The sequence below is a fragment of the Drosophila innubila genome, chromosome X (assembly GCF_004354385.1).
Source record: "Drosophila innubila isolate TH190305 chromosome X, UK_Dinn_1.0, whole genome shotgun sequence".
Lineage (NCBI taxonomy): Eukaryota > Metazoa > Arthropoda > Insecta > Diptera > Drosophilidae > Drosophila > Drosophila innubila.
Window position 1 is genome coordinate 386,272 of NC_047626.1, and position 144,179 is coordinate 530,450.

A 144,179-nucleotide genomic window follows, 5' to 3' on the forward strand; every position below is an offset into this window, starting at 1 on the left:
GTTCAGCTTTGACAAAGTTATGAGAGTTCGAAGTTGGTCAGACTTAGGATCCATCCACTTTACAAGTCCAAATTTTTGTTCAATTTCACATGATTTTTGACAAGAAAATGAAGTGTCTCAGAATCAAGCTTAAAGTGTTGTTTTATACTAATTTCGATATAAGGAGTTGATTAAAAGTGAAAACTTGCGATTTAAAATTTTAAATTTTCAAAATATCAAAGGGGGGACCCTTAGCATCGAACGCAAGATTTAGAGGAAAACAATTTTTTTTACAAAATTAATTAAATTTGAATGCAGAATGAATTTAGAGCCCAAACCATGATTAAAATGACATTCCGTTCAAAAATCGGTTTAGTTTTGATCAAGTTATGCCAATTTGAAGTTGGTCAGATCTTTGACCATGTCACTTTACAAGTCAAATTTTTTGTTGAATTTCACATGATTTTTGACAAGAAAATGAAGTGTCTCAGAATCAAGTTTAAAGTGTTGTTTTATACTAATTACGATATAAGGAGTTGATTAAAAGTGAAAACTTGAGATTTAAAATTTTGAATTTTCGAAATTTCAAAGGGGGGACCCTTACCATAAAAATCGCATCATGACGATTTAGGTTGAAGAAAATTAATATTTTGACAAATATATATTTTTTGCTAGAGTACTTGTATAAATTTGTTGACTTTGTCAAAGCACTTTTCTGACCAACTGTTTGTTAATTATTCATAAATTAAAAAAATTAAATTAAGTTATTAATATTTAGTGCAATTGTTTGTACAGGGTATCTGCCTGTCGACTATCTCATACACACGCATTGCAGTCAGTTCAATTTGCGCTTTTCTCTACTTCTACTCTTCTTCTGCTACTGCTTCTTCTTCTGCTTCTGCTGTTTCGCTTTTTTCGCCATGTGTGCGGCGTTTGCTATTTTCAAGGTTAACTTTAACTGCGTTAGTTGTGTATTCACACATGCACACACACGCACACACATAGACATAGACATAGCCCCAAGTCCCTTGTAGTTTGTTCTCTCTCCTCTCCTCTCCTCTCGCTCTCTCTCTCTCGCTCTATCAGTTTGATTCGCTTGGCAACGCGAATTTCACTTTGCGCAGATAAGTAGAGTGGCACTAGGAGAGAGGGAGATAGACGGAGACGGGCAGACAGGAGAGCGAGGGCAGAGCTTGGACAAAGAGCAAGCAAACGTTCTATGCTTATGTTTACAGAGCATTCATTGAACAAGGTCAGTCCCACCCACACACATATACCCACACACACACACACACGCACACATTGCCACTTGTTGCCAGCAGCAGTTGAGAGAGGATGGAGTGTGGGAGCGGGAGCGGAAGAGGGAGAGAGGGACACCCAACATTGAAAGTGCCTAGATTGCAGCTACAATCAGTGATGCCAACTCAGCTTTTTTAGCGCCACATCAAAAGTTTTTCTAAGGCCAATTGCTTAACAAACTATAATAAAGACATTTTTCATATTTTTCATTTTTCATTCATGAACTTACAGACTTTTAAACTTGAAAATATTTACTTGTTTTTTATGTTTAATTGATAAACTTTTTTCATAAGTTTATGTTCTTAGTTTTTATATATATTTTTTAATTTCATATATATTTTTTCCTGTTGCATACATTCACACAAAGTCATCGTACCCCGCTTGTCGAATTTCAATAGACGCAGGGTATAATATTAAGCTATATAACCATTTTATTTGGCTTTCTTGCAGATTTCCTAGCTTTAATAGCTAGTTTTAAATGCTGTTGTAGCTTTTTTATGACACTAAAGAGTTGGCAACACTGCTTACAACTCACATTCAATCACTCACTTACATTCTCCTCCGCTCGCACTCTCACTCTCACTCCCACTCCCACTCTCCTCTCTCGTATTCCACAAGCCACAATCCACATTTCGCATTGCCATTCACATACACACACACACATAATGCCGGTCAAATGTAAAATCTAACGTCCACACACACACACACACACACACACTTATGCGCACACTCACATGCACACACGTAGTCACAGTGATAGCGAAAGTTTTATGTAAAAACTAGAACGAGAAACGACGACGACGACGTCGAAGGCGATGATGATGATGATGATGATGATGACGACGACCATTACAATCACAGAGTGGAGTGGGTAAAAGAGAACTGTCTACACACATACGACAGCGTGTAAGTTTATGCATGTGTGTGTGTGCTAGTGGGCTAGACAAAAGCTAGACAGATGATGCCGGCATAAATGTGGAATGGGAATGGGTGTGGGAAAAGGGATGAGAATAGCAGCAACAACAACAACAGTTGCAGCTAAAAGTTGCTTGCTGCCTCTTGTGGCATAACAGTTATCGCAATCAGTGTAGCTAATTTGAACAATTTTATTGCTAGATTTAGCACTATTTCAATTGCAAGCTAGTAAACTAGCAGTTTTAAAAAATGATTAAGCTTCTGTTAATTTAGACATTTTAAAGAAAAATTTCAATAAATATTTGAAGAATTATTAATTTTCAGCAATTATTCAATGGTCTTTTAATAATATAGTTAAAGTTGTATTTCTTGGTCAAAATAATTACTTGCTTAACTGTAGAGCAGATTGGAGTGTGAATTAGCACATTGGACTAAATAGTGAATATAATAAAGTTGCGTCTATTAAAAAACTATTCACATACATGTAAATACGTAAATACAAACATCATGTGTATAGGGAAAAGCGATAGTAGGATAACGAGGGGAGCGAGAGAGAGAGGGAAGAGCACAACAACAACGACAATGCAAACAATTCAAAACAAAACCCAATTTTTCAACTCGTAAACTGAGTCCAAGTTCAAGGTTATGCGTTCAACGTCTGCTCTGCCTCTGCCTCAGCCGCTGTCTGCGTCGCTGCATCCGCCTTAGCTAGCAGTCATAGACAGCTACTGCATGTGTGTGTGTGTGTGCGCACCATACTTGGCGAGCGAGAGCGAGCAAGAGAGACTGCGATGCGCATTAGATTCAAGCACACACAAAAAATAAAGCTCGCCACGCTATTCTTGTACGAGAGCGTAAGTTGGAGAGAGCGGCCGTAAATGAGAGAGAGCACGTTAGGAGTGTGAGCGCGTGGCGTTCGACAAACACTTTCAAACGTCTGCGCTGCCTGTAAATAGCAAGAGAGTGGCAGAGACAGAGGCGCAGGCGCAGAAGCAGCGCAGACGACGCGACGTCGCTGTCTATGTGAGACTTGTTGTGTCTGTGTGTGAGTGAGACCACGAAAGAAATTAGAATTGGCAAAATGGATGAGCTCAGAGCTTGGAACTCTTCTATGAGAGTGGGAGTGGGAGAGGAAGAGGGAGACACTTCTTCAGACACAAATAAAAGAAAGACAACTGCAACTGTCTGTCTGGAGTTCAGACACAAACACACACACATACAGTGGGTCAAGTAATTGTTTTGACAAAATAAATTAGTTTATTTAATGTCCAAATAAACATTTTTAATTTTAAAATAAAATGATCAAAAATACAATATAGCAAATAAATATTAGAAATTTTTTTCCTAATTTGTATACTTTCCATGTTTTTTTTATTTCAAGAAGAATTTTCTACTTTCTTATGGAAGTAGAATTTTCCAATTTACGCCTCCTTTATATCCATTATTTTTTTTGTTTTCTTTAGATATTTTAAAAATGTTTCGTTTTTTTTTTTCCTTGTGTTAGAAATTTTTATAAAAATATTTGGAATTCGTATGTGATTTCAGTTAAGTATAGAGTTAAAAAATAATATTTTCTTTTTATAATATTTCATCAAATTCTAATTTTTTTATTAAGTTTACCTTACCCAAATCCTAAACAACTATAAAAAATAGAGATTTATTAATATTATTGCTATTTTTTTTTTTTTTTATTGAGCCCCAATCAAATTCCTAAAAAACTATAGGTAAATAAAAAAAAATGAAGAAAATTTAATTTGCTTTGGTATGTAAATGAAAATTGTGTTTCAAAACAATTACTTGACCCACTGTACATGATATCCGTCTCTCTGTCTTTCTATCTTCTATCTTTCTGTCTGTCTATCTGTCTATTCCTGTTCTTCCTTCCTGCGCTTTTGCTCACTTTTGTCTACGCTTCAAATTTTTTTTTTGCTTCATCTTTTTTTTAATTCTTTGCTTTTTTTTGCATTCACAATTTTGTATTTTAAGGTCTGTGTCTTTGTTCTGCTTTTGTTGTTGTAGTTGCTGTTGTTTTGGTTTTTGTTGTTGCTATTTCGTTCACTCCGCTTGAAAATGCTGACAAAGTTGATTTCTATTGTTATTGCGCTGCGACTGCGCCGTCAGCTTTTGCAGCAGCGACAGCGACAGAGGCAGAGGCAGCGATTGCTTTGAGAATTTTGTTCGCTAATTTGACCTTCACCTTAACCTAGTCATCGTTTGTCGGACATTCGGTCGTTTACCTCACGATTGCCAAAGTCGAAAAAGAACTCAAACGTTAGTTGCGGGAGTGAGTGTGTGTGTGTGGGTGTTGTAAAGAGAGCGACTATACAATAAATACGTATTAATAAGTGTATGTATGTTAAAATAAACAATTTATTTGAAATACTTGATCTTCATTCATTTGAAAACTAACACTCAATCTTATTGGCTGCACTTTTCACTCAAATCAAATAAAAGCTCAGTTCTAATGCTGCTCATTTCTCTCGCGCGCTCAACTAGTTTTTGTAGTTTGTTGGCAGAGTGAGTTGTAAAGAGAGCGCAAATTTGGGCTAACAGATTTCATATGTATAATGAATACACTTTAATAATAGATAAGAAATATAAGAAACATAATAAATAAACAAATTAAATACATTTGAATAATATACATATAAGAATTATAAGCACATTAGAAATTATATATGTGGGAATTATAATAAACATAATAAGAAATATATTAAATACATTTGAATAGTAAATTAGAATTATAATGTATTCTAATTCTATTATCATATCTAAAATATCATATAACTTATATTATATTCAAATTTGACGAAAAGTTCAAATAGTATTTTTGAACTTCCGTTCATTTCCCCACTGTCCTTGTCACTATACTTGTAACTATCAACGCACAGTGGAACAGCTTTCACTCAAAAGCTCTAATGCTGCTCTCTCTCCCTCTCTCTCGCTCGCTCAACTAGTTTTGTGTGTCGCATAGTTTTTGTATCTATTTGAGCGCTTTTCGACTTTGGCTTATCTAGGCTCTCTCAGCACAAACAAAACCAAAACAAAAACTATGAAGCAATGTAAGTTTTGCTCTCTCTTGAGTAGTTTTCGCTGCTAGAGAATTTCATAGATCGACGCCGTTGAATTTTCCAGTTGGATTTTTAGTTGAGAGTGGAACGCGTTTCGATTTGGTTGTCGTTAGTTTAAGTTCCAACTAGCGACTTAGCACCCCCAAACCCCCTTACCGCCGACCACCCCTTTATTTTTGTAATAGTTGCAAAAAAATACATATATATTTATATGTATATATTTCGAAGTGTTTTGTGCAAAATTTTAAAAATAAATGCATACATAAAAATAAAAATATGTAATTTTATGTAAGTGCATGTGTTTGTGTGTGTGTATCCATGGATCGCATTCAAATATGGGAAGGGGAAGTGATTTGTGCGCGGCAAATGTTTTTGCAGTTAACGTCGCTGTCGCCGTCGCCGTCGCTTTTAGTTCTTTGAACTCGCGACGTTTTTCGAGCAATGCCGACGTCAACGTCAACGACGCCGCTGCCGACGCCCATGTGCAGCAGCAGCATCAGCATTACTGAAAAATGTGTAACAAAAACAAAGTCACATTATTGTTCGTCTCGACGTTGACTTTGATAATGCGACGAGAAAGAGAGAGAAGGAGAGGCAGCAGCAGCAGCAGTGTGACTGAAGGAGTAGGAGTGGGAGTGGGAGGAGGAGTAGGCAGTGGCCAATCAGTTATTGGCCTGCCGTGTGTGGAGCAGAGCAGAGCTTTAATGAGCATTGAACTGCAAATGACACAATCAGTGTATGCGATGTGACAGACAGAGACAGAATGCACTGGAGTGCGTTTCCCTCACACGCATACATGTAAATGATTACGCAAACTCAAAGAGATAGTTGCATACATATTTCCAGGTACGTTTTAGATCTAAGCCAATTACAGTTGCGCACTAAATTTATTTGACACAAATGCATTTTATTATTCTTATTTTTTTTTTAATAAAATAAATAACAATAACTAAATTTGTTTTCTGGCAAAACAATTAGTGGACTCACTGTATGTATGTGTGTATGTGTCAAATCTTAGAAAAACTCTAGAGTTACTAAGTTTTCTTTTTTCGCACTTCATTTGATTTGATTTTATTTAGTTAATTAATTTGCTTGCGTCAGTCAGCGTGCATTCACCTTTTGTTGTCACTGTGGTCGTCGTGACGTCTGCTTGGCAACTGCTGCCATCTCGCTCGCACGCGCTGTTTCTATTTGATCAGCATATTGAGCACAAGGGCAAAGGAGTGTGGATTGTGTGCAGTGTGTGGATTGTGTGCAGTGTGCGGATTTTGTGAACTGTACGCTCAACTGCTGACACAAACAATTTGCAGTTTCTACTTAGGCCTTAGTTAATTTTGTTTTTTATTAATTTTAACAAAACGCAACAAGGCACTTTTCAAGTTAAATGCAACCTGGCAAAATTTCTTGTCAAAAAAAAAACACAAAAACAACTGAAATAAATGCATATATAATTTAAAAAAAAGAAAGAAGATGAAGCAAGCTATACAAACACACAGGCATGCATTTGTGTACATACATACACACAATACACAAAACAAAAGCCTACAACGCAATGCTTTGCAAAAAAAAGTCAACCCACAAAAACAAAAAGAAATAAAAGCAAACACACACACGCACGCACACAAGCACACACACAGAGGGAGAGCGCACAAAAGCTAAAACAAAAAGCAAAGTAAGCTGCGCATCTTTGTGATGCGCATGTGTGTGTGTGCATATATATGTAAATGCACCATTTAATTTGTATTTGTATTACATGGCATTTTGCTTGTTTGCTTTGCAATTGACATGTGGACTGCTATTGGGTGTAGTATGTATACATACTTACATGTGTATGTATACATATGTATGTATTAATTTTTATGCACATACTAAAAAGCAAACTCCAAGAATTGTATTCAATTGACACACATATGTACATATGTATGTACATACAAGGGCGTACGCTGGTATGGGCAGGGGGCTTCAGCGAACAGTCGGACATACTAGATCATTCAAAAATCTTTCCCGCACATGGTATTAAAATACATACTAAAGAAATTGTTCCCTTAATTTTTATCCTGCGTACGCCCTTGTGTACATACAATAAACCTTTGACACTTGCATACATACAATACATATGTATGTATGTACAGTGGCTCACTACATTTTTAACTATATTGTTTTAATTGCTGACAATATTAATTAAATAAATAAGAAATAAAATTTGCTAAAGTTCAAGATTAATTTGCAAATCTGCAACTTAATTTTATTTATGTATGTATGTACATCACTTTTCCATTAAAATATAAATACACATGTAAATGCATTAAAAATGTGTAATATGTAAAAGTAGTGGGTCGAATAAGCTGCGAGCCGCTGTACATACACAAGGAGTGGGCGAGAGCGAGAGCGAGAGAGAGAGAGCGCTGCCTATCAAGCTTAGGCCTTCCCAATACGCACTCTCGCTCTTTCTGCACTTATTCGTGTGCATGCACAATTGCATTTGTATTTGTGAGCAAGCTATTTTCTGTTGATGTTGTTGTTGTTAAAGCTTTGTGCGTTGTCGTTGTCGCTGCTGCGTTGATTATTTGCACACACATACATACATATAAGCACACACTTGCGTATTAGCATTTCTCATCATACATATATGTATAAAGAGTGTTGGTCGCAGCTGCGCTGCCCGCTGCTGCTGCCCGCCGCCCGCTGCTGCGCTGCCGCAATGCCGGCGAGGTTAAGAAACTTTTTGGGTTTAATAACATTGCACAAGGTTATTAGATAAAAATGTGCGGAGGCAAAAATATGCGAATGCGAATGCAAACACAGTGGGAAATGGAAATGAATCGGCATTGGCAGCGACATCGGCTGCGTTCGGCTGCTTTGACTGCGATCGTGTGTGTGTATGTGCAATTTGTGGAGCAGTGGAATGGGGAATGAAACCAATTGGTTACTATGACCGGTTCTCTCTCTCTCTCGATCACTCGCTATTGCTGTGTTCTTTTAAGGCTATGTATATAGTTAATATATAGAATGTATGTATGTAAATACAAACTACATATGAACAGTGGCTCTCAGCTTATTTTACCCACAACTATTATATTTTACACATTTTTTATGAATTTATCTTTTAATTTTATATATTTAGCTTATTTTATTTTATTTATTTATTGCTTTTATTTATTGTATTGATAGTTTATAATTTTAAATATAGTTATTACAAGTACTTTTTCATACTTAAAGTTTTGATTTTTTTTTTAAACTTTTCAAAAAAAAAAATAAAAAATGTGAGCTGAAAAATGTTATTTTATTTTTAGACCTATGCCAAATATTTTTTTTTTATTTTTTAAATTATATTTCAGCTAAATTAAGCAATTGAAAAAAACATAGTAAAAAATCTGTTGGGTCAAATAAGCTGTGAGCAACTGCAATTATTTGTAATTTTTTTTAATAAAATTGCCACCTATTAATAATAAAATTTTAGCTTGTTTTTGGCACCATAAGCAACTATAAACAAATAGATAAAAAAACAGATATTTTATTAAGCCAAAATAAAATATGCGCATATTTTTAAATGCTGTCAAAACAATTACTTGACCAACTGCCATGTGACTTAAACTTGGCTTAAAGCTGGTTTTTTTTTTTTGGCAGTTTTTCCAGTTTTATTTTTGTATTTTTATATAGCGAGCTACAAATGCCGTTACTCTCTGAATGCCAAATCAATAGAATAAAAATATTGGTGGTGTTGAGGGTAAGAGAAGAGAGAGAGAGAGAGAGAGAGAGAGAGAGAGAGAGAGAGAGAGATGCATTGTTGAGTGGAAACGATTCTCGGGTTCAATGCTCATTTCATTTACGAAATCTTCGTTTCTTTCTTCTTTATTATGTGTTCTCATTCGTACTAAAAATACCGAAATTTGGAAACAAGTCTTGGCAAAACAAATGCTTACATTGTGTGTTCTATATAATAAAAAATAGTAACTCACAGCTTATTTCAACCAAATTCATTTCTCATACGAATTCTGCTAAATTGTTAAAATTACAAAAACATAGAAAAACAAAACCGAAGAATAAAATAATAGATAAGGATGAAAACAATGTGATCATAAATTGGGAAATTTAACTAACTATACAGAGTACAAAAACGAGGTAAAAACCCTAATTTTGGTTTCCGAATCATCATATTCAAAATTTTCGTATTCTAAGTAAGGTTGTGCCACATTTGTATAGGGAATTATTTCATACAAATGCTTGAGATTTTTTTTAATATATCAAATTGATGTTATAACTTATTAAATACAATTTAATTTATTTTCAATTTTTAAAAAAATATTTTTAAGCAATTTAAAACTAAAAAATCAAACAATGATAATGTTAATCCTTGAATATAAAAAAATTATTTTATTAGTAATAATTTAATTGTCCTTTGGATTTGTTTCCTTAGTTGAATTTCCTAATTTGTGCTTTATTTTTGTATTTTTTTTAATATTTAATTTAAACAAACAATATATACAGATAGATATTTTATTTTAAAACTTAAGCTTGTGCTCACATTGGCATTTCCTATTGCTGCAAATATAAGGGTACGTATAAATTACGTATACGACACATGTTCAATAACAGAATTTAAAAAAATTCCCATTTACCGTTGCTAACACAGAAGAAAAAAAAAATAGAGAGATTATATTACCATCCATGTGATAGCTATGCTGTCTGCAAAATACCCCTTAAAAAACCGATGTAAACTGAGACGACTTGGGGAGAGTCTTGGCCCAGACTAGCAGAGGGAGTAGGAAGAGGGGAGAAGGAAAAGAGAGAAGTAAAAGACGATGCACATGACACCAATGACCAACTGACTGACTGCGAATAATAAAAATAATCAGCAGAAGAACAAGTTGAAGAAGAAGCTGAAGAAAATATACAGAAAAATCAAGAGACATAAAGTGCAGCAAACTTTCTCAGTCTCAGACTCTGCCTCTGTGTCTTTCTCTGTCTCCCTTTTGCAGTCCCTTTCGCTTTTCCTATGCAACAAAGTTGAGGTTGGGTCACAATTGAGTGAGAAGTATGAGAAGGCAAAGCCAAAGGAGAAGCAGAACAAGCAAGAGAAGGAGTTTCAGTTATCGGCCTTTTATTTAATACTTATTCTTTTATTATTTTTTTTTTTTTATTCTGTTATCTCGACAATGGCAATGCCTCTAGCCACAGTTAGTCGCCCATAGCTATATAGCTATATAGCTGTATAGCTGTGAATGCGGCCTTGGAATAAACGTTTCCGAGAATTTCGCGTGCACCACAAGATGCAGGCCAGTGTTGCCAACTCCTTCACATGCATACAAGCATAAAAATAGCTACAAGCTTTGAATATAAAAATAAAAAAAATAACTAAAAATGACACCAAAAAAAAAAAAATAGTAACTGCGATTTGTCTTGAATAAAATAAAGATTTCGGAGTAACGAAGTAAGCAAAACATAATATTTAATATGTTGAAATTGTTCCTTATAGTATCTTGGTTTTCAAAATAAAACTCCGTTTCGCAAAGGAATACAAAATTACTATAGTACCTTTGTTTCTTTTATACGCAAATTTATCGTGTATGAAAAAAGCTCAAGTTTACTATAAATTTTGAAAGCATTAGGACACCATTTTGACGCTATAAAGTGTATATAACCAGATCAGTACTAGCCTTTGCCATTCTAAGAGCTAGACGCATATGAATTTGGCCTGCAGAATTCTGTATACTAAAGAATCGCTAGTATTTTATTGTAATTTTCTTCGAAATTTTGATTTTAGCACTTTTTAGTTGGTTTCTACGGTTTTAAAAAGCACTAAAGTGTTGAAAATGTCTAGTTAGAGAAGGTAATGTAACAATGAGTAATAAAAATATATAAATCGGATGAAAAAGCTTAAAAAAATCATTGCCACTACAACTGCCGTCAAAACTAGCCGGAAAGTAGCTAAATTATCAACACTGATGCCGTACCGTCGTCTACTCTTCAGCTGTCTGTTTGTCCGTCTGTCTGTCTACAAAGCCGAGACCCACGCACTTGTCTCCGTTTGTTGCATTTTGCAATTCTCGCAGAACTGCCCTTGGAACTGTTTGAATGGCATCGTTATCGTCATTATCTTCGTCATCGTCATCATCATCATCATCATTAATGCCTGCAGTGTGTGTGTGTGTGTGCATGCTCTACAAGTGTGTAGAATTTGCCAGAACTTTGCCATAACTTCTTATCGCACTTAATTGACTCCATTGGAAATACCTAATTTCGAAAAAATTAAATGACTAAACTTTGAAAACCAAGAATAACCACATAACAATTGGTAAATACTTGGAAATTTGGTTTACTTTCTAATAATAATACTGCATTTTATAAAATTATAATACACATGGCATATTTCGGTAACGGTTTTCTACGAATTCGGTTGCGGTTCTAAAAATGAAACGTTTAGTTTCGGTTAAGGGTTCCGGTATTTTTACCAGTTATATTATTTTGTCCATGGGTGTTTCGGACTGAGTCATCCGTCTGCGGAATTAACTGAATTGAAGTTCTTCCTTAGATTAATTGAAGGCAGTTGATGTTAGTTGATTATTGTTTATTGTCTTCCAAGGCCAGCGGAAGTGTTGACGGCAATTTCTTCTTCTTCCTCTTCTTGCAGTAGGGCGGACAGTTCTAATTATTCACAAATACACTCATACACACACACACACACACACAACTACGACCGACTTCTGTCATTTTGATTAACTGTAAATAACAGCTCAATTTCGCTGGCAGCGCTGCAGCTGCGACGCCAACGGCGACTGCGAAGCCCTACGAAGTCTTCTTCCGTTGCCGATGGCTTCACATTTTACTGTTACATTCTTCTTTTTTTGCATAATTCTTTTTTTTTTTTTTGCTGCTTCTTCTTCTTCTTGTTCAGTTGTTGTTGTTGGTGTTCCTGGAAATCAACTTCACTTTGCTGCATTTGCTTTGTTGTAACTGAAACTACAACAACTGCAGACAGCAGCGACGCAGGCAGCGGCAGAGGCAGCGGCATAGACACAGGCAGAGAGACATAATAAAACAAAAACAACCATAACAATAACAACAACAAGAAGAACAGGAAAACAAGTCGTACGCCGTCCAACCTTGAATGTCGGGCACTTGCACACACACAGATAAACACACACACAGATACACACACACACGCATGCACACATCGTCTGCGAAGAGTTGTTGTTGTTGTTGTTGTCGCTGCGTCCAAACTTTCTATAAACTCTACGCAGTAGTGTTGTCACACTTTCAAGGGCTAAAATATCTACTTTGATCATACACACAAAAAAAAAGAAGCTAGAAATAGCCACTTAAAAAAATAAAAATGCGCTAAAACTATTTTTAAAAATTCCGAATTCCATTAAAAAAAAGCCAATTTCATTACAAATTATGCATTATCATTAAAAAGTAGCTTATTTCAATAAAAAAAACCGATTTCATTTTAAAAATAGCCAATTTCATTTAAAAAGAGCCACTCTCATAAAAAGAGAGGCTGGTTTACATTTTAAAAACATCAATAAATCGTAGGAGTATTTATTTTTGCCGCATAAATTGTAATATTTAATGGTATTGTAAGCTTTTCATTTCCATATTGTATTTGATGAGCTGATCTTAAAACATTAATCCCATTAACAAAAAAGATTTTAACATCACAATATTTGATTTTTGCATATAATTATATTCAAGTTATCTGGCTAGCTTAAAAAGTATTGAAATCATTTTTTAAAAACGCATTTCAACAAAATTAGCGACTTAGATAGTCGAAAGCTGACGAAATTGTCACGTCTAGCTATAAAATAGCCAAAATGGCAACACAGCAAAACAGCAGCCATTTGCCTAGCATCCTCTTGAAAGGCAAACGAAGCGAGGGAGAGAAGAAAAGGGAAACGGAGAGCGGGAGCGGGAGAGGAAGAGAGCCCCAACAACAGCGCTGTCTGCGTGTATACATATATACACATGTCTGTCTGTCTGTCTGCCGTCTCGTTTGTTCCACTGTGCCATGTGCCACTGTCCCACTGTCCCGTTTGTCTCCTAGTTTTTGTCGTTTCTCTTTCTGCTTCGCTGCAATTTTCATTCAGTTTTTCTCGTCTCCACAGACGACGACGACGAATGGCGGAATGGCGCAGTGACGGAATGGCGGAATGTAGAAAAATGTGTTAGTGGAGTAGAGTTGCCATTACGTCACCTTTGTCTGCATGTTGCATGTGCACTTTTCTGTATGTAAGTGCGTCTCTTTCTTTCTTTCTTTCTTTTTTTTTTATATCTATATGCGTATGTGTGTGTGTGTGTATGTGTGTGTGTATACCGGTCTCCTCTGGCTGCAATTCAGGGTCTCGGGCTTTGGGGTCTCGGTCGTCCAACTAGCCAACAAAAAAATATATGTTTTTGTATGTATGTATATCTAAAAGAGTTGCAAATAAAAATAGACAAAACTCCCGCTCTCTTCTCTTCTCTACTCTCTCGGACCTTCGTGTTGCAGTTTTTGTGGTAGAGTGCGTGCTTGTCTACCCCCCTCCCCCCTTTGACTGTGTTTCCGCATCTTCGGCTCCTTCTACTCTTCCTCTTCTACAAATCATTGCGAGTATCATTCCCAGTTGAGTGCATTTCCAACTAGAATTGAAAAGCGAAAGTTGTGCTTCACTTTTGCTTTCTATCTCCCACTGTATTTACAGTTAGTCAAGCAAGTGCGTTGACAGATTAAAAACGTGAAATTTGAATACGTTTTTTTTAAATCCTTACGAATATTTTTGTAGAAATTACATAACTATTTATAGTTTTCTTATTTTTTTCACAAATTAACGTAGTACATTATTATTCGTTTACAAATTTGACTTTACTTAAATAAAAGGCTATTATTTGTATACCTAAAGTCAAAAAATCAATGAATTTTTAATGTGTAAAGTGTTTCTTGACAAACTTTATTTGTTCTTTTTATGTTATATCTGAAAAATAGTTTAATTTGATGAACCTCCTTCATTAACTTTATTTTTTTTTTTTTTGCGAATATTAAAATATTTCTGTAAGCATTAAAAGAAGAGCAACTAATTAACTAAAACTAACATTTCAGAAAATTAAAATGGATGAAAATCTATTTAAAATTTTCATATAGTGCGTAACCTTTATCCAGATTTATTTATAAATTAGTAAATTCAATTAATAAAAACATTTAGAGTACAAAAATTGACAGAAATCAGTTTCAATATTATAAGGAACAACATATTTTCGGTTTTTTAATTTGAATTTAATTAAAATTTTGCTACTTAGAGTATATTATCTTTGTAATTCTTGCTAAAAATTTGTAAATTCAATTAAGAAAAATATTTTGAGTAAAAAATGAGGAAAAACCTGTTTCATAATCATTAGGAACAATATGTAATTGGATTTTGAACTTTTTTTTCGTAGGAAAACGTATATTAAACCCCCAAAATTAACGATATTCATTTTGTGACACAAATTCAGCTGTCAAAATATATTTACTAGTTCTATGTATTATAATATTGACATACAGAAACGTAACCTTACCTGTCAGCGGTATATTCAAGTGTGCAGTTCCTGAGTTAAAGTTTGGTGTTTTTTTTTGTGCCTTGATTTTGGCAGAGGTATGTATGTATGTATGTCTGTACATTTATGTAATACTGTATATTGATTCTAAACGCATGTCCTGAGTTGTAAGTTGCGTATCACGAGCAAAATAAAATGCAACAACAATAACAAAAATAATAAAAAACACAAAGCGAAAAAAAAAACAACAAAAGTGCGTATAAATAAATGACGAGTTGTGTACAAAAAACTATGAAAATGCACTTAAAAAAAATAAACAAAAGTATACAATTATTAACAGTGTACTGGCGAAAAATTTGATTTTATTTTGGAATTTGAATAGAGTTTGAGAGAGGCGTTTTTTTAGCTTTAATTTTTCAAAAAATTGTTTATGGCCCGATTGTTATTTTTTTTTTGTAAGCTGCCGCCGCGATGGATTCGACGATGCGACGATTCGTGCGTTGCGACGCTGAATGCGAAACTGCAGGCGAAATGAAAATGCCACAAAGCACACTGCAACAAAATACAACAAAAAAAAAAAAGATCCTCTTGATCAGCAACAGCAACAGCAACAACATCAACAACAGCAAATTTCAACAAAGGCAACGAACAATAACACGAAAGCAACACGAAGGCAACACGAACGAACGAACGAACGAACGAGCGACAAACGATGTTGTTGTTGTTGCTACTGTATGGTAACGACTTCCTGCAACTTGGCCTCGCTCTCTTCCCCTCACCTCTCCCCACCACCCCACTCCTCCCTCACCGCTCTCTTCCCGCGCCACGCATTGCTGCTGCTCCCTTTGCCGAAAAATGTGCATGCGAAATGTTTCTTCTACTAAATATAATCGTACATCACACACAAACACACACACACGCACGCACACATTTAACTCTTAAATTCGCCAACATCGCCAGCGAAGGGCAACTGTGACTCAAAAGTGCTAATGATCTCAAAGCTGCAACTGCGACGACGACGACGACGACGACGACGGCAGCGACAGCGACAGCGCCTGTTACTGTTACTGGGACGAAGAGCGCCTGTGAAGGGCAAAGCAACAAACACACGCACACACAGGCAGCATGCACAAAAACTTGAGAGAGCGCTCGCTGCCTTGCGTTGCGTTGGGAGAGCGTCGTTGTATTTGAGTTGAATAAAGTTGAGTTAAGTTGAGTTGAATTCGCTGCCTTGAGTTGAATTGAAATGGAGTTGAATTCATTGGCAGATCAGCATGCAGTGCATTTGTAGCTTCTACCACTCTTACTTACTCGAAGCTATGCAGCACAGAGACAGAGACAGCACTTTGACTTTCACAAGTTTGAATGACTCAAATGTCCTGCCACTGGACAGAGTTAATATGTATATAGCGTTAAGTTGTGTTGAATTTCTTCTGTTACTGCACAAAGTTGAGTCGCAAAAGCGTCAAGTAAAGTTGAGTTGAGCTGCGTTAACCCTCTAAAAATTTAGGTCTAACGTGTTAGAGGATTAATTTAAGTTGAGTTCAATTTATCCTGTTACTGAATTATGTTGAGTTGAGTTAAGTTAAGATGAATTCCTATCTTGTGTTGAATTAAAATAACGCATGCATTGCATTTGGTAGCGTGTCCCACTCTAACTAGCTTCACACTATGCACAGAGAGAGAGAGAGAGAGAAAGAGCGTGTGCACTCACTCTGTTACTTAAGCTTGCGCTCTCGCTTTGTTTGAGTCAAATGTCCTTTTGCTGAACAGCGTGGAGTTGAGAGAGAGAGAGAGTGAGTGAGAGCGCGCGTTGAGTTGAGTGGAGTTGAATTAGGTTGAGTTGCATTGGCAGATCAGTCTGCATTGCATTTGCAGCTTGTCACACTCTCTCTCTCTCTGTCTGTCTGTCTGTCTCTTGTGCCCACATGCACTCACTGCTGTTGCTTTAATTTAAAGCTTGCTCTTCAGCTTTTTGTGTGACTCAAATGTCGTGCTTTTTATATATATACATATGTACAGTTAGTCAAGCCAGTGTGTGCACAAAATCTCAATGTAGCTGACAGCGTACTTTTATAAAATTTGTAATAAAATTTTTATTAAAAAAAAAAAATTTTAAAAACAAGAAATAAAATGCACATTTTTTTTTTTTTTATAAAAATTTAAATATATTGTAATTGAATGAACCACTTGAAAGACCTACTTAAAAATGTAGTGGGTCAAATAAGTGGAGAGCCACTGTATATATACAGTTTTTAAATTTCCCATAAAACAAAAATTATAAATAAGAAAAAAAAATATTATAAATATGTTATATTTGAATTAAACACTAAAATTAGAACCTAGACAAAATATAGTGGGTCAAATAAGCTGAAAGCCACTGTATTATTTTTATTTAAAAAAATTTTTATTTTCTATGAAAATAATAATTTTTTATCTTAATTGTTCAATAAAAATGCATAAAAAAATATAAATATATATATTTTTTTATAATACATAAATACACTTTAATTTGAAAGTTTAGTTAAATTTTGAATTTCTAACCAGAACTAAACAATTTTGCACTAATATTCCATATATGAGCTGGGGATCGGCGAGCGAAGCAAGCAGAGGGCGGAGCCCCTTAGTATTCCATATATTTTTTTTAACAAAAGAAATTGTGTAAATTTGTGTTTTGATGTCCAAACACTTTCTGCAGCAACTGTATGTGTGTGTACAGACGGGATAAAGAGAGTCGCCTGATTATGTGAAAGAGTAACATACATGCATATATAAATATATATATATATATATATACATGTGTGTGTGTGTGAGTGTGAGAAATGCAGCACTTCCTTGCAGGGGCGAAGGTTGAGAGGAAAGTGAAAAGGGTGTGTGTGAGGGAGGGGGGTAGGAGTAGGGTAATGCAATAAATGTCACTCAAAAATATTTGAGCACATTTGATTATCTCTCTCTCTCTCTCGCTTTCTACACTGCCAAAATTGGGCAACTATCTTGACTTCCAGTGCATAGAATTGTAACGTACCTGGAAGACTGGAAACTGGAAGACGGAAAGACTGGAAGACTGGAACTGCAGCTGTAGAATTGAGATTTCAGTTCAGTTTTATGATATTCTTTATAATTTTCACATGTTTAACTTGAAATTTGCTCTGCTTCTTCTTCTTCCTTTTCTTTTCTGCTTTCTACTCTTTTCTTCTTCTTCTTCTTCTGCTTGTTTTTTATGACTTTTCACTTTGCACAATTTTTTATTTGATTTTCTTATCTTTTTTGCAGTTTGCCAAGTTTCTTTTAAACACTGCACAAAAAAATTAATTGTATGTGGCACAAATAAAAAAAAAAATTTTATTTGCAGTGCAGCAAAAAAAGCTCAAAGAGCTTTTTTAAATCCTTGCACTTGTTGTTGTTGTTGTTGCTGTTGCACTTGTTGTTGTTTATCTATGATCCGCATGCACTGTTCGAAAAAAGCGCACCTCGAAATTCGAACTCGAATTCGAATTTGAAAAATTTTGTGTTTGCAAATTTGAAATTTGTTATGTGTAAAAATTGCAAAAAATTGGAAAAATTGTGCGTATTGTCTGAACTAACTTTAGTAACTGAACCGATCGAATTAAAAAGCTCAACTGAGTTCCGAAAAAATGCAGTTAAATGTGTTGCGCCCTGCTGCTTAACTGTGTGTGTGTGTGAGTGTGTGTGTGTGTGAGTTCTGCCCAATTGAATCAGCGTATAGCCTGCCATTGTGTGTGTGTGTGTGTGAGTGTGTGAGTGAATGTGTGTGTGCCCCTGTGTTTGCTCTTTTTTTTAATACAACTTTTTTTTACAGACACACTCACACACACACACACACGCATGTACATATTTCCTTCATTTTTTGGGCTTGCGATTTGCCATTGGAGTGCAGCGACGTCGCCGTCAGCGTCAACGTCAACAGCAGCCCGAAACCGAATAACGACAACAACAACAACGACAACAACAACAACGACGACGATCACCAGCGACGACGACGCGACGTCGAGTCACTGCAGTCGTCACACGACGCGTTGCGTCGCCGCAGCAGCGCTGGCAGCAGCACATTACAGCAGCTGGCAGCGCAGTCGTCCAAAAATTTGAGCGCGCTGCGCAGAGCAGGGCAGAGGCAGCGACAGAGACGGGGCAGCGGAGCAAAGCAAAAGCGAATTTTTTTTTTTTTTTTTGGTTGTTGTTTCTTTTTATGCTCATTTTGAAATGCGGACACAAAACAGCGAAAAAAAATTATATAGAAAAAGTCACCAAAATATTCAAGAAAATTATATTTAATAATATTAGGAAATTTCATAAAATTAAATAATAATTATTTAAAATTCAAATAAGTATTAAAAAAAAAGAGTAAATGACAAGAAGCAGTAGCTGTGCTGACATTTAAGCCTTTTTATAGCCAGACCTGACTTTATTGTAAATATAAAAGATAGATAATTTGCAGAAAAAAAATATAAATTATATTAATTTTTCATTTTTTCGACATATGCACATACTTAATATGTTTAAGAAAATTTAATGTTCTGGAGTTAGTAAATCTGGTTTAGTGCAACATTTAATTGAAATTAAGTTTTTGTGGTGAAAAATGCAGAAAATTGTCAATTAATAATATTAATTGATTTTAAAATGTATTTATTTTAAAAAAACGTATATTTAATTAAATTGACCCTAAAGTATTTATTATTATTTTGAATATCGGACAATGGAAAAAAAAAGTCGATTAAATCAAATAAAATAAATCTGAATTTTCATATAATTTCCTATAATTCATTTTATTGCATTTTTGTAATTTTTAGCTTTATAGAAGTTTTTAAAAAATGAACACTTTTAAAGTAAAAATTTTTAATATTATAGGCTATTTGAAATATCTAGCAGCACTGTTATAACTGCAGCAGACGGAACCGAAACAAAAATAGCTTGTGTCGCGCTCTTTTTTTTTTATTTTTTATTTTTTTTTTTGGGATTTTAATTCCAAAGTTTTGTTTATTCATTGTCAGGCCAGAAATTGGGGGAAAATGTAAGGGAAAAAAGAAATGAAAATAAAAATTAGCGGTCGCTGCAGTTGACTTCGCTGTTGCTGCGCTGCCGCTGCTGCTGTCGTTGTCGACAATGTTGCAAGCGAGAAAGAGAGAGAGAGAGAGAGAGACAGAGGGAGGGAGAGACATGCGGACAGACGTACAAGAAGGGCAGAGTCAAGAAATGCAGCAGAAGAAGAAGAAGCTACACACACACACACAGAGAGAAATTTGTTGTGCGTTGTTGACAATTATTTGTTGTTGTTGTTGTTGTTGTTCTCGATGTTGCAGGCAGCTAAAAATGTTTGCTTTTGCTCTGCTGCGAATTGAGTTCATTGCAGATCCGCAGCAGCAGTGCAAAACAAATGAAATGAACACAAAAAACAAAAAAAAAACAACAACAACAACTTTCACTGTCTTTGTGTGTGTGTGTGGAACAACAACAACACAAATTACCTATACAAATGTAATACATATACCATACACCAAAGTACATATGATGTACATTCATACAGTTAGCAACGAAAGTGTTTTCACACACAATTTATTCACTGAAAATTATATTTCCTTAGTTTTCACTTTTTTGTTTTTTTTTTTAATTATTCCTTTGTAATTTTTACAGAAATAACTCAAATAAACATAAGTTACTTAATAAATACCTTATTATATTTCAATTATTCCTAGGGAGCTTTCCAGAAGATCTTGTTCATTCAAGTCTCCTTTATCGAGTATTATTTCTTATATTCGACAAACTTTATTTGAATTTTCGGAGTTTATTTTTAGAATTCTCCCAAGAAATATGGACAAAACTAATTAAGTAAGAAAGATAAATTAAAAAAACAATAAAATAATACTATTTTTCTTTCTGCGATAGAAATTGTGTAAATTTGGGAAGTTGTCAAAAGACTTGCTTGACTAAATAAGTTAAATATTTGTATATTTATTGCATTTATGTTTTTTAAATTAATAACTTTTCCTTGCATATTTTATTACAAGTAAAAATTTAGAAATTATTTCGAAAACTAGCTTTCTTACTTTGTCAAAACAATTGCTTGACATACTGTATTTACTCGTAGAATACAACGATCAACGTTTTATCAGCTTCGTTTTCAGTTTTTCGGTTTTTTGCGTTACTCTTTTTATATTATTCTTTTTTTTTTTTTTTTTTCAGTTTTTGGGGTTGTTGTCGCCTCCGTCATTGGCGTCGGCTGTTTGGAGTCGGAATCGGAGTCGGAGACGAAGCCGATGTCGATGTCAAAGTCGTCGCCAATTGAAAGTTGTAGCCTAAATTATACGAGTATGTGTCGCATTTTTACAAAGCCCAACAAATTCTTTGGCCTGTTTTCCATTTCGCACATATTCTTGTACACTCGCCAAAATTGGCGGCTTATTCTTTTTGAAAAGTTTCAATTCCAGCAGCAACAAATCAGCAATAAGTTAGAGTCAATTTTGCTATAATATCTATATTTTTAACCATATACATATATAAAAGTCTTTGTCCTGACTTTCTCATTCACTGACTGATCATTGCACGATTTGATAAAGCAATAATATTTTATAGTTTCTATATAAAATAAAAGGTTTCTTCAAATTAAAATAAGAATGTAACTTCTTTATGTTAAAAATTATATATTATTTTAAAAAGGCTGGGACACGGAATCATCCTATTATTTACAAAATGTTAATTTTTTTTCACATTTCAATATTCCATTAATGAAAAGTTTTTGGGTAAATTTCTTTAAATGGAAAAAACTTTTTGAAAAGTATTTTTTTGTTTATTGATATTGTCAAGGATGCAGAAATTGTTAAAAGTACTTCGGCAATTCGAAAGCAATATTTCAGAATATTTTTTTTTTAAGCGCAAATAAAAATCTTTTCGCTCAAATATACTTTGATATATTGAATCATCGTATTTTGTACGAAAAAGTCATTTATGTAATTTTTTAAAAAAATTCTAAAACGCTAAATAAATAAAATAAATAAATAACCCTATTTTGAAGGAAAATGTAATTTTTATACATGTTATGAACACTATACAAATTTTCTAAAATTAGAAAAAACACCTTTGCAACAAATTTTTTATTAATTAATAATATTTTCAACAATGTAGAAATTTTGCAAGCAAAATTTGAATAACTAAAGTGAGCGAAATAATTGCTTTTCTGAGTGTACAATTTCTCAATATGTGCTGACGTTGATTGGCGATTGCCGATTGGTTATCACATCGCACAGTACATATAAAAATAAATGTATTTACATGTTTGTTATAACCTAATTTCAGTTACAAAATAAATGCAATTTCTTTGGAAAAGGGAAGGGAGAAGGGCAGTTGGGGGGAGGGGTGAGTAGGGGGGCAGGGGGGCAGGGGAAGAGAGAAGAAGGTCTGTCTGGCCCTGAGAAGGAACTTGTTGCCCATTGCAGCGAATTGTTTTGGTTAGTCTCAGTTTTTTTTTACACCAGTATTTTTGCTGATAGTTTTTTTTTTTTGCGGCCCGACTTATATATATTATATATTATAATGCGTTGTGTCTGTTTGCTGAACTCAATTTTTTTTTTTTTTTTTGGTTTTGTACTTCATGTTTCTGCTGTTTTTTTATGCGTGGCGATTTCAACTTATAATTTTTTAATTGTGCTTGTCTCGCACTAAGTTGTCCATTTTTTCAGAATACGCATTTTTTTTTTTTATTTGATTGTTTTTAAAGATATTTTTTTATATTTTTTTGTATTTTTCTGCTGTTGTTGTTTGCCATGGTTGTTTTGACCTTTTATGTTTGTTGACTTGAATGAAATCTACTTTTGACTTGAATGTTACTCACTCAACACTTTTTTACATTTTGTTTTAGATACATTCTGCTCATACAGTAAGTCAAGACAGTGTTTTGACAATATCAATAATTTACGCAATTTCTTTTGATAATCATTTTTTTTTTGTTTATAATTATTTATTTAAATTCTTGTTTTATTAATAAAAAAAGAACAATTTTACTATTTTTAAAAATAAAATAAAAAATTCCGAGTACGCTTTAATAAGAAATAAACATTCTGAGTATAAATATAAGAAACAATTTATTTAACAATATTTATTGTATATGGAGACACATATTTAGACAAAAATTGTTAAGTTTTGCAGCTAGTTTTGAAACCTGAGCAAAATATTAAGCGGTATAACAAAATGGGTAAAAGTAAAAATTAAAAATATTTTATTTAAGAGTGCAACCCTTTTTTTAGTTTGATATTTAATCTCGACATTTCGAAATTTTTTATATTTCTTGTTCTTTTTTTATTTTATTTCAAACTAAAAACTTCTGAGTTATGTAAAGTAAGGGATCAAATGTGTTTTGAACGTATTTTGTTTTTTCCCAATTGTGTTTTTTCTAATATTTATTTTCTAATAACAATATTCCCAATTTTAACCATTTCTAATTTGTATCTTTCCAATTGTTTTTCCCTAATTTTTATCTCATTAGAGCAATATTTCTAATTTTAGCCTTTTCTTATTTTTGTCTTTCTAATTTAATTTTTTTTAATGATTGTACACTGAATATTTTTCTTGGTTCAATTTTCCTCTTATTTATAATTATTTTTTTCTCTTTCTTATCTTGGTTTCCTTAAATTGCAATTTTTAGGTTTTGTTGTGCTTAGTTATTTAGTAATTCCTCAAAAAATATTCGGAATTTGTATGAGGAATCGCATTTCAAGTAATTCTTAGTTGTTGCAATTGCTATTGACATTAACACCTTGCATGGCCTCGATTTAAGTATACAACAAAATTGACAATAATAATGACAATAATAATAATGACAATAAAACAACGATGATCGCAACGATCGCAATGAACTCGTTGCTTGTTGTTTGTTCTAATTGTTGTAGAGAGTTGCATTGGGTTACCGACACCAACGACACACACACACACGCACACGCACAGACGCACACACACATACAGCTGAAGGCCTAATAAAAGCGACGTCCATTGACCGCAAAATATATATGAAAAATAAAGTCAAACAACAAAAGCCGTCGCTCCAAGCGGCGTATACGTAATATTTTTGTAGCTGCCTCGCTAGTTGACTCTCTCTCTCTCTCTCTCTATCTCTCTCTGCTTCTTTGTCTCTCTTGTGAGTTAGAGATAAATGTTAATAGAAACAAAAAATCTCAAGAGAGGGAGAGAGAGAGAGAGAGAAGAATATCTTGAGAGATTTGTGAGCTTTTGGGCTGAACAAAATTTGAAAAGTTCAACGACTTTTTGATCGTCATTCGTTCGTTCGTTGATGTTCCCCTAAATAATGTGAACGTTCGAACTTGCGAATGTGAATATTGTGAATAAACACTCACACACTCCGTTTGCATTCAATTGCGTCTATTTGTCTCGTGACTCATAAAGTAACAAGAATTCCACTCTCATTATCAGTTCCCCTTTGTTAAGTTCATTAAAAAAGTCATTCTACCTATACTAAAACTTTAGTTCAAAAAAGTATATTTTATTTTAAGACCCTTCTTTTTTTTTACTAACTGATGAACTAAATGAAACAAATTACAGAGCAAATAATCATATTTAATATTGTTATATTTATAATAAAGTTCTTAACATTTCTTCAAGATTACACTGATCACCAATTTTCCTAATAAATGAACAATCATCTTCAAAGTATAACTGTTATTTTTTGTATAATTTTGGGTAGTTAAGTAACGTAAATTTACTAGACGGGATCACCACAACAAGTTGTACTTAAATGTTATACACAACAAATGCAGACCCAGACTCAGAAGACTAAATACAGAAAAGTATTGTAAAGTTACACATACAATAATTATTTTAAGTTAATGAGCGTGTATAACAGATATTTAAGATGGCATTCATTTCTCTTACAAACTTGAAATTCATATTATATGATTAGAGAGCTACGGAACATCACAACAAATATTTTGTGCACCTATCTGTACATATAAAACTGTTTGTCCTGACTGACTGACTAACATACTGATATTTGTGTAGTCCAAAACGGTCAGACCCAGAAGGTTGCGATTTTTACACAGCGTAGCTAAGACAAATCATTTATACTTAAATATGAGAATTAAGACATAGTGTGTTATAAATTGAACTAGTTGAAAGTTATATTTTGTTGTCACTTACGGGCTTTGGTAATCTTTAAGGCCTTGGACCTTTTGTGCTCCTCTTCGCACTCTGTTTTGTTTTGGTGATTGCACTTTGTTTTTGATCTCTCGTTCAAGTTCACGTTAATCGTTATCGTTAGTGTTATTGTTATCGTTCTCGTCGTCGTCGTCTTGGCTTTTCAGCTACTTGTTTTCCTTCGATAGTTTTGCTTTTTGCAGTGTTTTAAATTTATAGTTTTATAGTTTCAAACTATTGTTTTTTTTTTATTTAAAAAAAAATTTATTATTATTGCACATTTTTTTGTATTTTTTTATTTTATAAATTTTTCAGACAGTTTTCGTTTTGACACTAGAAAAAAAACAACAATACACGTTTAAAAAAAATGTATTAAAAATTTTTGTTTTTAATTTTAAATAGTTTTGATTTCTCACAGGATTTTTTGTTGTGGGAAATTATAAAAAACAATTTAATTTTCAGAAATGTTTTGCACTTGTTTTAAAACTCCCAAAAAAATGTGGTATTAACAAATTTGTTGAAAATACCTCAATGTTAATTTAGGTTCTATGAAAATTCCAAAAAAATTGTTTTAACAAATTTTGTGAAAATACAATTTTAATTTTTTTTTTATATTTTCGTATGTTTCGAATTTTGAAATTATGTTGTGTGAATTTTTGGTTTAGTTTTTTTTTCTTTTGCTATTTTGCTAATTTTCTATGACTCGACTCGTTTGTTTGTTACTCTGTTTGTTTTCGTGGTTTGTATATAATATTTGTGTAGTTTGTTATTTTTTGTTTTTGGTATTTGGTATTTTTTTTGGAAGTCGCGCGGTCGCAACACGCGCACGTAACGAGCAACAAACAGCAACTAACGTTATTTTTAAAAACCCAACTCAATTGAAGTGAGCCAAGTAGCGCCAAGGCGGCCAAAAAGGACGAAGGACGCAGGACGCAGGACGAAGCACGGACTTTGCCGGCAGCAAACACACACAGAGCAACAGCAGCCGTCGTCGCAGTCGCAGCAGCAGTCGCAGCAGCGTCGTCGGCAGCGCTGCGTCGTCGTGTGCGCTTCGTAGTCGCTTCGTTTTTGTAGTTTGTCGTTAAGGTTTGTTATTGTTAAGGACGAAGCAGCAGCACACGAAGCACAAAACGACGCAAACACGAAGTCACAAGACGCAACGCGACGCGACGCAACGCGGATGCTGCGACTGAGGCAGCGACTGAGGCAGCGACTAAAGCAGTGCGCAGTCAACGTCGCGACAATGAAATAGAAAATTTAGCACACAATTGAAGCTATTACATGCGCACATAGACACACACACACACAGACACACACACAAGTAGCGGGGAGATGCCTGCGTCTATGTCCACTGTCTGCGTCGAAGTCGACGTCGACGTCAGCGTGGCTAATGAGTGCGCCAAATGTTGTGCTATGATTTGAAGGCAACGCGTTTTTTTGGCGCCTTGTGCTTCCAACTGGACACTGGACACTGGACAGTGGACACCAGGCAATGGACAATGGACACTAGACATAGGACACTGTGTCGACTCGAACTTGTTGTCATTTTGTATTGTATGATAAATTTATTATTTATTATTTATTTCATATTTTTAGCTTGATTATTAATTATTAATTTAACGTCGACTATATCTTCAAAAAAAAAAAAAAAAACGTCTTTACGAGGTAAAAGTCTAGTGACGAAAGCTTTTTCATGCCCCAAAATTTCTGATATCCAATTTTGTAACGAACAATATTTTATTTAATTTATAAATTTAAAACAATAATGTATAAATTAAAAAAAAATTACATAAGTACTTACACATATTAAAAATAAATAAAAATCGTTAGAGCTTTGTCAGAAATTGTTAAAATGTAAGCTATACAACTTTATTTCACCTGTAAAATGTTACCTGAGTACTTAAGAAAAAAAGCACAAAGGTAGGCCCAAAAGCCCATAAACACACCTTTTCAACTATATATATGACATATCTGTAGCTGCTATGGCTTGAAAACTGTTGAATTTAGCAGGATTTAGCGTTTTCTCGCTAAACTAGCGGGTTTTTCTAAAAGTCGTGAACAAACATTTCTAGATTTTCGAAAAATAGTAAATCCCCATCATTAAGATTAATTATGAAATATTAACTTTTAATACAAAATATAAAACCCAAATGGTTATTTGCAATTAAGGATTAGCAAGAAGTCAAATTGAAAAGAAGATTTAAAAGCATTTTCCGGTAATTCCGGAATTTCTAAGGCCATGCATGACATATTAACTTTAAGCACAATTTTTCTAAGAAATCTTTGATTTTCGGGTAAATTTTTTTGTACTGTATTGAATGATTAAAAATGTATGCAAGGACAGAAAATCTTAGTTCTTTTTTTATAAATGCTTTTTTTTTTTGGTTTACTTATTCAATGTTTTTTTTTTAAAAGTTTTTTTTTGTTGACTTTTTTTTATTTATTTTATTTTTTTTGATAGATTAAGATGACATATCTTTGTTATTTATTTAATTATTATATTGTTTAATTTTTCTTATATTTTTTAATTAAAAATGGTTTTATTTTCTTTTCTTTCTATTTTTAAATCCTTTTTTTTAGTTTCTTAAAATGTTTGTTTTTTTTTAAACATTATTTTTTTTTGACGTTATTTCCAAGTAGTATTTTTTTAGTCCTTTTTTTGGTTAATTATTTGTTGTTGTCTTAGTTTTGGTATTGCTTACAAAAATATTTGGAAATCGTAAATAAAAAGAGGACGACGAGGCCACGGACACGGACACGGACACGGAATAATTGCCGCCGCTTGACGCGCTGCCGATGCCGACTGCGACTGCGATGTCGTTGAAATCACACGTTAAACTACAGACGGATGCGAATACGAGAAACGAGTGCCGAATAAGAGTACGAGTACGAGTGCGAGTGCGAGTACGAGTTCGAGTACTAAACACTCTCATTACTCATTTGGCAGTTGTGGCCACCCCCTTTGGCAGTTTTGCACCCCCCTTTTGCAGCCCTTGCAGTCGCGACGGCCTACTATCATATAGGACTAGTCATTTCCCCACTCCCTCATCACTCATCACTCATCTCTCACCACTGCCTCACCACTTGCCTCACCACTTGCCTCACCCCTTTGCGCCCACACCAACCCTCGACAACAACAACTAGCATTATTTTTATACATTTATATTTTTTATTTGATTTTTTTTTGCTGTGTATTTTGCGTGCAGCATTAAAAAGGATGCGACGGCGGCAGCGACGCCGACTTCGACAGCGAAAAATCGCAAACAAAACAAAAAAAGTAAAAACGAAAAATGCTAAAACCAAAAAAAGAGAACAACAACAACAACAACACAACAAAAAAACAAAAGAGTAAAACGCGCATGTGTGTGTGTGTGTGTGTGTGTGTGTGTGTGTGTGTGCGAGAAAGAAAGAACAAAAAAATAGAAATAAAAATAAAAGAGGAATCCCGTTAAGCAACCCCGCTGCATGCTGCGACGCCGACTGCGCTGCCACGCATACACACACACACACATACACACACAGAAAGACAGCGCTCACACACACACACATTCAATCAACCCCTGTGCACGAAATTTTAAAAAATAACAACAACAACAAATTGTAAAGGCCAAAAAAAAAAAAAAAATCCAAAATACAACTATGTGCAGTAAATGTATGCGAGAAAGGGGTGGGTGTGGGGTTAAATATGCCACCCACTAGCGTCGTTCCAAAGGGGAAATCGACGGGCCGACGCACAAAAATATATATTCAGCCGACAAAAAAAAAAAAAAAAAAACATTGGAATTTTTGTTTGTGTGTGTGTGTGTGTGTGTGTGTCTGTGTATGGGAATATATGTTTTCTTTTTTTTATATTATTTATTTCCATTATTTAGTGAGCATATTTATATGTGTTTGTATGTATGTGTGCATAACTGTATATACACTCAATTTTTTGTAATTTTAATTTGTTGTTATTGTTCATAAGTTGTGGAGGTGTTGAATGTTGGCAGAAGGGGGTGTTGTTAGATGGGGGTTGAGGGAGGGGTCATTTTTATACTTTTAATATTTGTCACGTTTAGTAATTGTAGCTACTTCTTTTTTTTTAGATGTCGCAATCAATGATGATAAAAGATAACGCACTATAAAATAGCAGCTAGTAAATCACAGCAATCATAGTCACACTCACAACAATATATATAATTACAAACTTTGTCCTATAGTTCGTTGGTATATTTATTAATGTATTTTTTAAATTTATTTTTAACATTGAACTGCATACTAAAATAAATATAAATAAATTTATTCTCTGAAAATTGTTGTTTTTTTTTATTTTTTTTATTTTAAGAATTATAGACCAAAAATCTATTAAATACGTATACTATAAATATTTTGCAGTATATATATAAATTTATTTATATATTTTTTTCATATGTATATATTTATTAATTTTTCCCAAGCTAGTAAGGTTTAATTGAGTTTAAGTTTAATCATATATATTATTATTATATTATATTTTTTTTTGAACGTTGTCAAAACACTTGTTTGACTAACTGTGTATGTATAAATTTACTTTTATAAATTTTTATATTAATTTTAATATTTTTTAAAATCTATTTTTCTTAAGTTACAAACCTTTATTTTTCTAAATTTTTGATGTTGCCAAAACAATTACTTTACTAACTGTGTATGTATATATATGTATTTTACAAATTTTTTTTGTATTTACTTTTATATTTTTATATTTATTTTAATATTCACACTTGCATTAAATTATTTATTTACTTATCTATTCTTCTTAATTTAGTTAAATTGTATTTTGTAAATTGTTAATGCTGTCAAAACACTTGATGGTCTAACTGCATAAATGTATTAATTATTTATTTGTATTATATTTATATTTTATATTAAATTAGTTAGTTTTAAGTAAGAAAAACAACAGATAAATAGCAATTCTATTGACACGCGGCACAAACAGAAACACAAGGGTGTAGAAGAAGAAGAAGAGGCGGATGACGATGAAGAAGAAGAAGCACAAGGACAAGCAACACGTCCTTTTCAGCTCGGACAGCTGTCCAACTAACTGTTGTTGTTGTTGTTGTTGGGAGTTTTGGGTGCCGGCAAATGGCCATGGCCAAGACAAGAAATGAAAGGAAAAGAAAGCAAAGAAAGCAAAGAAACAAAAAGACAAGACAAGGCATGCCGGCTAAAATCTCGAAACACAAACACAACACAACAGGCTCAAGAAGAAGCAGCAGCAAAAGAAGAAGCAGCAAGAAAATGAATAAGAAACCCACAGAATGAAGCGAGAATGACGACGACGAAACGACGAGACGACGAGACGACGACGACGACGTCTTAACAGTTACTAACTGCTCAAAGAGGCTGACGATTTGGTCCGGGTCCTGTTCTTGGTCCTGGCTTTAAGCCCAGCACCCAATATATACACAGGCCTATCGGTTTTTGATAATAATTACCTAGATCTCAGAGACTATACAAATTAGAGTAACAAAATTCGCCGGCAATATTTATTTAACATTTGACAAGAACCAATAAAGTATATATATTCTTAATCAGCATCAACAGTCTTGTCGATATATATTATCTATTATTCCACTTAATCGTAGCAAGATCGGACAAGTAGAACGGTAGTAATAGCTAACCAAAGTTATTAAAAATTAAGGCAATGCAAGCACCCAAATGTATGCAGTAGTTTTTTAGACTTATATATATATATATATATATATATATATATATATATATATATATTATATTGAAATAAGTAATGGGTATTCTATGGTCAGGATCTGAATAAATTAATGACGGAATAATTGAATTTCTTTCACTAGTTTTAAGGTCCAAGCTTTATTTTTATTTTGATTGTTGAATATATATTTTTCTTCTTAAACTTGTTTTTCCTTTATCCTTTGAATCAAAGGACTGCAAAGTTATGTCTACTAGTCATCTCAGAGTCGAGCAGCTCTATTGTAGCCTGCTTACTTGTTAGCCTTGTTCCCATTTTCCCAACCCACCTCAATGACCCCAACTCTGCAGTCCGTCTGCCAGCCAAAAAAAAAAAAAAAAAAAAAATAGAAAAAAAGAAAGGAAAAGAAAGGAAAAAAATGAACTCAGCCAGCCGGCAAAAGTCGCCGTGTGGCCTTCATTGCCACGGCAATGGCAATGGCAATGGCTTTGACGTCGACAGAGGCCGACGTAGGCAGAGGTAGCAGCAGCGGCAGCGGCGTCAGCAGCGCTGGCAGCAGCAGGAGGTCAAAGTTTGAAGACAAGGCAACTACTTGCTGCTACAAGAGATCTATTCTTATTATATTATTTAGTTTGCTGGTTATGGGCAAACAAAAATTGACCACGTTGGGTGCCACACAGACGCACAAGCACGCGCGCGCACACACACACACACACACGTTGGGCGCCATTTGTGAAATAAACTCGTGTGTGTGCCTACAAATGAGTGTAATAAAATCAAATGCTGATAGTGTGTAGTTGTAAGCATTACCTTAACACACACACCAACACTAACACACACACACGAATACAGTGGGGCATAGCACAAAGAAATCTACTACACGCAATCTTCATTTTCAACGCCATCAAAACCATTCCAATCATCATTATCGTCGCCATAATCATCAAGTAAAGTACCCACCAGTTGTGCGATGCCTCTGCCTCAGTCGCTGCCGCTGCCGCTGCCTCAGTCGCTGCCACTGTCGCCGTCGCTGTCTCGCCTTGAAGCAGGCTACATGGAAAAGTCTCTTCTCAGCATTTGATGCGCTCGTGCCTCTCTTTAGTTTTCTCTTTTAGATGCTGAGACTTTGAGACTTTCGAGATGCCAACAAGTGCGACAAAGTTTTTTTTTTCCTTTTCCCTTTTTCGCTTTTCCTTTTTTTCCGAACTGTCTTGAAGTGTGTGTGTGTGCGTGTGTGCGGGTGAGTGCGTGTGTGTGTGTGTTTTTGTGTGTCTCTGGGAGAGCAAGGCCAAAAAAAACAGTGTAACAGAATCGACACACAGTGAAAAAAAATTGCTAGATACACCTGAACTCATTTTATTTTAAACAATTTTTTGATAAGATAGTATTTTCTGGCATATTTCGTATGCTTTCTAAAAATAACGCTGTGTAGTATTAAATTTAATATGAATGCTTACAGCTTTTATCTTATTTCTTTTTTTAATATGGTAAAATGAAATTTTAGAAATGTTATATTTATTTTAAAGCTTAATTTATAAAATTATTTTTTAATTAAGAAGCAATGAATCGGAAAACAGATTTGCATATGAAAGATATAAAATTAGAATAGGTTAAAGAAAAAATTTTTTGAAAAATCTTGCCAAAAGTAAAAACAGAAACAGAAGTAAGCGTTTTTTCTTCTATAAAATGCCCTGAATAGTTAAATTAAATGAATCTTCGGTGACAAATGCAGTTACCTATAATCATATTGAACTTGCTTTTGAAACTATTCAAAAAAAAAAAAAAAAAAAAGAAATCGAGCAATTTGGCCCACTGTGCGTCGCGTCTTCGTTTCGCGTTAAAGTTGTTAACGTCTTCGTTGTAGTTTTAGCCTGCTGGGATCCAACTAGGACGGCAGATGAAGTGTAGGGAAAAAGGGAGAGGGAGAGCATGGAGAAGGAGAAAAGAAATGGAAAGGGAAAGGGAAAGGAAAGGGGAAAAAAGGAGAGAACGCAGCGGGCAGGCAAATGCGACAAATTATGTTAGCTGCATGCCGATCAAACAAAAGTAGGAGAAGGAGAATGGAAATGGGAAGAAGAAGGAGATAGAAATAGAGATAGAGATGGAGGATAAGGAGGAAGACACGTCAAGAGGATGCTGCAAATACTTGTGGTTAGTTAGTGGTTACAGTTGTTGTTGTTGTTGTTGTTGTTGTTATCTTCATTGTGTGTTAAATACAAAAAAAAAGTGCGAGTCGCAGAATTCATAACACACGCACTTACAGATACATGCACACACACACACACACACACACACACTTTATTGGTGTTGCAACATGTGTGTGGGCTGCACATAATTTTGATTTACTCGGCACACCCACACACACACACACACACACACACACACACACACACACACACGCATACACACACACCCGCAACCAGGAGGCGCCTCGTTTATACACACACATACACACATTTAAATATACACAGATACATGTATTGCAAGTTCTTGCTTAGCATTGGAGGAAGGGCAGCCTTTGATTTTAAGTTTGTTATACCCGTTACCTCAACATGTATAATAGAGTGCACCGATTTGTATGGGCCAAAAAGAATTGACAAATGGTACCCCATATTCGTAAACTACGGTCAATTCTGAGATGTTTTCACTAAGAAACCATAGTTCTAAAATCAATTTCTAGTCGGATTTAAAATATGACTTTTAGAAGTTGGTCAGACAATGGATCTCGCAACTTTAAAAGTTAAAAATTATCTTCAATTTTTCAAAATTTCAAAGGGGGTACCTTTACCATCAACATGGCTTCGATAGTCGAAAAATAATAAAACTTTTTAAATAAACAAAATTTGAATACAGAATGAATAAAGAGGTCAAACCATGATCAAAATGACATTCCGTTTGGAAATCGACAGAGTTTAGCCAAAGTTATGACAGTTTGAACTTGCTCAAGCCTCTGATCTAGCAACTTTACAAGTCAAAATATTTCTTTATTTTGACATGATTTGTTACAAAAAAATGAAATGTCTCAGAATCAAGTTTAAAGTAGTTTTTATTACTAATTACGATATCAGGAGTTGATTAAAAGTGAAAACTAGAGATTTAAAATTTTCAATTTTCAAAATATCAAAGGGGGGACCATTAGCTTCGAAACCAAGATTCAGAGGAAAATAATTTTTTTTACAAAATAAATTAAATTTGAATGCAGAATCAATTTAGAGGCCAAACAATGATCAAAATGATATTCCCTTTCAAAATCGGTTCAGTTTTGACAAAGTTATGAGAGTTCGAAGTTGGTCAGACTTAGGATCCATCCACTTTACAAGTCAAAATTTTTTCATTTTCACATGATTTTTACAAAAAAATGAAAGATCTCAAAGTCAAGTTTAAAGTGTTGTTTTATACTAATTTCGATATAAGGAGTTGATTAAAAGTGAAAACTAGAGATTTAAAATTTTCAATTTTCAAAATATCAAAGGGGGGACCATTAGCTTCGAAACCAAGATTTAGAGGAAAATAATTTTTTTTACAAAATTAATTAAATTTGAATGCAGAATCAATTTAGAGGCCAAACAATGATCAAAATGATATTCCCTTTCAAAATCGGTTCAGTTTTGACAAAGTTATGAGAGTTCGAAGTTGGTCAGACTTAGGATCCATCCACTTTACAAGTCAAAATTTTTGTTCATTTTCACATGATTGAAGTTGACCATTAGCTTCGAAACCAAGATTTAGAGGAAAATAATTTTTTTTACAAAATTAATTAAATTTGAATGCAGAATCAATTTAGAGGCCAAACAATGATCAAAATGATATTCCCTTTCAAAATCGGTTTAGTTTTGACAAAGTTATGAGAGTTCGAAGTTGGTCAGACTTAGGATCCATCCACTTTACAAGTCAAAATTTTTGTTCATTTTCACATGATTTTTTACAAAAAAATGAAAGATCTCAAAGTAAAGTTTAAAGTGTTGTTTTATACTAATATCGATATAAGGAGTTGATTAAAAGTGAAAACTAGAGATTTAAAATTTTCAATTTTCAAAATATCAAAGGGGGGACCATTAGCTTCGAAACCAAGATTTAGAGGAAAATAATTTTTTTTACAAAATTAATTAAATTTGAATGCAGAATCAATTTAGAGGCCAAACAATGATCAAAATGATATTCCCTTTCAAAATCGGTTCAGTTTTGACAAAGTTATGAGAGTTCGAAGTTGGTCAGACTTAGGATCCATCCACTTTACAAGTCAAAATTGTTGTTAAATTTCACATGATTTTTTACAAAAAAATGAAATGTCTCAGAATCAAGTTTAAATTATTGTTTTACACTTATTACGATATAAGGAGTTGATTAAAGGTAAAAACTTGAGATTTAAAATTTTGAATTTTCAAAATTTCAAAGGGGGGACCCTTAGCATCAACATAGAATCATGGCTTCGATAGTCGAAAAATAATAAAATTTTCTAAATGAACAAAATTTGAATACAGATTGAATAAGGAGACCACATCATGATCAAAATGACATTCCGCTTGGAAATCGATAGAGTTTAGCCAAAGTTATGACAGTTTGAACTTGCTCAAGCCTCTGAACTAGCAAATTTACAAGTCAAAATATTTCTTCATTTCGACATGATTTTTTACAAAAAAATGAAAATCTTCAGAATCAAGTTTAAAGTGCAACTTAGCAACTTTACCACAACCGTACAGGTACAAGCAGGAGGAGTTGATTCAAAGTAAATATTTGAGATTTTCAATTTTCAGAATTCCAAAGGGGGGACCCTTGGCATTGAAATCGAGACCAAGATCTAGATCTAGAGTCTATATTAATATCTATTAATATATATCGGAATTTGTGAGACGGATATCTCATAGTCGGGTTTATCCCTTGCCGCTTGTTTTATTATTTTACTTTTACTTTGCTTCGTTTTTCGGGAGTGGGAAACTTTGAGCATATTTTCTTAGACAGCGGCAGCTCTTGAGTGTGTGTTTTTTTAAATTACACGCACACACATGCACCCACCCACACACACATACACACACACACACACATACACACACACACACACATACACACACATGTGCGCATACTCATAAGCAAAAAACATTGATGTACTGTACGTGTATGTATGTAAATACATCTTATATGTAGATTATTCGCTGTGTATAATTTTTCAGCTCGTAGTAATTAGCCAATAGGAATAGCTTTTGCATATGTAGTTGTGGGCGTGTTCCCAGCTGGGGGTGTGCCCCCGCCCCTACTTGAGTCCTGAGTGTGTGTGTCTGTGTGTGGCATTGAGAATTCTTTTTTTTATTTTTGCCTGTCGCTTCAAATATTGCCTACAATCTTAAGTAATTCCTATCCCTTTTATTTATCTTTTGAATTGAAATATGTGTGATACATATTAGTTAAATTATGCAGGTATTATACAAGAGTACTTCTCATCTGAGAAAGATTTGTATTTGACTGCATACTTATTTTTTAATTGCCTATTTATTTTATTTATGTAGTATTATAATTAAAAACTAAACTAAATATTTAGCGACGATAAAAATCAAAATTAAATATAATGTGTTAGCTTAAAATTCAGTGACTTTTGTTGCATAAAGATCGAATATTATGGCTGTTTTAAGTTTCAGCACAAGAGCCTAAAAGTGCGCAGTAATCTTAATACTGCAGCAGCTTAAAATTCCTAGTTAATATCAATTTATATATCAACTATTTGTTAACTTTAGTGGAAGAAACCAACTGCATTTCAATTGATTTTCAAATAGTGAATATGAAATTTTTAAAACTTCTCAGAGACTTAAAAAATGATGAAGCTCGTCAATTTCTGGAATATATTGTAAGTAGAATTTTATCTGTTATTTGAAATTTTATATTATTTTCTTTTAACGTTTGTGTTTTTTCACCATTTACCAAACAATTAGTACAAGTCATTTGGACTAGTGAATCCAGCCTGTTGTTCTTTTCATATTTATTGTGCTTTACCATTTTTTAATTTATAATATTTTTGTATTATTTTGTGAAATATGACAATTAATGTTCTTTTTTATTTTATTTATTTCAGCTCGAATGAAATTTGGTAAGTGTCTACCCAATAATTAATTATGAATATTGTAATAAATGAAAAAAATGCGACGAGTCTATTGAAAATTCATTTATACTCATATAAACTCATATTCAAACTCATACACGTACAGGCGATAGTATTCAAATGTGTAGGTGAGTCTGTCGAAAGGAACAGAGGTTTTTTTTTTCGACTGTGGGGTGTGTAAGGTGGATAGGGTGGGTATGGTAGGGTGTAGGGTGTAGGGTGAGTAGGGTGACTTTGCGAGTTGGACACGACAAAAAGCAAGTGTAGAGTATCGGCAGCTCCACCTATATATTTTTTTCGTTTTTTTTTTTTTTTATTTTTATATTGCGTTGTTTTTGGTTAATATATTACGCACATGTTTTCAGTGTATGAGGAAGGCAGGACGTAGGAGATTGTGAGCAAAAAGCCTACACCTATCTGCATATGTATGTGTGTGTGGGTGTGTGTGTGAGTGTGTGTACAGACTTATGTGTATGTATGTATTTTTTTTTTTATTTATTTGTACATGTTCACACACACTGAAAAACACTAGCGAGCCCACAACGCACTCGCGAGCACACACACACACACACACGCGCACACACACGCACACACACATACTGACGCACACGCACAGCCCATAAACCGAGCCAAAATATTAACCAAACAGAGAAGAGCGCCAAAAAACCGAATATCAACCCTAACTCCCCACTTCATGCGAACACCTCCACCCCTCAGCCCTGCCCCCCTACCCCGCACCCCTATACGCTGCGCAGCAGTTAAAAATATTTAAAAATGTGAAGTGCGACGCAGTTGACGGCGGTTAGCTCCAACAAACCCCCACACACCCACACCCCGACTCCCCAACAAACCCCACAAACCCCTCGTCAAAAGAAACCACCCCAACCCCCATGCGAGCCTCCTTCTTAATTTTTAGCAACAAAAAACTGTGCGTATGTGTACATTTTATTTATTTATTTATTTTTTTTTACTTTTTTTGTTTTTACATTTTTGGCAAAAGAGGCGGGGGGGTTGGGGATGGGGCTGTTGGTGGTTGTGTTGGCGTCGGCAGCAGCTACCACTCTTGGTTAATTGCCAAAACAACTGCACACCAGATGTAAGCAACAAAGAAAACAGAAAAGAGAGTCAAAAGTAGAGAAGTTAACAGAGAAGAGAGAAGCAAAGTGAGAGGCGATCAGCTGAGATAGCCAAAGATCGTAATTAATACATTTCTTAAAACAAAAATAAAAAATAAAATACTTATTTTTGCAATTACAACTTAAAAAAAACTTCATAATTATTTCTTTTTTTTTTAAATTAGTCTATATTCTTTTTTTTTTTTTTGTTAATTTTAGCATACTTTGTTTTTTCTTTGTATCTGATTAAAAAATTGTGAAATAAGAATAACAATTCATTCATTTTGATTTAAAAATCGTATTAGTTTTCAATTTTCACAATTAAAACTTTTAACAAAAACTTAAGAATTGTTTCATAATTTTTTTTAAACATAATATATCTTCAGATTGCTTGAAAAAATTCTTAAAAATTCAATTAATCAATACATTAAAAACAGTTTTGAACATTTGGTTTATAATCAATTTGGCTTAGCGGAAATTTTTTCCCTTATTTTCATGCGACACTGTTTGAAAAATTTTGTAGCTGGTGTTGCTGGCAGGGGGAAATTCATTTCATTTTACTTGTACATAAAAAAAGAGAAAGGAAAGTTTTTCTAATTCGCATTTATGTTTAATTTGGGCGCTTTCTCTCTCTCTCTATCTCTCTGGTAACTCCAGCGAAAAAATACGCAGCTAAAACCCATTCCATTGCCTTCCCCCCCTGCTCGGTCTCCCCTCTTGGCTCTTTCCCCCCAATCCGTTATCCTTCACCACTGCAAATAACTTTGCGCCTCTTTTTTAATGGGGTGCTTTATGACAAACTTTCAGCTCGCGCCACTCGACACATGTATGTGTGACGCTGTCTGTGTGTCTGCAAGTGTGTGTGAGTGTACGTGAGTGTGTGTGAGTGTGCTTAAAAAAAGTAGTAGCCCAGCGTACACTGTTAAAAACAAGTACAGGTACAGGGTTGTTCCTATGGCAGCTATATGATATATGCAACCGAATTAAGCCAAATTTAATTCGACAGACAGACGGTTCAAGAATATATATACTTTGGGGGGTCTGCCACGCCTCCTTCTGCCTGTTCTGTACATTCTGCCAAACACATTATACCCTGTTTTGCCCATTTTCAATAGGCTCAGGGTATAAAAATGTTTTGAAATCAAGTTCTAGGTCGCAGAACTAAGAATTGTGGTCGAAAAAATGCGTCGAGAATTTTTGGAATTAAAATTACAAAGCACATCTTTAAGAAGAACATTTCAAATAAGACCAAGTTCCTATTGGAAAGATAAAAAATTGTGATATTTTCAAAATCTTCATGTAATATAAGTAAAATAGTAAATGTTCTTAAATACTCAAGACATCCAATAAAAAATAAAATAAAGCAGTTCTTAAGATTATAATATTTTTATTGTTGTTTTATTTTTAATATAGAGTTTTTTCTTGCATCGTATTTTTTTATATAAATGTTCATTTGAATTGTTTTTCCTTGGCAAAAGTGGGATTCGAACCCGGGACTCGAACCCGCGACTCTAATCAGAACGCCACAGATTTACTTTTGGTTTCACATGAATATATAACATAATCATATTTTCCTAGTAATTTAAGATTTATATTTGAATATAAAGAACTGTGTTCTATAAGATTAAGGTTCTTAATTGTAATAAAATGGTCCTAGAATGGTCTTTTATTTTAGAACAAAATAAGTAAGATGAATGCGCTTGATTTTAAAAGTTGTTCCTTTTCTTTTTGAGTGTATTGTGTGTGTGGGGGTAATGGGGGAAAGGGCAGGAGATGCACGCATTTCTAACACCGCCCACTAATACCAACTGTGTGTGACTATGCCTTTTGTGTATGTGTGTGTGTGTGTGTGTGTGTGTGTGTGTGTGCTCATATGTAAACCCCCACACTACCAACTGGCAAATGGAGCTCATGTAAATTGTGCTAACGTGTGTGTGCGCGTGTCTGCGGAGTAATTTTTTAACTAATTTTCTATACAAATTTTTAGCATGTCGCTTGGGGTCGCGCACACACACTCTCTCACACACACACACGCACACACACACACACACACACACACACACATATATATATATATATTTAAATATATAATGAAAAGAAATGTGTACACACATACAACTAGATATATAAGAGCTCATTCTTTCACTAGCACATCGTATATGTGACTTTTGGCAGTACATTTCCCATTTCCCACTTCCCATTTTCCATTTGCAACATTTATCACAGCACTTGTGTTAATCTACACTGTCTTTTGCTAAAATGTGACCCCGAATTTGTCAAAAAAACACATTGAAAATGGAACATACACACAGAATTCTCTCGTCGCTTGCCAAATAAAATTAAATTTATTTAATATTAATAATAACAATACTTTATTTAAAAAAAAAAAACGGATCATGAACCGAACCCTTGAAATTATTAACTTTACTAGCCCGAACCTAAACCGAAGCGCTTTCTAAAAAAAAAGATTTGGTTCGAAGAAAAAAATAATTACATACATTTTATGGTTTTCTAATATTACGCAATTATTTGAGACTTCGGATTAAAATAACTCATACTTAACACTTCAAATAAATTTAAATTATCATCAAAATTTGATTTCTTAAAAAAAAATTTAATTAGCTCAAAATGTTGAGAAAAATGTATAACGATACAAATATTTTTTTGTATGAAATTGAATCAAGGTTCGAACCCAAACCTTGGGTTCAGGGGGTATATTAACCAATTCGCGAACCAAACCGATGTCTTGTTCTATGGTTCGAGCCGCCGAACCGAACCTTTAACAAAATTTTGGAGGTTTGCAGCCTTGGTTTTCTTTTAATTTGAATTATCTATTAAATAATTTAATTATTAATTTTAAAACATACTGCTATTGACGTTAAATAAAAAAAAAAAAACTATTAAAGCCTATATTCCCATTATCTTCTATGTTTAAGGATCGATCAAGATGAAATTTAAGGAAAACTTATGTCAAGTGTCACACATTTCGTGTGCCAAATTTCAAGGTCGTACCTTTAAAATAGGTTTTTTATGCGATTCATATTCGTGATTAAATTAAAAAATAAACTTGATCTGCGTGCATGAAAGGAGTTAAGAATTTTCATCAAATTTGATTGATCTTATGCGTATAGGCTCTGAGATCCAAGGGTTTATAAGCAGAGAGAGACAAAGTCACATTCTTATAGGCCAGCGTACCCATTGAATACTGGGCTAAATATTTGAAAACACACACAAAGACTTTTGCAATATGCTTCTAACATGCTGTGCCATTGTCTGTATCTCCCCCAATTTTGTATTTTCCTTCCTCTGCCTGTATGCGTGTGTGTTTGTGTGTATGTGTGTGTGGACAAACACTCTATCATAATATTGAAAGTCACACACGATTATATAGACGTTAGGGCATGCTTTTAAGGCTTATAGACAGTGGAACCTCTATGAATTGATACACCGAAAGAAAGAAATTACCGAACCCATTTTAAAATACTAAGAATATTAATCTGAAAAGTCCTCAGTAATATAAGAATACAAATCTTAAGTAGGTAGAAAACTATGAATATGTTATATACACCAAAAGTAGACCCGTGGCGGTTTGGTTAGAGTCGCCTCTTCAGTTTAGAAACACGCGGGTTCGAGTCCCACAAATTTGAGCAACAACAAAACAACAAAAATATTATTATATAAATTTAAAACCTGCCTTATTCTATTTTTATTTGTTGTCTTGAGTAAAAGAAAAAGAAAAAAAGAATTTTTGATCTTAATAATAAAAACTTGGTCTTATTTGAAATGTTCTTAAAATCAAGATTTGTTTTCTAGCTCTAAGCATTTTTGAGACCAAAATTCTTGGCTCTGAGACCAAAATATTGATGTTAGAACATTTTTTTATCAGTGTAGGCAACGCGCCAAAAAGTATGCAACAAATTTTGAAAAACAGTTGTATTATAGAATATTTTTTTATATTTGATTTTGTTTTGTGATGTAAAGTCATGTTATGGTTATGACGATGTGGCAGAGTGGCATGATATGCATTTTTCCAGATGGTGGATGAAGGATTGGCAAATGGGGAATGGGGAATGGGGCTTTGAACCTAGGCCTAGGCCTAGGGGATCGGTCAGTCATTCTGATTTGCATTGTTTGTTGTTAGCAGTGTCAGCTGCCACAGAAAGATTGTTCATATCTACACACACACATGTGTGTGTTTGTATGTGTGTGTGTGTGTGTGAGTAAAATTAACATTTCATTTGGCTGCGTTTTTTCGCTTCATCAATAAATTTGCCAACCCCAAATTCGTTTTTCCATTTTTTCATGTACAAATATTATTTGCTCTTCTTTTTTATTTTTTTTTTGTGTTCATTCTTTTCAATAAAAAACCATTACATAGGCAAATATAAATTTTGTCTGTCCTGCTATGCGTATATGTGTGTGTGTGTGTGGAAATATTGCCGCGAAAAAAAGGTAGCCATTATAATTACAATATGACGTCAAATATTTTTCGTTAATAAAAAAAAAAAACGTTAATTTTGATTGTTGCAGTCAGACTCTCTTTTTTTTCCACTTTCTTTCTACAGTTTTCTTTTTTTTCTTTTTTCAGAAAACACATAAATTAAATGGAATTTATGGAAGTCATGAGTTGTATTATAGTTCAAACTACTCAAATATCGATTGTATTATCAGGTGTGTTCCACAAATGTAAAACAACCGAAAACCCGGGTTTTCCATTTTATTCCTAATTTTTATTTCCTAATAATATTGCTCCTAATTTTGCTCCTGTCTGACTTTTATTTTCCCAAACAACAGAATTTCTTATTTTGGTTTTCCAAATTTTGTTATATTTGTCCACATTCGTATAGAGAATCCTTTTTTTTTGTTGTGTGCCATATTATGATAGTTAAAAATGTATATAGACAGGTGCAAAGAAAGGACCTCGTGACCGTGGGTCAACTTCATTAACTTGTCTGTCCTGACCCAAGCCTTAATAAAAAACTGAAGACTTACAGCGGCTTCTGCTGAAGCTAGTGATGATAAAAAAAAGATGAAAATTGTATGCACAGGTAGATGGGAATGTGAAGGGGAACGGCAGATCGAGTAGGGTGGGTAAGGCGGGGTACAGTGGGCTACAGTGGGTGTTGACTGTAGCAACAAATGCTACTTTACACAACGTATCGCGCTCGTAAAAAATAATATAACTACATACATGCGCGTTTACTACCCATTACAAGCTCAGCTTCCCTCCACTCCCATCCCCTCCCCACGTTTTCCAACTCCCCTTCCCACTCCTACTCCTATTTGCACTCCTTATTCCCGCTTTCAGTCTCTAACCCGCAGTGAAAGTTTGACAAGCTGCGCTGTCGTTGCCTCTGTCGTTACCTCTTCCCTTTCCCTTTTGATATCCCACCTTCCCATCTTCCACCACCCCACCTCCCCTGTGCTCTTCGCTCTCTTGGCCATCAAAAAAATCCGCCCCCGCAGCCGACTAACTGCTTTTCCACGCATACGCGCAATTCTAAAAAATTAATGTCGCTTTCGTAATTTCAACACACACAAAAACTGCCGAAGAGGCAGCGCTGCCAGCAAGAACAGCAACAGCAACAGCAGCAGCAGTAGCTGCGCACAGTGGCATAAAATGCTACATTTTAAAAACTTTCAACTCTCATAACTTTGTCAAATCTTTACCGATTTTCGTGCGAATTGTCAATAAAGTCAATATTTGAAATATATTTTGATGCTGCATCAAAATTATTATTGTTATTTATTTTTTCCTTCACAGTAAATTTTTTCCATACCTTCCATCACTGTCGATTTTCTATACTTTTGTCTTGAATAATTTCAAACTAACATAACTTTGTCAAATCTTTGCCGATCTTCTTGCGAATTGTCAATTTAGTCATTATTTGAAATCTATTTTGATGCTGCATCAAAATTATAATTATTATTTATTTTTCCATAACTTCCATCACTGTCGATTTTCTATACTTTTGTCTTGAATAATTTCAAACTAACATAACTTTGTCAAATCTTGACCGATTTTCTTGCGGGTTATGAATTTGATCATTCTCCGACATATTTTTTAATGCTGCATCAAAAATTTAAAATAAATTTTTTTTTTCAATTTCGAACTATCATAACTTTGTTAAATTTTAACTTTAAATTTTTATTTTGATTCTCCATAAAAATATTTTTTCCTCGCTGTCCATTCTTTCCACACAGCTGTATAAATATCGACATTTGACTATTGATAGTCGATTTAAGTCGAAAAATGCCTAATTGTGAATTCGAAATGTTAGTGAATCTCAAGGATTTGCCCACTGTGCGGCGGACAGGTCGGAATGTCTTAGTTAGGCAAAAAAGCTTTGCCGCTCGCAAGGGGCAACAAAAATGGGGTAAGCAAAAGTAAAGCAGCAACAGCAACAGCAGCAGCAGCTGCAGAGACGTCAGCGTCGACGTCGGCGTCGGCGTCACCGACGACGACACTCACTTAAAAATTCGAATGTTATAGAAAAATGAGCAAAGCACAAAAAAGAGGAAAATAAAGAAAGCGAAGCGGAGAAAAGCGCCGGAAAAAAACGAACTGAAATTACATAAAATGAAAAGTTCTCGTTACGCGGCGCAGTTGTTACGACTCTTTCCTTTGCCTATACCCTTCCCCTGCCAATACCCTTCCCTACGTCTGTTGTTGTTGTTGCTGCTGATGCTGTTGCTGTTGCTGTTGCTGCTTCTAATGCTCATCTCTTTCTAACTCGGCAATGTCGACAGAAGAAACAAGTTCGGCGATTCGCGTATTTCCCATTGTAAATGTATTTGTGTGTGCCTGCGTGTGTGTGTGTCTGTGTGTAAGTCTGAGTGTGCGTGTGTGTGTCCCTCGTTGTAAGCAGGCAGCGTAGCGATTATAATTTTTTAAAATATAAATTACAGAATACAATTTATTTCTTGATTTTTATCAAATCTAAAAATCACCTTTAGTTTATGGAGTTTAAAATTGAAATTTTTGTTTAACAACTAATTATAAATAAATCTAGTTAAAAAGTTTTATAAATGTATTCTATATAATAAAAAAAATCAAAACAAGTTTTTATATTAACGAAATTAAATTATGTACAGGTTTAAATAAAAATTAAACTAAGCGGATTCAAAATTATTTTCTTTTTTATTTTATATTTTTTTTCAAATATAAATTTAATAAATATAACATAGATTAATTTTAATAAGAACCCAAACTTAGTAATTGTTTTAATTTTTTTTACGATCATTATATGTTGTTTTTAGCTAGAGTTGCTAACTTGTTTTTAAAAATAAGTGGGTTCGATTCCTACACTGCCGTGCTAAAAAAATCTGTTATATGCCTGTTCTGTTCAAAAATCCTGCTAAGACTCTAAACATGCGATAATTATAAAATAGCGTGCTCATAAAAAAAAAAAAAAAAATAGATAAATAATATTTCGAAACTCTTTTTTGGCATCCCTGGTTGTGAGTGTGTACCCGTATTATTTTTTTTTTCGACTGATTACTACTTTTATTGCTAGCAAATATCGTACTTTCTCTTCAAGGTGGATATTCCCTTTCCCCAAAATAGTGTGTGTGTGTGTGTGTGTGCTTAGCTTTTTAGTCAGCTGTAAAGGAGATTGAGGGTATGAACAGGTGGTGCGGGGTGTAGGGGGGTAGGGGTGTAGGGGAAGCTGTTGTAACTTGCGCGGAAACAAGGTTTTTATTTCACCATTTCTTTCTATACTTTTAACTTTGCTCCCTTTTCACCTACTCCCAACCCACCCCCCACCGTACGATTACTTTAGATTTAGCTGCGCGAAATTTTTTCAAGGGTGGTTTATATGCATGTGTGTGTGTGTGTGTGTGTGCGACAGTGCGTGTCTATGTCTGTGTCTGTGTACTTGTGACTTGCTTCAAGCAGCGCCAGCTGAGACTGCGACGTTGGCAGCGACGCGAGCAGAGCCATCGTGCGTTGTATTTTTTCAATTTTTTTGTACTTAGGTTTTTTTTTTGTGCGACGCTGACGTCGCGATGCGACGCGACGCGTTGACTGCGGCCGCAGTCGCGTTTCTTCTAGGTAACATCCCCCTCCCCTTTCCCCCCTCCCCTTTCCCCGTGCCACTGCCACACCCCCACAAGAGTCAGCGCCTTTTCTGCCAGAATCTTCATCTTCGTTTGCAGGTCTCAATTTTTCGTTTTTCGTTTTTAACTACGTGTTCGTAGTTAAAAAAAAAAAAACTCAAACATGCTCGTATTATGTTTTATGCTGGCTGCTTGTATGTTTCTCTCTCTGTATGTGTGTGTGTGTGTGTGTTGTGGGTGTGTGTGTGTTGTGGGTGTTGTGTCGTCTGTTATAAAGCAGAGGCTGGCGGATAAGCGGAATTGTAGTGGAAAAAAAAGGTGCTTTTTAGACGCAATGACAACGACAGCGAGAAAAGCAAACAGACAGCATACACTGCGAAAAATTAAACAGTAATTGTGCGAATAATTGGGACTTATTTGTAAAGATAGTTAAAAGAATAGTGAGAATACTAACCACAATCCTTTTTTAAAATTCAGCAATAAGTTAGTCGAAAATGCAGTAAAAAACAAGGGGGCTCCGCCCGCTGCTCGTTTCGCTCGCTTATTGGGATTTATTTGTAAAGATAGTTAAAAGAATAGTGAGAATACTAACCACAATCCTTTTTTAAAATTCAGCAATAAGTTAGTCGAAAATGCAGTAAAAAACAAGGGGGCTCCGCCCACTGCTCGTTTCGCTCGCTTATTGGGATTTATTTGTAAAGATAGTTAATAGAATAGTGAGAATACTAACCACAATTCTTTTTTAAAATTCAGCAATAAGTTAGTCGAAAATGCAGTAAAAAACAAGGGGGCAAGTAAAGTATTTGGATATCTCAAAAACAAAAATAATTTGTATACTAAAACTTGACTGTCAACCGATCGTTCCTATGGCATCTATATGATGTAGTGGTCCAATACAAAAAAAAAGAAAAAAAAAAAATGAAAATGGAGAAAATGCAGTTCTGTAGTATTTTAAGTTATTACAAAATAAAGAAGATAATGTTATATATTCAACATATTCGAAATTGAATTTGAAAAGGGAGTAGATAAAGTAGTATGTTCGAAATATTTAAATATAAATAGGAAACATTTGTTTTCTAGAGTACAGTGAGAGTTTTGTTTCATTCGAAAAGGTATAAAAGGGAATAGATAAAGTAGTGTATTCCTAATATTCGAATTAAAATTTGAAATATATTTTGTCTGTGTGTAGTTTTCGAGTACAGCGAGAGCTGCTGTGAATTGAAAACAAGTAGATGATGAAACTCATACCGGCCAAGGGAGCGGGTAAGGGGTGAGGTAAGGGGTGAGAGGTAAGGGGTAAGGTAACGTTGTATAAAGTATAAAGTACGGGTACGCTAACTACACACGAAATAAAGCGAAGCAGAAAAGAGAGAAATATAAAAAAACAACAACAACAACATGACGAAGAAATGGAGTAAGTTTAGAAAATAAAAAGCGCACACAACCCTGCGACGAGGGTTGCAATATTTCTTTTGCATTACCTTCTGGCTGCTGCGCTGCCAATGCCAACGTCAGCGTCGACGTCGACGTCAACGTCGCGACGCAACCAACAGGCTTCAATATTAGTTGTTGTTGTTGTTGTTAGTGAATGTCGTATGAAAGGGGAGTGTGTGTGTGTGTGTGCGCGCGTGTGTGTGTGTGTGGCATCCTTTTATATTTAAAAATTCTCATTTCAATGTCTAAGTTCGCGGCTTTTCGGGTGTGGGAGGAGGACAAGGGGAAGGCGAAGGCAGAGGAAGAGCAGGAGAGGGAGGGGTGGATATACGACACCACCCAAACCTCCCCCAACTCCTAAAATACATAACATACTTATTATTACTTTTAATTTCGATTCCCCTTGTCAGCGTGTGTGAGTGTGTGTGAGTGTGTGTGAGTTTCAAAAAGTATAAGCCAAGTAAAAAGCGAAAGTAAGCGAAATGAATGGAGCTATTTTTTTTTTGTTATCATTAATTTTTCTGTATTACTTTTTCTGTTTTAATATTCAAAATTTATAAATTGGTTTTATTAATTTCTTCATATCTTTTTGCATTTATTTTGTTTTAATATTTAGTGTTTTATTAGTTTCTTATTTTTAAATTTAAATTAATTTCTCAATAGTTTTCTTTTCACCTTTTCTGCTGTAATGTTTAATATTTCAATAATTTATTTTATGTAATCTATAAAATTCTAATTGTTAGTGCTCTAATTTTATTAGTGAAAATCTCTAAATTAGTGTTTATTACTAAGAAAACACTCATCGTCTCTTTTAATTGAATTTGTCTCAACTATGTTGTGTCAAAATTTCAGCCTTCTCGGTCATACCGTTTGGGCTGCACAAATATCAGTTAGTCAGGACAAACAGTATGACTTACTTTTTGTTCTTATTTTTTCAAGATTTTACTTAAATTTTTTTTGGTAGAAGTTTCCTTGAAACTTGAACTATGCATAAGCTTAGGTCTTATATATAATATATAAAAGGATGATATATGCATATTGCTTAAAATTATATAAATTATCACTTACGTTTTTGTTTTATTGCGAACTGACCAAGATATGTACTTCAGAAAACAATTATCTGAAAATATGAAAAAAAATAAATAAAATAGAAATGAGTACATTAAATTGTTAAAAATTTCATTAATTGCTTTTAGAGTATAAATATTTGGATTTCGAATCTAACGAACATATGCTATAGTTACACATAATTATTATATTATAATTATCCATCTAAATTCACTTGTCAACCAGGCGTGAACTTATGTACAAACTTAGATGTATATATTATTATATTTGTGTATATAGTTGTTATATTTGAACTTCTCACAAGGACACACAGCTACAGATGTTAGAAAAGAAATGCCGGCAATCTAAAGAAGGTGAAATAGGAGGAGAAAGATGAGGCAGAAGAAGAGGAGGAAGTAGTAGTAGTAGAAGAAGGTAACGGTAACGACGAGTCCCATAAAACATACAAATGGCCAAATAAAACATTTTAAATGTAGCAACAACAACAAGAACAACCATAATAATAATAACAACAGCAACAACAACAACACGAGCAAATAAGAAAATAAGAAAATAGTATTGTGCTTAGAAAAAACGACGACGAGGACGAGGAATGACTTGAATGAGAGAAGCAACAATGGCGCAAACAAAAAAAGATAAAGAAAAAAAAAAAAATAAATAAAACAACTCAAAATGGAAGTAAAGAAGGTAGAAAAAGCATTAGATACATTTTTTATGCTGAGCTGACTCGTTTGGCTGTCCATTGGTATTTCTGATTATCCCTACCTAACCCCCACCCACCCCCTACAATACCCTCCACTCACAGACTGTATTTCGTTCACCTGCTAATCCGTTGAGAGTTGAAGACTGCAGTTTTAGAAAGGGAAACAGAATTGAGATATAAGAAATAGTAAAGAAAACACATTCCCATAAATAAATAAAAATACTTCTCTAAAACTTATCTAAACTGAACTCATTTTAAGAAATATTTCAAATTATTAACTATAAATTAGCTAAAATCAACAAAGTTCGAAGTGCAACTTTTTTTCTTCAAATAAGACAATTTTTCGACCCATTTTATTGATGCTAAAAATATTGTAGACCCAAATTTTTAGTTCTGAGATTAAAGTCTTGATGATTGTTCCCTTTATTATCAGTGTACCTAAAATAAAATCAGTTAATTTCTTAATAATTGCATAAAAATAGAAAGAAAACTACTAAGCATTAAATTCATAATAAGAAAAGGTAGATTTAATTACGATAGAAAATTCAACTGAGAAAATCATTCAGATAACAAAAATAATTAAAAAGTTTATATAAAAAATACATACTACGAGTACAAAAACTAGGCAAATCTGTTTCAATAATATTATTTGATTTAGATTTCGTCCTTTTCTTTTATTTAGCTGACCAATTTTTGAAAATATTTTTTTTGTACATTTCCCAATCGATTTTTGATCTTTTCTTTGAATTAATTTATATTTGTTATGTTTTTGTTGATTTACATTGCTCCAAATTGTTCTTTAATGAATGTTTTGAATGCACGAAGATAAGCTGAAAATCTTAAAAAAATGACAACGTGGCGTATGAGTTATCTGTGCTCAAAGAATGGGAATGGGGGAATAGGCTGGTCTAGGCCATTTAGGGCCACTATTGTGATAATGGTACGTGCTCTACACGATTACAAAAGTACAACGCTACCTTTTCTTATTTCTGCTCCGACTTCGACTTCGACTTCGACTCCGGTTTTGGTTTTGGATCCGGCGCATAGCAAAGCGCACAAAAACTTAGAAATAATCACCGACATAAATCTTAAAATGTCTGCCTTTCCCGTTGCCGCTACCATTACCGTTACCGTTACCTAACTACTCGCCGTTCTTTTGTTGTGTGTTCTATGTGTGTGTGTGCGTGTGTGTGTGTGTGTGTGTGACTAAGACGCTGTGGAATGGAGTGTCTTCTCTACCCCGTACTCCCTGTCCCTTTCTCTCTATCTCTCTCTACTTTTATCCCAGTACATAAAATGATATAAAAGCTTATAAGTTTTTGACAATGTCAAAAAGACAAAAGTGACATGACAACCTAAATCTCACACTGAACAAAAGGACCTTCTTCTAAAATCAAGGAAATTCTTCTTTAAGATTTTGTTCTTAAAATAAGACCATTTAAAGATCAAATTACTAATGCTTAAAATATAAATCTAAAAAGTCGCAGCTCTCAATATAAGAATAGAAATCTTCAATTGTTAGAAAAGTATAAATATGTTATATTTGCATGCGTTAGAGTCACTTCTTCAGTATGAAAACACGTGGGTTTGAAATTTTTTTCCTTTTTTTAAGTTTTGTATGAAGCTTATGTTTTCTTTAGTGTAAAAATTCGAGACCTTGATTTTTTTATGAAAACTTTCTTGAACAAAGTAAATTGAAATATTAAAATAAATAAAATAAAATAATTAATAATGAAATTATTTTTTTTATTTTGTTATGCTTTTAATATATTTTTATATTTATTTTATTATATATAAAATTTTTATTTAAATTATGGTTATCGAATCGAACGACAGCTCGTACTGGGTACTGGGCATCCAACAGTCGATCATCTTTTGCATCGACTCTATTATTCTCACTCTCTCTTTCTGCCTCTTCTTCTCTTACTTTCTCTATTGTCGGAGGGGGGCAAATGAAAAATAACTTAGAAGCACGTTTTGTGGCATTTTTCGATTTGTTTTGCGTTGTTTGTGTTGTTGTTGTTGTTATTGTTGTTGCTGTTGTTGTTGTTGCTGTTGCTAGCGTTATAAGTGTTGCACATAGTTGAGACGCAGAATGTGTGTAAGGACGAAAAACAGAAGAAACTGAAAAAAATAGCTTATTTTATTTCCATTTTCCTATTTTATTTCTTTACATTCACATGTGGCAGGTGGCACATGCGACTAAAATTTGGTGCAACAACAACCATTCTCAGTTCTTTATTATTCTTCACTTTCGGTTTCTTCTGAGCAGCTGATCCAATAATCAATACACCGAGCGAGCTTCATCTAAAGCATTAAATATGGCTATAAACAATGGCCAAAATGTGTTGTGCTATTGTTGTTGTGCAAATATTAAACTTTATCTATTTGTTCTTATTTTTGGCTTTCTTCGTGTTCAATTTCATCTTTTTTTTTTTTTTTTGGCATTTTGTGTCCATCTTTGCACAGGCCTTTTTCTATAGTCTCTACACATTTTACACTTGCGTAAATCGACATTGTTTGTTAACAACAACCGCAACAATAACTGCATGCATTGTAATGTGCAATGAACCTTGGAGTCAAGGTCATATTCCAAACCACAATACCAATAATAACAATTTTGGAGCAGAAACAGAGAATATATTGAAGAACTGATAACTTGTCAGATGAATTTTGAAAGGAACTGTTTTGGGAGTTGAATCTAAGCATTCGTCACTAGCAGAATTACTTTTAAAAGAGTTTTTATATGAAAAATAATTTTTTCCAAAATTAATTATATTTAAATGCAGAAGGAATTAAGAGGCCAAACCATGATCAAAATGACATTCCGCTTGAAAATCGGTTTAGTTTTTACAAAGTTATGACGGTTTAAAGTTGGTCAGACATGGGATCTAGTAACTTTACAAGTCAAAATTTTTGTTCAATTTCCCATGGTTTTTGACAAGAAAATGAAACGTCTCGGAATCAAGTTTTAACTTTTCTTTTATACTAAGTTTGATATAAGGCGTTGATTAAAAGTGAAAACTTGAGATTTAAAATTTAAAATTTTCAAAAATTTAAAGGGGGGACCCTTAGAATCGAACCTAAGATTTGGGGGAAAATATTTTTTTTTTCAAAATTAAATTTATTTGAATGCAGAATGAATTTAGAGGCCAAACCATGATCAAAATGACATTCCGCTTGAAAATCGGTTTAGTTTTGACAAAGTAATGACTGTTTGAAGTTGGTCGAACATTGGATCTAGTAACTTTACAAGTCAAAATTTTTGTTCAATTTCCCATGATTTTTGACAAGAAAATGAAACGTCTCGGAATCAAGTTTTAACTTTTCTTTTATACTAATTTTGATATAAGGAGTTGATTAAAAGTGAAAACTTGAGATTTAAAATTTTAAATTTTCAAAAATTCATAGGGGGGACCCTTTGAATCGAACTCAAGATTTAGGGGAAATTAATTTTTTTTTCAAAATTAAATTTATTTGAATGCAGAATGAATTTAGATGCCAAACCATGATCAAAATGACATTCCGCTTGAAAATCGGTTTAGTTTTGACAAAGTTATGACGGTTTGAAGTTGGTCAGACATTGGATCTAGTACCTTTACAAGTCAAAATTTTTGTTCAATTTCCCATGATTTTTGACAAGAAAATGAAACGTCTCAGAATCAAGTTTTAACTGTTCTTTTATACTAATTTTGATATAAGGAGTTGATTAAAAGTGAAAACTTGAGATTTAAAATTTTGAATTTTCAAAAATCCATAGGGGGGACCCTTAGAATCGAATCCAAGAGCCAAACCATGATCAAAATGACATTCCGCTTGAAAATCGGTTTAGTTTTGACAAAGTTATGACGGTTTGAAGTTGGTCAGACATTGGATCTAGTACCTTTACAAGTCAAAATTTTTGTTCAATTTCACATGATTTTTTACAAGAAAATAAAAGTTCTCAGGATCAAGTTTAAAGAGTTGTTTTATATTAATTACGATATAAGAAGTTGATTAAAAGTGAAAACTTGAGATTTAAAATTTTGAATTTTCAAAAATTCAAAGAGGGGACCCTTAGAATCGAATCCAAGATTTAGGGGAAAATAATTTTTTTCAAAATTAATTATATTTGAATGAAGAATGAATTTAGAGCCCAAACAATGATCAAAATGACATTCCCTTTGAAAATCGGTTGAGCTTTGACAATGTTATGACGGTTTGAAGTTGGTATATATGCTAATCTAAGCAAAAGTTAAATAATTTATATAAATGGTGAATGTGATTAAATTTAATGTGACTTATAATATAAAAGTAGTAATACTGTAGTATATAAAATAAATGAAAAAAAAATGAATGCCTCCTGCCTAATTCTTATTTTAGCTTGTGGTAGCTTGGTTGAATGGGAGAAGAGAAGAACGTTGAGGTAGCCAACAAGAGGAAGAAGGGGAGGAAGAAGTGGGTGGTGGGGGGAAGGCGGGCGATGTTGGTGGCATGTGGCAAGTTGAGCTTCGGCAGTTTTGTATTTTGACTCCGTAAAACTAACAGCAACAGCATCTGCGACTATTTTGGCAGCGCAGTCAACGTCGCTGCCGCTGCCGCCGTTGCTGTCGCTGCTGACGCCGACAGCGCTGCTGCAGTTGCTCCCCGAACGTTTTACATAAATCTTCTTTTCAAAAAAATAAACACTAATGCCAAGGCGAGGAAAAGCCAAGAGAGAAGCAGAAGCAGAAGCAAAAAGGGAAATATACACAAAAAAAGCAAACTAGAAAATTTAGTATCTACACATATACAAAGGTACACACACACACACGCACACACACAGAGAGAGAAACACGCGGCTAAAAAAGGAAAATTTTTTATTACAGCGAGAAAACTTAATGGCTGCTGTAGGAAAAGGAAAAAGGAGAGTGAGTGAACAGAGCAGAGAATGGAAAAGGGAAAGGGAATGAGATTTGGAGATGCTGAACATAGAAGTCGACGTCAAGTTCGCCGAAGAGACTAAGGACGAAGATAAGGACGAGAAACAAAACTAGAAAAGCAACAACTACAAAGACGAGACACAGTGGTATTTTTAGTAATATTATTTGTCAAATCATTTGTGGTCCTCTTTTGTAGGAATGTTGAAATACATTAAATAATTGAACTGTCCATTTATTTTATATACTTTCAATCATTCTTAACATATATATATATTTTTTTTCTTGACACTTTTTCAAAAAGTTTCATAACTTTGTCAAATCTTGATCGATATTCATGCGTAATATAAATGTTATCTTCCGTTGATCGCTTATTTAATTTTGCATTAAACTGTCACTGTCTATTTTGTTCATACTTTAATATAAAGCCAGATTTTGTTTAATTACTTAAATAAAATAAAATAATTATTTTGACCCCTTTTTGTGAAATGAGCGTAAGCGCCAAAAAAAAGTAATTTTTAAAAGAAGGTTTTTTTTTTTATGATTGGTTAAGGATCTTAGAACAGTTTTGCATCAAAATTATTTCGCAAAAAAGGTATGGATTTAAAAATGGGAAGTTAACCGGTGACAAAATAAACAAAAAGGGACCACAGTGCAAGAATTACACTGAACATAAGAAATGAGTCTCGGAATAAAGAAGGAGACAAGGATGTGCCAAAAACGGCGTTATGTAGACGCGCAAGGGCAAGTGGTACGGGGCCAGGGGGTGCAAGGGGTTGGAGGGTGTACTTCTCTTGTGAGGGGAGGGGGTGAGGTAAGGAATGAGGATTTTTGGGGTCTGCAACAGTATTTATGCTTTGATTTCAATGTCTCAAACTATGCCCAAAACTACGAACGCTTTTCTTAAGTGTTCGGCTGGTTGTTGTTAAAGGAGGGATGGAGGGGTTGAAGGGGTGGGCTGGGGTGTAAGAGGGGCACTCGTTTAACTATTAACGGCATCGTTCCGCTACAGATGCCTTCTCTGTCTCAGCACAAATCTTCATCTCCTTCTCCACCTTTCTCCTTTTTCTTGTTCGTTTTTTTTTTTTGGCGTCTCGACTTCGTTCTAGATTTTATTTTAAGCTCGGGAGCCCCTGAAAACTCAGTTGCTTTCTCAGTCACGGTTCGAATGCCTTTCATTGATTTCAAGGGTGTTACCGAGCAGCAGGAAGAGAAGCAGGAAGAAGTGGGAGGATGGCAGGGGAAGGTCAGTTGAGTTTCTGTTTTGACTGAGTTTTCTTTTGAGTCGCGGCTCTAAAATTATTATTTAGCTGGTAATATATAAATGTTGTTTACTTGCAATCTTGATATGTTTTTAATTTTATTTTTAAATAAAAGTATTTTTAGCGGAAGCTCAAAAAATTATTTTAAATGCAATTAGCTTTTAAACTTATTCGACTCAACTTGATTTATTTTAAAGTGCTTGAAATGTGGCATTTAAAATATTATTTTCAATTGTACATATTTTTAGTTAACGTTAAAAAAGTCAAATAAATGTAATACGCTTTTAACTTTATTCGACTTAATTCGATTTAACTTAAAAATTTTGTTAATTTGCAAATTATTTATATTTAAACAGTATTAAATATTGTATATTTTAATAATTTTTATTGAATCTATTTATAATAAATAAATAAAAGTTCATTTGGTGTTGCTTCATTTTGTTTTTGAATTTGCAAGCTTATTGCAATCTAGCATTTGCTTAAACTTTGTTTCAACTGAATTTGATTCAATACTATTTAACTTTGATCTTGCCAATATTCTAGTTTGATTAATTCATTTATTTTGTTTAATATATGTTAATTTTCTAAGCTTTTTTTTCTATTTTAATTATTTTATAAATATAATAAATAATTTTGTTTTAATTTAATTCAATTCAATTTTGTTTTCAGATTTTCTAGTTAAATTGATTCATTTAATTTTATTTATATTTGTTTTCTGTCGTTTTTTATTTTAGAGTTTGCTTTGTAGTCGTCTTTATTTTTGTTGCTTTGCTTTGCTTTCATCGTCATCGTCATCGTCGTTTTCCGACCTTGTTATGGTTGTTGTTATTGCTGTAACTGTTTTGTTGTTGTTGTTTTTTTTTTCAATTTTATTTCTCTATATTTTTACGATGCTGGAAACTACCCTTAATGATGCCGCGGAAGCAGCTCCCGCTGCGTCCTCTGCCTCTGTCTATGTGTGTGTGTGTTGCTGTGTGTGTGTCTAAGTGTGTGTGTGTGTGTGTGTCTAAAAGCGGCAAACGCTGCAAGTTTTGTGGCAAGGCGAAAGTACCAAAAAGTACCGCTGATCATGCGCCTAAAGTAGTTTTTTTAAGGACTCACAAATATACACACACACACAGACACACACACACTGACACACACACATTTATCTGAGATGACCCTCAGTCCGCCTAACATTGTGCTACAGTATTGTTCTTTGCCTCATCAATACTCAATGCCCAGGTTCGATGCTCAGTTCAGGTTCGGTTCGGTTCACTTTCCTTCACTTCGGCATTTTTCCATACTTAGTTGTAGTTGTTAGCCCAGTAACCAACAGACTGTACACAGGCTTATCAATATGTGGCAATGTCAGTCCGACCGCATAAGCACCTTGACTGCAAACGCTATCGGAATTTTCAGATTTTTTCTCAGATGTTAGGAAACAACTGACAAGAATAATTTGAAAGCTAGAGCCTTGAAATTTGGCACATGGAATTTTTAATACTTTGCAAATGTCTGCTGTAAATTTCATTTCGATTGGTTAATAAAAATAGAAGATAATTGAGAAATGGTTTTCCCTTATTACATTTATCTTTTTATATTTTATTTATTATTGTTCAAAAAAATACAACATATTGCAAATGTGATTCAAAATAAATTAAAATATAATTCATCAAGATAATAACATATTTGAGTTCAATCATAAACTCTTAAAATAATATTTCCCTTTCTTGCATTCAATTTTTTAAATTTAAACAAAACAAATGCAAGAAAATGTGATCAAAAATATATTTGAACAGAAATCTATTCCAATTTACTAATTTTTTATTTTTATTAAAGCTTATATAATAACGAAAAATAATAAAATAAAAAAAGTTTACCGAAAATATGTTTAAACAGAAATCTATTCGAGTAATGTGAATAATTGTATTAGTTTTTGAATTATTAAGTTTTTATTTACTTTTTATTAAATTGGTTTTTTATTTATGGTGATTGAATTGAAGAAATGGGCATCTAAAAGTCGAGCTGCTTGACTGTAGCTCTCTTAATATTTGTTGTAATTGAAGTCGGACGCGAGTTGTGTCCAAGGGGGTTAGGGGTGAGGGGTAATTGGGTGGTGGGGTTAGGGTGGAGAGGGGGGAGAGCGAAGGGCATGAAACCTGCCCCTAACGGGTTGCCGCAGCTTCTAATTTTACATTTTATTGTTATACTCGGTTATAGTTGTTGTTGTTGCTCTGTTGCCTTTTCAATTTTTATACTTCGGTTTTTAGGGTTCGTAAAAGGGTTGATTAGGAAGATGCACAACAGCTCACACACACACACACACATATATTTATATATATATATACACAAAGACCGAAGCACACTTTTATTGACCTGTGCACGCGCTTCGATTTTTGTTATTTTTGCTTTGTGTTCGCTTTTCACCGGCTCTTTCGCCATTCCTTTTCCCCCATGAATTCCTCCCGGAAGCTCATTTTATTGCCGCTAATATGAAAATTATGAAATGCGCTGCAACTACCCATAAAACAAGGGGCTAGAGTTCTATGTTCTCAATACCATATTGCACAGTCCATATTCCATATTCCATGTTCCATTTACGATGCCATTCATCCCAAGCAAATTGTGATAGATCTTGTAATATAATATGAGAGACTTGAGATTTGAGATTTAAGGGACGCTTGAAGAGCCACATTTCGTTGTGGACGTGACTTGAACAATAGTTTCGAAAATGCCAAATGTTGTTCTTAAGTATATGGTACAATATATTTTATATATATATTCTGGTTACTTTAAAAATAAGTAAAAGGGTATATTGTGTTTGTTGGAATGTATGTAACAGGGAGGCGGAGGCATCTGCGACACCATAAATTATATATATTCTTGATCAGCATCAACAGCCGTGTCGATATAGCCATGTCCGTCTGTCCGTCCGTCCGTTTGTCCGTCCGTGTGAGCGCCTAGATCTCAGAGACTATAAGATATAGAGATATCAACTTTCACCCACAGACTCCAAATGCGTTGGAGCAGGTCAAGTTTGTTTTAAATTTTTGACACCACACCCACAGTTTTTAAGATAATACCGTTTTTATGGCAAGATCGGACAAGTAGAACTGGAGTAATAGCTAACCAAAGTTATTAAGAAATTATTATTTTAATACAATCACCCAAAAGTATGCAGTAGTTTTTATTAGGTAGTAATTTCTTTAAAGTATTTTTATATATATTGAAATAAGTAACGGGTATCCTATGGTCGGGATCTCGACTATAGCCTTTCCCACTTGTTCTTGCCCACTTGCCCACTTGTTATCGACCATTCGATATTAATTTTATGAAAATATTTATAAGACCTATTATTTGTATAATTTCTATTTGTTGAATAAATTGCTCGTATTCAAAAAAATATTTTTTTTACATACTCGTACAAAAAATATTATTTGAGAAAAGCTTCATAGTGATAAATGCTTATATTCTTCCAATATTTTGTAATCATTTATTTCTTTTTTTTTTCAACTTACATTTCAATCCCAAGGAACTAAATACACAGTTAATTCTTAACTTTATTTTTTAGTGAGTTCCATTTGCTTATAGTTAGCTTAACAGAATAAGAAAATAGATTTTCGGATTAGTTGTAATAACAATATTGCTAAAATAACCGTTAAAAAGTACACCACGCTACACATCAACAATTCATTAGTCAACTTGTAATAGGAAAGTATAAAAATTATAATGAAAAATTACAAAAAGTATCCCTTTAGCTTTTTGTCTTTTGTCGGCTCACGCAAAATGTGTTTTAAAATTAAACAGAACAGAGGAAAAGAATAGAGATGCAAAGAGAAGACAGATAAAAAGTGAAAAAAAAACACAAAAAATTGAAATGTAGCTGAAATAGTAAAGCAAAGAAACAAAATGGCGAAAAAGTTTTTTTTACTTTCTTTGTTTTCAGCTTTTTTTTTTTTAGAAACTGAGGGTGAGGTCGGAGGAGGGGGGGGGCTTTGGTCTAAAGTTCGCGGCAAAGTTAAAATAAATTGCAAGTTGGCATTAGAGACGCACACACACACACACACACACACATACAGATGAATGTTAGTCAGCCGCCATATTAATGGCAATTGGGTGGCAAGTGTTGCGGCCCTTGTGGCATGTGTGTGTGTGTGTGTGTGTGTCTGTCTGTGTGTGTGTGCGGTACATGAATATAAAACTTTATTTTTATTTATTCCCTTTTCTACTCCCAACCGTTCGTCCTTCGTCCTTCATCCTTCGTCCTTCGTCCTTTGCCTTCTGTTTCTGTGCCGCGCCGCTCCGCGCACATAAAGCAAAATTTATTAGAAAACATTTCATTCTCGTTCTCATTCTCATTCTCATTCTTATTTCGATACCCTTGCGAAAGGTATTCCAAATTGCTCACTGAATGTGTCACGGTTTATAAGACCACATAAGTATATAAACCAATAAAGAAAAAGGTCTAAAAATTAATTCCTTAAGTTAGAAATCACATCTTGGTTTAAGAATATTTGAAATAAGACCAAATTTTTTTTAGTAAGTTACTAAAGACAAGAAATACAAAATATTAGTCAGGTTGTAATTTCGAACATTTTAATTGTTGTTATATTTTAATATATATATACATTTTTTTCTGCTTTTTTTTTTAATATTGCTTTAATATGTTTTGTCCTTGGCAAGAGTGGGACTCGAACCCGCGTGCTATAGAAATAATTAGTCGAAAATTGGTGTTTAGTAAGAAAAACTCTTCAAATATCTTAAACAAACTTATTAGATAAACATTTTGTGTAGTCTTATACATCCCTACAAAATTTGGTTATAGCTGCATATAGTTGTCATAGGAACGATCGGTCCTTAATTAAGTTTTGGTATGAGAAACTTGTTTCTTTTTTCAGATAACTTAACGAAACTAACAACATAGGTGTGAGAGTTGGTCCTATACAACCTGACCGAATTTAGCTTAAATCGGTTGACTATATCAATCAATTTTTATTCGGAAAATTAATGTGTTCAGTATTCTAAGAGTATAAAATCTTCGTTTTCGCGAGTTGAAAGTTCCTTCTAGTTTTCTCTTTCTCTTTCGGCAGTGCCTGCCACCCCCTCTCCCCTCTCCCCACTCCCCGCTCACCACCCACCTCCAGCCACCGCATGTTGCATGCCGCAGCTGCTTTTGACTGCGACTTCAAGCTCCGTCTCCGTCTCAAGCTTTTGCTCTCTTTCTCGCCCTCTCGTGCTCCCTCTGTCTAGCTATCTATGCTCTCGCTCTCTCTCTCTCTCTCTCTCTTCCCTCTTTCTTCTTCTGGCTACGTCATCTTCTACTTTGCGTTTTGCATGCTTATTCGCAATTGTTGTTGTAATTGTTTTCATTGTTACGCGCAGCGCTTTGAGAACGCAAATAGCGTGGGAGGTGGAAGCAGAAGGAGAGGGTATGAAGGGCAGGCGATATGAAAAAAACGCCAAAGAAACAGGAGACCTAACACAAAAAATGCCAAAACAAAACACAGCAACTGAAACAGAAACAGAAACAGCAACAGAAACAGCAACAGAAAACGGCACAAAAATATGTGTGGCAACATCTTTAACGTGGCTATAACGGTGGCAGTGGCAGCATAGAATTATTGCCACAACGCACCTCGTCGCATCTCTGCCTCTGCCTCGGCCGCTGCCGCTGCACAGTGGATAAATCCGCTAGATTAGCTAGATATAAATTTATGTTTTTAAATGTAAGTAAGTTATTTTCCGTCTCATTTTCTGCCTATTCGTATTTGTGATCTCAAAATACATTAAAAAAAACCAAAGCTCGATTTTAACGGAATCGATTTTCAGCTACTTTAAATCGATTACTTATTTTGACGTTGAATCGAGTCAAATCAACTTTCATAAAAATTTCGGCAACTCATTTCTAATTTGATTCAGCAACAAAATTGGAACATTTTGAATTTTTCCCATCACTGTCCAATTTTTCTATACTTTCCAACACTGTTAACTGACTGCACTGTACTTGACACTTTTTCAAAAACTTCAAAGTTTCATAACTTCATAAAATCTTAAACGATTTCCTAACGGAATGCCAGTTTTATTATTATTTGGCATAAAATTTGAGTCTGCATTAAAATTTAAAAATTCCATACTCTCTCATCAACGTAAATTGTTCCTTACTTTTCATCCCTGTCAAATATTCACCGATTTCAATGCGGAATATAAATTTTATTTTTATTTTAAAGCCAGATTTCCAGTTTGGATTTACAACACTACTCCCAATATACACTTATACAAATCTTACCATAAAATCGCCCTAAAACAGTAGATTTCCACACTAAAATTTAGAAAGCTGCTTAAAGTTTTTAAAATCTAAAAATAATTTTTCTGACATTAAAAAAAAATTTTCTAAACTAATAAAAGGCGGCCTCAATTTTTGAAATTTGTTTCTAAAAATGTAGAAATAATTTTTCTAAAATTAAGGAATACTTTTCTACAATTATAAAAGTTTTCTTACATATTAAGGCGACTCAAGCTAAATAGAGGATTATAGTTAATCCAAGAGTTTTCCCCACTGTGCTTTGCCTTGCTCCATGGGGCATGTGGCGTGTGGCAAGTGGAAAGTGGCAAGTGGCATGGCTCCCCATTGTTGTAGGCGCAGGCAGCGATTCCAACGACGACGACGACGACGACGGCAACTAAACCCCAGATGGCGCCACTACACAAAGTTATGATATAATTTGGATTTCTTTTCGCTAAATTGCTTGTACCAACAATAAATATGTATTTATGTTGGTCCTGTCTTTGTGTCTGTGTCTGTGCCTGTGTGTGTGTGTGTGTGTGTAAGCCCTGGCTCTAATTCTGTCTGTGCGTGTGTGTGTGTGTGTGTGTGTGTGTGTGTGTGTGTGTGTGTGTGGGCTGAATGTGTGTTTGAAACAGTGTTTAAGTGCCTGTACAGACACAGCTTCGCTCTCCCCTTCTCTCCTCTTCTCTCCTCTTCACTTTGCTTCTCTATAGTACTCCTCTCATCCATCCTCTTAAATCCCCAGCAGACAGCAATAGAATATACTATACATTTACACACACACACACACACACACATATATACATATAGATATATATATAGATATATATACAAATATGCACCTGATTTACCTTGTACTACAACAATATTACATTTTCTATATTTATTTAGAAAGCTCTTTGTATTGATTGATTGATTGACTGATTGAAATACTCACTATAAAATTAGGCTTTTTTAAAATGAACTATCATTATATTCATACATTATCCAGTGTTGGGAATAATTGACTAAATGCATAAATCATTTCATTTGCATTAAAACAAATAATGCTAATACAAATCAAATTTCATTAGAGTTGAAAATAGCAGTGCTAATGAAATTTCAATTCAGTTGAATTGAAAAATGAAATATAGTTCAACTTAATTTAAGTAGCATTGTAAAACTAATAAATGAAATGTAAACAATAGATTCAATTTTTAATTAACAAATAATTACCAATGTTACTAAAATAAAGTTGTTAGTAAAACTATTATACCTGTATACCATTTTTAAGTGCTACTACATTTTATTTCATTATGTTAAATTTTTCAATGCTATTGAAATGTTATATCATTAGCAATACTATTTTCAAAGCTAGTAATAAAACATTTCATTAGCATGAGATTTGTTAATGCTGCTGAAGTCTGTTATAATTATCATATTTTTTTTAAGCATTATGAGAATGTGTTGGCATTGAAAATAGAATGATGATGAAAATTTAAATAATGAAACTTACATAGCGGCGACTGGAAATTTTATTTTAGAGCTTTAGTTTTTTGGTGAAAACATTTTAGAATTGACTAAAGGTTACAAGCTTGTGCATTTTATTCTGATTGAAAATTATTACTTAACTAACTGTATGTTTATACACTGAAAAGAAAAGAAAAGAACAATCACTTTGAATTTTTTAAAGTGTTCTTTCAAAAAAATTTGTGATATATCATATAGTTTTCTGTTGATCAAATATTAGGAATTTTTTTCTCAGTCTTTCTCTTTTTGTCTCTCACACTCTCTCTCTCTCTCTCTCGATTTTCAGTTGTTGCTGTTGTTTTGTCGCAATTTAAAAAAATATTGAGCCAACTCGCGGAATAAATAATTATGCATATAATATGTATAATTTGTATGTTGTATGTATGTATGTATGTATGTATGTATGCGTGTAAGATTGTATTTACGCTCACTTTCACACACACACACACACCCACTTACAGGCGTAGAATAGATGTGTAGGCGTGTTTAAAAAACCTTTTCCGTCTACCCACAAGACCCAACCACTGAACCACCTACTGAACCACTGAACCACCCAACCACTCATTTGGCAGCCAAAGCAGCGTCGCCGCCAAAAGAACGACGCAGAAAAAAAAGAAGAAGCAGCGGAAAAAAATGAAACAAAGCAGCGAGAAGAAGAAAAAGAAGAGGAGGAATATTAAAGGGCGACTGATTTACATTTTTAATTGCGTGTGTGTGTGTGTGTGTGTGTGTGTGTGTGTGTGTGTGTGTGTGTGTGTGTGTGTGTGTGTGTGTGTGTGTGTGTGTGTGTGTGTGTGTGTGTGTGTGTGTGTGTCTGTCTGTATGTCCTCAACAACAACAACTAAAGCGACCTTTGGTCATGGTCTAAGCTTAGACTAATACTCCTCCTTCCCAACACAAAATCACCCCTTCGAACTTCTTCAAGCCCTTTCTATTTCTCCAACTCTTACACTGGCTCCAAATATTATTTGCATCAATGTCTAAATCTGAGAAATACTAATTTTTTAAGCGCAACTCATTTTCTTTTCGAATTTTATTTAATTTCAACACTTATTTTTGAGCTCACTAAAAATATGTTGAAATAATATTTTTATTTTTTATTAATATGTTTTTAATTCATAGAAATTTTGTTCAAGAAATTTGCAGTTATTTCTTTTATTTCATATTATGTAAAATAAAATTAAATGCATACCATATATTACAAAAAAGCAAAATAAAACTTAGCATCTAAAATTCGAAAATCACCGAAATAAAAATTAATACATTATTTTTTTTATATATTTAAAAAGATTTTTTTTTTAAATTACTTGATAAATATCAAATAATAAGTTCATATTAAAATAGTTCTCATTGTTAAAGTTGTTTGTTTTCCTATAATTAAAATCTGCAATTTAATTATCATTTAAAAGATTTCAAGTTTTTCAGGCGATTAATAAACATTAGCAAATAAGTTTCGTTTTACAGTTTATATTTTAAAAAATTGTAATCTACCTAAAACTTGCCCCCTCCCAAATTCAACTCCAACTTCATTTGCCACCCCTTGGCTGACACCCCTTAACCCCCTTAACCCCCTTGTGTCTACATTGACTAAACATCTATCCATTCGATAGGCATAGAGAAACGCTGGCGTCGCTGTCGCTGTCGCAGTCGCTGCTGACGCTGCAGCTGGCTGCGCTGCCTGGCAACGTTTGAGATTAAAAATTAGGCAAAAGGGTAGTTTAGCCTGTCACACACACATACACACACACACACACACATACTTGGTTATATACGTGAATATGTATATAAATTACAAGTACCCGGCGCTTTTGTTGTAATGAAATGAGCACACACACACACGCACACACACACACACACACACACAGAAAAAAGAAGCGAGAAACCCGCACAGAAAAACGCATTATAAAATGTGAGTAGTGTATGCTAATGGCAGACGTTGCCTTTGACGTTACCACCAAGCACCCGCACCACTACTCTTCCCTCCATCCCACCACGCAACTCAACTCAACTCACCTCTTCCCCACCCCCACTCTCCCCTCTCTCCTTCCCCATATGCGCAGCCCCCAACACTGAAAAAAAGACTAACTTTTAAAATCAAGAATTTTCATCATACAAATTTGGTTTAAAAAAAAAAGACAATTTTAAGACCACATTAATAATACTAAGAATATAATTCCTAAAAATCTGAGTTCTTAATATAAGAATAATAACCGTAAGTTGTTGGGCAAATCATATAAAACTTTGTTTTTTTTTTTTAAATCATTTAAGTTCGAGTCCCACTCTTGTCAAGGAAAAAACATATTGAATGGAACATTTATAAAAAATACCATGCAAGAAAAGAATTCATATAATAAACAACATATTATAAATTTAATGCCTTATATGTTTTTTTTTTTTTTCATTGTCTTGAGTAATTAAGAACATTTATTCCAGTACTTCTATTTGTGTTCTTAAAAATATAAGAATTTTTGGTCTTATTTAGAAGAACTTGGTCTTATTTGAAATATTCGTAAATTCAAGTTATGTTTTTCTAACTTGAAGAATTTGATGCTTTCGACACATTTTTCAAACGCAAATATTTAGTACACTGCAATGAAAATCTTGATTTTTGACATTTTTTTTTTATCAGTGAACGCGCAATGTAAAAATGAAAAAAGTTGTTGCTTGTTTTTCTTGTTCTCTTTGTTGTTGTTGTCTTCGTTTTTTCGTGTTGCGCTGTCAGTGAAGACAGTGGGTGCAATGGAGGAATGGGGGGTGGGTAAGAGGGAGGAGGAGGAGTACGCACAAGACACATTATCTAATGTATGCGTATGTGCGTGTGTACTCACGTATGTGTGTGTGTGTTTGAGTATGTGCGGAAGCTTCTTTTTGCAGCCCGAGACCTTCTCGCTCTCTCTCTCTCTCTCGCTCTCTCTCTCTCTGTCTCTCTCGGCACCGCTGTCGCGTCTACCACACGTCGTTTGCAATTTTTCATTTTAATTTTCATTAGCGTTTTACTCGGTTTTTTTTTTTTTTATTTTTTAGCGTGCGTTTGTTGTGTGTCTTTTCTTTTTTCTCCTGCAGACACACACACAAACTAACACACACACACACGTATGTGCGTTTGTATTATGTTATATATATAGAGGAAACCAAAAAATGCGTAACTCTCCTACCCCCACCCCTAACCATAGCCGGAATCCAAAACCGAAACAGAAACAGAACCGTAGCTCAAGTTCGAGCATTGGGTTTGAGTTTGAGGCTTGAGGCTCGAGTTGGGCTTTCCTTTTATGCCGTTTTCAGGGACTCAATTTTTATTAACGGATTAATTAATCAAATAACATAAAAATCATTTCTTAATTAAATAAAATATTAACAAATAATTCCTTTCATTTTTAATTTGCTTAAAGCAATAGCTTAATTTTATTTTTCTTTTGAAATTATGTAAAAATATAGAAAGCTGTAAATTTTTAATATAAAAATTATTTATTATTTTTTTTATCAATAAATAGTTATTCTAAATTTATAAATAATTGAAAAAATCAAATAACAAAAATTATTTATTATTTTTTTTTTTACAAATTAATGTTTATTTGGAGGAATAAAATTATAAAGAAATAATAAAAATTTAATTTCGTATTGAGGATGTAAGAAAATATTGCAGTAAAAATTGAATTTATAAAATAAGAATTGCTTCATCAAATATTTTAAATTACAATAACTCTTAAATTTTGTTCCGCGATAAATTTTATACAATTAAATTTTAAAAATTTAAAACTATTTGTTGATTCTTATTAAATCTTGTTTATTTCAATGCTTTAGAGCATAAATATATTGTTTTTTGGGTACTCATCAGTCTAATTTGGTATCCCTGGTTTTAGCGTTTGAGTTTCGAGTTGAGTTTTTTCTTTTTTGGCGTTTTTCCTAAAATGCCGCATGTGTACATACAAATGTACATACTTTGGAATGATGTAATAAGCGTATGAAAAGTAAGAATGCTTTGCCGCTAAAGTAGTGCCACCTCCCACCCCTCAGCCACCCCTCTCTCACCTCCCTCTCCACCTCAGTGGGTTGGGGAGTCAAATCAAGGCAACGAAACTTTGCTCGCGCGTAATTTTTCAATTTGGCAACGGAAATTGCCTAGGGAGGTGACACACACATACAGGCACAGATACAGATACACACGTGCATGTATCTTAACTACGACTGATGATGTGTGTGTGTGTGTTCTTTGGGGAGCCACCCCTTTTGATTTTTTCTCTATACCGCAGCTGATGCTTTTTCTAATAATTAATTTAAAACTTTTTCTTTGCAAATTGAGGAACAAGTAACCCCTATCCCCCTGCACCCTTCCCCACTCACCGCACTCACCCCCTCATCACTTCTCAGACATCGGCTCGGCTCCACACATATGTGTATGTATGTATGTGTAAAGTCTTAAACGAAATTATTTTAAAAAGACGCTACTATTTAACATGGCTTGAAACAAGCTGCAAAAGTTGAAAGCCCCCAGAAAGTTGCCCAGCAAGTGAAAAGATATTTTTCCGCTGTATCTTTATCTGTCACATATCTAGAACATCAGTTTAAAAAATAACTGGGTTCGAGTGCCAGTCATGTTAATCCTAGCTGTGTTTATTTCTTAGTTCTTGACAAAACAATTTTAAAAAAAAAACTCTTAACCCGCATATTTTCTCTTTTTCTATCTTTTTTTCTAATTCTTCATTCATCTTCTCTCTTTATATCCTCCTGTTAAATTCTAATATCCTTTTTCTTTCTATCCCTTTTAGGTTTTCCATGTTATCTATTTTTCTGGACGTCTCTTCCATTATATTTTCTTTTTGTCTCCATTCTCATCTATTTTCTCTCTCTCTCTCTCTGTTTCTTTTAACTCTTTCTTCACTCTCTCTTAGTTGATCTCTCTTTTGGCATTCCTTAAACCTCACTTTCTTCTCATACTCCCTCTCTTTCACTCTCTGTTCCGTTTTGATCACTGTCCTCTTTTCAATGTCTCAATTATCGGGCTCAAAGTTCAACCAGCAATTAATTAACTTCCCTGACCTCTTTAACCCTAAACAACATAAATGTTGATAAAGAAAAACCAATGGAAAACCAACCAAAATACTGTGGCTGAGTTGGTGGGGGTTGGACAGGGGTAGGGGGATTAACCCCTTGAACCCCCTTCCAGAGAATCGTTTTCTAAACTACCAGAGTCGAAAAATCAAAACGCAATAGTCACAGAACCACTTAACCCAGCCCATTGACCTTACACCCTCATCACAGTACTACTCCAAAACCTACTCCTACCCTTAACCTTCGACCTGTCCCATTTCCATTCCCATTCCCATTTCCATTTTTGTCCCAAAAGTGATCGCTTCAAAATTCCACAAAATAGGCGGGAATTTTCAAGGCATTATCTAATAAAAAAAATAGGAAATTATTTCGATGGGGTGCAATTCTATTTGACCACTAAACCGCCCTCTGTGTGCGTGTGTGCGTGTGTGATGTGTGTGCATCGATTAAAAGAACATGTCCCATATGCAAATGAACCAATCGTCCAAGCGTTGGGTTTACCAGTCGGGCGTGTAAATAGCCTTAACCCCTAACCCTTTAACAATCACCCTTAACCCCTCACACACACTCACAGCCAGCTGTAACCCCAACTCATGTGGCTAAATCTTTGCCAAGAAACACTTGAAGAGACACGGCCCAGACGCGGTATGGCCCAGAACAGTCAACGGGCCAATCCGACAGGCCGACAAACCCGTTAACCCGTTAACCCGTCAACCCGTCAACCCCATCTCCATTTGCAACCCTTCCACACCACAACAAATGAAAGTCGCAAAAACCTGTCTGACATGACATAAAGTAAGTGATATCGTTCACGAGTCTTACTCGGCACTGTCCCCGGTACTCTCTCTCTCTATCCCCTTTTCAGGCAGCAAAGGGTCAAGGGTTTGAGAATGTGTGGTAAAACTCACACACGCACACAAAGACTACCACACACATATGAGAAAGTGCGGGTCCGGGTCCGAATTCAAGTTCGAGTTCGAGCTAGAGTTGTTCCTGTCATTTATTGACTTGTCCTTGCTGGTCCTGCTTAGCCCAGCACCCAAATGATATACAGGCTTATCAATTTCTAACAATGTCAGTCCGATCATATAGAAACCTAGATCCCAGGGACTATAACACATAAAGCAAGCAAATTTGTTGACCATACTTTTACAGACTGCACGCAGCTTAAACTTTTTTTTTGAGGACTTAACAATCGATAATAAATGAATTTAAAAGGGTAATTTAAAAGCTACGGTCTTGAAATTTGAGACACTGAATGATTTCAATTTTGTGCAGCCTTACTGAAATTTTCAACTGAATCGGTTAATAAACAGAGCTGATAATTTATATATACTTAGATATGTTAGTTTTTAATAGTTTAAGGTGAGTTTAATTTCCGTCTGAGACACTATTTCTAGAAGCGAGAGCTGCAAGTCACACAGATCAAGTTTGTTTCAAATTTTTGCCCTTAGATATTGAGATAATCCATTTTTATTCTTTTGATTTTAACTTTATCTATTGTTATTATGTATCATCTTACATATCTGCTTGGAAACATTTGGATTGCTCCCAAAAATATGGTTAGCTCAAAGTTTTTGTAGTTTTTTGGTACTATTTTTTTAAGTTTTGGTTTTTATTCTTTATTTTCTATCATATATATTTGTATTTATTTAATTTGTATTATTGAATTGAATAGCCATTTAACAGTTGAGCAGCTTGTTACTTGTTTTCATATATTTTCACTCACATTTCTTGATTTGTCATTGATATTTGTTTATCAACAATGGATGTAAGGATTTTCTTTATCAACCCACACACGCATGCACGCACACACATAAATATATACTCAAATGCAGATTCGGGGTAGAAAAATAGAAAAAAATTTCCATATTATCGAATTTAACTAGCACTAAACACACACAAGCCAAAGCCATAAGTGTGGCAAGGGGGCGTGGCACTGACTGGGTAAGGATTTGGGGAGCTAGAAATGGTGGGGATGAGCTCAAGGGGTGGGTGTGGAGAGGGGAGAGATATGGAGATTGTGGCTAAGAAGCAGATAAACAAGATGAAGACATACAGAGACGTCTGGCTGTGTGATAATTTGTTGATTTGGACATGTGAGTGTGCATGTGTGTGTGTGTGTGTGTGTGTAAGTGTGTGTGTGAGTGTGTGTCAACTTGTTGCATGATACGCCCTAAGGCACAACAATAGCAATAGCAGACACGGCCAGTCGCACTCCCTTTCTCTTCCTCTTGCTCTCTTTCTTCCTTAGTTGTTATACCCGTTACTTCAAAAAATAGCAGGGTATATTAAATTTGTTGAAATGTATGTCATTAAAATAGAAATGTTCATAATAAAAAATGTTACAAGTTACTTTAACAGCTTTCATTTCAATTCAATTTAATTAATTTTTAAATTTAATGTCAACTTTAACAAATGTCAATAAAAATTTCTCCTTTATTCCCACAATTTGGAATTTATCACTCATTTCTGGTTGATTAAATATAATGCTATTTACGCCTGTTTTATATTTTTACTCAACTTAATTACCTAAAAGTATGCAGCAATTTTGATTTCTTGATAAAACCAATATATATCGAATCTATGTATCGGGTATCTTATAGTCGGGCTGTCGACCTCAGCTATTCCAACTTGTTTTTTCCCCACTTCCGTTCTCTCTCTCTCTCTCTCTTGTCTCTCTTTTCGTGTGTACTTTAAGCCGGACGTCAAGGACCCACACATACAATAAGACATTGTCTGGACGACAAGTCCTTCTGTGTCTGTGTCTGTGTGTGTGTGTGTGTGTGTGTGTGTGTGTGTGTGTGTGTGTGTGTGTGGGTGTGTGTGTGGCATGTGGCAGTGTGGCAGTGTGTTAATATATTCATTGCCTTGCCTGACAGCGACCCAGACTCAGAGTCAGACTGAGACTGAGACTCAGACCCGGAAGTAGTAGTCAGCAAGCCATAAAAACTTAAGAACACACACTCACACACACTGGCAGGAAGATAGTCGCCACAAGGCTACCAGGAGGACATGAGAAGCAAATGCTTTCAGGCATCGCACAGTGGGGAGAAAAGGGCTAGATTAGCTTATATCAATTCAAGCACTCAATTTTTTCCGTACACCTTATCCTCTTGATTGGTTATCTGTAACTTCATACTGTCATAACTTTGGCAAATCTTTGCAGATCAATTTGATCTTTTCTTGACCTCTTATTTGATTCTGAATTAAAATTGGATTATGTAAATTGTTTCCTTCACTGTCAATTTTTTTCCTGTTGAAACTTAAAAAAAATCCTTTTGGGAATATTTGTTGAAAAAAAAAATTTTAAAACCAGTTGATAGTTTTTCAATGTAAATTATAAATATATTGTCATAAAAAACAGAAACTTAAATATATCTAATATATCTACATATATGATATTATTTGTCCTCATTCACTCACTCACAAGCACAGCCCGAACCATAAGAACCAGGAGGCTGAAACTTTCACACAAAATAGGTGAGACAAATTTATCGAGTAATTAGACGGCGTTTTGCGAAATTCCAACTTTAGGGAGGTCAAATTCGTCTTCGAAGATCACGCAAGCAAACTTACTAAAGTGATATGTGGCCTATTTTTCCCATTGTGCGTTGAGTCGCATTCACATATGCTCTTGACTGGTTGACACACACACACACACACACGCGTGCACACATGCACTCACACACATACATAAATGTATATATCTGTACATATTTGTACATATGTTGCGGCTCAGGACATGAGGACGTTCCTTTCGTTTCGTTTGGCTAGCTGCCTTCTGTCGGTGGGTGACTTTCTCAACAAAAGGGGGCGGGAAAGTGGAAAGAGAAAGAGGAAAGAGAAAGAGGAAAAGCATAAGAAGAGTGGGTAAGGGTGGGAGAAAGGGAGGATGAGTTGCTTGACTTTTTCTTCTTATTTATTTCAGTTTTTTTTTTTTTTTTTTTTTTTGTGAATGCGAGTGAAAGTGAGACACGCGCCGAGGACTTCGCTTGGCCAATTGGCGTGTGTGTGTTTGGGTGAGAATGACCTTGGCCTTACTTTTGGCTCGCCTTGTCACTTATGCGTGTATGTGTGTGTGTGTGGGTGTGTGTCTGGTTGGAGTATGTGTTGTCTGCGCTTTGCTTGTAATTTTATGCGGATTATCATTGCAAACAGACACATAAACAGCTATAGACATAGTCAAGACACACACACAGACATACAGACAGACAGACAGACAGAGTGACACCCACACACACATGCAATAAACACGCGTCAGATTGTCAGACAGGTAGACGCTCCATTCTCCGTTTCCTTTTCCTTTCCGATTCTCCTTGCCAACAAAATCCCAGCGTCAAGGTCAAGTCAGTTGTCGACGTGACAGACAGACAAACACTGTGGTGAGGGTAGAAAGAGGATAGCATAATGGACACAGACAGACAGACAGACAGACTGACAGCCACCCAGTCAGACGGACAGACAGTCAGACAGAAGGCGGAAGTCAAAAGTCCCGGACACTTGAATTTTGTGGCGGGGTCGGTAGAAAAATGAAGAGAGTAACGACTCGGCATTTTAATTTTCAGTCATGCTAAAATTTGGCAGAATAAGTGAAAAACAAGAAGGCGAAGGAGATGCAAAGAATTCAGTTGCTGTAAAAGTAAACTGTGAAAGATCCATGAATTTCGAAAATTCGCGAAATTTCATATAGATGAATCAAGTATACATGACATATTTCTGCTAATGGAAATCGAACCCATTTATTTTTAGTCAACATCCAGTTGACTGTTTTTCTTTTTTGAACTTCATCATTGTTTTGGTTTCTTTAAATGTTATACTTATTTTTTATCGTCTATATTGTTATAATATTTACAAAAATATTCCGCTTTTCTTATGTGTGTGTTCGATTCTTGATTTGTTTGAAAAACTCCTCCGCAAAATAGACTTTGGCTTTGTGGCCGGCGAATAACGAGAGAATCCACTGAGAACTGAGAGCTGTAAGTTGCTCACAATGAGTCCCTGCAACACACAGACTTCAGACTTTTCTCCCCATTCCCCATTCCCGTTTCTCATTCCTTGTTTCTCATTCCTTCATCTCCATTCCACATTCCACATGCCCCAATTGTGTGTGGCATGTGGCACAGTTTCACAGTACGAGTATTGTCCAAAAAGCGAAGGTCACGGCTTCTGTCTGCAGATTTTGTTGCTAGCCAACGCGACCTTCTCTTCTTCCTTTTTCATCTGTGCTCTGCTCTTCGTCTTCGCCTCCATCTTTGTCTTCGTCTTGGTCTCTTTGCTCGGTGACAGACGCAACGAGGCAAAGCGAAACGTAGTAAGTCCACAAGCCACCCAACCACCCAATTACCCACCCTACCGGCTGGTTCCACCCAAGCAATAACAGGTAGCCACCTGTTGCATACAGAGCGGAGAATATAGGGGACTTGAGGAAAGTATCTGGTTGTCTGGTCGTCTGGTCAGACTGTCATTGTGTTTGTTACGCATACGCCGCGTCGACCATGGCTTTAAATCCTTTCTCAACATGAATACAAGGTTTCACTACGAGAATTGCGACAAATAACAATATGGATCAGAGGCTGTATTATTATAAATTGTATTATGTAAATTACAATTTAATGACTACTTTTAATTTGTATAGCTTTACTGACAATTAACTCATTTTGATTAATTATGAGTAATCCTCCTATGAGTTTTAAATCAAAGATTATTTTTCCTAATATTATTAAAATTGGTAACTGGCAACTGTTTTAAGAACTGTACTAAAATATCAACTAATTTTTAGTTATTTTTTTCAAACAATATTATGTTTAAAGGATACATTACTTCTGTTTGTATTTCTAACAACAATTTTTGATATTCCATGTTCTATATTTGATATTTTGATGAGTGACGATATTAAATATCAAATATTAATAAAATGTTTGCAATAAGTGTAAACGAGTTCTGAATTCTGAGTTCGAATTATATTTGCACACGATTGTGGAAATTAATTGTCCGTGTGGCTGCGATTTTTATTGGAAAAGTTTGCCATGGAAAATGGAAAACTCGATTGATATATTTGCAGATTGTGTGATTGTGATTGTGTGTGTGTGTGTGTGTGTGGTGGGATTAGTGCGATGAGGTATTACATATAACATATAACATGTACAGCATATTTCCATTTCCAATTCCATTTTTTTTATTTCCATTTCGCATTTTGCATTTTGCATTTTTTCCATTTTCCATTTGAATTTATTTATAGCACTTACTAAACTTTGTACGAAATTACATGCTAGAATTCGGCGCAATGAGAAAAGAAGAAAAAAATAAATATAAAAATAATGACAGGCGGGCAAAATGGGGAAAAACAATGGCAAAAAAGTATCAAAACTGACTTTTACAATTTACAATTTACAGTTCACAGTTTACAAACATACACAAAAAAGAACTAAAATAAAACAATACACAGTGATGGCTAGAAGTATTCCTACAAATGCATAAATGGGCCAAAAAAAATTACGAAATTATTTTAATACGAAAGCATAACAAATAAAATACAAAAAGCGAATCGAGACAGCAAAATGAAATTGCATTAACAATGCAGTGATCAACCCCTTTTACCCTGCTCCTTCTTCATCTACCCCCTTATCAGTAAAGTGCCGCTAATACGGAAACACACATAAACACACACACACACACACTCACATACTCGTGGCAACAACATGAAAAAAATACAGCGCCAAATTATATTATAATTATATTTAAAATGCCACCGACTGACTATTTTCTTCTCCTTCTCCCTCTCTATCCCCCTCCCCCTCCCTCTCACTCTTTCTCCTCTCTTCCCTGTGCACTGGTGTCGCTGGCAGGACCGTAAAACTATGACTTTGTCTACAACAGGCAACAAAAAATTGTATTTTTATGAAAGACACAAAAAAAAAAAAAAAAAAATTATGGAAAAATGTTGTAAATTTGGGTTGGAAAAAAGCTAAATGAGATTTTGCAGTCCAACGGCTGGACTTATCGTCGGTTAGTGTGAGCTTTCCGACTTTCCGACCTGTTTTTCACCCCTCTCCTTCGCTTCCCGTCCCTCCCCAGGACTTAAGGCAAATGCATCGCTTTGAAACGGTTACTTTTGGACAAAGGATGAGTTTTCTAACTTTGTGCACAGACAACAATAACAACAATACAAGTACAAGTACAAAACAAACGGCAATTGTAAAAAGCGCATACATATTCAGTTGGCCTCATATATACAGAGAATATTCCGTATACGCGATGTAATACAACTACTGCAGTGCAGGGAAATGGAAAACGTTTATTTTTGAGATCGAGTCACGACTGCCAATTCATCTTTTATTAAACAGCCTATACCCTGTACCTAGTCAATTAACAAACATATAAATTAAATAACAAATACAACGAAATCAAATTTGAATTAACTATAAATAAGATTTGATTTATAAGGTTTTACTTGCAGCGCTGCAACTACAAATAAATTATATCATATTGAAATAATGTAATTAAATAATTATTAACAGTAAAACCTTTAAGTCATTTTGCTTACAATTTTTGGTTCAATTAAAATTTATAGCTGCTTTATAAATATCTCTATTTTTACTGTTATATTTTATTAAAATTAGCCAATTGATTTGAGTTCCATTTTTAATTTCAATCAATTTAGTTGAAAATCTTTTTAATAAATATGTGCTTGCAATCGATTGGCATTTAAATCGAAACAAAGGTCTAGTTTTAGACGAAATTAAAAATGGTTACATGCAGCATCAATTTTGATGCCAGAACATATTCAAAATGACATTACGTTTGAAAATCAATTGAGTTTTGATAAACTTATGAGTTTTTGAAGTTGGTTAGAAGTTTGTTATTGTAAATTTTATCTTCAATTTTACATGATTTTTTTATAAGAAAATTAAAGGTCTTTGAATCTAGTTTAATTTTGATAAAAGTAGTTGATTAAAAGTGAAAACTTGAGATTTAAAATTTTAAATTTTGAAAATTCCCAAGGGGGACCTGTAGCAATGAAATCGACATGTGGAATTTTCTTACAGCTCTGGCTTAGTCTTAAGACTTAGTCTTGAATTGTGCTTATTATTAATTGACTAAAATTTAAAATAGCTCTTCTTTTTTAAACTAAATTTTAAATAAATATTTTTCTTTTTCATTTTTTTGCAGTTTGATTTGCCCTGACATTTGAACAAGTATTCGAATATGAATACGAGTGCGGAACTAACGAATCACAATAAAAGGTAAATGTCTTTGATTTTATTAAGATATATATTTATATATACTTGGCTCAATGGTGCCTCAAATTATTAATAATGAAGATGTTGGTGTCAAAGTTAATGTTGCCTTTTTTTCACCTTTTTTTTTTGTGTTTTTGCCGCAGCGTTATCGCTGAACCTTGACCCCTAAACAAGCAAGCGTAGATGCTTGATTCAGTTTTGCTGACAATGAGTGTTGTCAGTACGTCGACACACGCTGCGTATACGTGATGCAGCACCAAATAAAAAATTAAAAAAAAATAAAACTAAACAATGTAAAAAAAGTGAAGCAAATGAATAAGAAAAGTAAAGAACAAGTGATTTTCTATTCTCCGTCAGATTTAGTTCTCTGTCTTTCTCCTCCCTTAGTACGGCACGCACAACTGTACAAGAAATCTTTCTCTCTCACTCTCTCTCTGTCTCGCTCTCTCTGTCGCTGTCTTTTTCGTGAAACTCTCAGCCTGATATCGATTTGAATACATAATAATTCAGCGAAACTTTGTATTACAATTTATTTAGTGCACAGTTCTCTTCACATTCACATCGACAGCGACGTCGACAGCGACGTTGGCAGCGCAGCTAACTGTAGCCAACGTTAAGTGCAGAAGCCGTTATTCGTTGTCTGTCTCTCCTACCCCCATCCCCTCTCTCTACCCTCTCTCTACCCCCTCTCTACTCATTCGATTTGTGCCCCCTTCGCTATTTTTGCTGGTAGTTGGCAATCTTTCTATACATGCTCAAGCAATACTTTTGCACCCCCACCCTTTCACCCCTTACCCCTAAAAAACTTGCTCACATTTTCTTTACCTTGGTGTGTGTGTGTGTGTGGGTGGACTGTAAAATTTGTGTCTAAACGCAAAACAACGAAAAAAACGAATAAAAAAAAAGAAAAGAAATACATGAAGAGGATTGTGGTAGGAAAGGGGGGGGGCTGGGGAGGTAGGGCAACCAACCGTTCAATCAACACCCCATTTGACTAACAACAGCAACAACTGCAAGAACAACAACAACAACTACAACAGGAACAGAAGCTGGCATAAAGAAGAAGACACTGCACAGTGGTTCCTTGCCTTATTTAAATGTTCGCATTTAAAATATTCAAACCAAAATAACCGATAAGTAACCGATTCAAGTAAAATCGTTTTATTCAATCGGTTCATTTAAGCATTGAACTCAATTATGTTGAATCCGATGATTCAAACTAATTTTTACACTACATTAAATTGATATTGATATTTTTGCTCTTCCCGTTTTGTGCTGGGTAAGCGGCGCCAGAGAGACGCACAAGCACTCGAGCTTACAAAAACAAAGTCATAAATGTGTACATTTTGCTTTCAATTATGACTTTAGTTCATTTTTGATAAAATTTTCTATGTTGTAGATGATGTTGCAATATTCCAGTTTGAAAATAAGTTTTCACTTAAAATAAACGGATATTCAAAATAGTCATACAATTTAATGATTGTCTTATAATAAGAGTTGAAGAATTTAATATTTAAAAGTAATATTATTTAGGAATTTGAACTAATCTTAACTACTATAAAGTACCACTGTGCGCTGACGCAGTCGACCTTCAAACTTTGCCAGCAGCAGTGCCTTACTGCTTGCCGTTTACACACACACACACACACACACACAAATTTATACACATAAATTTCACTACACACACACACACACACACAGGCAAACACTATTCTAACGTTTCGCGTAGCTATAAAAATATTTTTTAACATTTCTCGCGCCGCGTACATTTTCTTTGGGTTTCCTTTTGCTTGGCTTTCGTTTAGCCCCCATCCCTCCCTGCATCCCTACATCCCTGCCTCCTATCTCCCCTCTTTCTCACTCTCTGCTGCTCTTTATACCCCATTCCTAACCCTCAGCTGTGCCCATTGACGGTATATTTTAGGTATAGGAGAAACTGTTAGAGCGCTGAAAAGTTTGCCTCTGTTTGCCAGGCAGCTGGATGAAGACAGACGGAGTGAGAGAAAGAAAGAGAGAGAGAGAGAGGGAGAGAGGGTGAGAGGTGGGAACGGAGGGGCTTAGGGTGTTTAGTTGCTGTGTTGGTGTTTTCTGTTTCGCTGGGTTTTGAGTAGAGTTGCTTCATAGTAACAACAACAACAAGACAGCCGCATCTTATTACGTTTTTCCCTCTCTCTCTCTCCTCATCTCTCTTTTTCTCTGTCTCTCGCTCTCTCTCTTAATCCCATTTACACGCGGAAAAAAGCATAATAATAATAATAATAATAATGGAGAGAATCTTATGTATTGCCAAAAAAATACAACTAAGAAAGTTAGAGTTGAGCTGCTCGACTGTTGGCTGCCCAGTTCTCGTAACTGCTTAGAGTTGCCAACCTGCCTCAACTGGTATAATTTTTAGCTGGAAAATAACTGGGTTCGATGCCAAAAGTACAGTCATACATAAATGTTGCATTACCAGTGAATATGCCTTTACTCCTATTGCTCCTATTGCTCATATTGTTGCAATTGCTCCTATTTATACTGCTAATCCTATTGCTCCTGTTGCTCCTGTTGCTCCTATTGCTCCTGTTACTCATATTGCTTCTGTTACTCCTATTGAGCCTATTGCTCGTATTGCTCCTGTTACTCCTATTGCTCATACTGTTGCAATTGCACCTATTGATATCTGATCTGTTGTGTTTTGGTAACTGGCGGCAGAGAAACGCACAAGTAATAAGAAATGTCAAAAATCAAGTAATACAACTGTGATATAATAGAAAAAGCATTGAATCAAGAAGCCTGTATTCTCAATTTGGCTACTGGGCTGCAAAAGCGGCAATGTATTTGAAACTAAACTGCAGAATAGAAGTAAGAAGAAGAAGAAGTGGAAGTCTACCCATTCTCCCTCTCTCTCCGCACATTAAGTTAACGGGCGTCGCCCTTCCTCCTGCCGCTCTCCCGCTCGCCCGGTCAACATAAAGAAAGTTGTAACTATGAAAATTTTATAAATTCCGCAGATTTTCTGGCGCTAAGAAAGCTTCGGGGTATGGAAATGGTAGTGGAAATGGAAGTGGAAATAGAAGTGGAAAATGGCTGATGAGGCGCCCCTTGGCAGCATTTGAAAATATGCTGAGTGGGTGGCACTAGCACACACACACCCACACACACACACCTACACACACACACACACACTAGTGTATAAATAAATGTGTGTGTGTGCTAGTTGTTGGCAAAGTTTTGTGTATTGCAGTGTAGTGTAGTGTAGTGTAGTGTAGCATTCAAGAAAGAGGAATGAGAGCAATGGAGACAATGGGGCACTTGAGGCAACTTTGCTTTGATGGCCAAGTATTCCTTATTTCTGTTTAGCGGCTGCGATTGTAGCCAAAATTACGAGTATTACAGTTGGGATTAAAACGAAGTAGCACTAAGTGAGTACATGGAATTGGTGGAATAAATGAAATAGATGGAACCTTAGACGGATTATTGAGCAAGCTATTGAACTACAATATAAATTTTTAAAAAAATAGTGAATGTGGGGAAATGAATCATGATCCACGTTGTGTTCCTCTTTATTTAGTTATTTGATAAGCCTTAATCCAAATCGGACCGAACTGGGACATTCTATAAGCCGGACTTGATAAACGCACCCACAAAGCAGACAATGTGATAAATCGAAACAATAACAGAGATAACAATAACGATAAACTGTCAAAATAAATGCTTAAATTAGAATATTATATATATTTTATATAGTTATTTGTATATTTAATCAAATAACATTTCCTTGAAATGTGTTAAAATTTGGAACCTACTCTTGTTAATTAAGTTAATTTAATAATTTCACGCTTATTTCGTTTTTTACGCTTAAGTATAGAAATAGTTTAAAAATTCAATACAAAAGTGCTTAAACAGTTTTTTAACTTGTTGATTATATTAATGATACTTACTATATTATTATAGGATATTATCTGTTGTAACATCATATTTAGTTTTTTTTTTTATATATTTTCATATAGTTTTGATTGCTTATTTGAAGTGCCACGATTTTGACAAAATTCTTTAATTATGTTTTAAACTAATCTCTTATCTTAAGTAACATTCCTACTTTTTCTGTCAATACACAGCGAGAAAGAGATGGAGAGATAGAGTGCAAAGGTATTTCAAATTTATTTTTAATATTATTCATAAAGAGCATTTCCTCTGCCATTTCCTCTCTACCTCTCTCCCCTCTCTCTTCCTTCTCTCGTCTGCTTACTTTGATTTCTCTGATGGTAGAAGACATATACAGAGAGAAAGGTGGGAGGGGGAGGGGGTGGGGTTAGGAGGGCTGCTCTGAGTCTGACTGGTAAACTTCATTGCGCTTTTTGATTATTTAGAGTTTATTTGATTAACAAAAAGCGTGAGGGAAAAGCATAAAACATAAAACATGCAACATGAGCAATGAAAACAAACGACAAATTCAATTAAACTTAATAAGGATGTCTTTCCTCCTTTCCTCCTTTAACTTGTCTTTATCGTTGTTTTTCTTGCTCTTCTTCTTCTTCTTCTTCTTGTTTTGTTGTCGATGTCGTGGCCGCTTCCTTGCACAATTGAATTACATATTTAACAAATTAATTGGGCAAATAAAGTTGTGATTTTATTTCCCTTAACCCCACATCAACTGTCTTCTTTCTTAAATGAATATATTATAGGTAAATAAAGTATATAACTCTAAACTGCATTCACTGCATTTATTTTAAATTATTTATTAAGTAAATGTATTCTACAAAATTTTTAATTGCCGAACAGAGTAATTAAATTCAATGGAACTAGGACAATATCATCAAAGCCAAGATATTGAGCAAATTTTTTTTTTAGGGAAATTAAAAACATTTGAATGCAGAATGAAATAAATAGCCAAACAATGATCAAAATGACATTCCCTTTCAAAATCGGTTCAGTTTTGACAAAGTTATGAGAGTTCGAAGTTGGTCAGACTTAGGATCCATCCACTTTACAAGTCAAAATTTTTGTTCAATTTCACATGATTTTTTACAAGAAAATGAAAGGTCTCAAAATCAAGTTTAAAGTGTTGTTTTATGCTAATTACTATATAAGGAGTTGATTAAAAGTGGAAACTTGAGATTTAAAATTTTGAATTTTCAAAATATCAAAGGGGGGACCCTTAGCATCGAACGCAAGATTTAGAGGAAAATAATTTTTTTTACAAAATTAATTAAATTTAAATGCAGAATCAATTTAGAGGCCAAACAATGATCAAAATGACATTCCCTTTCAAAATCGGTTCAGTTTTGACAAAGTTATGAGAGTTCGAAGTTGGTCAGACTTAGGATCTATCCACTTTACAAGTCAAAATATTTGTTCAATTTCACATGATTTTTTACAAGAAAATGAAAGGTCTCAAAATCAAGTTTAAAGTGTTGTTTTATGCTAATTACTATATAAGGAGTTGATTAAAAGTGGAAACTTGAGATTTAAAATTTTGAATTTTCAAAATATCAAAGGGGGGACCCTTAGCATCGAACCCAAGATTTAGAGGAAAATAATTTTTTTTACAAAATTAATTATATTTAAATGCAGAATCAATTTAGAGGCCAAACAATGATCAAAATGACATTCCCTTTCAAAATCGGTTCAGTTTTGACAAAGTTATGAGAGTTCGAAGTTGGTCAGACTTAGGATCTATCCACTTTACAAGTCAAAATATTTGTTCAATTTCACATGATTTTTACAAGAAAATGAAAGGTCTCAAAATCAAGTTTTAAGTGTTGTTTTATGCTAATTACTATATAAGGAGTTGATTAAAAGTGGAAACTTGAGATTTAAAATTTTGAATTTTCAAAATATCAAAGGGGGGACCCTTAGCATCGAACCCAAGATTTAGAGGAAAATAATTTTTTTTACAAAATTAATTATATTTAAATGCAGAATCAATTTAGAGGCCAAACAATGATCAAAATGACATTCCCTTTCAAAATCGGTTCAGTTTTGACAAAGTTATGAGAGTTCGAAGTTGGTCAGACTTAGGATCCATCCACTTTACAAGTCAAAATTTTTGTTCAATTTCACATGATTTTTTACAAGAAAATGAAAGGTCTCAAAATCAAGTTTATAGTGTTGTTTTATGCTAATTACTATATAAGGAGTTGATTAAAAGTGGAAACTTGAGATTTAAAATTTTGAATTTTCAAAATATCAAAGGGGGGACCCTTAGCATCGAACCCATCGAAATTTAAATGCAGAATCAATTTAGAGGCCAAACAATGATCAAAATGACATTCCCTTTCAAAATCGGTTCAGTTTTGACAAAGTTATGAGAGTTCGAAGTTGGTCAGACTTAGGATCTATCCACTTTACAAGTCAAAATATTTGTTCAATTTCACATGATTTTTTACAAGAAAATGAAAGGTCTCAAAATCAAGTTTAAAGTGTTGATTTATGCTAATTACTATATAAGGAGTTGATTAAAAGTGAAAACTTGAGATTTAATATTTTGAATTTTCAACATTCCAAAGGGGGGACCCTTAGCAACGAAAACAAGATTTAGAGGCATATAATTTTTTTTTTTTAATTAATTAAATTTAAATGCAGAATGAATTTAGAGCCCAAACCATGATCAAAATGACATTCCGTTTAAAAATCGGTTTAGTTTTGACAAAGCTATGACAGTGTGAAGTTGCTAGGACATTGGATATAACAACTTTACAAGTCAAAATTTTTGTCCGATTTGACATGATTTTTTACAGAAAAATGAAAGATCTCAAAATCAAGTTTAAAGTTTTGTTCTATACTAATTATGACATAAGGAGTTGATTAATAGTGGAAACTTGAGATTCAAAATTTTCGAATTTCAAAATTTCAAAGGGGGGACCCTTACCATCAAAATCGAAACCAAGATCTAGAGGGATACACTTTTTGAACATTTTTAATAGTATTGTAAAATCAGAATAAAATTATAATAAATAAAATATAATATTTGGACAAGAACAGTCGTGTGCTAAATATAAAAACATGTCCAACAAAAATAAATAATCCTTGGTATTAAACTTAAGTCAGGTTGGAGTTCGGGGGAATTCTAAGGCTGGTTTTGGTTAAAAACAAAGAGTACTAAATACCGCTCGACGAATGGAGTTCCTTAACCCAAGTTCCTTAGAAGTTTTCGAAGCTTTCACGGGCTTGTCTACAACAATTGCTCTGACTTTTCCCGCTTTTCCTGCAATTCCGTACACATAGTTTTCCCTTTGCTTCAAATTTCTTGCAGTAGCAACAACAACAACAACAACAACAATAATACAAGCAACAACAACAATAGTAATAATAAAATACAAAAAGTACAATATCGATCGATAATTTTTAATGTAGTCGTATTTCTTTTTAAGCTCGCGCTGTACCTTTTTTTTCATTTTTTGTTCATCTCTTTTCTTACTTATTTTGCTTTTTTGGCTCAAGTTTGTCCCACGTTTCGCGTACTCCCCTCCTCCCCCTACCCCAACCCGGTCCCATTTATCGTTCAGTTTCTATCGTTCTATTCCCGTTTTTGCTCTGACAGTTTCCACCGCTTTCCCCCGCTTTTCCCCTTTTGTATTTCATTCCATCGGTTTTCAGTTCGTTTTCCCTTCCTTTTTTTTTTTTTGGTTCTTTTTTAATATTTACCCAATTCATCAAAAAATAAGTAATTATAAACTTTTCAGTTTTTCTTCTGCCGTCTTGCGTCTGCGTCTACTTTCTCTCTCCCTCTCTCTCTCGCTATCTCCGTCTCGCTCTTACTTGCTCGCTCTATGTGAATTTCTTTCCCTTTCTCGCATTTCCTATGTGTTGTCGCTTTGTAAAAACGCTTTTCTTGCCCTTTTCTGACTGTGCAACTTAAATACACTCACACTACAGACACACACACACATACACACACACACACACACACAGCAAAGTAGAAAAAAATTGGAAACAACCCTGACAAAAAAAAAAAAAGTAAAGTAAAGTTTTTGTTGTATAAGCGAAAAACTAAGCTTCTATTCAAATTCTACGCCATCGAGTGCTTCGCTTTTATTATTCATTCATTCCATTCTTAGCGCTTTTCCATCCTCCCAACCCCCAACCCCCTTCCCCTGTAATTTTTGTATTTTTGGCACAAGCAAAATGAAAGCACAAAAAAAGATGAAAAATGTTAAGAAAGAGGAAAGTTTCCGATTACAGCAAGGGAGAGCGGATTGGGGAGGGGGTTGAGCTCAGTTTTTTGGGTATTGGGGTTCAGGGTTGGGGGTTAGGGGGTTGGAGTTAGGCCCAACTAAGAATGTAGCGCTCTCGCTGTTTCTGATAGAGAGAGGAGAAGTTGGAGGATGCTACCGGGTATTGGCATTGGGTGCTATAGCCTGGTATTATTTGGGTGGCTCGCATTGTAGGCCCAGCACAATGCCAACCGCAAGAAAGCATGAGCTGCTCGACTGCTAGATACCCAGTATTATCAGCATATCGCAACTATTTTGACGAAATCATCATACATGAAAACATAAATTGAAAAAACCAATTTAAAAATTTCTGCATTTAAAGTAAAAATAAATAAAATAATGTTTTTGGCCATTTTCATTTTTAAATTTAGGAGATTTCGCAGACAAATAATACAGAATAATGAAAAGTTATTTCTAAATATAAATTTGAAAAGCAATATGAAAACTGTGTATTCGTATTTTTTTTTTTATCTATTTGCAATATTTGCAATAATATAAATCGCAATTATATAAACTACACATTTCATGAATACTGAAAATATAAAAAAAAAAAAAACAGAAAAGCAAATGAAAAAACATAATTTTTTGACGACAACCTTTTCCTTGTAACTATATCTCAATTATCGTTTTGTTTTTACAACCAATCCAGGTGAAATTTTCAGCACACATTTGCAAAAATTTTTAAATTTGGCGTGCAAAAGTTCAAGTCTGTAGCTTTAAAATTGGCCTTGTTCATTAAAATACTAACATTGTCTAAACTCTTAAGATTTCTTACTTTCTAGTAGAAACTTGATCTGCACATTTTCATTATCACAAACCTATAATTCCGTGTGCTCTTTTTGTGCTGGGCTAACTAGTCTCAGCACACCCACCAAACACACACACACCCATCAAACACATACACACACACACACACACACACACGCGAGCGCCTTTTGAGCATAAGTAGAATATAAAATTTTTGCGATTATGAATTTGAATAAAAGCGATACGAAGCCAAAAGCAAGTACGCAGTCAACGGTAATTCTCCTTCTTCTTCTTCTTCCAGTTTTTCTTCTTCCTCTGCTCTGCTTGTGCTTAACAATAATGTTGTTGCTTTGTTGTTGTTGTTGTGTTGTGCCCACTTTTGGATCCTCATTTTTTGGGTGGATTAGAAGCTGCTGCTGTTTGCGGAAAATGCGATAGAGGGCGCTAGTGTGATGGCAGGAGGGTAGGGGTAGGGCGATGTAAAGAAAATATATTATAAAATAAAATACATTATATGTATGTAGTTGTAGTGAATAACTAGTGTGTGTGTGTGTGTGTGTGTGTGTGTGTGAGTGTGAATCTCAGCAAATACTCGAATTTGATACACTACAGTTTTCTGTTAATATTAAATTAAATAAATAGTATTATAGATTTCTAAAAACTGATGTAACCACCAAAAATTAATCTTAAAATTAATTAAGATTAGACAATTCGATTTTCTCTATTAAAAAATTACAAAGTCAACTTGAAATTAAAGCAATAAAAGTATTTGTATGTTTTAAATTGAAACCAAGTCTTAGGTATATAAATTACTATACCGAAAACTTTCCAAATTTTTGATTACATCTACAGTTGCTGGAAAGTGTGCTCACATAAGTGTGTATTTGTTTTAGAAAAAGTTTAATCATATGTAAACTATTTTGATTTTTTTGCAATCCATATTTATAAAACACTTAGTAATGACTCCCGACTGACTCAGTGTTCATTGCACAGCCCAAACCATAAGATCCAGGGAGCTGAAATTTTCACGCAATATAGCTGATACAATTTTATTGTGCGTTTCAAATAATAAATAAAAAATTAAGATAGAAATCTGTACAAAATATTTGTTATTTAAGTAAAATTTTGTAAATGTTTGATTTTCTCAAAACATGCATGCCACAAAGACGTACATTTAATAATTTGGGGAAAGGGAACTAAAGCTGCGAACTGGAAAGCTAAAGGCGAAAGATTGTTCAACACACTCACACCTCTGTCTTTAGTGTGTGTGTGTGTGTGTGTGTGTGTGTGTGTGATGCTCGCTGCTGCGGTTGGCAAATGTTTAAGCTAAGGATTAATACTTCTTTTTAGAATTTTATACTTATACAAAGCATAGCCCCCACACCCCACCCCCCTCTACACTACCACCCCCTTCCAGCCAAGCAACTCCTGGTTCAAGTAAACACACACACACACACACACACACTTACACTCACACACACATTCATACAGTCATATGGAAAGACGCATGAATTTCTCCCGAATGCTCCTGTATGAATTTATGTATGTTTCACTGTGTGTGTGTGTGTGTGTGTGCGCCTTCTTTAGTAAGTATTAAAAAAGCAGTTCGATGGGTGGTTGGGTGGCTGGTTGGATGTTGTGGATGCCATTGTGGGTGGCATTGTGGGTGGCATGTGGGTGCAAGTGCAGAGAGTGAAATCCTTGTAAGCAGTTTTCACTTCTGTCTGATTTTTTTCATCTTTATCTTTTTCTTCAGCTTCTGATTCTGCTTCTTCTTGTTGAGCTTCTGTTGGTTAGCCAAAAACGACGACAGCGCATAGTGGTCAAATGAGCTCCGCATGAAATTTAATTCTAAATTTTGAAATCTGGCTTTAAAATAGATAACTACTTTTAACTGAATTCTAGCTATATTTTTTTTAAAGCTTCTGGAACTATTTGGTGAAAAGAATGTTTGATAATTTGCATAATAAAATTAAAGCAATTATTTTAAGGTTCCCATTAAATTTATGCTCAATATTTTCTGTTTTCAAAGTTCGAATTTAAAATTTTTCGACTAAGGTATTTTTCTTTTAGAGACTTCAGAACATTTTGTGGGAACAAATGTTAAAAATTTGCATAATATATTGAACAATTTTTTTTTAATAATTAAAATAAATTAAATTTGTTCTCTGTTTTTTTTTTTTAAATATTAGTCTTTTCGGCAAAAGTTATTATTTTTTGAAGTGATTTTAGAACTATTTGTTTAAAAATTGGCATAATTAAATGGAATTAATTCTGTATTTAAAAAAATTAAATGTTAATTTAAAAATAAAAAAGTTAGTTTTTAATTAACTGGAGCTAGAAATAAAGATAAAAAACCACTGTGCAACATAGAGAAGAGAGAAAAACGAAGACGGTTACAAGTGAGGGGGTGAGGGGATGTACGGAGCAGAAGTGGTGGAGAGGGCGGAGAGGGGAGAGGCAAAGGAAGCGCGCAAAATGATGAATAGAGTTACTCAAATACAAACGCTGGGATAAGTTTTAGGAAGCGTGGGCGTGACAGGGCAGGGGAGTGGAGGGTAGGGGCAGTGGATGGGGTAGGGATGGTTTGCATGCAACATGATTTAAAATTTCTATAACATCTTCAAATGCGCCGTATGTGGAGGAGGGACGATTTAGGAACGAGACTAAAATGAAAGGGGAGCTCGAAGGGGAAAGGGGGTGGGGGTGAGGGTAGTATTGCGGGGGTGTATGAGTATAGCAGCAATAACTTCTAGTTCACTTTTTAATATTGTTCGGATTGAACATGTACAATATGTGTATGTATGTACATATGTATGTATATATAGTAAGTATGTTGAAAAGGGTGTGGGGCGGTTGGTTGGAGGGTGGGGAGAGGGGAGTGGGTAAGGAGGAGGAGGAAAAGAAAAAAGAATAGGATAAAGAAGCGCAACGATTTTCATTAAAAATGCTTATAGTCATTTGACAGTGTGCAGTTGAGTGTGTGTGAGTGTGTGTGAGTGGGTGTGTGTGTGCAAACGGAAAATGATTGATAACTTTTCAAGTCATACAATTATACAGTTTTGTATGAGTATTCACTCACACACTCAAGCACACTCACAGATACAATTTGACAAATATGTATCTAAAGTAAACTGAATTCGACTCTATAAACGAGTCAACTTTAAAAATTATAAACCCATTTAACTTAAACCAGGAAATTAAACCGAAACAAATATTGGTTCCGGTATCAGAACCGTTACGTGCCGGTTAAACAAATCAGTTTTGAAACATTTTAAATTTGTATGTCTAAGTATTGTTTCATACTAACTACGACATACGAAGTTGATCAAAAGTTTAATCTTGGGATTTCAAATTTTCTTACAACCCTCAGCATTGAAAAAAAAATTTGTTGAACTTGACAAAATTAAAAAAATTGTAAAATAATTTTAGAGGCCAATCCATAATCAAAATGATATTCTGCTTTGAAATCGTTTTATTTTTAATAAAGTTATGACAGTTTAAAAGTCAGACCTCTGATGTAGCAACTTTACAAGTCAAAATATTTCCTCAGTTTGACATGATATTTTACAAGAAAATGAAGTATCTCAGAATCAAGTTTAAAGTGTTGTTTTATACTAATTACGATATAAGGAGTCGATTAAAAGTGAAAACTTGAGATTTAAAATTTCGAATTTTCAAAATTTCAATGGGGGGACCCTTAGCATCGAACCCAAGATTTTGAGGAAAATAATTTTTTTTACAAAATAAATTAATTTTAAATGCAGAATCAATGTAGAGGCCAAACAATGATCAAAATGACATTCCCTTTGAAAATCGGTTTAGTTTTAACAAAGTTATGAGAGTTCGAAGTTGGTCAGACTTAGGATCCATCCACTTTACAAGTCAAAATTTTTGTTCAATTTCACATGATTTTTTACAAGAAAATGAAATGTCTCAGAATCAAGTTTTAACTGTTCTTTTATACTAATTTTGATATAAGGAGTTGATTAAAAGTGAAAACTTGAGATTTAAAATTTTCAATTTTCAAAATATCAAAGGGGGGACCCTTAGCTTCGAACCCAAAATTTTGAGGAAAATAATTTTTTTTACAAAATAAATTAATTTTAAATGCAGAATCAATTTAGAGGCCAAACAATGATCAAAATGACATTCCCTTTGAAAATCGGTTCAGCTTTGACAAAGTTATGAGAGTTCGAAGTTGGTCAGACTTAGGATCCATCCACTTTACAAGTCCAAATTTTTGTTCAGTTTCACATGATTTTTTACAAGAAAATGAAATGTCTCAGAATCAAGTTTAAATTGTTGTTTTATACTAATTACGATATAAGGAGTCGATTAAAAGTGAAAGCTTGAGATTTAAAATTTTGCATTTTCAAAATATCAAAGGGGGGACCCTTAGGATCGAACCCAAGATTTAGAGGAAAATAATTTTTTTTAGAAAATTAATTAAATTTAAATGCAGAATCAATTGAGAGGCCAAAAAATGATCAAAATGACATTCCCTTTGAAAATCGGTTCAGCTTTGACAAAGTTATGAGAGTTCGAAGTTGGTCAGACTTAGGATCCATCCACTTTACAAGTCAAAATTTTTGTTCAATTTCACATGATTTTTTACAAGAAAATGAAATGTCTCAGAATCAAGTTTTAACTGTTCTTTTATACTAATTTTGATATAAGGAGTTGATTAAAAGTGAAAACTTGAGATTTAAAATTTTCAATTTTCAAAATATCAAAGGGGGGACCCTTAGCATCGAGCCCAAGATTTAGAGGAAAATAATTTTTTTTACAAAATTAATTAAATTTAAATGCAGAATCAATTTAGAGGCCAAAAAATGATCAAAATGACATTCCCTTTGAAAATCGGTTCAGCTTTGACAAAGTTATGAGAGTTCGAAGTTGGTCAGACTTAGGATCCATCCACTTTACAAGTCAAAATTTTTGTGTAATTTCACATGATTTTTTACAAGAAAATGAAGTATCTCTGAATCAAGTTTAAAGTGTTGTTTTATACTAATTTCGATATAAGGAGTTGAATAAAAGTGAAAACTTGAGATTTAAAATTTTGAATTTTCAAAATATCAAAGGGGGGACCCTTAGCATCGAACCCAAGATTTAGAGGAAAATAATTTTTTTTTACAAAATTTATTAAATTTAAATGCAGAATCAATTTAGAGGCCAAACAATGATCAAAATGACATTCCCTTTGAAAATCGGTTTAGTTTTGACAAAGTTATGAGAGTTCGAAGTTGGTCAGACTTAAGATCCATCCACTTTTCAAGTCAGAATAACTCTTCATTTTGACATGATTTTTTAAAATTTTGAATTTTTAAAATTTCAAAGGGTGGACCCTTACCATCAAAATCTAGTCTTGGTCGAAAAATACTAAGTTTTCTAAGTGCACAAAATTTGAATGCAAAATGAATTTAGATGAAAGAACATGAATAAAATGATATTCCGCTTGAAAATCGAATGGATTTAATCAAGTTATGACTTTTAGAAGTTGGTCAGACAGTTTAATTTGGTATGAGTTCTCGAGTCAAATTTAAAGTGTTGTTGTTTTTTACTAATTACTATATAAGGAATTGATTTAAACTAAAAACTTGTGTCTTAAAAATGTCGGTGTACTGAATATTATTTTTAAAAATTCGTATGAGTATTCCCAGACTGAATGTAACATTGATTGTGACTAGCTGCAAGTATTCATGAGTACTCGTTACTCGTAATTCGTGTGCATGAATTTGATAAACAGCATTTTGCAACTCGCATTATTTTTCTTATTTCTTTTTTTTTTTTCTTCTGTTTTTTTATATGTTTATTTTTAACTTATTGTTGTTACAGTTTGTCGATTTTTTGCAGTTGCTTTTTTGTTTTGTTGCTTTGTAGCGTGCAACGAACTTTGTGTCTTATCGGCCAAATAAAACCGAAAACGGGAACACGAATAATGCTGGGAGAAGAAAGAGTAAGAGAGGGGAGAGTGGGAGTGGGAGAGTAGGGAAAAATTATGATCGGTGATCGATGATCAATCCAGGTTACAAAGAGAGAGAGAGAGAGAGAGACAGAGAGAGAGAGAGATTCCAGCTAAGAACAAAATTGCAATTAGTCAGTGGACGAGGTCAAAGCCTTTATTATTTTTATTTTTCTCATTTTTTTTGAGTACCTACTCATTCACACTCGTATTTGTATTCATAATCATGCCACACTCACATGTGTGTGTGTGTGTGTGTGTGTGTGTGTGTCAATGCCACGCAAATCGCTAAAGTAGAAGGCGATGAAGAAGAAGAAGAAGGAGAAGTCAATGCACTTCTCTACTCTTCTCTTCTCTTCCCACCATCTCACGCATTCGTTGGAGGCCTCGATGTGAATCATTTTTGGTTATTTGTCTGACTATGCAGCGAATTACAATCCACAATCCACAATCCACAGTGCACTATGGGCAATTTTCACATGTTATGCTATTTTGGCTGAGATAATTTCAGAAACCACAAAATTGTTTATAATAAATAAAAATTTTCGGTCAATCGTTCCTAAATCAGCTATATAATATTGTGGACCGACTATCAATAAATTCAGATACTGTAACAAATAATCGGACTCCATTTTATTCGAACCTAACGCTGAAATTTTAATATTTACACTTTGATTTAACTTTTTTGCTTATGGATTTAGTTGAATTTAAAGTGTTAGAATTAATAAAAAATATGAATGTGAATATTTGTAGGCTAAATATATATTATATTAAATTAAAATGTAATTATAATTACACTTTTTAGTTAAAACAAGCATGATTTATTTACAACCAATTTTGTATTTGCATTAAAGTGTGATAAAATTATTGCATTGTACAAATACTTATTTAATTAATGACTAGAAAAATGTGAACATTGCCCATAGTGCACAGTTGACTCGATCCACAGTGCAGTCAGCCTTCTAAGCACCCAGTTCACACACACACACACACACACACACATTGCACACTCACACACTTTTATTGTTGCAGTCATGCCCGAAATATAAAAAGCTCTCATCTCACTCACTGCCAAATGCTTGCGAGAGAGTAAGCAACGAGAGCACGAGAGCGCGAGAGCGCAACAACGAGAGAGAGAGAGTAAGAACAAAAGCTGCAGTGAGATCAGCGTCAGGTCAGAAGGAGCTTTTGTGTGTGTGTGTGTGTGTGTATGTGTATGTGTGTGTGTGTGTGTTGAGACTATCGCGCTGTGTTTAAGTTGTTTGCTATCTTTCTACATCGCTTCGGCTCCGTCCCCCAGTCTCCTCGCTACCCTCTTCCTTTCCCGCTCGCACCCTTGGCCATGGCCTCTTGGCACTCGCAATTTGCGGGTCAATGACTGCCAAAAAAAAATACAAAATACACGAAATATATTTGCGTCGACTTTTTTAGCAGCAGCGCCAAAAACTGAATAGTCACACACACACACACATACACATGCAACTACAGCTGTGTGTGTGTAAATAACATACAAGTGTTGTTCTGGTTCTTGCTCTCCTTCTTTCGTTCACATTTTTAAATTCTTAGTCCCCCCGCCCCCCCACGCACCAAGCAATTCGTCTTCTTCTTCTTCAGTGTCGCCTATGCAGTTGCGCATTTTTTCGTAGGCGTCTTAAAACTTTGGAACAAATAATGTACACTTTATTTAATGATTCCCTATAAAAAATATACTCAGAATACGAAAATTTGGAAATAAAAACTGCGAAAACAAAAGTTGAAAATTGTTATAAGGAAAATAAAATAGGAAAAAAAATAATTTTCTTTATAAGAATAAGAGCAGAACAAAATTAGGAATAATGTTATTTGGAAACACAAATTGGAGTAAAATATTGGCAAATATCGAAAAGCAATTTAAAACTACACGTATTTATTGTAATTTTTTTAAAAATACTCAAATTCAATGCATTTATTTTTAGTAAATTTATTTTCATATCTACTTTGGTTTTCTTAAACTTTCCTATTTTTTTTCTTTTTTTCTAGGCTATATTAAAGGTTGATATTATGTCTGCATTATTTTGAAAGTCGAATCTTAATGGAAAATGGATAATGGATAATGCATCGCACTAACGGAAGATTTTACCAAGTACATAAAGAATTAGAGAGCCTGAATGTTTACTTGAACTATAAATAAATACATTGTGAAATTAAAATAATTTCTAATAAATGTATAAAATCAATTATTTCTATAAAATAAAATCAAACAACGATCTGGGGCTTATTAGGTCTATCATTAAACAAAAATATATATTCGCAATGCATTATTTTTAGAAGACATTAAATAGAATATAGCTGAAGAGACTGCTCTCCATCTGTGTACAGCACATACATATATATTATAATGCATATACATATGTACATGTGAGTATAAAAACAGTTTTGTAAGATTAGAACGGCTTCTCATCGCAGTTGTTGCCGTTGTTGTTCCTGTTGTTGTTGTCATATAATACCCGAAATTCTAGTCTAACCGGATACAAGGTTCGCTGCATTATTTTGCATTTAATTTTTTCTTTTTCTGTTTTTTTATTTTTGTTACCTTTCCTGGTGCCCAGCAATATGTATTCAGTATTTTTATTTTCTCTTTTCTGTTTTCTTTATTAAAATGGGTAACAGTTGTTCAAATTGATGTAAAAAACTACAAATTATATATATACCTATATAATGATCATAATAAATACAAGAAACAAATCTATATTACTCTAACTGAAAGTAAATTTATTTTAATTAAATTCTATATATATATAACCTCTTTTTCCTGACTCACTAACACGCTGACTCACTTACTTACTGATCATTGCACAGTCCAAGCCGTAAGACCTAGGAGGCTGAAATTTTAACAGAACATAGCTGAGACACTGTATCGTGCAATAATATATTAATAATATACTTTTTTATATTTATTTATTTTACATTTTTTAATTATTTCAATACTCAAAGAGATTGGATAATATAATGATGAATAATGCCTGATCGCTGAACCAACAAATTAGCTATGTTAAAATATATAATGTACACTTATAAAATATAAAATACAAGTCTATTTTATTTTAACAAAAAGTCAATTTCTTTTATTTGAAGTGTATATTTGTTTATTAGTATATATATATATATATATTTATAATGTATTTTTTTATATTGTATATGTATATTATATAATTTATTAAAAATCATTAAATTATTCTAATACTCATGAATAGTTCGGATAGTTAAGAGATGCCAAAAATTTTTGTTTCAATTGCAGATATTAAAATTGCAGACCATTATTATTTGGGTCTTTCGGTCTTTTGGTCTTTCGGTGTATTTATGGTATTTATCTTAAAGATTTGAGTACTTGGTAATTACTTTAATGACTGCCTTGACAGACGGACGGACGGACAGAAGGACAGACGGACAGACGGACAGTCGGGTGTGTGCGCCATCTGTTGGCCCCGATTGCGATGTGATTTTGGGCAGATGAGTTGAGTTGAGTTGAGTTGAATACCCCCAGCTCTCTCTTTCAATACTGCCAATCTTGAATACATACAAACATACATACATTATCCCTTTCCTCTATTCTCTCTCCCTCTCTCACTCTCGGTCGATCCTTCTCTGTGCATTTTCTTGGGCTTTCATTCGTTCCTCAACTCCAACTAGTGATGTAAAAATTAAATTGTTGCATCGATAAATCGATGATTGGGAAAATATGAATATGTTATATTTTCATGTGTAACCAAAGGTAGACTCGTGGCACTCTGGTTAGAGTTGCCGCTTCAGTTTGAGAACAAGCGCGGGTTCGAATCCCACTTTTGGCCAAGTAAAAATATTTTAAAGAAACATTTCAAAAAAATCCTACGCAAGTAAAAAATGTACATAAGTATATCGAAAGAAAATAAAACAACAATATATCAATCCTGCCTAATATTTTTTTCGTATTTTTTGTCTGGAGTATTTGATCTTGATCTTGAAAATATATGAAATAAGAATATGAAATGTTTTAACAATTAAGATGTGCTTTCTAACTTTAAGACTTTAATGTTCTCGACGCAGAACGAAAAATTCTTAGTGTTGAGATACAGTTATTAAATTTTAAGTTTTAAGTTTTTTTTTTTTTTTTGCTCAAATAAATTCATTTTTTTATAAGTAAAATAATAAATATCATAAATTTGAAGATCATGGTACAACTGCATAGATTACCCTCAAAGAAAAATGTTGGTATAATAATTGTTTACCGTCCATGGTTTATTTGCAATTTTAAACTTGATGTTCCGCTTGGATTTACATCACTAACTGCTGAGAGTATCTTCTATCTCCCTCTGCTTCTCCATCATCAAGATCATTATCATGATCATCATCATCATTATCAAGATCATCATCATTATCATCATCATCATCATTAGGATCATCGTCTTTGTTGTATGGCGCATGAGTAATTTGCTATTTGATATTTTTGTATGCATGTCTGTTTTTGTGTGTGTGTGTGTGTGTGTGTGTGTGCAAGTTTCGGGTTTTATGTGTTGTTGTTGTTTTTTTTTTTTTTTGTAATATCTGTGCGCTTTTTGGACAGACTGCACGCGTTTTCTCTTGTCTCTTGTGTCTTGGTCTTATTGCCTCTCTCCCTTTCTCCATCTCGCTCGCTCTTTCTGTCTCTTTCTCTAACAGCTTGCAGATCGTCGTCGACATACATATATACATTCTTTATACATAGAAATATTCTCGTTGATCTTCGCTCTGCGTTCATTGTTGTTGTTTTGGTTTTGGTTTTTGGTTTTTGGCTTTGGTTTTGTTTTTTTCTTCTTCTTCGTTTTTTTTTTTTTGGGTTGGTAGGCTTTTGTTTGGTTTAAGTTTTTTTTTTGTTATTTTTTTTGTAGGTCATTGAACTGACTGTGAAATTTTCGGTTCTTGCCTAAAAACAAAAAATTGCAGTCAATTTAACTGCGGACAATTTTTGTTGGAATTTCTGTGATGCTTCTCTCAGCTCTTTTCTTCTCTCTTCTCTTTAGATCTGTTTTGTTCCTCTTTTTTTCTGCAGTTCAGTTCTTAATAGCTATATATATATATATCGTATATAAATGTGTATGTATGTTTTTATGCAGCTTACACAAAGTAGGAAGAAATATAAAGTTTTCTATCGAAATCTCTGAAAATATTTCATTTTTCTTGATTTATTGCATTACATGATATGTAATCTTCCTTGTTTTTCCTTTACTTTTAAATAATCTATAAATTTTACTATTAAGAAGAAAAACACTTGCAAAGCCAAATAAAAGTGCATAGAACAAAATTAAATCAATGACAGAAAAATCAAAGCAACTTTTCCTTATATTAAAGAAATAAATATAGTACAAAATTTTAATCGCTACGGTCCCTGAAAAAAACGACTTCTTTTCATTTAATACTCATTTTGGTCTCCTTAAATCATATACAAGGATTTTTTTTCTTAATATTTGTATTTCTATGAGGTAAAATTTTCCAATATTAAGCATTCGTTGTAAATGTGTCAACGGGTCGTATGCTTATTAAATGGTGCAACATAGAAAGCAAAGGAGAAGAAGGGAAATGAGTACAACAACTGCAACGCAGTTGCACTCATTAAATTAGATTGCAGGCAATTAAACGCACAAAGGCCGCATAATTAAATGTGACCAGGTTTTTGGGAAGGGGAATGTGAGAGAGTTAGAGAATACACCACACACAAACACACAAACACACGCACATATATATACAATTACAAAACACATGTAGTATTACAGTTTTATTTTTATTTTTATTTAATTTTTTTTTCTTTGTATTTTATTCCTTGCTTCACATTTCATTCAATTTGCGCTTAATTAATAAGCAGCGATTTAGCACAAATGCAAATTGATATTAAATAGCGCATATTAGCGGTTACCCACTGTACAAAAAGCAGCAGGTGCAACTGCTGCAAGTGGCAAGTAAAAAGTGGCAAATTGCAATTGTGGCAAGTTAATAAAAAACACTTTTTCTTGTTCTCACCGAAAATTCGTACTTTTGAGCAGGATATATAAATTAAATATTGTTAATAAAAAAAGATCAATTCAATAAAATTATTATTCAATTGTAAAATCAAACTTAGTTTGAATAAGTTAATTACATTTTAGCGAATTTATTGAATTTAATGCTTAATTAAACTGTATCAGTAATAATTGTATCGGTTACCTATCGGTTATTTCGGTTTAAATAATTTCGGTTTGATCGGTTGCAGTAAAAGAAAAATTTGTTCCGCTTAGGTTTCGGTTAAGGCTACCAATTCCAATCGGTTAATATCGGTTAAAGTTATGTGCCGATATTAACCGATTTAAAGCCCTGCACTTGAGGTGAAAATGCATTCAAAAAAATGCGTCGAGATTTCAAAACGTAAAAGGAAAATAAGAAAATCTTCATTGTAAGATTTAAAAGACTTTTTTATTCTCATGCTATTTTGGTATTCTTCACTGAAAGTTCTCTATTTGTCAATAAGAAATATTTTTGATTTAAGAATCTGGTCTATTTGGACGGGAAGTTATCCTGCATTAACACCCCTCTCCCTGATTACCACCCTTACCACTATTCCCAATACCCCACCCAAAAATACGACTCTGTCATGAGAAGAATGTGTTAAATGGGCATGGATCCTACGAATTTGGGATTTAATTGAGTGCATAGCTTTGAGAAGGCAATGCGATTGTTTCTCAATTGACTTTTAAAAACGCGGTGCTTTTTAGCCCAGTCCTCAAAGTAAACAAAGGCTTTTGAGTTTCTCATGAAACCTTTCCGTCGGTATAAACAACTATTTTTATTTTTAAATAATAGTTTCATATTTTAATGTCTTAATTTTTCATTATATTTTGATTCGTTTTTATTTGCTAATGTTTAACATATGTCAGGAAACATCGAAAAGATTGCAATAATAAACCAATGTATAAAATTTGGAAATTATAATCAGAAATGAATTTCAGCAGTAAGCTTGATAATAAATTCATTTAACTTTTTTATATTCTCAGTCGGTATTTTAAACGCTTACAGGTCTTATAATTTAATTGTTCACATTAATTATTGTACTCGAATATTTGAAATTACATTATTGTCGACTGGTTTTAGTCGAGATTAAATAAATAAATAAATAGACTTTCTTTAAATTTTAAGTAATTTTTTTTTTTATATTTAGTGTGCATATATATTTTTATTTAATTTTTGTTTTAATATTTTTGCGGTGATTTGAGTTGAACTGGGCATTTAAAGTCGATCAGCTGTGGAGTTGTCAGCTGTTTAATATTCCTATGCAGCACAGTGAGAGTGAGAGGGAGGCGAGGTAGAGAAAGATGTAGCGAGAGATGAAGAGGCAAGGAGGAGAACTGGGAGATTCATCCGAGTTGGCCCGATTCACGGTCCAACTTTGTTGACTTTGTCTATGTTGAAATTTTTTTGCTGGCAGCTAGAGCTGAAAATGCAGATGGACATAGGAGTGGAGATGGAAATGGGGTTGCTTGCTTTATGCCTAAACCCTGTGGCACTCGTGACTGCAACAGTTGCAACAGTAGCATTTAGAAGAGGGGTAGTTGTAGGGGTGGGGGATGGGGCCTGAATAGGCACTGAAGGAGGAGGAGGAGAAAAGAGGAACGCAGCATATGCCGTTCTGTGTCTGTGTCTGTTGTGTGTGTCTGTGTGTGTGTGCTGTGTGTGTGTGTGTGTGTGCAACAAGGGTAAGTGCTACTGTTTTTCTTTTGCCACATACAATTTGGTCGGGTGTGAAAAATTATTAAGTAAATGTTTTTCTTATTGTTTTTATAACTTTGTAATTTCTGACGCCAGTCCTTGAATTGTTGGTGTGGTTGTTGTTGTTTTAAAACTTTTATTTTAACCCATTTGCTTCCCATATTATTATTGTATTTAATTGTGTTGTTTGTTGTTCCTATTCAAGAGCATTGTAATACAGCTCTTATAATACCTAATTCCTCCCTAAAATCTGTACATATTGTCACCTACCTAAATACTAATTTTGTTTCAGAATATTCGAAAAAATTAGGAACTTGTAAAACAATTTTTGAATGAAAACTTCTCTTTTAATATTTTAATGTTAATAGGAGATCGAAGACAAACTAATGTGATACACTGAGAAAAAATATATAAGGGAGTCCTGTTTGAGATATATAACACGGGTGATCTCAAATTTTTCGAATTTTTAATTCAATGACGGTTTTTTATTTAGATTTTAGCAAATATTTGAATCATCGAAATTAGTTACTTGAATCAAATATTATATTACATTAAATTTCCTAAATATCAAATTTCCTGATATTAAATTTTAATAAATATTATTTAATGTGTTCAGAATAAATAATTTACGAATCGTTATATAATTTAATCCACACTAGAAGAGTAATTATTAAAGATATATGTACTTTTAAAAGAAATGAGAAGTTTACCTACCTTTAATGGATTCAAGTCGAGCTGAGATTAAAATGAGTGTTTGTTGATCGAATGTTTTTTTAATGATGTTCTTGATATTTTCAGGATGAATTCGTTGCTTTGAATTTAATTTGAGTTCGATTTCGAGTTCGAGTTCTTCAGATGGGGCATAGTCCATGGAGCCTTAGAATTATCGTCACTACAAATTCACTGGGGTACAGTTTAATTAATATTATTATATATTCGTATTGGGTTTTCTTGTTTTTTCTTTAATCTGCGAGATTCTTCACTTGAAATTCACTTACAAAATGCACAACAACAAAAAATAGCAACGTTTTTCAGCACTTGAACAAAAAAAATGTTAAGTTTCTCAACACTGCAAGATGAAAACGTTGAGAAGAAAAAAAATTTGATTCGAAACGCGTTTTCGAACTGCCGTTTTCTAAGGATTTTCAGTTTAGATTTCGATTTGGAAACTTTTGGAACTGCAACTCAATAAATTGGAGCAGGAATACAATAAAATTGTATGTTGACATTTCGAAAACGTTTCGAGAATGTTTAGAGAATATTTTTTGGAGAATTCTCTGATGACAAGGAATACTCTGAAAGTTGTCGGTTGTTTGATTATCTTTGATTATTTTAGGTTGTTTGATTATTATTATTTTTTTTTGGATGTTTGGAAGTTGGTTGAATTTGAATTTGAATTCGTTGGTTTGGTCGACGCACGTCCAATCCGATAGCTAACTGATGTTCATCTAAATGGATCTGAACTATTCGAAATATAATGTTGCCCAGAAACTTTTTTGGGATCAGCGTTGACGTTGACGTCGCCAACGACGTCACTGCCGACGTCGCAGCTGCGGCATTTGAAACGCCGGCGTCGCATCGCGTTTTAGTCCACACTTTATGTGTGTGTTAGTGTATCCCAGTATGTGTGTGTGTGTGTGTGTGTGCGTGTCGACTTGCAGTTGTCAATGCTCCAACGGCAAAAGTCCGTTTCGGAGCCGCTGCGGCGCACAGTGGTCCTTTTGCTCACTTTAGTCTCCAATAATTACAAGCAGTAAAAAATTATAAGATTTTAATGCTAGCAACTAATTGAAGCAGTATTTGTTTATTTAAGTTTTCACAGTTAATTTCCTTAATGTTAATGATTTTTTTTATTTGTAGAACAAATTTAATTATTGTCGTGCTTAGACTTTAAAACTATGTTGTAATTTTTAATAACTCATTTTCTTAATTGTAATTAATTTCTATGTATTTTATAACTCATTTTTGTTTTAATATTTTTAGCCATTTCACCATCAAAGAAATTGTCTTCTTCAAAGAATATTGATAGTACTATGATTACCCATCAGGTTGTGAAACGATGGAAAAAGTGTCATTAATGATATCTAAAATGAATAATTTTTTTTAATTTTTACGTTTTTCTAAATGGCATCAGTCGAAAAAACCTGAAAAGTAATTTGTGTTTTATTTTTTTTTTTGAATACATTTTCAAATTTTTTCCAAAACCCTGTTGTGTCTCTTAAGACTTATGGCTTGGGATGTGCAATGATCAGTGAGTGAGTGAGTCAGGACAAAGAGTTTTATATCATTTTTAGAATTTTGCCTTTTTTCAAATTGAATTAAAATTATTTTAATTTTATATTTTGTATTTATTACTTTTTATAGAGTTAGTAATTTTAAAATACTTATACACAATGTTGAGCATTCTGCGTAAGGCCCTGAAACATGGAGCAAAATGACCACTGTGCGGCCTTTGCACATAATATGCAGGCAACATCATAATGAGCAGCGTCTCTTCAACATCATCATCATCATCATGTTCACACACACACACACACACACGCACACTAATACACCTACACATATGTGCAGTTTTGGGGCTACCCCTACTTAAAGGCTCTCAGTCTCAGTTGCAATCATCCTCTCTCTGTCTCGCTGTCTCAACTGCAGCGGCTGCCCCTCCAGATGCATTTCCCCCTCTTTCCCCCTCTTCATCTTCTTCTTCTTCTTCTGCCTTCCCCTCTGCACCTTCACAAAGCAGTTGCTGCCACCGAAAAATAAAAATCTGCCCAAAACATGCTGCAAAAAGAAATCGCTAAAAAAAAGGCAAACAGCGAAAACAACAAAAACAACAAAACAACATATAAAATAAAACGAAACACACACACACACGAAGCACAACAAAGCGTAATCCAAATGATGAAAAAACCAAAAAAAAATAAGCGGAGAAAAAAACAAAAAATCAACCCAAAAAAAAAAACGGAAAAAAATAATGAAATAATAAAAATGCATTGGGAAGCCTTATAAAAATGTGTGTGTGTGTGTGTGTGTGTGCAATACCTGCGTGGCTCCACTGCACTGATGAGCTGACATCCCCCTCCCCTCTGTCACCCTCTACCCCTACCCAATTCAACCCCTTCTCCACACACACACTCTCTCTCTCTCTCTCTTTCTCGTTCACATATGCACATGTCTATGTATACATATACGATATTTCTATATGCTGGCAAATGAGCGGGACGAACTCGTCCTTTTTCGGCCTATGCGAACACTAACGCTAACAGCGCTGCCGGCGTCGCAGTCGCCGTCGCCGTCGCCGTTGCAGTCGGCGTCGTCGTCGATACTTTTGCTGCGGTGTCCAGTTTTTGTATATGTTATATTGGAATACATACACACGCTATGCAGTCACACATACACATATATATTTGAATATAATGCACAAACACCAGTTGTAGTTGCAGTGCAGTTGCGAGCCCCTCCTTACCCCCTCCCCCACCCCTAGTTGCACCCTAAGGTGGCAACAACAAAGCGCGTGCGTGCGTGCGAGAATTGCGATGCAACAACAACAATCAAACCTACCAGAACAACAACAACAACATTATTAAAATGCAACAAACAAATTGAGAATAAAAAAAAACTGAGCTACAAATTTTGTGTAAATTTGTATTTTATTTCTTTGCTAAAAATCATTTGTTCCCTTTCCATCGCTTCGATTGCAGTGTGCAACATGTTGCATACTTGCTCAAACAAATAATCGCATTGCATCTACAATATATTGGATCTAACTTCTATATTGAATACTTAGATCAGGGATCTTACATTCCACTTACAAATAACAACATGTTGTAAACATTTTCTAAATATTGTAACTAGTGATACAAATTTAAAGAAGATACTTTTAAAATATCACTGTTTTAGAATGTGATAAGTCCTTAATAAATAAACGATTTTACTATTAAAAAATATTTTGTATTTTGAAATATATATATAGTATTAGAAACAATTGGAAAGAAGTGATAAATATTTATTAAAATTTATTTTTAATTATACAAGTATTAAAAAGAAATAATAACGACTCTTAAGTATTTAATATAATTGATTTATTAATTTGTCGGCTTTCGAATGTTGCTAACATTAAATATATTTTTATTTTTAATGTATATATACATTTCGAAAAGCATGACTCATTAAAATTAGTGAATTAACGGAAAAGGCTTAGAAGTAACATTAAAAAAATTTTTTTCAGAAACAAAATAATATTTTCAGAAATATATTTTTAATCTTAGTTAAAAATAAATGTTTTCTGATAAAAATTGATTAAAATAATTAATTAAATAAGCGCATTAACTCTAATATTTTATGTGTTAGTGGGAAAAAAATGTTTTAAAATTGATTTTTTGAAAGAAAACTAAAATAACTTGAAATTTTTAGTATTTAAAATATCACGCGATATTTGTTGTGGCTGCTCCACTGTGCAACTCATTATATTTACTTATTTAAGGACAACACTCTCGCACACACACATATGCACAGAGACACATATTAGTGCACACATGCATACATACATACGCACATACATATGGATAGATAGAGTGATGCACATGACCACAAGAGAAAGAGTAAGGCAGCAACACAAAAATTAAGTATACGCACCGTCAGCTCAAAATACTGGCTATAAACGACGAGTCCTTATACTCATACACACACACACACACACACACGCACACGCACACACACACACATACACATAGGCAAACTTTTCAAATCCCCCCAAAAAATGAGCCGCGTGAGTAGGCCTATCAAAAAGTTGCGAGCCATATAATAAATAGCACCAAAAAGTGCGCAAAAAAAAAATAAAAAAAGAACAGACCGACCGACCAAAAAAAAAAAAATATATACACATAGCGTCAAAAACGCAGGCAAAGCGTGTACCTAAATGAGAAAGAGAAATACGAGTATAAAGCAAAGCAGGCGAATGCTAAAAAAAAAACTCCCAATGATGCACTGCAGCCGGCTCGCTCTGACGCACGTGACGCACGCTACGCACGCATCGCGAATGCCCGAAAAAACGACCAACTTGCAACTTGCCACAACAAAATATAAAAAACAAATAAAAATGTGCAACAACAAAAAAAAAAAAAAAAGAAAAAAACCAGTAGAGAAGCAATAAAGCTGCTGTAAAGCCTATAAAGGTCGGCGGAGCGGTGAATTCAGGGGTGAAGCAGCGGTGAATTCAGCGGAGAAGGAGAAATGGTCAACTGCAATGACATTGAATGCAACGTGCAACTGCCACAAAGCATGTGGGCGGCCTATTGCGCACACACACACACACACGCGCGACGTCGACGTCAACTGCGCACAAACGCACACACACACACACACACACACAAAAAAGAGTTAAAAAATATGCCAAGTGAAATCGAACAAAAATGCATACAAATGTTGAAATTGTATTCCCCTATTTTTTAAATTTTGTTGCACTTTTTTTGTGCGTGTGTGTGCGTGTGTGTGCGTGTGTGTGTGTGCAAAACAACCCCCAAAAAATGCATGCACAGAGCCGAGGATTGCCGAGCACCGAGTACTATCTGACCGAACCACGCAACCACTCGAATCGTCACTCGAATCGTTAGTCGAATCGTTAGTCGAATCGTCAGTTGACCAGTCGCTGGAGCAGTTATGGGCGTTTTTTTATGTGCTGCGCCTACACACGATGTTGCATGCAACAAAACCAAAACAAAACAAAACAACAGCTCAATACACAAATGAACCAAATAAAAATAGCATATATGGTATACACATACATAGAATATTAAAAAAAAAAAAACGAGTTACAAAGCAAATGTTATAAAAATAAAAGAAAACAAGTGACAACGCTACAGTCAGGTTGACTCGACTCTTAGCTGGCCCAGTAGCTGTTTACCATAAATGAAATCATTACTGAAGAAAACTTATATTTTAATTAAATCATTACTGAAAAAAACATATATTTTAATTTAAGAGCAAAAACGGAAAAAGAAAATTTCGTAGCGAAAACTAATTTAAGAATTTGATTAAGATTTAAAAACTTGAATTTTCGGAAATCCCAAGGCTGAACTCTTACGATATCGAAATAAAATAAAAAAAAAATCAGTCAAGAGGCTAAAACATAATTTATTTTATATATTTGAAAATCGGTTTAGTCTTGATCAAACAATTTTACAAGTCTTAAATTTTGTTCAATTTGACATGAATTTTTTCAAGAAAATCAACGGTGTCAAAATCAAGCTTAAAATGTTGTTATGTAATACATAAAATAACATACAGAAAAAATATTTTTGGAAAAATTTATCGGAAGGTACCGTTGTAAACTCTTTGTTTTTTTTTTTTCTTGAACAAGTATTTATTTAATAAGTTGTCATTAAAATATCTTTCACAAAAGTTTGCAAAATTAATATTGCTGTTTTAATTTATCATTATAATTTTGTATTTTTTTTGTATTTCTATTATATTTTACGTTGTTTTTCTCAGAAATCACTTTATTTGGTGCCTAAATTTTGCTAAAGTTGTCATGAAAATATAATCTTCAGTTTCTTCTTGGTGCTGGGCTAAAGTTGCAACTGCAACTGCAACTGCAGCTGCAGCTGTGAAGCTGTGAGCAGCCAAACTTAATGCTGGCTGCTAGCGGGTGTGGTGCGGCAAGGTCGCGGCGTGTGGCGCGCAACAACAACATAAAAAGAGCGACAAAGCAAATAAAAAAGCAAAGGACAAAACAACCAAAAAAAAATAAAAAATAAATAAAATATATCAAACGCGAGGCGGGCAAAAAAGTGGAAATTATATAAAAATGCACTAAAAATGTGCACGCACATGTACATGCTACACACACACACACACACACACACACACACACACACACACACACACACAGACAGACACACACAGATGTTAGTTGTTCTTTTGATTTTTTTGTATTGCCTGCTTTTGGGCGTCGCATTGAATTTGGGAAGGCAACGCGGCGTATGATTGTTTTCGCCATTGGAGTATGTGTGTGTGTATGTGTGTGTGTGTATTGGTAATATGTTTGTTTAATAGGCCTAGAGCTGCGTTGCGTTCCAATGGCAAATCGATGTGATTATGTATGCATATATACGTATATAAATATATGAGTATGTGTGTTTGTGAGTGTGCGTGTGTGTGCGTGTGTGTGTGCTTGTGTGTGTAATTCAATTTTGTGCAAAACATCAGTAATAATTCTCCACCTACCAATCTACAATATTAAATGCATTTATATAAAAAAAAATATACAAACATATTTATATATTTATATTGTACGATATGTAATTGAGTATGTCCGTAAATGTACAGTTTATTCGCAAAATGTATAAATGCATCATTCAAACGCCAACAACAACAACAACAACAATATCACAGAATGCTCTTAAATGATGTCTAATAGGTGTATTTTTATTTTCTACTGCCTATACATCAATTGTATTATCTAAAAAAAAATGCATTTATTAAAAACAAAATCTAGACATTAGAAATGAGTCGAAGGCCTCAGCAGCCAGTACTCTATAAGTAAGTTAATAGTTGTAATTTAATATTATAAGTTAACTGTATATTAATAAATAAATAATAAAAAATGAATTTACATTTCAAAATAAAATTAGAAACCAAGTTTTAAATAACAATTTATTTTAACTGTAGAACAATAAATAACGAATTAATTTGTATTTTTTTTTTTTTTTTAATAATTTCTTACTTCCTACAGAGCTTCAAATTTAAGTTTAAAAACCTTGTATTTATTTTAGTTAATTGTGTATTTTTATTTAAATTTAAAGCTTAGATTGAAAAACTTTGTATTTATTTTAGATATTTGTGTTTTTTAAGTAAGCCAAAAGTAGTTAACAAAAGCACAATTAAGAATTTAAAATAAATTTGGAAAATAAGATTGAAACCAAAAATTGATTTGAATTATAAAACATTTAATATTTGCAACTGACAATTTTATTCAGGGGTGTCCCAGAAAGCGAAACCAACCGAAAATCTCCATTCATTTTTGGGAGCTTTTCGCTTGGTTTTGACTGTTTTCTTTTTTTTTTTTGTTTTTTTTTTCAATTATTTATTAATTTTATTAAAGTCAAATATATTTCATTTTAAAATTAAAGTATCAAACATAAATTAACAAATAAATTGAATTATGGAAAATTTTTTTAACACAAAACAATGTAATTTTTAGTTTGTTAACATATATTATTTATATTTTTTTAATTAAAGTAGATGTCAAAATTAAATAAGAGTATTAGGTTAAAGTAAACAAATAATAACTTCTAAATTGAAAGCTTAGATAAAAAAAAAATAAATTTAAAAGTCAAATGTCATTTTATCATGCTTGCAACTTGTTGTTAACATTTAGATGTCAAATATATAATGGATTGAGAAAATTCTATCTTAAAATTATATTAATAGCTATATTAATTTGTGGACTAATTATGCATTCTATTATTAATCATAAAGAAGAATGCAATAGTATCTTTTAATAAAAAAGACAGCATCCCAATGAAATGCAGTAGAAATATGGAGAAATGCATTCCCCATCTTCCCACTTTCCCCCTTCTTCTTTCCGTCTCTTCTGTTCAGTATTCGGTATTCAGTATTCAGAATGCGTTTGTTGTGATGCCAACTCTTGATTGCTTTGTTGTTTCCCCCGATGCCTTTTTTTCAATGGATGTGTGTACATTTTGTGTGTGTGTGTGTGTGTGTGTGTGTGTGTGTGTGTGTGTGTGTGTGTATGGTGTGTGTGTGTGAAAATTACGTAGGCCACAAAAACAGAGACGCCTCAACACTTGGCCAAGTCGATTGTTCTTGTTGTTGTCATTGAAATGGACCGTAACGATTCTAATTTTTTATTTAAAAAATTATCAAATAATTATTATTAATTTTATATTATTTTAAAAATTATTATGAAACAACTTATATATTTTAATTTGTACATGAAAATTAAACAATAACTTTTTTATAAGGAACTCGAAGATGAAGCTGGAAAAACGTCAGCGTCATTAGATTTGATCATAATATGATTATAGAATATATGTTTTAACATCTAATTTAGTTTTCCCTAACATTAAAAGTAAGTAAACATTCTATTTAAAAGCTAAACAAATTTTTTTAAATATTTATTTTAGATTGTTTTTTAAATATATTTCAAACAGAGAACTTGATCATTAAAGGTTTTATTTTTTTTTGAAATTACATATAATCATCTTGATTTACAGTATTAATCCACATTTCTTAAAACTTTTGATCCGGGTCTAAGTTTAAAAACGAATGTCATTTTTTTTTTTGGCAGTTCAGGAATTTCCTTAATTTTCGTATGTACTAATAGTTTTTTTTCAAACCTTTTATACCCTGAGCTCATTGAAAATGGCCAAAAAAAAAGGTATAATGTGTTTGGCAGAATGTATTTAACAGGCAGAAGGAGGCGTGACAGACCCCATAGAGTATATATATTCTTGATCAGGATCAACGTCTTTTTGAACGCGTCGATCTCAGAGACTATAAGAGCTAGAGACTTCGAATTTGGTATGTAGGTTCCTGGATACCATACGCAGGTCTAGTTTGTTTGCAAATTTGCATGTCACGCCCCCTTCGCCCATAAATCACACATAACAATTTACAGGTGCAATCTTTAAGGTAGCACTCTCTAAGGGAACCATCAGTTGAGAAGTGAGCCTTTTAAACGACCCTGAAAGTTTCAAAGCGATTGACCTATAAATAGAAAAGATATTTCGGAATTAGTTTTAATTCAATAATTACATCTGCATGGCAAATTGAGAGTGTGAGCGAGACAGCATAAATACGTTTATATGCAAGGCGAAAAAAAAAAACAGTAAGAAATAGTACCTATTTTTTTGGGTACCGAATCGAATCGAGCGATAATCAAAAATATTATCGATATCATGTAATGAATATATTGATGTATAGTTTATGTACATACAAATATACAATTAGATTAAAATATAATTGTGTTAAAATATAGTATAATTATGTATTTTTCCATACGACGTCACATTTTTCAATAAAGTCAATAAATTGCATGAGAGGACAATCGATCATTTTGCAGCACTACTTTTGCATCGTTGCCGAGCACTGAAAGCTGCAAATAAATAATTTTAATAATTAATATTTCCTCATCCTCACACATCAATTCAATAAGTTTCTGCTTATTATCATTGTTAAAGAAAAAAGTTAACATTTTCCGCTTTCAAAATCTAATCTCATTAGACATTGTCTTTTAATTCAAATTTCGCGCGCACTTTGAGCATTTGACGTGTGAAAGAAAATGGGTGCAAAGCTGGATGGAATTTTTATGCCAAGTCAGCATTGCCAAAACTATGACAGAAGACAGAAGACAGAAGACAGAAGCTGTCATTAAGTGCCCGAAGTTGTCGCAGCAAAGGTTGAACTCGTGTGAAAAAATGTATATTAATTATAAAATCTTGTTTAATCTGGATGAACAGCAGTACCAAAAGTACCAGCTCTCAAGGCCCGTGGAAATTGGCCACTTTAGTCGCAGCAAGGAGCTCATCTGTACACCCGACAAAAGGGAATTAAAGTTCCTTGTAATGCCAGAGCCAGAGAGCTTTCCACTGGATCTCAGTAAGCAATCCGTAAAGTCTAGTGGAGCTGACATCTTTCCTGAATATTTGGACAACATGCTATTCTTCATTAAGGATAACAAAGAGTTAATGCTTACGAGGATTAATCGTGCATTTAATGCCAGGTGTGATATCATCACACAGAGCCAAGTGCTGCAAGCTCTCAAATGCACCATCTATACGAAACGCAATTGGAGAATTCTTGGTACCAAGTTCCAAGACGCCTATTACTTATGTCTCGCGGAACCAATCTTTCAGGCAGTTACACCGGAGGCGTCGCAGACGGAAAGAATTTGTCAGAATTTGGAGACAAAACTGAAGCGGTTTTTATATTCGGGTACGTAACGCTACACCAAATCAATTTGGAAACATTTTCAAATGATTTATAATAATTATGACATCGAATAAACATCAAGATCCAGAGGAATACAATTTCTTCAAAGAATTTAATAAAAATTGCATGCAGAAAAAATAAAGATGACAAGCCATCATCAAAATGACATTCCGCTTGACAATCGCTACAGTTTTGACAAAGTTATGACAGTTCGAATTTGCTCAAGCCTCTGACCTAGCAACTTTACAAGTCAAAATATTTCTTCATTTTGACATGATGTTTTACGAAAAAATGAAAGTCCTCAGAATCAAGTTTAAAGTGTCCTTTTATACTAATTATGACATAAGGAGTTGATTAAAAGTATAAACTTGAGATTTAAAATTTTGAATTTTCAAAATATTAAAGGGGGAACCCTTAGCATCAACATAGAACCATGGCTGTGATGATTGAAATATGATATGAATTAAGAGACCGAATCATGATCTGTTTTCTTCAAGTTATGATTGTTAGAAGTTTGTCAACTCTTTGACCTAGCAACTTTACCACAACCGTACCGGTACAAGAGTTTCAGTTACGGTTTCTGATCGTAAACTTAATCAAGGCTGAAAGTGCGCTGAACACAATTAATTTATGAGCCAGTCTTGGTCTTAATAATTTTCATATAAATGTTAATTTTGTAATTTGATATTATATTACTTACAGATACTCCCAAAAAGCAACATTTGAGGACCGAGCGTGACGGCGGGAAGTTTTATAAGGTGTTTCAAGTAGAAATGGACGAATTAACCGTGGTCTATGAATCTCCAATGGGTGCCACATGCAATCGAGCAAAAAAGTTAGTCCTGTTCAACTGACTCAGTCTCTATCACTATCAATAACTTTTTATCTCTATCTCTATGTCTGTCTCTCTCACTTCAGCTCATTCACGGATTGCAAGGTGATTCCTCCACTATTTTCAACCCATGATGCAAGCAGATTCTCACAATCAGATCTGGAATTATCGTGGTGGTCGGAATGTTCTCTAAATGGTGTTGAAGAGATTTGCGTAGCACGTCCAAAACCATCTGGCCATGTCGATGCCATTGAACTGATTAGCTCAGCGTCACTAATTGCAAAAAATGTAAGTAATTAATGTAAACTAACAGATTAACTGATAACTGATGATGTACCTACGTGTAATTCACTTATAGTCCGAAATGTGGTCGGTAGAGAAGTGCAACAACTGCATGATCTATATCCTGAGACAAATATGCAATGCGATGGAAGTGAATTGTCCTGATACGGTCTATCAGTTCGAATACGACTCCAACTCAAGTAATATTATAGTCGGAGCCAATTATGAGCGCAGTGAGATGACATTTATTGCGGATTGGTATCGCCGCATCTTGAAAAGAGAATAACTCAGTCAAGTCAACAATGAGTCTGCAGCAATCCGGCTTACAAACTTCAGAGCAACTTTACAGGGTATTGGACTCCATGTGACCCCCAGGTGGCTGAATTGTATTTGTTCTCTGGCTTGTTTTCATTGAATAGAACGAGTTAATTAATATTCTAATACGAATTAAATTTGTTTCAGCTTGGATTAAAATAGTATATGCAGTAACATTTATCCGATTTTGTTTTTTTTTGACACAAAAATAATGAAATGTAAAAAAGTCGAATATGTCATTTGAAGTACCTTCAAATTTGGCATTACATAGAATGGATGGATAGGATGCTTTTCCACCCATTTTCCCCCTCATTTTCCTCAGTCTGTCTGACTGCGGAAAACTGCGTGATAAAGCAGCTTACAAAGCGAATAAATGGGGTAAAAAAAATGTGAGCCGTTATGGGATTCCGGGAGTTAACTATCTATGTATGAGTTCTGGGAGTGACTCCTATATATGTATATGTATATGAATATGTGTGTGTGTCAATACAAACAACGTTGTTAATACAGTGTGGGATGCCGCCGAGTATTACATTAACATTAAAATCAACAACGCAACAACAACAGCAGCAACAACAACAACAACAACAACATTATAATAATATTTACGCTTATACATACACACACACACACACGCACACATACTTGTACATATCGTACATGCGAGCAGAAAGAAGAAGATGAGAATATAATGTGAAATGCCTAAAAAAAATTGCATAAAATGCAAAAAATAAGAATCAAAACAAAACAGCAAAAAAGACACACGAAAATTAAAAAACATGTCCAAAACTTTTATGCGTTGCCTACACTCAGAGAAATAGTTAATTATAGATTTTATATTACATACAACATATTGAAACATTAAAAATAAATAATTAAATTTTGCATTACTTTAATGTATTTTTAATTTTTTTGTTTTTTACAACTGAGAATTTTATTTACATTTTAATAACGGTATAATTTAATTCAATGCCTTCGTTACGCGATGAAAAAAAATGGAATAGAATTGGCTGCAAATTAAAGAAAGATATTAGAATAAATTGAGACGAAAAAATTCACATTTATCTTTGGTCTTCAAAATAAATATTCTGTGTATTTTGTGTAGAACATACTGTAATTTTCTGCTGTTTATTAGAAAAAACAGTTTAACATACGATTACGATAAAATTGACAATGAGATTTTGGCGTTTTTGGCGACATTTTTAAGTGCTTTTCCCTATGAATTTACTAGTTAAATATTTACTTTTTAATTTTAATATGCTATTTGTTTAATAAAAGGGGTATTTATTCTAAATAAGTTTGTTATTTTAATTAATGTCTTCAATATATATAGCAAACTCATTGTCCTGACTGACGGACTGATCATTGTGCAGCCCAAACCGTTAGACGTAGGAGGCTGAAATTTGCACACAACATAGCTGAGACAAATTCATTGTGAGATAAGACGATGTTTTGGGAAACTCAAACTGGAAGGGTGTAAAATTCGGGGTCCACGCTCAAACTGCGATTGCCTGTACATTCGTTTTTTCTCCGGGTGTACGTATGCCCGCCCACGGCGGACATCCCCTGCCCCTCCCTTGCCCCACCAAATTTGTTCGTACTTTCTGTCCACCCGATTGCATTACACGCACGAAAATAAAATGCAAATGCATCGCTTGTCCTAAGGGGTTGGGGTGGGGAAGCGGGAGGGGGAGGGGGAGGCAGTGTTGTGGGGTTAAGTGGGTAGGATAAGGGTTGTGGGTAGAATGCAGGCCTTTTTGACCAGGCCCGGATGTGCTGGCCGCCATTGCATTTTCGTTAGCCGCACGCACAAGCAGACACACGCACACACACACACACACGCACACACATGCACACACACACACACGCACACACACACACACACGCACACACACACACACACATGCACATTTGGGGCGCATTTTCATTTGGTTCATTTTATTCTTTACTCCACTGTTGTTGTTGCAGTTGTTTTGCTCGTTTTCTCTACTGACATCATTTTTTTCGTTTTATTTTGTGTTGTTTTCACTTTTTGTTTTGTTTATTTTGCCAGCTCTTTTTTCCCCCTGCTTCTCATTCCTTTTTCGCGCATTTTTCACTCCTTTTCCCTCTTTTTTTCTCACTCGCTGGCTGCATTTGGTTTTGGGTGTTATGAAAATGGCCAAAAGGACGCACGGATATACGGACAGAAAGACGGATGGACATACCAGACGGACAGAGAGACAGACGGACAGATGGACAGACGGACGGTTGGGAAAAGCACACAAAGTGCGTACCCATTTATCCTTTTTTCTCTCTCTTTCTCTTTGCATGTGTGTGCATTTAATTTTGGTCACTGCTAACTGAGTGTGAGAGATAGAGATAGACAGAGAGTGAGATAGAAATAGAGATAGGTAGAGAGAAAGAGAAACCGATCAAACAGAGGAGAGCTGAGAGCTGTTATTATTAAAATGCGTGCATCGAAGCCTAGAGAAGGAAATATAAGAAGGAGAGAGAGAGAGAGAGAGAGAGGTAAAAAGGAGATGGGGCAAATGTGGAAGCTGACAAAAAAAACAGGGTATCTTGCTGAGATCGCAACAACAACAAGAACACATCCCATTTTGCGCAGATTTAAATTTTTTTTATTTATATCTTTTGTATCATTTAACTTATGATATCCAAATTATTTAGTTCGTATATTTACATCATATCTTATATACATAATTCTGTTTGGAATGCACAAATATCAGTCAGTGAGGACAAAAAGTTTTATATATTTATATAGATGATACAAATATAAATTTAGATATATTAAATCTAGACCTAACCTATTTAAATAATATAGATGCTTGTTTTTTAACTTTTTATATATATTTTTTTATGTTTTATTGATTTGATAATTTTTATATTATTTGTATTATTTATTACATTAAATAAGTAAGTTTTTAACCCTGTTTTATTTATATTTTTAAATTTGTTAAATTTGTTTTTATTTTAACATTTTAAATTTTAAGTTTTATTTTTTATTTATTTTTAAGTTTTTATATACACATTTATGGTTTAATTTTCTTATATTACTTGCATGAATTAAACTTTTTTTGTATAATTTTGCATATATGCAGAATACCGCATTAATACTTTGGATTATGTTGTGTCTGTGTGTGTCTGTGTCTGTGTCTGTGTGTGTGTGTGCTTTATCTTTTTTATTTTAATTTTTTTTATTTTGTTGGTGCAGCTCTTTCCTGTTTTTGGGTTTATATAAACAACAAATTGTTGGGCCTACGCGTTTGTTATTTACTTGATATTTTTATTATTCTTTTGCATTTTATATTTTGATGCCATTTTACTTGTCTTTTTGTGCGTTTATCAATATAATTTGCGGATATATGTATGCATGTGTATTTATATATAGACATATGTATGTGTTGACAGAATCTCCCTTTCTCTATCTCTCTCTTTCTCTTTATCTCTCTCAGTCACTCCACTTCTCAGTCGCTCTGTGTGTAGTGCAAAAAATTAAAAAAAGAGGAGACCATTTTTTAAATATTTATAATATAATGTAATACTTACTAGGCCTTTGGTGGATGGGAATGGGGGTGGGAATGGGGGTGGGAATGGGAGTGGGAGTGGGGGTGGGAATGAGAATTGGTTTTGGGGAATTCGACGGGAATGCGACTGCGTTCAAAGCAACTCATACGCCCCGTGTGCCACGCCCTCCATGTGTGTTTTCGGATGCAAAATGCTGTTTACTCTGGACTTTAATGAAAAATGAGTGGTTAAAAAATTAGCATAAACATTTATAATTGATTCCACTGCGTTGCACCTGCACGTGCATAATTTGTGTCAACTTTTCCAACAGAAGCAGTCAAAGGTACAGGCTCTACCCTAATTGTTTGCCCTATGCAGTTAGCCAACATCATGATACTATACGTGTATACCCTTTGATTACTCTTTATGCAATATATATACACAAATATTCCCTCTTTCTCTCTTCCTCACTCACTCAATTCAATTATGTATAGTGAAAGAACATATAAATTTGGTCAAAAATGGTAGGCGGTGTCTTCTAGTACTGCTTCGTAACATTTATAGTTATTTTTGCAATCAATCTTTAAATGAAAAAAAGTTTATAGTAACAATCGAATTTATAATATTCTTGGTATAAAGAACCAAAACAAAAGTGAATTATTTTTTTTAAAGACGGCGTTTTGCGAAATTCAAATTGCAAGTGGGTCAAATTCGGAGTTATTATTTTAATATACATTTTTAAGGAAACACATAGTTTATTTTATACTTTATTTGATACCAAGAATTTAAAAATATTTATGTATATACGTGTGTTAGAATCATAGACTTTCTTAATATTAATTAGGAATAATCATTTATATTTCAATATACACATATATCATTGATCTTCGACACTTACATGATTTCAATTGGGCATTGTCATCTTTCTTTTTCTTCTTCCGTCCCGTCCCATCCCTATTCCCTTCTTCTACCTCTTTTCTCTCTCTTTCTGACTTTTCTTTCTTTTGAATGCATAGAAAGCTGTGCTCAAAATCATAAGAAAACACAACAAAAACGAGAAATGTGCTCAAAATCATAAGAAAACACAACAAAAACGAGAAATAAATAACAAGTGGATCAGAAGAAAAAGGGCGCAGAGTGAGGGGGAAGAATGGCGAAGAGGGAGAAGAGACCTAAAGGGAAGGGGGAGAAAAGGAGAGTGGGGAAGCTGGTTGAGGTTGCATGTCCGGAACACGTTTGTGTGTGCCAAATATTTGCAACTCACAAATCTTGTTATTTTACAAAATCTTCAGAGACCCAACAAGTTTATACACATCTGTGTGTGTGTGTGTGTGTGTGTGTGTGTGTGTGTGTGTGTAAGATTTTTTTACTTGACTTTTTCAATTTTTTATTTCTTTGTATAAATTTGGTGAAGCACTCGAAAGTTTTGTATAACAATGTGACTTTTGTTGTTTTTGTTGTTGTTGTTATTGTTGTTGTTGTTGTTGTTGTTGTTTAATTGCCCCTCACATGTGTTGCTCTTTTGCTGTGGTGAATTTTAGCAAATGACTTCACTTATTTACTTAATGCTTTGAAATATTTTTGTCAGGATTGCAAAAACACCGAACAAAAATATATAGATTTATAAATACTATCTAATAATAAATGATAAATATTTAGAATAGAAGTAAAACTTTAAGAAAGCAAAACAAGCAATGAAAAAAAAGAATCATTAATATAGAAAAGGACGCAACAAAGTTTTTCTATCACCTTTTCATCCAAAATTTGAATTAAAAATGTAGGAAAAATCTTTTACAATCTACATTCTTTTCAAAACATAAATTAATAAAAAAAATCAAAAATTTTGATATTATATTAAGTAAGTAATACAGCGTAGATTAAAATGCAGTAATAATATTTTTCTATCACTTGTTAAATTAATTCAAATATAGGTAATAGAACTATCTGAAAACCAAAAAAAAAACACACGACTATAGTCTCATATTTTTATTCAATTTGGATTTATATTTTATTTCTTATTTTTTGTTATGATTATTTCTTAATTTTTATTTTATATTTATATTAATATAATTACTGATTAGTTTACATACCTATATGTTAAATTTGGGAACGATTTTTTATATATATTTTTATTTATAATTAAAAATCTTTTTCTATCTCTTGTCAAATTAATTCAAATACAAGTCAAAGAAAGGCAACAATAAAAGTTGAAAAGAATTGACAGTCGCCCTATATTTTTAACTGTTTAAGATTTTGTTTATATTTATATATATTTAATTATATTTACTATTCGTTTTTTATCAGTATACTGATTAAATCTAGATATTTTGAAATAAGTTTTAAGCTTAACGTTTTCTCTATTTTTATATTTTATATTATTTAATTCCTTATTTTTCTTTGTTTTGAAATTTGTACTTTTTCATAGTGCTATCTAAATTTTTGGTGTTCATAGTATTATTCTTGTGGATTCTTTATTTTCCATAACCCCTTCTCTCTTCCCGCTCGTCATGCTTGTCATGATCTTCTGGTTTCCCCCTCGCTCGCTACTCTCTTCACCACACTCTCTCTTTCTCCCTATCGCCTATCCGTGTCCCACTAAGTTCGCTTTGTTGTTTGCGATGCAAGCGTTGAAAAATCCAAATGTAAAACATACAAAAAATGATCAAAAAAATAACAAAAATATAAAAACAAAGTCGGTCGACGAACGCCGAGGTTAACGGCTTCAGTGCAACTTTTTTAGGTTTCTCAAAACACACACACATTTATACACACACACACACACACACACATGCAATTGCACATTGAGAATTTAGGGAAAAAAGAGAGAGAGAGAGAGAGAGAGAGAGAGAGGAAGAGAGGAGGAAGTGCGCTTAAAATTAGTGTGTGTGTGTGTGTGTGTGTGTGTGTGTGTGTGAGTGCATATTTCAAACTACTGTCAGCAAGATCTTACCGCTCAGAGAGCGAGAGCAAAAACGGTAACGAGAGAGACAGACAGAGAGAGACAGAGAGAGACAGAGAGAAAGAGAGAGAGAGAGAGGAATTTGCCAAAAATCATTTGTATTTTTAGCCCAGTATCCGCAAGCCTACACGGGCGCTTATAAGTTGCTGATCACTTACACTGTTCAAAAAGAATTCTTCTGATATAAAGACTGAAATTTAATAGGAATAAGATCGCATTAATTATGGCTAGACCCATTAGTAACAGTGGAGACCCAATAAAGAAATGCAATGCTAACAAAATAAGAAAAAAAAAGAAAATAGATTTATTAAAGCTTGCAAGGTATTCCATATATAAAGAAATTAAAATATTTTATTTTAAAATCACATACTTTAAAAATTGAAAATACAAATAAATGAACTTCAAGTTAAATATATAAAAATACATACAAGAAAAACCAAAAATATAAATATCAAATATACCTACTAAAATACATAATTTTGTATTTGTTATAATTATATAATTTTATTTGGTTGTGCATTAAATTTTTTTCTATTCAACTTTAATTTAAAGACTTGAAATAAATCTTTATTACTTTATAAATCAATAAATAAGAAAAAAAATAATTTATGTTTCAATATAAAAAAATAACGTAGATGCTTTTTAAATATTGTTATTACTTAAAATTTGTTTTTAAATTTCTTTTATACTTTATAATTATTATATTACATGATCATTTTGATAATTTGATATTTGCTTACAGTCGAGCACACTCAACTTCATTCTACACTCGACTACTTGTTTTACACTTTATATTTTTGGCAAAAAGTGGTTTCTCTTCTCTCTCTATCTGCCTCTTTCTCTGTCACTCTCACTCTTTGCATTGCTCTCTTTGGTGCGATCGCCAATACACTTGCATCTCTTTAAAATGCCCCCTGGACTGCTACAGCGACTGCGAAGCGACTGCGACAGCGACTGAGACGCTGCCAGCGATGCCTTCTGCGACTGCAACGCCGACGTCGACGTCGACTGCGATGGCGGCATTACATAGATCGGCAAACGGGCAGAATATTTTTTATTTTTGGTAGTTCAAAGACCGCAGTTCCATCAGCGTGACTTTGTTCTGCCGCTGCCCCCTCCCCCTTAAGCCCCTACACCCCTCCACCACCAACCCTGTACCCCTCCCCCTGCCTCCCTCCCTTGAATTAACCCGTTGCCGATTGTTGTTGGATTTATTCGTTGTTCTGTGCAGGTTGTTTTTTTTTTGTTTTTTTTTCGTTGTTTCTTGCTTCCGTTTGGATTCCGTCTATTTTTCAAGCTTTATTATTCCCCATCCCCATTCACATCCCCTTCCCCTTCCCCTTTTCCAATCCCTTCTTATCACGCGCCATTTATGAAAAAATCACAGTTGTAACCTAAAAAAATAAGTTTAATAAACTAAATTTTTAAAATATAACAAAAAGTTGTATAAAATAAAAGAAATCTAGTTTCAGATGTTAAAAACCAAACAAATTCTTCACTTGCTCTGGGAGAATCGAGAAGATTCGTAGTTTCCTCCGGTTGACTGTACAAGTGCAACTATGAGAGAGAGGCTTGAAGAGAGGGTGAGAGAGAGAGAGAGAGAGAGAGAGAGAGAGGGAGAGGGGGAGAGAGGAAGACTTGTTGCACGTCGCGGCACATGACGATTTCTTCTTAGAGTTGCACACACACACTAACACACACACACACACACACACACAAAAGGGTGATGAAAGCCTATGCAGCCAGATACAGATTCAAAGATTCAAAATTGTTGACGAGGCTACAGGGAATGAGGAAGCAGCAGAGAATGGGGAAGAAATGAGAAGAGCGGGTAGAGTGGAAGGGGGAAGAGCTTGTAGCACTCCACTATGGGAAAATGGCCCAATCTTTTGCCTCTACCTCAAATTTTTTGTTGCTCGATATTTCAAAAATATTTTTTGATATCCCATATCTGAATACTACGATAAGTAATAGAATAGAATATACTACCATATATAATATAATAGAAAAGAAGTATTTTCTTTCAGATTTTTTGGGACTACCCAAAATATTTAAGGTTTATTCAAACAAGATCGAACTGAACAAAAAAATTAAATAATTATATGTTTTCAACTTTAGTCTAACTAAAGTTTATATTTAATTTTTATGTCAGCATAATACACTTTTTTTTCGGATCGTAAAGCGTGGTCGAACTTAAAAAAAAAATTATTTACTTAAGTTTAATTAAGGTGCACGCCGAATTGAAAATCTCCAGCTTTACATTTAAAGTTTATGCCAAAATATTGGGCCTTTTTTCCATAGTGCACTCTTTATATTTACAGAGCATAACATTTTTTGTTGTTCTTCGATGCGTTTCTTCTCTCGCATTTTGTCCCCACACACTCACACACACACACACACACACACACACACACACACACACACACACACACACACACACACACACACACGTGTAGAGAATTTTTGGCTTTTTTTGTGTTTGCTTTTCGTAGATGTCGGTTTCCAAATTAAATTTTGTTGTTCTCTGCGCTCTGTGACTTTGAAATCGGGATCAATGCACTCATTTCTTTTCAACTTCTATTCATCTTACTCTCTCTCTGTCTCTCTCTCTGGCAATGTTTATCTCTTTCGTCCATCAACAGTCATTTGAAATTAAAATTGGTTTTTTAGTTGAGTTTTGCACTATGTATTTCTTTTTTAAAAATTTATCTTAACGTAACAGATAAAAAATATTTTTTTTTAATTCGAAATAACTCACATTTTATTTTCTATATCATAACATGACATGCTTTTCATAATCAATAAAATTCGTAGTAATTAAAATGATTCTTGTAAATTGTATATAATTTTACTATAAAAGCACATTTAAAAAGTCAATCTTAATTGATGAATAAAGTAAACAAAAATCCAAAACAAAATCAATGCAAAGCCAATAAGCACAAAAAACCCAAATGAGTGAGAGATAAGACACACTTTAAATACAACACACACACACACACACACAAAAGTCAAACAAAGCTCAAGGTGATCCTCTTTTTAAGCAAATACTTAGGCTCTTAACACTTTTTTTTTTTTTTAGCTCGCTTTTTATACAAAATTACAAAATATATATAAACACAATATAAGCCAATAATAAATGAACAAATGAATTACATTTCCATTACGATTATTTGCCTGACTTCAAGGCAGCCAAAAATATTTGAGTGAGTCAATAATCCAGATGCAGTTGCACATTTAATTGTTGCATCACTTAATAATATTTTAAGTATTTCCACACCCTAAAACCTTTAAATATACATATTTAATTTCTTAACAAATAAATAAATAAATAAAAAGAGATATATGTATATAGTGAACCCAAAAGAATTCTTTTTATTTCTATTTTATATTGTACAAATTATGATATTAAAATTGCAAAGGTGCCTTAAGGTTTGACAGTGTAATTAATATACAAATTTACCAATAGTTAAGCTATTATTAATTACACATTAGAATTTGCACTCTCTACACTCTACTGAAAAAACTCTATGGTGTACAAAGGCCTTAAGCATTGAAAATTGAGTTCAAGATCTAAAGGATAACATATATTTTTTTTGGCGAGTTTAATAAAATTTAAATGCAGAATGAATTAAGAGCCCAAACCATTATAAAAATAACATTCTGATTGAAAATCGATTTAGTTTTGGTTAAGTTATGCAAGTTTGAAGTTGATCAAATTTTTTGCAAATTTTGAAAGTGTTGTTTTATACTAACTATGATCAAAGAAGTTGATTAAAAGTGAAATCTTGAAAACTAAAATTTATAACTTTCAAGATTCCAAAGGGGAGACCCCAATGATTTAAATTCGAAACTATGATTTACAGGAAAACAACTTTTTGAACAAATTTAACTAAGCTTAAATTGTTGTTATATGCAATAAAATCAAAATTCTTTTTATAATTCAAATCCAATTTTTAGTTATTTAACTAATTAACAAATCCCTTGAGCACTAGGCTTATTAATCACCCCCAGCTTTTCACCCCCCCCCCCCCCCACCCTTTTCCACAATTTGTTGTCCCAATTAAGGAGAAGAAGAAACGATAAACTGTTATTTTCAACACGTTGGAAATTATGAAGTCATCAAAACGGAAATGACGACAGTATGAAAAACACATGATTAAGGCATTAAATGATTTGCAACACACTAATAAACACACTCACACACACTCACACACACACACACACACTATGATGGGCCATAATCAGAAATTCTGCTCGGGGCAAAAACAATTCGTAAAACTAGCAACAAGTTCAAAGTTCAAAAGGCTGAAAAGCCACAAAATCAACACTTTCACACACAGGCACACATGTGTGTGTGTGTGTGTGTGTGTGTGTGTGGTGTGGGACAGGTTTAGAATTGATGCCAAGAGGCAAAAACCGCTTAAGTGCGCCTATAAAATTACTCTGAAAATTTCACACTAAAACTTTTACCCTCCGAACTTTGGAAAATACCCGAACCCACAAAAAAGCATTCGTAGTTGATGATAATGATGTGTGTGTGGTGTGTGTGTGTGTGTGTGTGTGCGTGTGTGTAAATGAGCTGGAATTTTAGGGCACAAATTCATCATAAAATCACTTAAAATGATATTAACAACCCTTATCCCCTTACCACTACCCTTAGTCCGTACCCTTTTCCTTGTGGTTGTCGTCGTTGTTTGCGAGGTCAAAGGTTTAAAACTTTTGACACGCAATTACTTGAACACATGTGGGATAGCCCTGTCTGGGGAAAGCGACAACAACAACACAGCAACAACATGCTAAACGGAAACGGAAACCCTTCAACCCTTTGGTTCCGTGTCCTGTGTCCTGTGTCCTTTGACTTGACTTGACTTGGCGTGCTGCCTGCCTATTTTATGGGCGTCATTGCCTAATCCTTTGATGGGCCTAATCGTGGACATGGCCCACTCACATACACACACTCTTCCAATACTCCTTCCACCCTCATCTCCTTATCTGCTTCTTTCCCCATCCCATCCCTTCCCTTTCCTCACTCTCTTACTCACATCATGCTAATTTGCGGACAGCCGCCTTCGTTTGACTCGACTTCCGATTCATGTCCTTGTCCTTGCCCTTGTCCTTGTCCTTATTCCTGTCCGTGTCCCGTATTCCAGTGGACAGTGCTGTCAACATTTTAAGTGCTAAATTAGCTATCATTCTCGATTCCCTATAAGAATGTCGAAAAATTATTACTCATTAACCAAAAGTTGAAAATGAAAATTAGAAAAACAATACTAGGAAGCATTTAATTTGGATATACAAATCAGTAAACCAAAATTTGCAATTCTGCTTTTAGAAAATACAAATTTGAAGGTAAAAGTTTAGGAAGACAAAAATTTGAAAATTCAAAATTTTAAATCTCAAGTTTTTACTTTTAATCAAAATTAAAATTTATTTTGACTTGTATAACTTCGGCAAAACTGTACCGATTTTTAAGCGGAATGTCATTTTGATCATGGTTTGGCATCCAAATTGACTCTTCTTTCCAATTTAATTAAATTCGTTAAAAAAAATGTATTCCTCTAGATTTAGATATTTACTTTGGTGTCATAATCACTATAAAACTACAACTTATAATGTTTAAATGTTTCAAAATTGATTTGGTGTACCGTTACGTACCGGTGCTGATACCGAAATCGAAAGAAGAAAACTGAAATAGAACCTTTTACCGAAACAGCTGTTTCGAAACGTACCGGAACCGAAACCGTAACCTCTATTGATTTCGGTTTGATTCCATGATCAAAAATATTTTATTAAATATTGTTGGTAGCATAAAATATATTTTTACATTAAATTTTACGATTTTATTCAAACAGTCTGAAAAGTAGTGTGTTTATTTTGAAAAATAGCCAGTTTTGTTTCTAATAGAATTTCAAATTCAAAAGTCTAAGTCTAGCTACAAAATAACTAAAGTGTCAACACTTTTCTATGTCCCTTTCTTATGCCAGTTCTTGTTTCATTCCCCTCCTTCGTCTACTCGCAACCGGACACCCCATAAACTAATCTAAACACACAAGGAACGGCCGGAGACCATAACGGACTGTGGGGGATGGACAACCGACCGACCGACCGACCGACCGACCGACCGACCGACGGACCGTTTGCCCATATCAATAAATGTGAATGCCTTATGCTCACCCATTTGGCATGCGGCATGTGGCAAGTGGCAAGTGGCAGAGTCTTGTGGCGCCAACAAGGAAGCGGCAACAAAAGCGTCATAAAAGTGTTAAAATCATTTTGGGGTTGACTTCCGTCTTCTGACCTGAGACATCCTTACTGACTGACCCCAACCCACAACGGTCATTCTACTTATTAGCTACGTGTATTGTGAGTATTTGGCGATTATAGTTGTAATTTAACAGAGATTCTAACTGAGATACGAAAAACAATCCTTGACGCTGCCACAAACGAGCTACGAGTACTTTTTTATCCGCCTGATTTTTAATACAATAGTTTGCCGACCCAATTTTATTTTCATTCTAGTTTCGATTCCTAAAAATATTATTATAAGATTATTGCATTATTATTGGGTTACAAATTTGAAGGTTGAATTCTATTAAATTGTAAATGAAATAAGTGAAACTTCTATATGCATAAAACTCTTTGTCCTGACTCACTCACTGACTCACTTATCATTGCACAGCCTAAACCGAACGACATAGGTGGCTGAATTTCGCACACAACATAACTGAGACAATTCACAATTCGCGTTTTGCGAAATTCAAACTTCAAGTGTCACTTTCGGGGTCAAAGTTCACACTTTTAGAAAATTGCTTAGTATAAGATAAAATATAGGAAAAAAGAGTGGTAAATTAATTTTCATTAATTGGTAGATTAAATGTGCTCCGAGTTGTTTGGCAAGTAAAGTGGCAGTGACTTGTTGCCTTGGCTAATTCATTTACATAATACCTGCGAGACGTGGAAGGGACTTGGGATAGCATCGGAAGATGCCTCGGAAGACCTATCATGCGCTACGTTTAGAAGCTTACCCAAGAGTGAAATCGCTTGACGCAACACGTCTCTTCAGTCTATGTCTCTTCCCTTAAATTCCACACACATAATACAGACCTGCACAGACCACACACCAAATACACCCACCAGGACAACCCGAACTTCATCTGCCTTCTCCACTTTCACTTTCACTTCCACTTCCATTTTCACATTTCACCCCGTCCACATCCTAAACGCATTTTGTGGGTCAAGTCAATCTACGACGTGTTGCCGAAATCCGAGAAATTCACTCTTGAATTTTTTATAAATTCATAGCACAAGTTAAATGAATTCACCCAGGAATTCCGAGATGAGCCTGAGGAAAGAAGTGGGGAAATATAATGAATACTACGTACACCCAGAGAAAAATACTCTTCAACTTAAATATTTACACATTGACTTAACTATCACTATAGAATTAGTAAACTTAAAGTGAACTATGCAATATAATATTATTATAAATTAAATATTAGTACAGTTAAATGCAGTAGATTTTATATTGAATTAAATAAGTCTAAGTAGTTGTTTATTTATTTTATTTTTATTTAATAGGTCTAAATAATTAAAAATTGATTTTTTATAGTTTATGTACAAAATTTGATTTAAGTCTTCAGATAAGTGTAAAGTAATGAATTGAAAAATAATGAATAAAAAAAATACAACCTTTAATTGTAAACAAAATAGAAGCGGTTCAAAATTCTAAATTAAATATGAAAAAAAGTTGCATTTTGATTCTGCAGCGAGCGTTAAAAACAATAAGCATTGTTATGAAACATAATTTAATAAGCAAACATTTCAACTTTTATACATTTTTTAAACATGTACTTTAGGAAAACTAATTATGCAATGTTTTTAAGCTAAAGTGTTTTATTTTTAATGATACAACAAATAAAATAAAATTGTAAAAATAAAAATTTTGTTAAATTAATTTACAAAACCTAATACAAAAACTTAATTATACTAACTAAGTTTCTTACAACATGTTACATGTTATATAAAAACAAATGCAAAATAAAAAAGTATTATTTATGTTAAATAAGAATATAAAGAATAAAGCTATATTTCTCGGCGTGCATCTATCTGAGACAATGTGTAGTCTGTATCTGCATCTGTATCTGATACTGAGTATCTGTATCTCAGTCTGTATCCGTATCCGTATCTGTGTATGGTTGTTTATCATGTTCTGACTGATGATTATGTGTGTAATTTCCAATTATGACTTCCTTCCGCTTACCATCTTCAAGAGGGTTGAGTGTGGGTGGGAGAGAGGGTGAGAAATAAGGGTGGGGAATGGGGAATGGGGAATGGGGAGGAAGGTCGTCTTTCTGGACAAGCTGCTGTGTTTAATAAACTCGTCTCGTTCTACGGCTTCCTTCATTTAAATATGCGTGTCTGCATCTTTATCCATATCTACATAAGTCTAGGACTTTTCACACTACACACACACAACACACACACACACACACACACACAACACACACACGCTGGCGCTTCGGAGTTGGGTCAAAAGATGGCATGAGCTCTTTTTTTTTATGAGGCTCATTGGGAGAACTGAACTGAACTCAACTGAAGTGGAGAATTGGAGAAGGAGAAGTGGAAGTGGAAGTGGTAGTAGAAGGAGTGATGTAGAGGAGGTCGACGACTGGTCGTCTTGGCCTTATTTGACTTACATTCTGGATGGGCTTTTGATAGCTCTTGGCTTGTGAGGTTAGGATTGTGTTTGTGGGTTTGGATTTTGGATTTTGGAGTTGGGCTTTTGGGCTTTGGGTAAGGAATATCTATATTTGAGGCTGCTTTCTTTTTTCTGATTCACATTGTTGCAGATACTTTTGCTTCCTTCGCCTCCTTGTAAGCCCAGTAGTCGAACAGTACTGAGGCTTATAATTTTTTCACGTAGTCTTTTTCCGACTCTAAAACACCGATGAAAATAGGACGGTTTTCTATTTTAATCGGTGAGCACTGACGCTCTTTGAATTTGAAGTTTTCATTAACTATATTTATTATCTATTATCGGAATTAATCGCAGCCAGATTAGACAAATGGAACAGCTGTAGTGCCTGTTTTAAGTTGTTAAAAAATGAAATCGCCTAAAATAAAAGTATTTTTTCTTTATTTTAAAAATATATCTTTGATTTGTTGTAATTTTGAATTCATTTATGCCGCAAATATATAAAGACTGGGCGTCTTAAAGTCGAGCACCTCGACTATAGAGCCTCTCACTTGTCCCACACTTATTTTCCGAAAGCAGGACGGTCTCGTCTTGCCGCCGGTAATCCTCTGATTTTCTGGTATTTTGTATGTTGAGTCTACGCTTTTGTACCAGAATCTCGTCTGCTCTCTCTCTCTCTCTCTTCCACTCTTCCACTCTCTCGCCCTCTCTTTCTCTCCCTCTCTCTCTCTGTCTGCCTGGGTGCGTGTGTCGCATTGGCATAATTTGTAGGTCATACACATATTTGGCATGTTTGACATGTTTTCTTGGTGTTTAACATGATAAACACTTAAGGGTGCTAACAAAACAGAACAAAAACAACAACAACCACAACAACAACAACAAAACAGAAGGGAGCAAAACTAAACACGCACAGGCTTAACATCAGAGAATAATACTTGGATGTAGTATAAATACCTAAAGTACTTTTTTTTGATTCCTTCTTTTGCCATAAATACCAATTCGAAACTTGGAAATTATTGTCGAACGTCTGCATCAAAACTGAGATTTAAGTATTTTATCACTGTTTAAATTTAATTGAATTGATTAAAAAAAAATATGCTTTTCAAGATATTTAAAATGATCGCAATTTCTATGTTGAAACTACATCTGGAATTTTCTCATTCAAACAGATAAATTGTTTTTTCTCATTTCTCAACAATTTCAACTTTACTCTCGAATAATATACTGTCTATATACAGTTAGTCATGAAAGTCTGCAAACAAATTTACAAAATGCAGTGAGCCACAGCTTATTTGACCCACTACTCTTACAAAACACAAACTTAAAGTCTAACTTAAATTAAACTTTGAATTGAAACGAGATATGACCATGATTTAAGCGCAGATTTTTTAAATTATTCTTAAGCTTACGCAAAATATTATACGCGTATATTTATTTTTTCGCATATATAGTGTATTTAAACTAATTGTTGGGTCAAATAAGCTGTGAGCTATTGATATAGCTCTTTTCGTTATTTTAGGAATTCTCTATGTTTCTTCCTGGAATAAAACCAGCAAATTGCTATCAAAAAACTCACAAATGTTCTTACAGCATTTTTGTTGACTTGTTGCTTTGGATTAAGCTCCTAATTAGGGCCATCGCCATTGGCCATTGGCCAAAAAAATTGAAAACTCAAGCTTACTGAGCAACTGGCCCCAAGAGAAATTGTGCTAACAACTTCAATCAAATGCTGGCCTTAAAAATAACCAGTTTCCGCAAATGGAGCTGCAACAAAGAATGATGGTCAAGGCGCAAGCACAAGGGGCAAGGGGCAGGGGGCAGGGTGCAAGGGGCAAAAGGGGCAAAAGGGGCACCGGCAAGATGAAACCGGTGAAAAGACAAACTTAAAACTAGTTTTTTTAGTTCCGCGTCGAGTTGATCACGATGTTGCAACGTTTGGTATTGCCAAAAAAAAAAAAATAAAGATGCAGCAGGTAGAGGCAGGAGTGGCCCGTGTGGGGGCAGGGATAAGAGAGGAGAGATGGAGGGGAATTTACACACAAAGTGCGTTAGTTGTACGAGCTCCGCTTGAATTTTTCGCCCATTAACCAAAAGAAACAGAGGCTTATACGTTTGTGACAATTTCTGACCATGTTATCTATACATTAAAATCTTAGTCCTTACTTACTCACTGACTCACTGATCTTTGCACAAACCACAAGACTTAGGAGGCTGATTTGAACACAAATCCTCTATATATTTTCAATTTCAGGAATTTTTAATTAGAATTCGGGAAGAATTTTTCTTTTCTTTCATAAAATTTTATTAATCAATATTTTATTTTGTAATTTTCATACCAATTGAATCGATCTGTGTGTTCGCTCTTTCTCATTGTCGCTCTCTTTCTGCTTTTCTCAGCCGCGTGACTTTTGTGCGAATAACAAGTTTTATAGGGATACTCATAAGGAAGACCCTGGAAGACCATTGCAGAACTCTTTCTGCTCATCATTATCATCATTATTATTATGATCATCATCATCATCATCATCATCGAATTGCCTTCTTTCTATGTAGGTCGTTGCAATTTAATACTTGGATTTCATGTTTGCTTCTTCTGTTGCTCCTCCTTTCCCTTCTTTACCTTCTTTCCCGTTTTTCTTCACCTCTTCCACCTCTCTTTCTCGCGTTTTCTCAGCCCCTTTGCCGCATCTGTTGCATTCGTTTTATTGCTGTCCGGTTTCGGTTTCGTTTTCGGGTTCAGTTTCTGCATCGCTTATTTCGGAGCCCTTGCCCCTACCCCCCACCGCCACCCTCACCCTCACCACTTCCCCAATTACTAGTTGCATGTGCAGCTGAGCTTCAAATCTTTATATTTCTTTTATTTGGGATTCTGTTTTGGTCAACCTACTTGCATTTCTTGCTCTCTCTGCCAAAAAAAAGACATAGAGAGAGAGAGGGAGAGAGAGAGAGAGAGAGAGAAAGGGGCAGAGAGAAACTGGTTTCTGGCTGCCCAAACATATTCGTTGCATTGAGATTTCAAATACGAGTACACCTCCTCAATCCCTCCCTCCCTCCTCTTCCTCCTCCTCCTTTTCACTCCCTCCATCCTTCCTTTAGCTGCCTTCTCATTAACCGAAAATTGGTCCTCTTGATTTTGGCATATATATTTCTACTCCTATACTCATGTTATAATAAAAAATCTTATACTAAAGTGCACAATTTTATATTACTTTCGTAGAATTAATATTTTTTGAATTAAAGCATTTCAATACAAATTAATTTTTATGGTGCAAATTTAAAATAGTTTACATTACCCGAAAAAAAGACAAAGACTTTCGTATTTTAACAGAGAAAATTCAAGTTCAATCGATCTCAAAATCAATAATCTTATCTCAAGTTCGCAATTCCGCATATCTTATTCTCGAAAAAAGAATGATCTAATTTAATTTACTCATAAAATAATCATGATTTTTGAGCAAAAAAATAAAACTTAAGAAATAATCATTATTTTAGAGCAAAAAAAATAAAACTCATAGCATAATGATTATTTATTGAGTTTTATATTTTTGAATCAAAAAAAAACTCAAGGAATATATGAACAAAATTTATATACGTTCCTAGTAAACCATTTAAAAAAAAAAAAAATACTTCATTTTAATTTATTTTTTTACAAAGTCAAAATAACACCTTAAATTTTTGATCAAAAATAATCACAAGTAAATTAATAAAACTCATGGAATAATGATTATTTCTCGAGTTTATAATAGAACTTATAATGATTACAGTCCTGATATTTTTCGATATTCGTATAGGGAATCATAAATTCAAGTTTTATTCTGAGTGTGAATAAATTAGCCGAGAGGCAGCTGTCTCACTTGCTTTCTCTCTCTCTCTCTCTCTCGCGCACATAATCCAGAGCAAGATAAGAGTTATCGTATCTCAATTTCTTTTTTTTTTTCGTTTTATATTTTCTGTTGTCCTACGTCATGAATGTCTCATCTCGTCTGATAGAGACGTCAGGTCGCTAGAGGATGTGGCTTGTCCCCATCAGATTTGATTCGATTTAACAACGGTTCAGATTCGGATTCGGATTCGGATTCGGATTCGGATTCGAACTCGGATTCGAGTTGAGAGCACATACGAGAGTTGCCTGTACAGTGTACACATGTGTACACATGTATATACATGTGTATCTGGTTGCCAGGATTAGTGGCGAGTGGCATGTGGCAAGTGGCAAATGCAACACGTGGCTATCCCAGCCAGTCAAGGGATGGAAAGCGTCGACGAGAGGATGGCAAGAGTAGAGCGCAGGAAGGCAGAGACAGAGACAGAGACAGAGAGGGCTGCTTGAACAGTTGACTGGCTGGATAACGCGGGGCCGACCCGACCCGACCCGACCCGACAACATTTACCATTTAGTCTTTAACATTTACCATTAACCATCTACCTTTTAGTATTTAGTATTTAGCTAGTGCTCATGGTCAAACTGGCGGGCATTGAATTTCTCCAAGTGTTGAGCTACATTTTCAGCTATTAAGCGATGAACCGTAAATACAGAGAAAAAACTTATGAGAAAAAAAAACAACTAATCGAAAAAATGTTTTGACAAAATACACAAGAACATTCATGTTAAATGTTCATATTTTCAGAATAAATATTAATCGAAAAAGTCAAAGCTTTTACTATAAGAATAAAAACCACATATTATATTTGGAACAGAGAACCAAATCATATGTCGATATTGTTAAATAAAAGTAAAAGTTAAAAGAAAATTCAGAGCATTTTTCTCTGGGTGTACAAAACCTTAGGCTCAGTTCCAGTTCCAGTTCCAGTGTTATTCTTTGTTTTAGTTCCAGTCTTCGTTCCAATCTCAAGCTCAAACTGAAACTAAATTCAAGGGTTCAACTTGCAACCTGTTGAAGAAAGTTTTAAGAGCACCGTTACGGCCAAAAGAAAGCCAAAAGAGAAAGCAAAGCGCATAAAAATCCCTTACTTTTTGTATCTTTTTTTTTATATTTTTTTTGTTTGTTTGTTTAAATAAGATTGACTCTACGATAGCACATAGAGAATTTTAGCTAATTTGTTGTGTCAGAAATGGTTAAAGATGACGCATGTTGAATGTGGCAGAATCAAATTGAAGTCTTAGTTGACGGTGCTGTTGACTGTGATTCACAATTCACGAGAAGTTTCCACTGCGAACGCGACGCTGCAAGCGCTGTGAATGAAAATAGATACTTTATTAGTTAAACAAGTTGTATATTGCAGTTCTACTTTATGTTCTTACTAAGCACACAAAAACGTTCTAAAACTACAAAAAAAAAACCCAATAGACCCCTGTACTTTTTTAAGTACGGGGTCTAAAAAAAATACTTAAATTCCTATATTTTTCTACTATTTATCCGGCAATTTTAAGGATTTCAAGAGCTACGGCATAGCTCTTATTATTATTTTAAAATCAATACGAACTTCGTAAGTATTTCGTACATTGTTTTTTAAAATCAAAATTAAGTGTTATTCCGCAACATTAAAATAAATATTGATAAAACTGATATGAAACATTAAAAACTTTATCGTTCAATAAACAATTTATTGCTGTCATTGGCGGTTTTTTAAAATCCAATTTTAAAGTGAATTACGTAACCAATCTATATTATTTGGCACTGTACAAATCGGAAGCTTTTGGCGCAATGTGCGGAAGGCCAATTTCGTTTTAAAGAATACTTTTCAGAAATATTGTATGTATTAAATTTAATATCGTTCGTCACAGTATTAGATATCAAAAATATTGGGGCATGAACATACTTTTGTCAGTAGACTTTTACCTCGAAAACAGGTTTTTTTTTTTTTTTTGATTATAAGTGATGGGGTATTGTTATTATTATTAATATTTATTTTATGCTTTATTTTTAAAAAATAATTTTTTTTCAAGGATAATTTATTTAGCATCGTTCGTCAAAAAATTGGATAACAGATTTGGCAGCTGGAGGATGCGTTTTCTGGTTAAGTAGGTCATTGGAGGCGCCACTGCTTGTGGATATTGTGAATATACACGTATGAATGTTATGCATCTGGATTCTAGATTTCTGCACTCTCATTTTAGGACTGGTCAAAAGAATATTGCCAACTGTTCAACTGAGCTTACAGGTGCTTGTTGCCAAGTTTGTCAACTTCCTGACTAATAAAAGAAATTCAATTAAAATTCGCAAAATAGATTATTAAGAACACAAGAATTAGATAAAGTCGAATTCAATAATATATATATTTTGTATGATAGCATTTTATATAACAGAAAATATTTTTGATTGCGTTTTTTGCACTTTTTTCTACCACTTCTTAATTTATAATATAAAAATATAAAATTTATATGATTATATATTTATAATTTGACTTTGGGATTTTCAAATTTATATTTTTTTGTTTGGAGTTTTTTGCCTCAAATATATTCTCTAGTCAAATATTTTTGATTTAGGTAATACAATTTTATTCAATAAAATATTTTTGTTTTCGACTTTATTCTAATAGTTCTATTCAACAAGTAATATTCTTAGATTTGGTTTTCCAACTTACGTGTTTCATAGTTTTGTTTTGTTTGGAATTGGACAGGACATCTCAAGGACTCATTTTCGATGTTATTGTTCTTGTTGTTATTGTTGTTGGTGTTGTTGTTGTTCTTGTTGGTGTTGGTGTTGTTGTTGGTCTTGTTGTTGGTGTTGTTGTTGGTTGTTGTTGTTGGTGTTGTTGTTGGTGTTGTTGTTGTTGTTGGTTGTCCGTTCATCATTTAACTGCGAGAAAAAAGAGAAAATATTGCTGAGAAAAAGAGAAATTGACAGCGTCAGGGGGTGGAGAGCTGTGCAGTCGACGTCGACGTCGACACTGACGTCGACGCTGGCGTTGAAGTTGAGCGCAAGAAGGTCATGGAGAGCAGAAGGAAGCAGAAAGCAGCAGGAATAAAAGCGAAAGTTTTGTCTGCTCCAGGAAAACGGGCACAGGAATCTACGGGCGTCACTGCCTGCGTCGACAGCGACAGCGGCAGCGGCAGCGACGCTGACGCCAGCAGCATCAGCACTAGCCGAAAACTGCGCACGTTCCTTTCATTTGGTCTCGACTCCTTCTCCTTCTCCTTCTGCTTCTGCTCCTTCTTGTACTCCATATTTGTTTTGCCCTTTCGAGCTTGCTTTTTCTTTTCTTTTCTTCCTTTTTTTTAGTCGCGTGGATTTTTCCATTTTCTCTCTTTTAGTGGCACAAGTTTCCTTTCGTTTATCTTAAGCGTTTATTTTTTGCAAGAGAATTGACTTGGTCTCCCACGCACTTTTCTCTTTATTCACTCGTGCTCTTAAGCACACTGTAATCCTTAAGAGCACAAACAGAGACAGGGAGAGTGAGAATGAGAGTGAGAGAGAGCGAGAGAGCGAGAGAGAGTCATAGGTTCAGTTGTCTTGGAAAATAGTCAGTGGAGGATGTCGTCAATGACACAAACTGATTTATGGCTAAATAGTTTGAACGCACGCCCAACCAAACCCCCCAATACTCCCTCTAGCACTCATCTTTTTCAGATACCTTTCACTACATTTACACTCGAAGAAAAATGTGAGGAGTTAAATATATTTTTTTTTCATAATTTTTTTTTAAAAATTTATATTTTTATTTAAAATTTTTAGATTAAGCTGAATTTTGTTCATCACAAAATTGTATATCAGAATTTTTCGGCTAGAAATTGCTTTCGTCACTAGACTTTTACCTCGTGTAGAGGTTTTTTTTGTGGGACATCAGAAATTTTTGCAATTGCTTTTGCTTTTGACATTGTAACTTTATCATTAATGCAGGCAAAAAGTAAAATATATAAATTTAGTTGTTGAACGTATTTCATATTTAAAAAAAATTGTTTCTTTAATTATATAGAAAAACTAGGGGGCTTCGCCGAGCATACTCTACTGTCGGAGACCCCGTACTTACTATGAAAACAGAAGTTTTTCGTAATAAGACTTGGATTTCGCCCGATCGATCCTATGACAGCTATATGATATAGTGGTTCGATTAGAACCAACTTTGGTCAGTATATATAAGTCTAACTTAAATGCATATTCTATTAGTTTGGTTACAATATCTCGTAAAACAAAAAAGTTGTTCATACTATGACTTAATATTGGACCGATCGGTCCTATGACAGCTATATGATATAGTAGTCCGATTTGAACCAACTTTGGTCAGGATTTTTAAAACTAACCTAAATGCATATGCTATTAATTTGGTTAAAATATCTCCCTAAACAAAAAAGTTTTTCATACTATAACCTAATATTGCACCGATCGGTCCTATGACAGCTATATGATATAATGGTTCGATTAGAACCAACTTTGGTCAGGATATATAAGTCTAACTTAAATGCATATTCTATTAGTTTGGTTACAATATCTCGTAAAACAAAAAAGTTGTTCATACTATGACTTAATATTGCACCGATCGGTCCTATGACAGCTATATGATATAGTGGTCCGATTCGATCCAACTTTAGTCAGGATATAAAACTAAGTTAAATGCATATTGTATCAGTTTGGTTGAGATATCTCATAAAACCAAAAAGTTTTTCGTTCTAAAATGTGATTTTCGACCGATAGAAAAATGTATTTATTCACTTAACAGGCTCCATAAGCTGCGATCATATAAATGTTTCACCTCCCACTTACACCCCCGTATCTCATTACCCAGGTTGGTTAGAAAAAGTTTTAGCATGACATTTTGTAAGTTAAGACTAAACCTTTCGATCGGTATATAACTCTGATCGGACATTCGCAGCAAATTTTCCAACTTAGCTGTATATATAGTTAGTCACCTTTCGCACCCTTCGTGATGCTTTCGTCACTAGCGCGAACTGCCGTGCGCAGTGATATGCAAACTTATTTAGATGAATGCAGTCAGTCTTTGATTTCAATGTACTCAAATACAATTTAAGCTTAAAGCGTCTTTTGAGCTTTTAAACTTCAGACTGTGAGTTTTTTAAATGAGCTCGAAATGTTTCTGCTCAAATCTTGTTCGACAACCGACTCCATTTAGTCAAGTCACAAACCATATGTACACGATCTTTACGATACGATCTTCACATACTTTCGGTATACCCCGAACTTATGTTTATTAATTTTATTATAATAGATATATTTTCGATGATTTTTAAATCAAATGTAATGTATTTAGAAGCAGAATTTTATGTTAAACATTTTCCACTAAAGAGGATTTACTCTTCTATTTGAAAGCAGATATTTTTCTGAGTATTACTATGAGAAATTGTAGCGAATTCAGAGAATCTATAAATATTTAAGAATTTCCAAATAATTAATATTTAAAGTCGTGAGATATTTATAAGCAGATGTACTTTTGCATTAAAGTTATTTAATTAAATCAGGCAAAATATTCCTTCTATACACTTGAATAAATAGAGGAAGCATAAGAGAAAAAGAAAGAGAGAGAGAGAGAGAGAGACGACATGCGAGGGGGTGTGGATAGGAGGGGTGTGGGAAGGAGAGTGGGGAGGGGGTGGAAAGCTAACCAGTCGTCAAACTGTCGAAATTCGGCAAAATTCGAATTCAATGTCATGCGAAAAATAAAAAATGAATTAATGCACCCTCACTTGAATCAACTGTCGGCATTCGCGACACAAACGGGTAGTTACGGGGGGGAGGGTTTCCCCTCTCTACCACCCTAGCAGGACGACACGACCCAAAAGTAAGAACGTTACATTCTGTTATCAGGTGCTCGACTGTTGAATGTATTTTATTAGCTTTCAGCACTGTCCACATTTCCATACTTTTCCCCCCGAATCTTTGTCAAAAACTGTGATAATTTAGACAAATCTTAACCGATTATGTTGCAGAGTATTTTTTTTTATATCAAAATTTGGCCTCTATTCTGATTCTGCATCAAAAATGTCCATTTTTTTCATACTCATCCCCCTGTGACGCTATTTTGAAAACTCGCGAAGCCGCCATAGCTTCGTCAAAGCCTTACCGATTTCCCTGCGGAATGTCAATTGTAACTTTGTTTGACCTCTACGCTAATTCTGCATCAAAATTATTTCGATTATTGTACATTTTCTCCACACTTTCCCGTTGACACTTTCTCAGAACTTCGTACTATCAAAATTCAGTGAAATCTTAACCGATTTCCTTGCAGAATACCAATTTTATCAAAATTTGTCCTCTATTTTTATTCTGTATCAATATTTCAAAATTAATTTCTTTCCCATTTTTTCATACATCGCAATCACAAGCCCAAAAGTTTGTGTATCTTTTGGTTACCGGGCTAAAGAAAAAAGAGGAAAAATCTGTGGTCAGAATAAAATTGAGAATGAGAAGGAGAAGGGGAAGAAAACAAAAGCAGACCAAATGTGCAGTCGTAGCAAAAAGTAGCCTCACAAAAGGAACGAAACTGAACGTCCTTCACAGACTCCGAATCCGAGTCCGAGTCCGAGTTCGAGTCCGAGTCAGGATCCGAGTTTGAGTGAGGGTGCTGTAACTGTAACTTTAACTGGGACGGTAACTGTATGGTAACTCTAACTGTAGGTGTGGGTTGCTTCTAGGTGGTTTTGGTTTTGGTTTTGGCTTGGTTTGCTGTGGTGTCTTATAAATCGGCGCGTGCCGACCAAAAGCTGGAGCGCCACCTGTTGGTCATAGTGGGAGTCACAACAAAGTGTAGTATGAGGGAATGAGGAACGGGAATTGGACTGTCAACGGTGACAACAATGCAGATAAAGTGGTGAATACTCCTCCTTCTCCTCTTATTCCTCTTATTCCTCTTACTCCTCTTACTCCTCTTACTCCTCTTACTCCTCTTACTCCTTTTACTCCTTTTACTCCATTTACTCCTTTTACTCATCCACCTCTTTCGTGTCCCTAACTCAGTCAATCTGATAGTCGCATCTCGCATCTCCCTCTTCCTCTCTTTCTCTCTCTTTCCCTCTCTCAGTTGTTGTGAATATGATCTGATATTTAAATATATACATTTGGATTTTACTATTTTTCCCATTGTTTTAGTATTTATGAGTAATAGTAATAATCTTAAGCTGGAGCGCCACCTGTTGGTCATAGTGGAAGTCGCAGCAAAGTGGAGAATGAGGGGATTGAGAAATGGGAACTGGACTGTCAACGAAAACAAGAGGAACAAACAATCAAAAAAATTCAATGCAGATAAGGTGCTGAATATTCCTCCTCATCCGTATCCTTCTCCTCATCCTCCTCTGTGTAGTTTGTGACGCAATTAAAGAGGAGGAGAAACATTATTTTTAAAAGTCAGAAAAAGAAAATGCCCTTTAAAAAACAATAAAACTAAAGATCAGAAAAGGTTAGCCACATATTTACAAAATGTACTTTTTATAATGAAAGGCAGATTCAGAGTCGAATTTCTGAATTTCTGAATTTCGGGATGAAAAGCAAATTGTGCTTTTGACGAGTGTGAAAAGTACATTTGATTCGAATTCAGCTGGCAATACTTATGCATAAAGATAGCACATCTGTCCCACTCGCAATCACTACTCCAACTTCTATTCGTTCATCTACTCATGCTCCTTCCTATTCTTACTTCTTTTCCTACTCCTTTTCGTACTCAAAGTCGCACAATGTACGCACAATGCTCAAATATGCATTCACATTCACAGTCACATTCACATTCACATTTGTATAGGCAGATATGCGAGTACTCTTATGTGTTGTTTACATACGCGATTTACAGTTACTGTTACAGTTATGTGCCCCACAAATCGGCATCCAATGCGCTTAGCAACCATCTCAGCTGGATTTGAATGTGAATGTGGACGTGAATGTGAATGTGGATCTGAATGTGGATCTGCATGCAGCATCTGCACAAATCTCCAGTTGGCCATGAATTATTTAACAGTTAACAGACATTACGCATACGCATACACACACACACACACACACACACACACACACACACATACACACACGCACTTTCTAATACAGTCGGAAACTATAGCATACAATTTGCAACTTTTATATACACACGACGAACTTGGAAATTGACGACGCTCTACGCACTATGGGCCAAGTGACCATTTTTATTTGAATAAAAAAAATATGTATATATATACTTGTATATGCATAGGTCTATATAATATGTTTTATCATTATTATAAATTAGGGACCACCCGAATATTATTTTATACCATTTAATTACATAACAAAAATGATTTGTGATTTATAACAGAAAATATTGTGAAAATAACTCCAATTTTATGATCGCAAGAAAGAAGTAAGTAAAGTAATATATTTAAAAATTTTATAAATGAACTATTATTTTCTATATAATTTGTTATTACTACGTATAATACATTTTAAGTGTTGGTTTTCAAATGGTATAATATATAAATTGTTGCAAATGTGTTGAGAGTAAAAATATCGATAACTTGGCCTTGGTTTATCAAAATGTATCTCAAAAACAACATTAATAACAATTTATTAAGTTGTATAAGCCACTTTATCAATGTTGATGAATACAAAAAAATAAATAATAAAAAAACATTGTTTTTTAGAGAAATATCCCATAGTACCTTGCCATATACGCACTCACGCACATACGCACACACGCACACACGCACACACACACACTCACACACACGCTGTTGCTTTTGGCATTTGGCAAATCCTTTTTATGTCCACATCATGTAGTTCACACGCATTTGCTATCTATGGTCTCACTCTAAATGGAAAGGAGGAAAGACAGAGAGAGAGAGAGAGAGAGAGAGGGTGTGTGGGTGAGAGGGAAGAGGGAGAGACGGCAGGGGGGAGAACAGGGTCACATTTGGTGGCAAACAACGCGACGCGGGCGTCATTCAATTCCATTTCCATTTGCCATTTGCCGTTTGCCGTTTGCCGCCTGCTCGTCTTCGTCATTCTCTGGGCCGTACCATAAACCCAAGTTCAATTACCTGTTACAGCCGTTAGGTGAATTTCTACGGCCAGAACATGTTTCGACTACTCGTAGTTGAGGCGCCACGCCTTCTATTCACACCCACCCACCACCTCCCATGCTATATGTGTAGTACACGTATGTACTTACTTGCAACTCGCACTTGCCCCATATACCCCATACTATGTACACAGAGACAAAAAAATCTTGAATTTCTTTCAAATTAAAGTACAAACATTTTAGATTTCTAGTAGTTTAAGCAGGGACCGTAATCATTATAAGTTTTATTTTAAAATCACGCTTTAATGATTATATAATGATTTTTACGATTTTCCTCTCCGATAATCATCATTTTTGGCCTCTGTGTTAAACATTTCGTCGATATGAGCTTATATTGATATGATACATCACATTTCAAAAAGAAGTAATGAACTATTGTTGAGTTTTATTTTGAGCGTAAATATTAAAGAACATTATAATCATTATTTTTGAGTTTTATTTTTTTTTGATCAAAAATAATCATTATTTTTGAGTATCAAAGCATGTTTTGAAAAATCAGCTGACTTTGCAGAGCTGCCACACAAAAAAGGGCTGCCACCCAATTAAAAATAAAATAAATATTTTTTAATCCAACTGAAGTATATACTTTTTAATAAATATAGCCATTTTATGATTATGCTACCATGAAATCTTGGACTTTATGCCGCCCAAATCGAAAAATCGCCCATAGTGCACTTTCTAATTTAAGTATGTACTTTTTTCTCTCTGTGTACCTGCGAGTTTGCAAAACCATACGTGGGCGCGAGTGTGGCAAGTGTGGCAAGTGTAGCAAGTGCTTTTGTGTTATTGCCACATTTCTCTCTCCCACTCTAACACTGTGTGCGTGTGTGTGCGTGTGTATGCGTGTGTGTGGGTGTATAGGTGCTGAAGGGGGATTTTTGTTTATTTTGTTTCATTTTTTTTTTTTTTGAATATATTTGAAATGTTTTTGTTCGCGCCAAAGAAAAAGAAGAAGAATAACGACACACTTTGGCACGCATTTGTGATAAACATAAATGAGCTTAGAAATGAACCCCGGAGGATAAGGCACACATGTATAGTGATAAAGAGAGAGAGAGAGAGAGAGAGAGCGATAGAGGGGGAGTGAGAGGAAGTCAATACTACAGTTGGTATCAAGTATCAGGCCAAACACAACATTATACAAATGATATGACATTAGATAAGCCTAAGTGCAAATTGGCTTACAAACCGGGAATTGTCTGCTCGACTTTTTCTCTCCATTGTTTTCTACTCTCTTTTTTATACCCTGTGACCATTAAAAATGGACAAAAAGTGTATAATGTGCTTTTGGGAGAATGACTTTAAGGCAGAAGGGGGCAGACTCCCTAACGTATATAACTATTCTTGATCAGGATCAACAGCCGAGTCGATTTAGTCATGTCCGTCTGTCTGTCCGTCTGTTTGAACGCGTCGATCTCAGTAACCATAAGAGCTAGACACTTCAAACTTGGTATGTGGGTTCCTGGATATCATAGGCAGATCAAGTTTGTCTTTTTATTTTTTTAAATCGGACCACTATATCATATAGTGAACGTCACATCGAAAAAGAAATTTTAGTATGGAAAGTTTTTTATTTGTTGAGATATCTGAAAAAAACTTAAAGAATACGCATCTGGGCTATATTCGATGTTATGCATCCTGACCAAGTTTGGTTAAAATCGGTCTTCTATATCATACAGCTGTCATATGAACGATAAGTTCAAAATAAAGTTTTAGTATGACAAATTTCTGTTTTGAGATATCTCAACCAATCTAACAATGTATTATCTGGGCTGGTATTATTTAGATTTCATTCCCAACCAAAAAGGAAAGAAAAGTCGAGGACCATTTTGAAAAATTTCAACTTTTTACTTCTGCTGACTGATTCAAAGTGATTGTACAAGCTAAGATCTCTGTAAATTTTTATATCTACAATGACTTTACAAAAATTGCTATATTCCGATAACTATAAGCTTAACAATCGATAAAATTCATGTGTAACATGTGCCTTCCAGGTGTCCTCTCTATCAGCCATGTTAGATCAGATTGTCAACACTCTTTTGCCTATTACCCACATCGAGCAGCGAGTGCTGAGCTTCTTATACCGCCAAATACAGCAGGAAGGCCAGAAATATCAGGATTTTTACAAGAATTTTGATTTTGTAAGTGACAACGGCCTAATCTTCCAAATTATTTTAAACCTTAGCACTGATTTTCAATGTTTACAGATTGAAAACATGATTATTGAAAAAATGCAACTAGTTGACAGTGATCTGATTTTGTTGCGGTACGAGCAACGACCAAAGGACACAGATGTGACCATGTGCCCATGCTGACGACTGGGGAACCGGAACCACCTCGACGTCTCTATGCATTTTATCGTATATCCAACGAAGATGTTATTGGTGTCTACCACGACGACTCTGTGGACCTGCTCGATGCAGACGGGGGATGCCCCCTCATCGCTCAACGTTTTTCCTACCATGTCCCTAGGTTTTCCCTATCGATTAGGGACACATGGTCCACATGGATACCACAACTTGTCCTTGAGGTCTGGAACTACTGGGTATTTCAATGAAACTCGCAAATATATATTTTACTATTTCAAATCGAGTTACCCTTTCCACAGGGATCTCCTCCTTCCATCACACACTCTCACTTTCTTTCTATGTGTGTGTGTGTGTGTGTGTGTGTGTTAAGCCATTCGAGCCGAGAAACACACACACACAGCACATGAATCCAGCGAATCCGCAACATTGAGTCGGCTTTACTATTACTTTGATATAATCAACGCGTCTGTCGACTTAAATAAACCAACAACAACAACAACAACGACAACAATAGCGATAAAAGCAACAACAACTTTGGGAAGTAGAAAAAGAAAACGGTAGCCTGTTGAACATTTTGTAGAGTATGCAGTTTATTGGCCACATTGATTTTTATCACGTATTTAGGAACATTCTGAATCCGCAATGTAATGCGTAGAGAGAATATACAAATAAATAAGAACACACAAGTCAATAACATATAACTATTATAGTTGCGATACCAGCAAAGTCACTATAAATCATAAATAAATATCAATTAAATAATGTATGATATACACACAAAATACTAAAATAATCGATGCTGGAAAAATCGATGAATTGACAATTCTATGTCTAGAGTAACGTTGATTTTTTATTATCCAGGATTGTAATTATTGATTATTTTGTTCAACCCGAATAGTCCAAAGCAACATTTTTTCGAATCCAACTTTCGTTGAATCCGAAACAGACATTCTTTCGTCGACATTACCATTTTTTCGACTGTTGCCATACTTATGGTAACGCTGGGAATAACAGGTTTTTCCAATTCTACAAAATACAAATATTTACGAAAAATTCGAATAAACACAGCTATATCCAACAGGGGAGCTTCTCCTTCGCATATATGACCAAATTTGTTTCAAATCGGTGCACTATATCATATAGCTGTCATAGGAATCGGGGTAACATTCACTATTAGTATGAAAAACTTTTTTGTTTTCTAAGATATCTCAACCAAACTCACAGAATATGCATTTAAGTTGATACATCATACATCCTAAGCAAATTTGGTTCTATTTGGCTTACTATATCATATAGCTGCCATAGAAACAATCATATTTCAAGAACAAAATTGCTTGTTGCCATATGGTATCGCTAGGATTATTCGGGATAATTTTTACACTTAAAGAAATTAAAAAAATTGTCTACAGAGCCAAATTTGGATGTATTTTCATAATGATTATGATAATACTTGTAATGATTAATCATTAGTATATCTTAGGTAAATCAATTGACAAATATATTCATTATTTTGTTATGTTTATAATGATTCCCATCACTTTCGAATTTTTGATTAATGTTTAATCTTGTTATGATTAATCTGTAATAATCATAAGTTTATTAAAGGCAAATCAATAAAAATGTACCATACTGTATAATTATTAATTGTTTTTAATGATGCGTCAGGCATAATCATTATTATCTTAAGTAGTTTTGGATCACACAACAACTTTTCGACTAGGACCATTTGGGGGGTGAGAAATGAAAGTCGCGGTGAAAGTCTCATCAAAAATTGGGCCATATTTATTTTTGATCGTATCGCAATTTGCCACCTGTTTGGGCCAACTTCAACTTCAGTTCTTCTTTTGGGTCAATTTGCCAAAAAAGCCGTCATCTTTTTGGAAAAGAGTGAGACAGCAAGAGGAGAGGGAGGGGGAGAGGAAGAGGAAGGCAACAGAAGCAGAGTCGATGCGGCAAAAAGTCACAAAGAAAGAAGAATGAACTTAACGAGTATACGCCCCGTCATCCGCAATCCGTGATCAAAAAGGAAAAATTGTTTGCAAAACGGCAACAACAAACAATAAGTGCAAAAAACAGAGCTAAAGTAAAGGCAGCACACACAGACACACACACACACACACAAACAGTCAGTCAGACACAAGGACGAAAGGCGAAAAAAATTGCCAAAAAATTCGTCCTTGCTTCGTTGCAGTTTCTTTTTAGCCAACTCTTCGGTTTCTGTTTGTGAATGTCGTGTGTTTCTAAAACGAAAGCAAAAAGATGCAGTCATCACACACACACACGCAGACACACACGCACACACAGACAGGGAGAGGACAGTGGGGAACTGCAAGGAGAAAGTGTCTGGAGACTGGGCAAAAAAACATTGAGGAGAGTCTGAGTCGGAGGTCAACGGCATGAATGATTGTGAATTGTGAAATTGTGT

At 34.2% G+C, this 144,179-nt stretch overlaps 1 protein-coding gene and 2 long non-coding RNA genes across 5 annotated transcripts; 2 read left to right on the top strand and 1 right to left on the bottom strand.

Moving 5' to 3' along the window:
• The first annotated feature begins 5,331 nt into the window (after positions 1 to 5,331).
• LOC117794362 lies at positions 5,332 to 93,436 on the top strand. Of its 2 annotated transcripts, XR_004618412.1 has the most exons (4): positions 5,332 to 6,110; positions 36,671 to 36,685; positions 76,237 to 76,310; positions 93,240 to 93,436. It is a non-coding gene; the product is annotated as an uncharacterized LOC117794362 (long non-coding RNA). The 2 variants fall into 2 exon arrangements; XR_004618413.1 differs by lacking the exons at positions 5,332 to 6,110; positions 36,671 to 36,685 and adding an exon at positions 42,262 to 42,483.
• LOC117794363 lies at positions 48,383 to 99,860 on the bottom strand. The gene is made up of 2 exons (XR_004618414.1): positions 99,663 to 99,860; positions 48,383 to 48,427 (listed from the first exon to the last, which is right to left on the bottom strand). It is a non-coding gene; the product is annotated as an uncharacterized LOC117794363 (long non-coding RNA).
• Positions 99,861 to 109,481: 9,621 nt separating this feature from the next.
• LOC117790558 (protein cutoff-like) lies at positions 109,482 to 111,709 on the top strand. Of its 2 annotated transcripts, XM_034630041.1 has the most exons (4): positions 109,496 to 109,901; positions 110,601 to 110,733; positions 110,817 to 111,018; positions 111,089 to 111,709. In XM_034630041.1, the coding sequence occupies exons 1-4, from the start codon at positions 109,532 to 109,534 to the stop codon at positions 111,296 to 111,298; spliced, it is 915 nt and encodes a 304-aa protein (XP_034485932.1). In that variant the 5' UTR covers positions 109,496 to 109,531; the 3' UTR covers positions 111,299 to 111,709. The 2 variants fall into 2 exon arrangements, with proteins under 2 accessions (XP_034485941.1, XP_034485932.1); XM_034630050.1 differs by lacking the exon at positions 111,089 to 111,709 and having other exon boundaries at positions 109,482 to 109,901; positions 110,601 to 110,737; positions 110,817 to 110,872.
• The last annotated feature ends 32,470 nt before the right edge of the window (positions 111,710 to 144,179 follow it).

Bases quoted from the DNA above. Each gene is read 5' to 3' on its own strand.
- LOC117790558 (XM_034630041.1), top strand. From the start codon at position 109,532: ATGCCAGAGCCAGAGAGCTTTCCACTGGATCTCAGTAAGCAATCCGTA. The intron at 109,902-110,600 runs GTACGTAACGCT...TATTACTTACAG, and splicing joins GAAGCGGTTTTTATATTCGG to ATACTCCCAAAAAGCAACAT. The intron at 111,019-111,088 runs GTAAGTAATTAA...ATTCACTTATAG, and splicing joins CGTCACTAATTGCAAAAAAT to TCCGAAATGTGGTCGGTAGA.